Source organism: Rhinatrema bivittatum, chromosome 3 (assembly GCF_901001135.1).
Source record: "Rhinatrema bivittatum chromosome 3, aRhiBiv1.1, whole genome shotgun sequence".
In the NCBI taxonomy this organism is placed as follows: domain Eukaryota; kingdom Metazoa; phylum Chordata; class Amphibia; order Gymnophiona; family Rhinatrematidae; genus Rhinatrema; species Rhinatrema bivittatum.
In genome coordinates, this window is record NC_042617.1 from 560701101 (window position 1) to 560827028 (window position 125928).

General features: G+C 44.4%; 1 protein-coding gene and 1 long non-coding RNA gene across 6 annotated transcripts; one reads left to right on the forward strand and one right to left on the reverse strand.

The window, feature by feature from the left end:
* Positions 1–649: 649 nt before the first annotated feature.
* Positions 650–83973, reverse strand: TNFAIP3 (TNF alpha induced protein 3). 5 transcript variants are annotated; one of them, XM_029596485.1, is made up of 11 exons: positions 83834–83973; positions 69625–69671; positions 68351–68511; positions 27115–27416; positions 13997–14187; positions 12593–12740; positions 12174–12344; positions 8006–8186; positions 5557–6479; positions 4219–4451; positions 650–2061 (listed from the first exon to the last, which is right to left on the reverse strand). In XM_029596485.1, the coding sequence occupies exons 4-11, from the start codon at positions 27410–27412 to the stop codon at positions 1804–1806; spliced, it is 2403 nt and encodes an 800-aa protein (XP_029452345.1). In that variant the 5' UTR covers positions 27413–27416; positions 68351–68511; positions 69625–69671; positions 83834–83973; the 3' UTR covers positions 650–1803. The 5 variants fall into 5 exon arrangements, with proteins under 5 accessions (XP_029452345.1, XP_029452344.1, XP_029452343.1 ...); XM_029596484.1 differs by lacking the exon at positions 68351–68511; XM_029596483.1 differs by lacking the exons at positions 68351–68511; positions 69625–69671; positions 83834–83973 and adding an exon at positions 32944–33322.
* Positions 78719–80306, forward strand: LOC115088329. Its single transcript, XR_003855751.1, has 3 exons — positions 78719–78807; positions 79215–79287; positions 80166–80306. It is a non-coding gene; the product is annotated as an uncharacterized LOC115088329 (long non-coding RNA).
* Positions 83974–125928: the final 41955 nt, after the last annotated feature.

Here is a 125928-nt window from a genome sequence, read left to right on the forward strand (position 1 = left end):
GTCAATTCATTAAGGGCTTTGTTCTGTTATAAAAATCACTGATCAATCTGGCAATTATTTTTCTTCTTCTGCTACTGTAAATGAATGCAAAATATCACACTCATCTTCGTCAAATAATTTATTTTTCAATACAGATATTTTAAAATAGAAGTTACAGATTTTATTAGGCATGTAAATATATTTAAAAAACCTAGGATGTGCAAAATGTTAATTAAAATATGTTTAATATATAAATACTTCAATATTCACATTTGGTACAATGCAACAGATCTGAAATGAAGTCAAGGATAGCAAACACAAACTTTAAGGAGAAACAAACAAAACTATTTACAACTGTTACAGAACTTTTTAAGAAAATCAAGTCCAGAATCATAAATATTCCCCTGTCTCAGAAGAACAGAGGTAAAGCTGCTTAAAACCTGCGGCAGTGGCCAGCAGGAAATCACATTTTCTGGCATACTACAATACCCTCGCTACAGGGCAAACAAACAAGGCGGAGCACGACTGAAAAAAGCTGGAAAGCATGAACCAAAAAGACAAAAAAAACCCCCCTTCACTTGTCAGCCAATAACCAAACTCCCAATACTTTATATAGTAAAATTCAGCAGTTTGAGGTCCTATGGTCAAACCGTTGACTGTTCCTAGGTTATAATAAAGTACTTTGGTTTTAATTATTGGCCGACTGGAGCACAGTTTTTTTTTTTTTGTTTCCTTTCCAGCTTGTAAATGCATTTTCTAAAGAAGGAGTGAATCTACCCTGTCAGGAAAAATGATAACTCCGCAACGCAGAGTCCGTCTTTGAATAACTGGGACTGGTTCCTTTCGAAGCATCAATAAGAAACAGCAGCCTCTTCCCCTTCCCTTAACACACCAAAGGTCACATCCTTCCTGTGGCTGTTTTCCAGGCTCAACAAAGCAGCTGGAATATAGTCACAACCATCAGACGTGAAGAGCAGCTATTCAGCTACTGACATCCAACTCCCTGCAGTTCCATAAGCCACGCATTACTGTCACACCTAGGCAGAGGTGTGGGCTTCTTTTATTAAAGGAACCTCCAATGTCTTCTGAATAAAACACGGGGGTTCATTATAGGACCAGGATGCCTTGTCATTTACTTTGCACAGGGGTCAGCGACAAAGTGCCTGGTAAATGGCCTGAAAGACGAAGGAACAGCGTGGATGAGGTGTGCAGGCACAGGTGACTTCAACCTGGGGGCAATTCGAGAAAGCTTAGCAGCTCAAAAAGATTACAGTAAAACATTTGCAAAGCCTCCTGTTTGGGAACATAAACTGGACACCCGGGTAATTTCAGTTATGCTCATGTAGAGAAATAAATATGACTAAAGCAGCTTACACAAATGTCAGAGAATGTCAGACGAGACAAACGGTACGATTAGTTCAGGGGCCCTCCAGATGTGTATCTGGAAGGCCTTGCCTCTTAATCAATCGTGATAGAACATTTTCAATTTTATAAAATTTCTCTACTTTTTTTTTTTTGCACTAAAAATTTTTTTTTTTTAAATTTCTTCTGGAAAAGAAAAGGAGAGGGGCCTTAATTATTAAACTCTTGTATAAGAGCAGATGTCTGGTTGCCAAAAATATATATATGGACTTCTCAGGGGCTGAAAGCACTCAGCTTTGCCTCATGACATTCTATGATGTCCATACACACTGAATAATTGGGCACCCAGAGGAGTGCTAGTGATTACATATATTCAAAGCAATACAATTAAGTGTTCCGAACATAGCACCATCTTCCTAATAGTAGCAGTTTTTTTTTTTTTAAGGCATCTGCAGGATAATGCTATCCGTACAGCTGTTTGAACTGGTAGCACTCGTTACAAAAGCCGCTGCACCTATGATTCCCGTAATGATCACATCCGGGGGCCCGGCATCGCTGTTTTGGGGGCTCTTCCGTCGTGTGATCCCGGTTCTCTTCTTCCTCACATTCCACACAGAATTCAGCATTTCTGTACATCACAATATTAGAACAGGAACTCTTGCCACACTTTCTGGGAAAGCTTGACGTGACATGCTGTACATCTCTGTGCTGATTGGTCCTCTGAAAACGTCAGCAAAAAATGCGAGAGGTTACAAGTCTTTACTAAGCCGGTCCCTATTAACACTGAATACTGCATCACTATTTCTCGGATGCCTTATCATTTGCAATCACTGTTCACCGTGCAATAAACCTAAAGAACACGTCACTCGTCATGGCTTCCCTATGCATGTGGTCCATTATGGTGGGAAAGGCAGCAGAATCCTCTTAAATTTGGTGGTCCTTAATCAAAGCTGGCAGTCGCATCAGTTTTTCTTTTTTTTTTTTTCCCCCCTACGGGGATTTACATCATCTTGCTAGAAATTTCCAAATCAAACCAGAATCCTGTCTGTTCCAAAGGGTAGCTCCTACCTCTTTGAGGCTACGCTGTCACTTTCATGGTGGAAACTGGACCTTCATGTGCTATCGTTCAACAAGATAACAGGATGCCCCTTAAAAGCTGGTTGAGATTAATCAAGCTGTACCATTTAAAAAATGTCTAGTTTTTCACTTTTTTTTTTTTTTTTAATGCTACAAGCAACGTTCCTCTCCCAAGCATTTCTTGCCATCCATACATTTTCTGTCCAAGATGGGCGTCAATGTGATATGAAGGGGCTGAAAACGTAAGGCCTGCGTCATGACGCATTCAAACTCAACCCTCTGGCATAGTACCACCCCCCAACACTTCAACCCAAATACTGTTTGTGCTAAATTGGTTATTTCTAGAGAGAAAACTTTGGCAAACCATTTTGGCTTTTTACACAGGCCTATCCGGAATAGGTACTTCAAGGTTATCGCCCTTTAGGCATTCCTTCCCTTCCCACTTGTCATTAGAATCATTCATCTGTCCGTGCACCCCGCCTCCTTCCTTTATTTCATGTGTTTTTTACCTTTAGACATTCCCTTTGGACCGCATTACCCCATTTTAAGTTGTTCTATTACATTGTAGTTTACTGTTCGCATCTATTGTTTATCTATAGTTTTCTTTACCTATTCCTACTGTCCATTTATATTCCCTTTCTTCCTGCTCCCACCCTCCTCTCCCTGTTCTTTGTGCTTTTTTCATTCAGTTTTATGTAAACCGATATGATGTACCCACGAATACCGATATGATGTACCCAGGAATACCGGTATAAAAAAGTTGCTAAATAAACCAGAGTGTACACCCTGTGCCGGTAGCTAGTCATTCCACCAAGATTATTAGCCCCTTTTTTGTGAAAGGGTCATGGGGTGTTTAACCTTCACAGAGCAGACAGCCTTAGCCCAATTCAGCTGACCAGAAGGCTTTCTCAGCAGCAAATTTCATGATCGTATTTTGTCTGTCCTGCCTCACTTTCACTAGTTGCTCATCCAAGAAAGCTGTGATAATGCACAATCTCGTCAATAATGTAACTTCACCCTCAAGTTCTACATTCCATCAAGAACCCTCTGGTTCACTAGCCAGCACCTAGTAGATATTCTATCTCCCCAAATTACTCGAGAGGACATACTCTATAGCAGGCGCAGCCCTCTGGAATTCACTTCCTCTATATATACGTTACTTAAAAGATCCGAAAGGATTCAAAAGAGCATTAACAACTCATCTAATTAAAGCAGCGTTCCCAGCAGTTGCATAGCTCTTCTCAGGATAGTCTACCAGCAAATACATGGACTTACCTTTTCCAAACTAGTAAGGCAACCCACCAGCAGTCTGTCATCCTTTCCCCTGAATACTGAGTGTCATTTTAGGTTACACTCAAACTTTTTATGTTATTAGTTATCACCGTCATGAATGTGTGACTTATTATGCATGTAACTTTGTACCCCGCCCCCAGCCTTGGAGAGCGTGGGAAACAAATACTTTTAAAATAAATAAAAGTGGCCCTTGGCGCCACACTGGGGCAACTGCTTCAATACTGACTCCGAAGAAAAGTGGCTCCTTACTACGTTATTAGTGCCTTCTAATCCCGGAGGCTCTCCCATTCTGGTACTATCCAGGTCCAAACGTTGCGGGATACAAACCCATGGCGGTTAGGGTTACATAGCTTTATGTAGTCCACTAGTCAAGGGAAGGTAAGCTTGGACCAGTCTAAAGTCATCTCTAATCTGCCAGCAGATACCAACCAAGGTTTACAGAAAAACCTCTTCCTTTCACACCTCTCCCCCAAAAAATCCAAACCAGTCAAGACAACGTGTTCTTACTTCCGACTGTTTGACCAGGTGCTCTTCCGTCCTTCTTGCTTCCTGGTATCTTTTACCCTGTCCCTCAAGAAAACATTTTTGGCAGTATCCTTCAAACACAGCACTCCCTAAGGTGCTACACTCTGGCCCCAGGCAGGCAGAGGAGCTGTGGAACGTGGTAGCAGAAGATTCAGAATGACCAGATGTGGGCGAATTCCTCTTAGATATTTTCCAAAGGGTCTGTGAGGGATCGCCTGCAAAAGAGACGAACAACTTCTAAATAAAATGTCACAACTGGCTAGAAAATGGGATTGGTCTACCGAACAAGAACAGATGTTTTGCCCTTAATTTTAAAGTTGCAGGGGACAGAGCGCCACTGATTCATTCAAAAGTAGAGTTGATCTCAGCAATCGGATTCTTAAGGAGTGCGTCCTTAGCATACTGATAGTAAAACAAATGACAGCAGCAGAGCCTGCACAACTTCACTGGCCATAACGATGATTTTGCATGGTACAAACAGATGTAAAAAGAAGCAATTTAAATACATGATTCTTGTTTGGCTAAAAGACCTCATTGGGTCAACTACAAAGGAAGAAAAGGCGGCCTAAAATGATGGCCAGTACCCTTATAGGACAAAACTATCAATGAAATCATACAAAAGTGAAGGGCATAGAGGCTCTGAATAGGGAAATCAGAGTGCAAATCCCATGGCTGCTCCTTGTGACCTTGGGCAAGTCACTTTACCCTCCATTGCCTCAGGTACAAAACTTAGATTGTGAGCCCTCTGGGGATAGGGAAATACCTACAGTACCTGAATGTAAGTGCCAAAAAGCAGAATAAAAAATAGCTTACATCGTTTATTAGGACAACAGCGTTTAAAAAGGCTGCTTTAATAGACTGCTGCCTGAAACTTTCAGCCTTGATGCAGAAGACACTTCTGCATCAACTTCCTGTTATACTGAAAGTTTTGTCCCTTCTATGCACACTCTTTTCACTCCCACTCCGCAGCCTTTGCTTTTGTGGCCTATACCTGAGGTTTTCAGATGAAATCCTGCCCAGGATCCTAGCCAGGTCTTCAGTGAGACCTTTGTTCCTAGAACCGCCAGAGTGATCGATCCCATGTTACAGGGAAGACCAGAGGTGGGCTAAGGGACTGGCAAGAGGAGATGTCCTTCTGAAACTGAGCAAGCAAGGAGAATCACAGGGGTCTGTTGCCTGTGTGCACAATCTGCACGATGCCTCCTCGGAGCCAAGGCGGAACAATAACCACCACCCCCTCCCCTTTCTGTGCCCACAATGGGACCTCAGCGGCTGAGGATCTGCGGCGTGGCATTCGCTGACAGACACACGTTTGCTTACCGCTGTTCTCCTGAAACTCGAGAAAGCACAACGTGCAGAACCCTTCATTCTGCGAAGTTCCAAAGAACGGGCAGTTAGGTTTTCTGCACTTGCGGCTTCCTGCCTTGTCCCCTGCATTGTATGGAATCTGTGGTGGCTGCAGCGCAGCTGGATCCCCTGGCCCATTGTTGGGTGCGGCATGACCTGAGAGCTGGAGGAGGCTCCTTGACAGATTCGATGGGTCAGACATGGACCTCTGATGAACGGCGGGTGGGAAGCTGGAACTGGCGTTGGCAGAATATTCTGCAGTCCTCCTGAAACAAGCACTGCAAGTGCCACTAAAGGTCCTTGCGGTGTCCTGAAGGCACACTTTACACTTCATGAGGTCTGCGTGTCTTGCCCTGTTCAAGTTGCTGTAAGCACGAGGTTGCCTGGAATTGTGGCAGCGTTCACAAAATCCATTCAGCTCCACATTTAATGTAAACGGGCAGTCGGGACTTTTGCACTTCATGGCGTTGGTTTCGCTGAAAAGGAAGAGGCTGGGGGCGGTTGGAGGTGCGGTCCAGGGCCCCGTCATGGGCTCTTCAGCAGTCCATTCCGAGGGGTTGCAAATCTCACCTCTGGAAGCCACGGGGCCAATGCCCTGTGGGCTCTCCGGGCCCGGTTTGGGGCTTTGCTTGCCTGGCTTATTCTCCTGCTGGTTTTGTTCAAAGCACTCGTGGCAGAAGGGCTGAGTGTTCACAGACATGTAGAAAGGGCAGTTGAGGGTCTCGCATTTCATTTCCATCAGGGAAAGCTGGGAGAGAGACACTTCTAGCCTGTCCCTGGTGCTTGGCCTCCGAGGCTGTTCAGCATTTTCTTGCCACTTCTTGTATTCATGTTGTACCAACTGAAAATAGTCTTCCATCAAGTTGATGTCTTCCGGGAGGTTGCCTTCATCCAACCTATGAATGACAAACAAAATTCAAGCCACTGACTCACAACACAAAAATAAATGCAAAGTTAGGGCATAAGAGAGATATCTTCTGCAAAAGAGGGCTCGCTCTTCCATTTGTGTTCACTAGTCCACAGGTTTGTGATTCAGGCAATGTAATAATTCTCCTTCCTACTTTTCCTCATTGTCTCACTCTGGGTCTCCCCCTGTTTGATTCATTTCGTTTTGTTCTCTCTGCGTAAATCCTTTTCTCTTGTTACAATGATATCATTGACAATCTCAAGTGCTCCTCATTGCTTGAAAATGAATGCAATTTGTGCAAAATAAAAACTCAAACCGAATAAATAAAAGGCAAAGGTCAGGGAGAGATGACGGAGGCCAGGGAAATTATAATGATGTCTTTGCTTTTATCAAATTAAGAATGAGGGAAAACCAAAACGGCTAACCAGAAACGACTTTAAAATGACTGGTTCTGACGTTCCACTCCTCGTTCTCCTCTCTCAAATACATTACAGGTCTATTTTTAATTGCTATTTACCAACTGAGAAGAAATCTGAAAATCACCCCAAGCCTTGTGAGAGGATGGCAGGTCCTAACAATGTACTATTGCTTTTCACTAAACCAGATGGACCTGTAAAGCACCCAAAGCTTGTTTAAATGTGGAAGACTGAGAAATAAAGATGGACCGTGTGACTTGCTGTACGGTTATCATCTTGTTAATGCTATAGAAGGGTCAATTTTAGAAAGATTCTCAGTATCTAAATGTGGAGCCTGAATTTAGGAGAATTTTGAACCCCATTGAAAATTTGCCCCACAGATGCTTAAAACAGTTTAGGAGCTAAACTTTGAGAGTCAGGATTTTAAATGGACCCTTGTGAAAATGTACTAGGACTCAGTGCTTACATTTTGGATCCTAATGTCACTAGGCTCCTAAATTTAGGATTCTGAAAAGTGGGTAGCTACAGGGCTGGGGGATAAAAGCTTTAGTGTATGGCTCTGATTTTCAGCCCTAGACACCTAACTTTGGAGTCTAAACCTAGAACAGCAGGCCTAGGTTTAGGATTCTAAGTGCAGGGACCATAAATTTAGATTCATTTTCAGCTTAAAACTTAGGCACCTATGTTCAGCTGAAAAAAAATGCCTAACTTAGGTGCTCAGCTTTTTTTCTGACTATTGGCCTTCAAATTTTCAGCTGCAAATTCCTAAATTTAGGGTCCTAAGATTTAGGTATCTAAATTTAGGGCTGCAGTTCATTTGCCTGGATTTAGATGCCTGGTGTTGAAAATCAGTGCAAAGCCCCCCAAACTCCACCCCTGTAGCTGCCCACATTTTAGGCACCTAAATTTAAGCAATCAAGCAGAGTCAATTTTCAAATGGGCCAATCTAGATACCTAACTCCCAAAAGTAGGTACCTAAACCCTTTGAAAAGTTACCTCATAGAGAATCGTCATTCCTAACCACACACAGCACTTGGCACTATGAGGCTTCACAAGAAGGAAAACAAGTCAATCTGGCACAGACTGAGGGAACACTCACTTTGCAGCATTTATTAAATGAGTAGTGCTAGGGTCCCAGCCTTGAACGGGAATCTCAATCAATATCAAATACTCCTTTAGCATCTTCTCTTTTGTCTTCCCTTCATTATCAGTCATAAAGTGAACTTTTAAGTCTTCAAACCTTCCCTGCTCACTGCTTACCAACGGGACAGCCCGAATTTCTGTGAGAAAAAGAAGATTCTGGTTCAACCAAAATGTCAACAGTTCTTCACAAGAGCATCTGATGATGCAAGCATCCTGCCTACCTGGAAATGTAGAGGTAATATCTGTAAGAATGCCCATGATTGTGCAAGAAACACCAAACAGAAAACATTCGGGAGAGAAGCTGGTTAGTGATTGCTGTATTCTTAACCTGGGCCTTTATTCTACTATACTGTGGTTCTTGTTTGAGTTTCAGGTTGTAATCATTTCAGAAATTTTGATGGTCTTTAGTGATGTAGTGGTTTACATTCTCACGGGAATCGCACTATTATTTCTGATAAAGCCCGGGGAAAGTTCCGATGGGACCGACTGATAAGCCTCCATCTCTTAGACTTGGTACAGTTGTCCTTCTGAGCACAGCAGAGACAACATTGCTGGGGGAAGTTTCCTTGATTTAAGCCCAGCAAGATTACAAACACACCCAGGTACTTTAAAAGTTAGCACTGCAGGTGCTAAGTAAGGTGCCTTTTATAGTATGATCAAGGAGTCTTAGTAGGTTGTGATGCTTTTTTTGATCAATGTTTCTCAAGCTGGACCTGGAATACCCCACAGCCAGTCAGGTTGCCGGGATATCCACAATGAATATGCATTAGAGAGATCTATATAAAATAGAGGCAGTGCATGCAAAACTCTCTTATGCAAATTCATGGTGGAATCCTGAAAATCCAACTGGATAAGGAGTTCTCCAGGACTGTCCTGAGAAGCACCGTTGCAGAAGACCAACAAAAAAAGATGATGTAGTGCATGGCTTTTTGAGATCACACCAATCAAATACCTGAAAAAGGTCCGGAAAGGTCATGCACTACATCATCTTTTTTTCTGGGCTCACTGAAAGATCTCACAATCTACAAAGACTTCATTTTCCTCCAAAATCAATATGCCTACCAGTACTGCGCTACCGGATGATTTTCTAGGATCTCTTGGAGCACAAAGCTTCTCAGCCTTTTTGTTAAGATCAAGTGCAAGATCTGAGGATGAGCCCTTCTATGTCTTTTGACTCAGACTGAGAACCTGGACAATATGGGATCCGTGGCGTGGCGGGGGGGGGGGGGGGGGGTGTTAATATTCTCTTACCTTACTCTACTGGACATAGTAGCATTATAATCATGGTCAAAATAGGAGGATCAAATCTCTTGTTAACCTCCCCCCACCCCCAAATAAAACACCTCAGGCACTGCCTAAACAGCACATGTTGTTAACTTGTTTGCCAGAAGAAACCTCATTTAAAAGTAACTTAACTGGTCTCATATCTAGTTGCACATTATGCACTCTGTTCTGTAAAACATAAGACAAATTAAGTGAATCGGATCACCAAAATTCTAAGCCTTCTCAATATGTACACAATCTCTTCTTGTGTGTGGAAACGACAATGCACTACGACAGTAAATCTCAGAGGAATTGGTTTTCTCCAATCACATTTCATTTTTCTGAATGAAGAAGATTTTCAGTCTTTTTTTTTTTTTTCCAAGGTGAACTTAAGTGCAATCTTCAGATTAAGAGAACTAAAAACCTAAGGCGTCCTTTTTTTCCACAAAACAAATACAGCATGTGCATGGGCAAGGGTAATTTCCAACCTCCCATTCATAGCTAAAATCATGGAAAAATTGGTAAACACCCAACTATCCAACTACTTAGAGGATCACAGTATTCTGTCCCCAAACCAATATGGTTTTCGCAAAGCTGCAAGCACCGAAACCCTACTACTCTCTCTCACGGACTTCCTCATTTCTGGAATTGACAAAGGCCAAACATTTTTACTAATACTCCTTGACTTCTCGGCGGCCTTCGACACCGTCAATCACACCCTACTCCTAAAACAACTGGCAAACATAGGATTGACAGGTGCTACACTAAACTGGTTCAAAACATTCCTAGAAAACAGAGGATATAGAGTCAAAATCCACAATAAAGAATCCCAATACCACCCTTCTAACAGAGGAGTGCCGCAAGGTTCATCACTTTCACCCACGCTCTTTAATGTCTACCTGTTACCACTATGTCAACTTCTTACAAAATTAAACCTGAAACACTTCCTTTTCGCTGACGATGTACAGATCGTGATTCCCATAAAAGAAACAATCTCAAAAACAATGGAACACTGGGACAGTTGCTTATTAGAAATTAAACTTCTTCTCACCAGCCTAAACCTCGTACTTAACGCTTCAAAAACGGAATTCCTGCTCATATCACCGGAAAACAATAACACACTTCCAAAATCAACTGCACTCCTTCAATCTACCCATGTAAGAGATCTAGGAGCTATCTTAGACAATCGTCTCAACCTTAAAACATTCATTAACCAAACCACCAAAGATTGCTTCTACAAATTACACATTCTGAAAAGAATCAAACCACTTTTCCACGCTATGGACTTTAGAACAATCTTGCAAGCAATAATTTTTTCAAAACTAGATTATTGCAACTCTTTACTATTAGGCCTCCCAGCTTCGTATATCAAACCCCTACAAATGGTTCAGAACTCCGCAGCCAGAGTCCTTTCAAATTCCAGGAAAATGGACCACATCTCCCCTATCCTACAAAAACTCCATTGGCTACCAATCCACTATAGAATCATGTATAAATCCATCAACATCATATACAAGACCATCAACCAACTCACGCATCTCGATCTTCAAATACCATTTAAAAAATACACTTCCGCCAGACCTATCAGGGAATACTACAAAGAGTCACTCCAAATTCCAAATGCCAAAACCTATCAACATAAATCTTTGAGTCTCAGAGCCTTCTCTACAGCAGGTCCAGTTCTGTGGAACTCTATACCACCTGATCTAAGACAAGAGCCATGTGCTCTAACATTTAGGAAAAGACTAAAAACTTGGCTTTTCAAAAAAGCATTTCCAAGCCTTGAATAAAACGCACTCAGCAACACAAACTCCTATGTAACACCTGGACTCAAATAAGAATCCTCCCATCACAAACTTCTCACTATTACCTTTTGAGTTTTATCATATCATCACCATTCACTACAATGTCATATTTATTCTCTTATTTATATTATCGCTCATATTTATGTACCGTCACATTCTCTCAAATAGGCTTATTTACCTACTCTGATACACTATCACTTGAATTGTATTAAATGTAAATATTGCATTGTTTAACCTCTCTCCCCTCTTCCAGTTCCAAGTTTATTTTCCCTGTTTCATTGTAACTTTCTCACACCTTTCAATTGATTCTCTGTATTTAAAGTTCAAATTTTTATTGGAAATTTGTATTACGTTACGCTATATTTTGCACACATTGTTATTTGTAAACCGGGTTGATGTGATCCCTATCATGAAACTCGGTATAACAAAAATAATAAATAAATAAATAAATAAATAAATAAATATGCCTCACAATGTGCTACTCTGGAAGGACCTTTATGCAGGCTCTGGCTTCTCTCCTGAGATTGCCACCAAAGGCACGAATTAAGATGGCAAATTCTTTTAGCAAGACAGACAAATGTCCTCTGGGAACTGAAATGAAACCATCCACCTATTTCTCATAGGCCCCTAAACTGTTTTTGGATTCCCGCTAATATTATTACCCTTATTAAGTGTTCCATGTAAAGCCTGCTGCTGCATTACTTTCACTGTAAACTAGTAAGATGTTCCCAACGATTGTCGGTATATAAAAAGCTTAACTAAATAAATAAATAAATGAAGATAAGATACCAATGACCCTGGGGTCACTACCAGCCAGAACCAAATCTGACCTAGCAATCTAAAGGCAAAAGGTGCGATAATCCCCGAGTTTGCTCCCCAACATGATTACATGGCTACTAGGCAGCTAGAGATCCGAAATGTCCATAAAAGACAATTATCACACCATCTGATAAATCAAGTTTCTAGAGCAAATTCCAATTTTTCATTATAGAGAAGCTGCCAAAACATTACTCAGGCTTGGTTTTGTTAATTTTACAATCAGACACATACACATACCTGGACCGCTGTCCTTTAGAGTGACTAAAGGTGCAAAGTGCTGACTGTCGTAGCCAAGGACTATGGGGTATCTATAGCAATCCTGTGCTGGCCAGTGAAGAGGCAAGTAGATTCCACCAACACTCACCGGTGCAAAACTTGAACCAGATTCTAAGCTTCTAAGTATGGAATCTGTTTTCAGGGAGAGAGCAGAGTATTGCGTTTTATACAGATTACAACCTGCCGGTAAAGTTACATCACAACAAACAGAAGCTGACTTTAGCACAGGGCATGAGTTAGAGGGTCAGATCACCACCCCGCACTGATATGCCCACTGATCCTTTTCTGCAGGTGTAGTGTATTATTTTAAAATTGTTACATACACAGAAAAAGGCAAAAAAAAAACAAAATCAAAAGTTGTAAACCTTTCCAACATTCACCTGCAAGAACGATAATAGCTCTCCGTAGAATATTGGCCAGCACAAAGATATGTATTTGTTCCAGAGAGTTATACTGAAGCCCGGCCCGGCCCACGGATGTCTCTGCAGAAGCCATTTTGACAAGGTTTTCCCATTCATCTTCCCAGTTCTAAAGAAAAAAGTTCCAAAACATTTAAATGAAAAAGTTCAGCATCTCACTTCCAAAATACTGGCGGTATCAAAGTCAAATGAATGGAAAGCTTATGTTTCCATTTCCATTTAATTATTCACTCGATTCTCCAATTTCTGTGTGCATCTTTTCTTCCCTTTTCAATCTACCACTTCTTGTCTAATTTCCGGAAAGCAAATACGAGACAAGAAAAGTAAATCCCAAACTACCACAAGCTTAAAGCATCTATTTCCCAAGGCTGACTCCTGGATAAAACTCCAACTCCAGATGTGTTTCCTGCAGCTTGTGAGCGGATGAGATGTTACTCTCAGCTGTCATGTAACTGCTTGTGACCTGCCATACTCACTGCAAATATATTTTTCAGAGATTACACCGAAGAGTCAATGTTAATGAAGACTTTCATGAATCCTAGCAGCAAAGAGATTATATTCTGCTAGTACAAATACCTTTACACAAACAAAATCCTCAGCCTTGACCAATGTGAAACTGAAAGTTACTGTATCCCCAGAATTACTGGATTACAGAACTCTAGCTAGAATTATTATTTGCCACAAAAGAAAACTGGATGCTGCACATATGGTGCAAATACATCAAACTGCATATAGGAGCATTCATGCTGCATCAATTAAAAATGTAACACAAGTCATTATTTTTTTAAATTCTTTAGGCAGTTTCAACGCAAAGCCTCTGAAGCTGTAAGAGGAGCATGTCACTAACAGAAATCACAAATCACCTAAGACTCACTAGATCTGATGGCTTCACTTTGGGTAAAATGTCACAAACTGCATCACACACTGCTTGAAACAATTGGATGCCACCCGGGGATTAGGGGAAGTAGAGGCAAACAGCATCAAGAAGTGAAAAAAATATAACACCTTGCTAATAACATGTTTAATTGACAGAGGATAAGAATTTGTTTGCCGCTTGTACTTCTCAAATACTACACAGCAGACAGAGCACAGCTGTCCTAAAATGAAATAGTAGGCTTCAGACAACTACACACAAAAGTTTATCTACAATTATCTGAGGCCAGAAATCAACTATTTGATGTTTGGCCATACACCTCCACAGTTATTTCATACTTAGAAAATACTAAAATCTGATATTTAGGGGACCTTTAGCACAGAACACTCCATTAACTAACTTACTGTTTGAGCTGTAAACTGCCTTGAACATCATTTGAAAAGACAGGCTAAACATTTTTTAAAAATCCAAAATTTATAACAAGAACTCACTCTGGTGTCATATTGAAGTCCTGTTTCTACAAACTCCACTGACTTTACGGACTCCAGCTGCCATCGGAATTTGAAGTTGTGGACATCTGTTTCTTTCAGAGCGCTGTGCAATGTTTTCCGCAGAACCAGGTCAGTATCCTGGACACCCCACATGTACTGGGATGCAGCATGCATGAGGCAATTCCCATCTCCTAAGGGGGAGAGAGTCTATTTATTTATAAACATTTGTAACCTGCTCTATCTGCAATTCTAGGCAGGGTATAAAAACAGATATAATCAAAAAAATTAACAACAATAGACACAAAGTAATCTATCCTAGTGACAATAATAAAAATCAATAAAAATCATAATAAATTAGATTGCCATAGGTACATACCTAATGCCTAAAATAAACAGATATTACCCAGAATGTCACCATGCTTAAAAACTAGACATAAGAACAGAAAATAATAGCAGACAGATTTAACCCTGTTCAAACAGATAACTAAATCTAGCCAGAAAAGTTATCAGGGATATTCAGCAGGATAATCATTGCACGGATACCAGAGCTGCAATCTGCTGCCCTGCTTACCTGCCTATGATTACTGCTGTTTGTGCTGGCGTTTGGACTCTTGGGGGTAGATTTTCTAAAAGTGCGCCCACGCAAACAAAAGTACACCGGATTTTATAAGCAATCTGAAATTGGAGTGGCCTCAGAGGGAACTTTCCTTCCACCCCCCCCCCCGCATCTTCCCCCTCCCTTCCCCTACCTTCCCCTCCCTTCCCCTACCTAACCACCCCCCGGCCCTATCTCCCCCCCCCCCCACCTGTGTTTTAAAAGTTACGCCTGCCAGAAGCAGGCGTAACTCGCGTGCGCCAGTGGGCTGCTGGCGCACGATTCCTCGGCCCGGGACCTGTTTTGGAGGCCTTGGCCATGCCCCCGAAACACTCCCGGGCCGGCACCACGCCCCCCGGAATGCCCCAAATGTCACGTTGGCCCCAACACGCCCCCCCGACACGCGCGTCCCGGAGCTTGCACGCACCGCCGAGCCTATGTAAAATAGGCTCGGCACGCGCAGGGGGGGTTTTAAAGGGTTACGCATATAACTTATGTGCGTAACCCTTTTAAAATCTACTCCTTAATTATTCCTTTCTGCACAAGATGACTAGGAAGGATGGAGGTGTTGCCCTTATATATCATAACTCCTTGAATTTCAAGTAGCTATCTTTTTCTTCTCTGGCTACTACCACTATAGAATGTTTGTTTTTGCAACTTAATCAACTTCCTATGCTTAATTTTCTTTCAATTTATCAACCTCCACCTGTCACTTATTCTGCTGTGCTCAGTATCATAGGGACTATTAATAAGTGCTCAGTGAAAAGCCCTCACTAGCTTTTGCTGGGTGATTTTAATTTATATGCAGATGAACCATCTAAACCGACAGAATCAACATTTTTTTTTCATCTATGACTGACTTAAATCTTACTCAACACCCTACCCCTAAAGATGGCCATACCCTCAACCTTTTCCTTAGCTAATATTTCATTGTTGGAACAATCTATTAAAGTAATTTCTTTTTTTGCGGATCGACCATTCTATGGTGCTTATTCCCAATAATTAGCAGCACATTCACTCTAATTACCTTCGGTCAAGATCCCAGTAAGGTGAGCTAAGATTTGACTATGCTTGCTCAGTCTATCATATTACCAGACAATCTGAATGATCTACCCCTCACAGAACACATTTCTTCTTGGAATACAGAATTGAAAATTGCCTATGATACTGTCGCCCCGCTCTCCTTCCATACTCAGAAATCTCTAAGTTGTCCCTGGTTTCATGCTGGTCTTCAAACCCTCACAGCAGACCAGATAGAGAGGGTAAGGCACACAAGTCTACTGACAGTGATGTAATACTCAAGGATAGCATTAGTCATTATCTCTCAGATAAAAAAAAAAAGGCAAAAAAAGAATTTTTTTAACCAAATCTCTCCTTAAAGCTGAAAACCGTCCCAAATGCCTCTTTAATTTGATGTCACATTTCTCTGGTCTCATCATCTAATCCTTCTCATATTAAATTAACAGCAGAAGATTTTGCAACACCGCCTTTCCAGATAAATTCCACTTGAATTTTACTAATTTTCTCATGGTCAGCCCTTCACTTCCAACTGACTCCTTAGTATCATTCAATTCTATTACTCCTGCTGTTCTGGTAAGCAAATTGTCCACTTTTAATACAATTTCACCTAATAGTCTCTCTGTTATTGTCACAAATGAAAGCTTCTTCCTAGCCTCAGGATCCCTACCTTTTAAACTTCTTAAATGTCTGGAATGAAATATTTTTTCTTGTCTTGCATCCATTATTAATGCCAGCTTCATGCAAGGCATCTTGCCGCTTGAGCTGAAGGCAGCTAAAATTTGTCCAGTCCTGAAAATCAAATTTAGATCCCACTGTTCCAGGTCAATCTCAAATTTACCTTTGCTTACCAAAATTACTGAAAGGCAGTATTCACTACGGGGCAGATTTTAAAAGCCTTACGCGTGTAGGTGGGGTTACGTGTGCTAGGGCTATTTTACAAAGGCACGGAGATGCGCGTAAAGCCCTGGGATGCGGCTAGATCCCGGGGCTTCAGGAAAGGGGCAGGGAGGGAGGCAGTCCGGGGGATGGGGCGGGGCCAGAGGCCTCCGGCACAGCGGCCATTTGCCGCTCTGTCGGAGGATCGCATGCCGGCCAGGTGCCGGCGTGCGCAGCCTGAGCCTGGCGGAGGTAGGTGCAGAAGGTAGGACAAAGGTCTGGGGGGGGGGTGTGGGTTAGGGGAAGGGAGGTTAGGTTAGGGGTTGGGAATGGGAATGGGGGAAAGCCGCAGGTGTCGGAACGTGCAAGTTGCGCAATTGTGCACCCCCTTGCGCGCTCTGACCCCCCATTTTATAACATAGGAGCTGCAGCACTGAAACAGCTTTACTTGCTCTTCTTTCCAAAATTAATGTAGGACTTGACTGGGGAAGAGCCGTGTTTGTAATAAGTTTAGAAATATCAGCGGCCATTGACACTATTTAACAGCCTTGACTATTGCTGTGGAGGCTGTTAGATACTGGCATATGTGCTGCTACTTTTGATTGGTTTACATTGTTCCTCCCTGACAGAACCTTTCATATTGATGGGAACTCAGACTTATCTGAGCCTTGTTCATTGACATGTGGGGTTCCGCAAGGCTCAGTGCTATCTCCTATCCTCTAGAATCTTTACCCATTAGTTACTTTAATCCAGACTCTTGGATTCAATTCTTATTTTTATGCTGATGATATTTAGATAGTGGCACCTACTGACCTCATATATTTTCTCTCTCTTTTTCTTAATCAAGCTAATGATTGTTTAACCTAGATTGCAGATTTTCATTTCATTTCATTTAAAAGGATTTATTAAATCGCTTAACACAGTAATGGCTGAAGCAATGTACAATAAAACATTTGTAAAAAATAAGTGTAAAAGACATATAACAAAATAAAAACAATACATAAAAAACACATTAAATGAATAAAACATAATATTATATATAAAACAAAAACAACATCTGACCTGCAAATAAGGAGATAGCTAACCACTAGCAAATAACACAGTCAGGAAACCTGCTGCAAAAGAAAGGTTTTAAAATCTTTCCCAAAAGGTTTTACTGCTGGGATTTAGTCTTAAATCCAACGGCAAGGAATTCCATAGGGAGGGTGTTGCTGCGGAGAAGGCAGATTCTCTGGTGGATGTTAAGCAGGCTGCTCGAACAGAGGGCATGTCAGGAAGTCCACACTGAGATGAGTGCAATTGAGGAGTGGGATTGTATATTCTAAAAAGGGCATAAGCCCAAGGACATGAATAAGAGGTCAATAATGTCGCTACAAGTAAGCCAATTCTGAAAACAATTCTCTGAGTGATTGGTAACCATTTTAGATTCAATAATACTGGTGCGATATGCTGGTTTCGTTTTGTGCCTGAAATAAGGCGAACTGCCAAATTTAGTAATAATTGCGGTGATTGTAAAGTAGACACAGGTAGTCCAAGATACAAACTGATACAGTAATCAATCGTAGGAAAAATGATTGTCTGAACAACTAATTGAAAGTCTGAGGCAAAAAGCAAATGTCTCAGGCCTGCAATTACTCAATATTTATAGAAACCTGATCTAATCACAGATCGTATCTGGATTTAAAAGAAAGATGAGTATCGATTAAAACGCCCAAATTTTTAATTGAGTCTGAAATAGAAAACGAATGTTTCCCCACAAAAAATACTGGAATAGTTTTTGGAATAACCATAAATTCCATTTTTGTCATATTTAAAGCTAGCTTATTGTGCTATAACCAGGATTGAATTGAAGAGAGAAATATTTAAAAGGTCCATTGTCTCCCTCCATGTATTACGCAAACAAATAAAAACTGTATATCTGAGTAGATTTTGTATCCCTCAAACAGATGCAAGCAATTTTGCAATTGGGGCTAAATAAATATTAAATAAAACTGCCGACAGAGCAGAGCCCTGTGGGACTCCCGTATCCATAGAAATTTCTTGTGATGTTTCATTATTATATTTTACCTGAAAAGAACAGTTTTTAATAAAGGAGGTAAACCAATCTAAAACGTTTCCAGTAATTCCGCATTCCTTATGCGAAATAAAAGTATCTCATGATCAAGGGTGTCGAAAATAGAGAAACTCGCTCCCACTATCAAGCCTTCTACAAAGGGTGTCAGTCAGAGATAAGAGCAAAAGCTCTGTACTCATAGATTTTCTAAAATCAAATTGGTGCAGGTCTAAAATCTCACTTTCTTCCAAATGGGCTGTTAACTGCGTCACGGCAATGTTCTCAATTACTTTTGCAACAAAAGATAGGGAAGAGATAGGCCTATAGCTGTTTAGCTCAGCGGAGTCGGGTGTAAGCTTTTTTAAAATCGGTTTTGCTGTCGCCTTTTTGACGATATCAGGAAGATATCCTTCCTCAAAAGACTTATTTCTGATTGCATTCCAGATGGGACTCTAAATCTCTCTCAAGGCTTTAAACAATGCCACCAAGCAGTTGCTCAAAGGGTAGAAAACAGTATTCATTTTTGAAACAGCCTAACTTCTAATAGTGAGGTATACGAAAAAGAGGACCGAGGGTTCTTAATATGGGAACAGGGCGAGGAATACCAAACTGGCACACTTAGAAAACTCACAAATTTTCTCAAAATTCAGTTTAAAAAATCTTAAAAACAAAACGGCAGAGAATGAACTATTCATGGGCTGGCCACAAGTGGTGGTTGTAGTAAAGGTTTTTGCCAACTTAAATAGAGCTTTTGGATTAAAGCCGATTTTTCGAATGTTATTTGAAAAGAAGATTTTTTTTTGCTTCTAAGACTTTCAACTGAAAGAGAGAGAGAGAGCAGTAACCTAAAGGTTTTTGCAGATTCCGTAGAGGGAGCTTTCTGCCATGCTTGCTCGCATTTTCTTAATGCACGGCGAGAGGAGATTAAATTGGTTATTTTCATTCAAGCTTAAGGTTAATCCAGGAAAACTGGAGGCCATTTGGTTCTCTAGAGCTGGTGACCTGATAAACTTCCTTCTCCAATAACGGCTGGGACCTCCAGCCAGCTATAAGATTGTTTCCATACTGGGGGTTAGGTTAGATAATGAACTCATGGTTTACTTCTCAGGTTTCACACTTAGGACAATGATCCTTTTACTTTTTGAGACTTATCTGTAGACTTAAACTTTTCCGAAAATATCAGATTTTAAATTGCTCACATTCACTAATGTTAAGTCGGTTAGTCTATTGCAATTCCTTGTTTCATAGTCGAGCGTCTACTCTTAGACATAAAAGATACAGATTGTACAGAACACTGCAGCTACATTGATTTTTGTTAAAAAACAAGTTTGACCGTGTTACACAGCTCCAAGGACTTGCTTAGGGCAAATAATGCACATAGACTCCTCTGTTTGTAGGTCTTCTTCCTAGTAAGATTGGTTAGGTAGTGTAGCCCCTACTTCAGGGTTTTGTCTGAAATGTGCAGGGGTCATGCTTAATCTTAGGGTTAAGTCCCTGTACATAACCACAAGTCCAGTCAGTCCCAGGATGTGGTTTCTCCAAATGCAGGAGGACGTGGAACCCCCCAAGGTCCAAGGCTGCGGGGGTAATACCTCACTCTCTCTTGCTCTCAGTGTACTCACAGTCTCTGGAATGGTGCAGTGTCTATGTGACAGTAACCACACTGGAAACCTGGGCGGGGTGTTCCAGAAAACAAAACTTTACTGCAGAAAACTTCAATGGGCATCATCTGGCACCAGTAGAGTTCTCAAGGATACGTCCAATCTCTACTCCTAGTCCTGTTTCTCCGGGCTAGTGCCAGGGTGGCCGGCACTAAGATAATCTCTCCTCTCAGCATTTGGAAGTCACCATCTGAGCAGGGCAAAGGATCCCCTAGCCATGATGGATCTCCCTTCCCAAGATGAAGGAAAAAATATCCAAGGTCACAGATGCTTTCCAAGAATCCCATTCACTCTCTGCTCCTTCACCGAAACTCCAGTGGGAATCTCCAACTGACCTTTTCTGTCCTCCACTCTCCTCTGAGTTGTTGACAATGGATCTCTCGGTTCGAAAGTCTAAAATGCAGCAAATAGGGAAAATCCACAATCCTTTCTCCTGGGCAGAAAGGATGGCCACAACTTCCTTCCAAGCAGAAAGACACAAAAATCTCCTCAAACACCAGGAATATTTCTCCTGTGGCTTGTCACTGCTGTTCTTCCATGTTATTGAAAATGAAATAGCAGATGTTCTCTTCCAGGCAGGAGGAAATATTCTCCTGAAGCCAGGCATAGAGATTCCCCCCAGTCCAAAATCAACTCTTAAAAAAACCTCCCACTCACTCAGAACTGAGGCAGGCCCTACCAGACCAGTTGGGTACTGATATCCCCTCCTCCTAACGTGTCTGACAGTGGGGACTAGACTGGGAAACAGAGGAATTCCAGATATGAACACTCCTCCTTCCTAAAAATCTAACACAATATGCCACATTATTCTATATTCCCTCCTGCAGTTATGCAGGTGAGAGGCGACACTCAGCATCCTTGATGGAGGTGCTGAATAGCATTGATACACTCCTTCCTATTTAAGGCTATCTGGTAGGGACCTATCGGGGCTGCCTACAACAGGAAAGAGGGATTCTAATGAATCAAGTTGGTTTGCTTTAAAATACAAGTACAACAGAGCACCAGAAGCAGCAGCAGAGTACAGAGAAACAAAGGTCAGCAAATGCACCGCAATGCAAACTTTATACTATACTAACCTAACAGAAGCTTTCAACAGCCCAAGTGTTTTTTTTTGTTTTTTTTTTACAGTGAGCGAGTAGGAAGGCCTAGCAGTTTTTTCCTGCTACTTTGGGTTTCAGAGCAATTGGAACCAGAACTAGAATCTGGCATTGTGGGCCTTCATTCAAATATACCTGGGGAATGTTTTTTCCTATTTTATATCGCCTTCTAACTTACCCAGCCATGTACCAAGATTCTTTCTGGAGTCCTGCAGTCACGGGTCGTAAACACCAGATGTCATCATTTCACTCTGGCCGGGATTCTCTCTCCCACAGGGGCTATGAATGCTACCTCTGTAGCATCCCCAGTCCTGGATGGCTCAGTGAGTAAAGACCTGACCTGGGAATCAAATTCAGCTCCTAGGGTTTGGCAGTGTGCAGTACCTGCACTGAGCCACCGGGCCAGTCTGGCCAAGTGCTTTCTCATTAAAATATCCTGGCGAATTCCCAGATTTTAATTTTTAAGAATTTCAGTTCTATTACACAACTTATGTCGATTGTAATATAACAGTAAAGGTTAACTCCCTTCTAAAACTTAAGATTCAACTGCTCTCCACAGCCGATATGTTTGTGGTAAAATAGTCTCTTTCATACCAGTTCCTTATTGTCAGGGTCCCAAGTTCTCATGATTCCATGGCCAGGGCCCCAGAATCACAAGAAACTATAGGGATATGCTTAAGTTTTTAATGAAATAGGCAATGTGAACGATATTTGTTTCGTGAGGCTTGTAGTGAGTGTTGGGTTTTTTTAATTGTTATTAGTTTATCTGACTTTGGTTTTTATATTGTGTATGTTTAAACTGTGAACTGCCCAGAACAGATGTCTGGTAATTGGGCAGGTAAGAAATTATTGTAAATACATAAAGTCTTTTCATATTTCAGAATTTAAATGATAGTATTTTCCATGAAATTTCATGGGGTTTTTTTTTGTGTTAGTGCGCACTATTGCAACTCGAACAGTGTGCACTAACACGAAAAACAAAACAAAGATAACTTCTCACACATAAAAAAAAAAAAAAATACAAAAAACAAAACAAAAAAAAAAAAATCAAACCCAAAACGATAATTAAATTGATGCACACCTTTAAGAAACAATGGGCCTGTCTTCCAGCTTGCCTGGTGCCACTTCTTCTGCCACCCTACTGCTGCTCCCCTTTCCACTCTCCCATTTCAGCTGCTCCGGGCTCACTTTTTGCAAGCCATGCTATCAGTACGATTAGGAATGATATCAAGCAGTCAAGCTTCTGTGGCTGGCAGCCGGGGTATATCCTCAGCGTGTGGACCAGGTGAACTGGGCAGGTGAATGGGGAGAGACGATCTGGATGGAAAGGGTGGGGAGTGAAGGGAGTTACGGGGAGAAATGAGGCACTTTTGGAGATGGCGAGAGAGATGGTAGGGAGAGAGGGCAAGGGTCAAAGAGGAGACAGATGAGAGAAAACAAATGAAGACAGAGAAAAGGAGCAAGATATAGACAGTTATAAGGAAGAACCGAAAGGGAAAATACCTGCATACTAATAAAAGGCAAAAAGAATTACAATCAAGTATAGTCAGTAAGTACTGAAAAACTTATTGTGAATAAATTTCAAATGCCATTTACCAGGGTAAGGACAGATTTACCCAGCAAAAAGTAGACATGGGGGGATCCACAGGGTGCAGACTTTTAGCTGGAGGAAGAGAAGGCGTTCCCGGGAGTGGGCTTTGAGTGGGATTAGGAAATACGCAAGGGCACTGCGTCTTAGCCAAATCAGGCCCACAGAAAAGCAGGTGCAACGTTTGGAGGCCCAACTGGCCCTGTGGGCACTTCTCATGGGGAAAGTACGCATGAACTTTCCCTTCAAAAACCATTACACAGTCTGCAGCTGCAATGCACCCCGCAGACCTTGTGCCCGAGCGGACTGTTTTGAAATTTGCCCCGATTATTTTTTAAATTCAAATAATAATTGAAAAGCTTTCCCTAAAGAAAAAAACAAACAAAAAACCCCAAAAACCCAGCTTCTTGCACAGATTGAGTAATGTAAAGAGATGCAAATGTGTTGCAAAATTCTGAAAACCGCGGTGCAGAACCTCAGGGACACGTGGTTGCCTGAAGACATTTTAATTTGTTTTAAAAATATTTTGTTAAGAGCACTGAGAAGGTTTACTAACAGATATGACCACTTCTTACATTTCAGCTATTTATTCTAAAGGGATTTTTATCAAACCTATTCAGAACGTCTGCTAGTTTAGAGAACTACCAGCGTCTGTACAGCACTATTCCTCCTCAGAAGGGAAAAGTAAGGAGCCAGCCACGTGGCTCGGCTGTGGCGCAAGGTTGGCGTGAGGCGCACTGGGACCCAGTGCAGAAATAATTATGGCAATGGCCCAGCTAGTATAGGGTGCCCCAAACATGACATCACTCAGCTTTGCCAAGGAGGCTGTTTGTGGCGCTGGGGTCCTGGGCATAGGCTCTGCTTCTACCCTCCTTCCCCACGAAGTCGGCTGTTTGATCTATGGGGTTTGGGCACATGTTGAAGAGGCGATGAACCTGGGTGGAGGGAAGGTGACAGCCACCACAGTAATGACCCTTACTAAAAGGAAAAAAAAAGGCTCAGCGGATTTCTGTCTCGAAAGGAATTTTCCCTCTAGCCCCTGGCCAGAGAGGGAACCATTAGTCACCCAGGCCTGTTTTCTGTGGGGAAGAATTTCAAAGTGGGGAAGAAAATAGGGAGTTAAAAAAAAAAAAATCCTTCTACACTGAAAGCTATTTCCTCCAGGAGGCCATGCATGGCACGTGCCAAACAGCCATTGTTCCCTATGCTGCACTGGTGCCATTTGTGCTCCGTCAGCTCTCCGACTAGCTTTGCATTGGCTCCAGAGGGATGCCAAGTGTGCAGCACCTCAAAGCAAGCCCTAGCTTGCTGACAATGCAGCTCTTCATTTTAAAGTGATTTTCTCCCTGTGCAGATGCAGATTGCAGGATTTTTGTATTCTGCCCACCTGGGCCTACATTCGTTAATAACCTCCGCGATAAGAAAAAGGGGAGTATTTATGGAGAGAGAGAGAGAGAGAGAGACTGACTATCTACAAGGCCTTCATAGTAGTTAAGTATTTATATCTCTATAGGAGGGCCCCCTGATATGTTGAGGAGAGTTGTACGTGGTGGTTTAGGGTTCAGTTTCACATGTACTGTTCATACGCCTAACTCTACAGTATACCTTGGTGAAGATTTGACGTCATTTGGAGTGAGGAAAGTCACACAAAGAAGAAATTTCTACTATGGTCTCTCACCCTATTGTGTGACTTTCCTCACTCCAAATGACGTCAAATCTTCACCAAGGTATACTGTACTATTCATACGTCTAACTCTACATGTGAAACTGGCCCCTAAACCACCACTTGCACGTCACCTCGACCTATCATGTGGCCCTCCTACAGAGATATAAATAGGTGCACACAGTGAGGCTACTGTACTCTCCTCCACTTTCCTCCCCCACCCCCCCCCAAGCCCAGAAATGGCCAAAATGCAATTCCAAAAATGTATTGCGAATTGCGTTATGGCCATTTCAGACATATAACACAGCTTAACACCAGGGAAAAAGGTGTCCCTATTTCCGGCGTTAAAACCGTGCGATAGCATGCGTTGTGCTATCACATGGCGCGATATGGCCCCTAATTTAACTAATTCCCACCCAAATCTCCTCCCCGATCCTGCCCCCCCCCTACAAAATTTGCATTTGCGCCGTGCGCTACAGTGTTTTTCGCATGCGATAACGCCATAACACATTTTAATGGATGACCCCCCCCCACCCTTGGGTAGCATTGCAATGTGGTCAGCTTTATTGCTAAGTTAAAGTAAAAAAAAAAGGAAAAAGGGATTTTTTCACTCATCGAATGTGTTAAAAAAAAAAAAAAAGCAGAGATGCAATAATCTTCAAACTCTGATGTCTTGGGAACCTTTTGGGCCTAGCAATGATTGTCACACACACCACTAGAAATCTGCAATCGTTATCTTTCCTCTGGCGTGGTTTGAAGGATATAAAGTTACAAACATGTGCTTTAGTTTGAATACATCTCTGTCTTTTTAAAGAGTTATACTGGCGAACTCAGCACCTGCACCGGTTAAATGTGTTGCAAGCACTGGCACTTTGGTTTCTCTACGACTAAGGAAGCCAAGAGAGCACTTCCCCTGGGCTTTTTTTTTTTTTTTTCCATAATAGCCTGCTTCCCTAAGCCTTCCCCCCCACAAAGAAATAAAAAAAAAAAGAAGTCATTCACTTTAGTAAGACAAAAGCCCATCCTACAGAAAGGACGATTGTAACCCTGGCATGCCTGCACAAGACATGGGACGGAAACCAGTCAAAAGGAACTGCTAGCCCTTAAGACAATGCAAGGGCTGCGCCCTGCTGAAATTCCCCCTTCTGTAAAATCTAGAACAAAGATAAGAATTCTGTTTTACCCTCCACTTTCAGTTAGATATTGAAAAATCACCGGTACAAAATTCCCAGCCTATCACTCGGAATTCCCCAGCCTGAGTGAGCTAACCAGCAATTGGGCAACAGCTATTGTGCTCTCTCTCTCTCTGACAAGCAGACATCTGAACCGCCAAGCGCGCACGCTGGACTTTCCAGGTGGGCGTGGCCAGGGCAAGCTGGAATTCATTGCACAAGTGAAATTGCTGCAGCCAATAGAAGCTGGAAATTTCTTTTTTTTTTTTTCTTCTTCTTTACATGAGGTTTCAATAGTTAAACCACCTACTACGCTCTTCCCCATTTGATAAACTCTCATATCCTCAAATGCGTATGTGGTGAATCACACCCCCCCCAAAAAAACCCCCAACATTTCTACAGGCTCACATTCATTGCATACACGTGCTGGGTACGTTTGTGCTAACACAATCCTAGAAGTCATATGCCTGGGGTGGTTTTAGTGCAAAGCTCGGAGGAATTTACACTGGCAGCAGGAGAAAAGAAAGGTGTTTTTTTTTTCAGGTAATAAAGGGAGTTCTACTGATGTCAGTGGGACACTGTTTATTATAAATGATGTTTATTTTAAAAGGTACATAGAGGTGTAGCCACAAGGGGCTTCTAGCTAGGGTAGCTCTAGTAAAAGTCTCACCTGTGTGTATGTATACATGCACTGTACATATCATTTAGAAAGAAAAAATACACAGTACTTACATTCAATTGAGGACTGAATTTGCCAGTTATAACAGTAAAATTATTAGGTCTGCTTTCATTTCAAACACAGACGTTCTTGGTACATGCATCCTTTATTACAAGATTGTTCTACATCCTTTCAATTTCCATGCTAACATGTCCTTGAGCTCTGAAATCACAGACCTTAGACTCAAATGGCCATGGATAAGCATCCCTCCTTTGGAAAAACAGGTTCCCCTGGGATCTGACAAGGAGAAAATAAGTCTGAACCTTCTAGAAAAAAAAACAACAACCCATGAATTCACTTCTGGAGGTACAGACCAGGCAAGTAAATGGATCTGATGTTTTTAAACTTCTGAGTTCTAACTACCCATCTTAAATCATATGTTGGATTTTTTGATAGAGAGATGAAATGATCTTCCATGGTCTTTTATTCCATTCTGATCACCGGTGCTGGTCCATAGCTTTCCATATAAGTAAGGAGATCGCACAGATTAACACCAGGCAAAATTTGGAAAAAAAGAGATCCCCAGCATACATTTGAGTAGCACTACAAGACTAGACAGATCCTTGTATTTAAATTATTTAGTTTTAAAGCCCATTAACTGATAAGACATAATACATCTAAAATTACAATATGCTACTTTCATTATTATCTAATCAGAGACGCACGGAAACTTACCATTGGTCTTTAGTGGCACAAGTTTCCTGACTTCTCTGCACCAGTTCAGCTTCCTCTGGCTCTCCAGGGCAGTCTGGATGCTTCGGTCTAGCAGGGCTTTCTGAAGTATCTCCCGAAATGCCGGGCAGAACTGGCAAGTCCTGAACATTTCCAGCGTGTATCTGTGCATGGTTTTAAAGTGGTGGATTATCCCGTTGCTGGGCCGGGCAATGTCTTCCGGCATCCTCTCCCTTATCTTCACAGCCTTTAGCATATTGCTCATGTACAGGGCCTGAGGAAGGACTTGCTGGGTGGCCATCTTACTGGAAGGCAGCAGAGAAAGAACCATCATTGCCTTTAGCTTTGTGCTTGTGCACGGCGCTGCACGTCTTATATAAAAGCCCTAGCCAGAAATCCCCCTGCCGTTAGTCCTGTTCAGAATCAGGACAGCTAATCTGAGTTTCCTATGCATCACTATGTGCTCCCATCAATAAGCTAAATTGAGTCATAGCAGGGCAATGCAGTTACATCACTTCTAAAGCTCAGTCAATGCAAACCCCAGGAGAAAGAGAAGAAACAGCATTTTGATCACAGGCTCGGTAAGCCAGTTCTTTCTTATCTGAAGCAGAGCCCCATACTTTTTTTTTATTGAGTGCCTTTGCCTTGTCCTCCTGCCAAAGGAAGGTGTTTATGACCCCCTCTTGTTAGAGAAACTAATGGGAGTACTTCCCACAAGACGTCTCCCACTTAAGAAACTACTCAAAGTTTTTAGCTGGATTGATAAATGTAGCCAAGACCAGTGCCATATTAATGTGTCAGAATTCCTCTGATGTTTAAAGATTGTGCAAAGACAGAGTTATGGGCCAGTGCAGCTCTGAGACCCGTGCTATGGGTCACTATAGGGAAAAAGGGGACCAGACGTACTGAGCCTTGAGCCATGCCGCATGTAGAAGAACCAAGGACCCCGGACCCCAAGAAGAGCCAAGCCGAGGGCCTGACCCAGTGCTGAGAACCAAAGGGAATGAGCGTGGGGGGGTGAGGACTTAACTAAGACTCAGAGTACATTAAGGAGGGGGGGGCTGAACCAGAGATTCCTGGCTCATCGCAGGAAGAAGCTGCTGAGAAGCACAGAGAGCAGGGAAAAACAGCGGGAAAAGGGGACGGCGGAGCTGAAAGTAGATTGGTAGGCAGGGGGAATTCTTTGTACTGGAACTCGGCTGGGCCTTGCCTGGGCTATAGGCGCAGAAGCTGTGGTCGCCCAGGGCAGCCCATCCCGCTGGCTTCTGAACCCAAATCCTGGGGCTGATGCAAACCCACTCCCTTCCTTAACAGGGGCAGAGGGCAATGCAATTGGGAAGAGGCAGAGAGAAAACATACGGGGAGAGCTGGAGGGGAAAGAAGGTTTAGGAGAAGCTGGTGGAGGAGAAGAGGAGAAAGAAGGTGAGAGACACACACTGAAGGAATTAAAGGAATCAGGGGAAGATAAGAAAACATGGAAGCAGAGGACAGGCTGCAAACAGCGCAAAGAAGAAAACCCTGGACAGCAAAGAAAAACCTTATACATTTAGCTGCTGCCGTCCTAGGCTCCAAACAGATTCCTACCCTGGTCACTTACAAGACAGGTGAAAGGGCACTAAATCCCTGTATGCTCCTCAAGATATCGACTCTGTTAATACAAGGTCGGGGGTGAATGGATGGCTGGGTTATTACCTAACAATACGTTAGCACGGAGCTGCCCGGTTATTTATTTCCCCTTCAACCAGAAAGCAGCGGCTCTTTTTCCGCTGTGGAGCAAGTGCTGTTGTTTGTGATTTACTAACGCGTCAGCGAGTGGGTGCCAGCACGCGCCCACACTGAACAAAAACAAGTCTGCCCCTCGCTGACTCCAGGTTATTCACTGCCAGAACTTAATGCCAGGGGCGCTAGCAGAATTATTAAGTGCTTCTGGAATATCTGCCCATCAAGTACTCCTTCACCAGGCAATTTCTGAACTGGCAGCATTAACAGCCACTACCTAAATATAAAACAACTCAAACAGAGCTTTAAAAATCACTGTACAGTCGGGTTTACTTTTTTGGGGTGTTTTTTGTTATTTATCTTTAGCTCAGCTTAGCGTACACAGCTACACGGCTAACGGCACCTATAGTAATCGCACTAAAATAATGGAAAAATAAATCGTGTTGCTGTCCTGTTTAGTGGCGAGGGTCTGAATATCGGGCTGACTACCTTCGGAATCCACTGTTTTAATTAGTGCTATAGCTTGGAGATAACGCAAAATAAGTATTCTCTCCCTACAAATCCATTAAAAAGGATTTAGTCCACCTACCTCCACGTGCTCGGAAATCAGATATATGGACCCCACACATTACAGGCTGCAAACATTGCCACAAAAAAGGTTTTGCGTTCTTAAGTGCATTTTAGAGCTTTTGAAATACAGCAGAAAAAAATACAGGAAGTCCAGCCCACAGCACCGGCATGATACGGAATATCTCACATTGCCCAACTATACAAGGGGAGAAAGTAACTCGGGGCCTCTTTAATAAGCAGCATTAAGAGAGGCAATCACGCGTGTTAAACCTCCACATGAACGTGTCTGTGCTGAAGTGAACGTGCAGTCCCGCATTAAAAATTCAAATGAGCTGATAAAATTACACAAAGGAGCTCAGTTACATGCAATGCATTCGCGAAAGGCTTTACCACCTTTAGTGAATAGAGAAGGCACTACAATAACATGCAGTTCATGCATTTTAGTAAAAAGGCACCTTTGTATCCATGCTCAGGCAGTTTTGGGCCTCTTTGCTGAAATGGTGGGGAACTCTGCAAATGATCGTCAACCGTGGCATGAAACTGCCCTGGTGTAACAGGACCAAGATTTCAGTAAGAACTCACTCTAGAATGCTTCCCCAGACACAGAAAATACTCTGCGGGCAAAAACCAGGAACGACTCTGGAGTAAATGGCACCCTGGGAGAAAACTGTTAATGGCATTCTCCTCCCTCCCACCCAAATCCTCTCTATCTTCTATATCCCCCCACTGCATACTACCCCATGCTATGTATAGACTTCCCCCGCACAACTCACACCCTCTCCCTGCTCCCCAGCTTCTCCCCACCCCATCCCATGTAGGCCTCCCTTTAACTGTTCCCCCACCATTCCATGTCCAATGTCTCTGCTCGGTACCCTATGTCATATCCCTGTCACTCCACCCTCCCATATCATGTAAGTCTCCGAATCAATTAAGCCTGATACTTCACTTGGAACACATATCCAGCACAGCTCACTGCTTCAACGGCAGGGGGGGGATGAAGAAAAGAGGATTTATATTCAGACAACAACCAACAAGGTCTGAATTACACAGGCTGGGTAAACAAATAAGCGTGGGAGTAGCTTGCTTATTGTGGCGGTTACTACCCCTAACCAATTAAGCCTGATACTTCACTTAGATGCAGCTCCAGCACTACTCTCTACAGTAATGGCGGGGATGGAAGTGAAATAGAACCAAAAAGTTACTAAGGGCCAAGAGTAACAGATAAGTATGAGAAAAAAAATAAGTGTGAAAGCTTGCTGGGCAGACTGGATGGGCCGTTTGGTCTTCTTCTGCCATCATTTCTATGTTTCTATGTCTTCCCGCCATCTCTCTATGTAGGTCTCCCTATCTCCCCCATCACTCCATGTACAGTCTCCCTTTCCCTACCCTCAATATGTCAAATGTAAAAAAAAGGGGAAACAAAAGTCAAAATAAAACATCGGTCTCCCCTGCTTCCTGGTATTTTCAGTCTTCTCTCCCCTCTCAGCGGCCACACCACCAGCCCTTCTTTGGGCCTACCATTGGTCAGCACAAGGAGCGGCACTGAATAGCAAGTCAGTTTCCTCTGCTGCGCGGGGGCCAGTCTTGCGATCTGGGCCATGAGATTAGATGCTTGCGGCTCTTACTGCAAGACTGTCCCTGCGCGGTAGAGGACACTGACTTGCCATTAAGCACAGCGCACTCCTCTGCCCGCCGGGCACACGGCAGGGGGGTGAGGTGGAGGCAAATCAGCCCAGCCCAACAAGCAGTAGTGCTGCAGCACCCTTTCTCTCAAGGCGCCCTAAGGCCAGGCCTAGCTGCTACACTGTTACAGTTCATGGGGATAAGCCCCAAAATACTGCCATCAGGCTTGGAACAAGACCAAAAGTCTATAACATTACCTTTCACACAAGCTGCTAAGAGTCATCAAATGACAAATTTCTATCATCAGCAACTGAGGCCAATTCCTACCAATGACATAGAAACCTTGTGATATAAAACACTATAATCTGTTGTTTTCTAAAAGCCAGTCTACAAATAAAGCTAAAATAAAAACCAAACAGGCACATAAAATGACATACAGGTTTTTTTTTTTTTTAAAGAGGTTCTTCTATTCTGGTCTGCGACCAAACCATTGAAAAGTGGGACTGTATGAGGACATATCATTTGATATGATATTGTGTCATATCGAATGTTAAGAGGTAATTAGAATATTTTCCTGTAGATACAAAATGAGAGAAAACCCTTTGATCAAAAGGATAATAAATTGAATGTGAAAAGCCAACTTGAACATTTAGTGTGTTTGGCAAGTCATAGACAATACGCTTTCGATTAAGGGCCACGTGCCCACAGGGTTTTTTCCCTTTGTGCATTGAAGGAGGAAATAGCTCTATATCCCAGGAATAAGTTATATCCATTACAGAAATGTACCAGTCAAATTCATTAAACTGCTAGCCAGCTATTAGTTTGTATTAGCACCCACCTAGGAAATATTGTCACTGACAAAGGATGAACCTGCATGACTGGAGGCTTTCAGTTTCACCTTGCACTATCTATAGTTCAGTGTTTAGTGCCCTGACAACTGCTGTACGTACATCTGTACATGACAAAGTGCAGCGTTCTTTTAACAACAGATGTGTTGTACCGGGATTTAAGACTGAAAATGAGATTATCTACCAATCTCAGGCCTTCCCCCCCCATCAACCTTAGAGAAGTGTATTCCAGCAACCACTATCAGTCTGGTCAGTTATGCAGCACTATATTTTTGACCTGATTATTGCTTCTCAACTCTTGCCCTCTCATACTATTAAACAGTTTCCTATGGAAGTCTTGTTAATTTTATGTGACTGCTTATTAAAGCAGCTTTCTTTAAATCTCATTATACAGCTCCATAGGGAGCAATATTGGCCTCAAAACAGAAGCTATAAAAATGACGCATATTAAACTTTTTGTTCACTATTAACTGTATATTAGCCCACTACTATTAATTCTACAATAGTAAATGATCTTGGTGCCGTATGAGGTTATATGATCACAATAAACAGCTTTCATGCTAATGTAATTATCTCACCTTCACTTCAGAAAGGTGTAGTAAATCTATTTAAAACAGGACGGCTTCACTATACTAAAAGAAGTCTGCCTAAAGTGTTCATTTGATGCTGTGGGCATTTGGGCACATTGTGGCTATGTCTTTGAGACAGCTAAGGTGTCAACTGAAGGGAAGTCCCCTTGCATATAGGTGAAAGGCTAAGAACAGTAAACATACAAATAAATATGGCACTATCCAAAAGAATGCAAAGGTACACGTCACCAGTTATGTGACTGCTACAATATAAATAATACCTAAACCTTTAGACTACTGAATGAAACCATTTCCCATAACCATTTTTTTAAAAATGTGTGCACTTAATATTTCTAATAAACCATAAACACACATATTCGTTATCTCTAATTTGATGCACATCTCAGTACTCTCTCCACAAACAGTTCTGCAGTCCCACAAAGCCCTTCACCCCGGCCTGCTGCAGGAAGCAAACACCTACAGCACCGGCTCTGGATTTTTACCTGTCAGCGAAGAACAAGCAGCAAAACCGACTTTGGGAATGGGCCGATGGAGCCTGCGTGCAATGCCGATTCCCCCCCTCCCGTTTTTGTTTTACTGCTGTAAAGTCTCTGCGCCCGCTGCAGTTCGCCATGCAAAGAGCTCCAGCCCCATGAGTCCGAGAGGCAGCGGGCGGCTCTTCACTTCCCTCGCAGGCCCAGCTTGCCAGCGGCTCCAGGTACTCGCTGCCTAAGCCCAGGCGAGTCTCAGCTAAGCTCCGGCTCTCTGCCGTCCACCCTCCGGGCAGCGCCTCACTTCCCCTCCCCTCGGTCGCTGGACCGGGGATTTCCACAGCTCGGGGACTTTCCAGCCAGCGACGCCTGGCAGGGGAGGGTGGGGGTGGGGCCAGAGCGAGGCTGAAGGAGGCGGAGGGCAGCCCTGCTCGTGCACGCGGCGAGCGCAGACAGTGCAGGACTCCTCCGCTAGGGGAACCCCAGCCCTGCCTCGCGCGAAAGCTTCAAAGAGGCACAGAGAAAGGCTGGGGGCGCACAGCGCCAGGAAGTTGGCTGCTTCTTAGCTGCTTCAGATAACTTGATTGGCATGGCAGTTTTTGACAGATAAAGTGGTTAAAATAAATGTTGTTACAGAGAGGACAAGGACCATTCTTGGATTCTGGTGTTGGTCTATATTGCACCTGGCCAGATTAGGTTTCTGATATAAGATACATGTTTTGCTGCTACAACTGATATATCTTGTTTTCCCCAGAACTCTATCGAGTTTTTTCCTGCTCATTCTTTTATGGGAAGTCTTTGGTTTTCTCTGTCAGCTTTGGGAAATGTGCACCTTTCCTATTTTTGTATTTGCAGAGTACAGGAGGAAATGCATTTGTTTCTGTTTGACTAGTGTTCACTTTCACTCTTGCCTTCTTATGTTTGTACTCATTTTAGTCAGAAATGTGTTCCTTGCTCTATAGTCTCATCTTCTGGTGCAAGAAATGGATGGGGATGTCTGCTGTTTTGGGAGGCTATCCTGTGCCTTGAGCTGCCTGGCTGTACTTTCAGGGTTCTTCTGATAGGGAGAGGTCAGGAGAGACCCTTCCTTAGTTAGTATAGCTGTGTTTAAAAAAGGATTGGATAAGTTCTTGGAGGAGAAGTCCATTACCTGCTATTAAGTTCACTTAGAGAATAGCCACTGCCATTAGCAATGGTTACATGGAATAGACTTAGTTTTTGGGTACTTGCCAGGTTCTTATGACCTGGATTGGCCACTGTTGGAAACAGGATGCTGGGCTTGATGGACCCTTGGTCTGACACAGTATGGCATTTTCTTATGTTCTTAAAGGGCCCTGATCTCTTAGGGCTGAACCATCATAAAATATTACAGTATGCCACATAGGGATGTGTATTCACTTGAAACAAATGAGTAAAATGTGACAAAGATGTGTTTCATTCATGGCCCCTGAAATGAATGGAATGTGCCTATCAAAATAAATAAAAGTTTTCATTTCCATTTGTTTATGTTCACCATTCTGAAACGCCCCTTCTAAGAGACAGATGTTTGAGCATACTATCATTTAAGTGAACTACAGCAAAAAAAAAAAAAAAAAAAAGAGAACAATGCAGCTATGTAACTTCCGGGCTGCTAGCCCAGGAAAATCAAACTACCCCTTACTGTGAAGGTGCTTAACTGACCATTGAATGTATTTGCATATGACAGCCCCCTGGACTTCTAGTGGGTTGTTTTTGTAGGAAATATCACTAAAAAAAGAATTCAACCTCCTAAATTACAGAACCATGACTGGGAAAGGGATTTGTGAGAGAAATGTACTGGAAAACAATCCTAGGAAGCAAATAGATTTTCACCCTGACTCACAAGGGTATTCAGACATGTGGGTACCAAGTTCCCAGACAACAGCAGATAACCAGGCAGGATGGAGGAGTGTGCATATAGTTTCTCTCCATGGTCCTGACTGGATCTTGGCCTTTTGGTTGAGAGGGAATAGCTCATACAGGGTCACACAATAGATAAAGCAAAAGCCAGCATGAGAGAAGGTGACTTATCCAAGCTGGGTAACAGCACATGACTGGCTATGACCTTAGTGGTACTAAAGTCACTGAAAGCTGAGACTGTGGTGGGCCAGAGTCACTGAATACTAAAACAGCCATGAGTCTACTAGAGTTGTAAACCCAAGCAAAGGATGAGAACTGAAGGACAGCAGCAGGTTGAGAGATAGAGTGTCGTCCCCCCCCATCCCGAGATCAAGCGGTTCCCCACCTGCAGATCTAGAGGTGGAATGTGCCCCCCTTGAACAAAGGGACCCCAGCAGCATTCGTGAAGGTGGAGTCGGCACCCCTGGAGGGCATGGACTGCAGCGCTGGCAGGGAATTTTTAGCAGAATGGAAGAAGATGGTTTAAATACAGTGGACCCCCCCCCCAGGCCAACACTGCCCACCAGCCCAGCTGCATCTTTTCACATGGGTGACAGTTGGGATGGGGGGGGGGGGAGGATAATAATACTTAAGCAGGAATGCAAGAGGTCCCTTCTATTCTATTTGGTGGTATATCGTGGGGGGCCAACAACACCAAATTGCCAAATACTAAATGAACCTCTTGTAGAAATGTATATAGTTGTGTAGACCGAGACTATTGACCACAAGTAGATAAGTGTGCTGCTTGACATCCTATTAACCATGTACATAGTCATGTAGAAATATATATGCTTGTATAGTCTAATACAGCGATTCTCAACCAGTGTGTTGCGACACTGCCAACCAGTGGCTTAAAGCCCCCCATTTTGATTCTCTTCAAGTTGCTGAAAGGAGTAAGCTCTCTCTCTCTCTCTCTCTCTCTCTCTCACACACACACACACACACACAGAGACATTCCACACCCAGACTGATACAGAGTGAAACAGATATCTAAACAGACAGAGACAGACATAGTTATATCCCATACCTAGACAGTCAGAGAGGCAGACACTCTCACAAAGAGACAGAAACCCAACACCCAAATACAGTGATGCAAACATACCATACCTAGACAGAAAAACACAGACACATAACTTCCCGTCAGAAGACACATAGAGTGTGAGGCAGAGACACAGAGAGAAACACAGGCAGATAGACCACATCACATACGGACTAGAAACACAGAGGTACATACTACAAGCCACATGCCACAATATTCCTTTATTACATTTATTTATTTTGACGTTTTATATTCCGTCATTCCATATATAGATCACAATGGTTTACAAAGTGACATTAAGAACATAAGAAATTGCCATACTGGGTCAGACCAAGGGTCCATCAAGCCCAGCATCCTGTTTCCAACAGAGGCCAATCCAGGCCACAGGAACCTGGCAATTACCCAAACACTAAGAAGATCCCCTTGCTACTGATGCAATTAATAGCAGTGGCTATTCCCTAAGTAAACTTGATTAATAGCCGATAATGGACTTCTCCTCCAAGAACTTATCCAAACCTTTTTTGAACCCAGCTACACTAACTGCACTAACCACATCCTCTGGCAACAAATTCCAGATCTTTATTGTGCGTTGAGTGAAAAAGAATTTTCTCCGATTAGTCTTAAATGTGCTACTTGCTAACTTCATGGAATGCCCCCTAGTCCTTCTATTATTCGAAAGTGTAAATAACCGAGTCACATCTACTCGTTCAAGACCTCTCATTCATAGTTATAACTCAACAAACAATCAATGATTTGTTGCAGAGAGAGGTGGTATTCATAGACAGGCATTAATATTTATCTAGTGAAATGTCTAGTACATATTAATAATAGATCTGGTACTTAAGGCAAAGAGTATTGAAAAAGAAATCAAAATGATAGTTTTCACATCTTAGTCAGTGGGTTCTTTTAAGAATCGTCCATTCTCTCGTTTGATTTATTCTTCATGATTCGATTATTATCTTATGTCCTTCTTGACTTTGCTGTCCTGTATATTCTGAAGTTTTAAAGTTAATTTATATGTGTTTTTGAATAGCCATGCTTTTAGCTCACATTTAAATCTCTTTTTATCTGGTAAAATACATAAAGGGTTTAGGGCAGGTGGTTTAACTATTAATGAGTTTCTACTCAGCCAAATCATTTCAGTCTTTTTTTGGGTTTAATGTTCCTTTAAGTTGCAAAAGTTCTTGTATTACTTTTCATATAGGTAGAGAGTAATGAGGCTGTATTTTCAAATGATCTGGAGAGCGGGATGTAAAATTGTAGGTCATCAGCATACAAGAAGAAAATTATTCCTAGATTCGCCAGTAATTTACACAGTGGAAGCATGTAAATATTGAATAGTGTGGCTGAGATGGCTCAGCCTTGAGGGACTCCTGTATCACACTGGAAAGTATCAGATGTATGGTTGCCCAGTTTGACTTGGAATGTTCTGTTCGATAGAAATGAAGAGAACCTTCTGAGAACCCTGCCATCCATCCCAATGTTTTTCATCTGATGGCATAACAGGTTATGGTCCACAGGGTCTTATTTTCTACACGTATCGCGTGCGATACCGAAATGGGGGCGGAGTCGGCCCCGGAAGAGGAGGAGTCGGGGCGTCACCGGGGCTGACTCCGCGAAGCCGCCGCAGACGACGGAAAGGTAAGGACCTTTTCGCGCCCTATTTCACTCCCAATAGCTCCACCTTCTATGGTGGTGCTATTGGGTGCGAAACCGGCAGCGATCACACCGCGACGGTGCGAACCATGCCGGCTAGCACAGGCCCGCCCCCCGTTTCGTCCGCCCGCCCCTCATTTCTTAAGTATCACAGGCCTGCAATACTTTAGAAAATGAGGCCCACAGTGTCAAAAGCGGCCATTAAGTCAATTAGATTCATAAGATTCATCTGTGTAAAGCCCTCGTAAAACCAAGTCCATTAAGGAGAGGAGTAATGTCTCAGTTGAGTGATGATTTCGGAGAGAATAATTTGATCTTCCAGGTGACTTACAAGCTGGGATAACACTGCGAATCCTCACCAGACCGGGTAAGTGGGGGCTGGTGGGGATCCTGGCCCTGGCATTTTTCCAGAAGGGTGAGAGGAAAGGATCATTTTTTTGGCCGTTTTTTTTTTTTTTTTTTTTAAATTGCTTGATTCGTTTATTTCACACGAATGAAATGAATCACACAATCCACGAACTGAAATTTATGGGAAAACACCTCCTGAAAATGAACCAAAAAATGAAAACACATTTTTTTCCCTCACATCCCTACAGAGAAACACAAAAGCCATCCTTGATATATTGGAAGCCTATTTCAAGCCTGCAAAAATGTATGATATGAAAGATACATATTTGGCTGCTGCAAAGAAGGGGGAGGGGGGATTAACAACTTTATCACATGTTTGAGAGAGAAAGTAATGACATATAAGTAAGGTCACTGAATGACAAACTGATTCAGGATAAATTAGCCCTTGGCATAACTAATAAGTGCACGCATCACTAACTTCTGATAGAGCGAGAATTAAATTTGAATACAGCTACTGAAATATGTCACACTGCGGAGCCCACTGACATGAAAGTGAGAGCTACAGAGCAGGACCAGCAAGTTGACAGTGTTAATGCAACAGATAAGCATCAGTGAAGCACAGATGGCGTCTGCAATAAGCAAAAAAGCAGGCTCACCCATCTGCAATTCAATCTGCAGCATGCACGTATTATGGCAACGTACATAAGCAAGAGAAAGAACACGGTCCAGCATATGGGAAAACATGTAAGACATGTGGTAGCCTGAATCATCATGTGAGAGTGCGTCCATCGAGTCAAAGGGTGAAACAGAGGAAGTAAGCTGCATAAGTTGGAGAAGGTATGAGAGTCAGATGATGAAGATTTGCTCAGTATTGATCTATTCTTCTCAAAGGAATGCTGAACAAAAGGATGGAAATAGTTTGTGAATCTCAGATTAAATAATATTCTACAATCCTGTCAGTTGGACTCTGGGGCCACATTTAAATAAATGTGTCTGAAAGACAAAATAAAGTCGGTACTGAGGGCAAACTACAACTGAATGATACCAAAATATAGCTATTTTCAGGAGACCTCAAGACATCCTTGGAAAATGTTTAATACACAGTGCAGCATACGTGGACAAGATCATGAGACTGATTTTGAGATAGTAAAAGCCATTCAGAAATCACTGATGCCTGGTTTGACATGTGAGCAGCTTGGGTTGATCCAGGTCACCATTCATGCTGAGCTAAACCGCATAGAACAGCAATATACCAGACTGATGTTGAGACTACAGTTAAGAACATAAGAACATGCCATACTGGGTCAGACCAAGGGTCCATCAAGCCCAGCATCCTGTTTGCAACAGTGGCCAATCCAGGCCATAAGAACCTGGCAAGTACCCAAAATCTAAGTCTATTCCATGTTACCGTTGCTAGTAATAGCAGTGACTATTTTCTAAGTCAATTTAATTAATAGCAGGTAATGGACTTCTCCTCCAAGAATTTATCCAATCCTTTTTTAAACACAGCTATACTAACTGCACTAACCACATCCTCTGGCAACAAATTCCAGAGTTTAATTGTGCGTTGAGTGAAAAAGAACTTTCTCCAATTAGTTTTAAATATGCCACATGCTAACTTCAAGGAGTGCCCCCTAGTCTTTCTATTATCCGAAAGAGTAAATAACCGATTCACATCCTCCAGTTCTAGACCTCTCATGATTTTAAACACCTCTATCATATCCCCCCTCAGCCATCTCTTCTCCAAGCTGAACAGACCTAACCACTTTAGTCTTTCCTCATAGGGGAGCTGTTCCATTCCCTTTATTATTTTGGTTGCCCTTCTCTGTATCTCCTCCATCGCAACTATATCTTTTTTGAGATGCAGCAACTAGAATTGTGCACAGTATTCAAGGTGCAGTATCAAAATGGAGTGATACAGAGGCATTATGACATTTTCGCTTTATTAACCATTCTCTTCCTAATAATTCCTAACATTCTGTTTGCTGTTTTGACTGCTGCAGCACACTGAGCCAACGATTTCAATGTATTATCTACCATGATGCCTAGATCTCTTTCATGGGTGGTAACTTCTAATATGGAATCTAACATCATGAAACTATAGCATGAGTTTTTTTTCCCTATATGCATCACCTTGCACTTATCCACATTAAATTTCACCTGCCATTTGGATGCCCAATTTCCCAGTCTCACAAAGTCCTCCTGAAATTTATCACAATCCGCTTGTGATTTAATTACTCTGAATAATTTTGTATCATCTGCAAATTTGATTACCTCACTTGTATTTCTTTCCAGATCATTTATAAATATATTGAAAAGCACGGGTCCCAGTACAGATCCCTGAGGCACTCCACTGCCCACCCCCCTCCACTGAGAAAATTGTCCATTTAATCCTATTGTCTGTTTCCTGTCTTTTAACCAGTTTGTAATCCACAAAAGGACATCGCCTCCTATCCCATGACTTTTTAGTTTTCTTAGAAGCCTCTCATGAGGAACTTTGTCAAATGTCTTCTGAAAATCCAAATACACTACATCTACTGGTTCATCTAAAAAAAGATATAATTGCGATGGAGAAGATACAGAGAAGGGCAACCAAAATAATAAAGGGAATGGAACAGCTCCCCTATGAGGAAAGACTAAAGTGGTTAGGTCTGTTCAGCTTGGAGAAGAGACGGCTGAGGGGGGATATGATAGAGGTGTTTAAAATCACGAGAGGTCTAGAACGGGTAGATGTGAATCGGTTATTTACTCTTTCGAATAATAGAAAGACTAGGGGGCACTCCATGAAGTTAGCATGAGTACATTTAAAACTAATCGGAGAAAGTTCTTTTTCACTCAACGCACAATTAAACTCTGGAATTTGTTGCCAGAGGATGTGGTTAGTGCAGTTAGTATAGCTGTGTTTAAAAAAGGATTGGATAAGTTCTTGGAGGAGAAGTCCATTACCTGCTATTAATTAAGTTGACTTAAAAAATAGCCACTGCTTTTATTAGCAATGGTAACATGGAATAGACTTAGTTTTTGGGTACTTGCCAGGTTCTTATGGCCTGGATTGGCCACTGTTGGAAACAGGATGCTGGGCTTGATGGACCTTTGGTCTGACCCAGTATGGTATGTTCTTATGTACCTTTATCTACATGTTTATTAACTCCTTCAAAAAAGTGAAGCAGATTTGTGAGGCAAGACTTGCCTTGGGTAAAGCCATGTTGACTTTGTTCCATTAAACCATGTCTTTCTATACATTCTGTGATTTTGATCATATAGAAAGGAATGGTTTAATGGAACAAAGTTGATCAATGCATATAATGATATGTTTTATGGACCAGTGGAATCTATTCCAGAAGAAGTCCATTTTGAACTCAATCCCAGTATTTCACCAATCCAATATGCTCCATGCAATGTACCAGTAGGCATACAGCCAACGGTAAAATCACAGTTGGACAGGCATGATGTAGTGGTAGCCATTTGCTGGATTATTTGTGATAACTCTGAATATAAGCCTTCATATACAAGGTTTCTTGTCGGTGGTTTTCATATCTTGCAAGTGTAATAAGATTGCCCTTTGGTATGTTTGTTTATAGTAGGCCAGATTGACAAAATAAAGAGTAGCAAATCACCTGAACTGGATGGTATGCACCCCAGGGTTCTGAAGGAACTCAAAAACGAAATTTCAGATCTATTAGTAAAGATTTGTAACCTATCAATAAAATTGTCCATTATACCTGAAGAATGAATGGTGGCCAATTTAACCCCAATATTTATAAAGGGCTCCAGAGGTGATCCAGGAAGCTAAAGACCAGTAAGCCTGACTTCAGTGTTGGAAAAAATATTGGAAACTATTCTAAAGATCAAAATCACAGAGCATATAGAAAGACATAGTTTAATGAAACACAGCCAGTATGGATTTTCCCAAAGGAAGTCTTGCCTCACAAATTTGCTACATTTTTTTTGAAGAAGTTAATATACATGTGGCTAAAGATGAACCAGTAGATATAGTGTATTTGGATTTTCAGAAGGTGTTTGACAAAGTCCCTCATGAGAGGCTTAAAGAAAACTAAAAAGTCATGGGATAGGAGGTGATGTCCTTTTGTGGATTGCAAACTGGTTAAAAGACAGGAAACAGAGTAGGATTAAATGGTCTGTTTTCTCAGTGGAAAAAGGTAAACAGTGGAGAGCCTCAGGGATTTGTACTTGGACTGGTGCTTTTCAATATATTTATAAATGATCTGGAAAGGGAAACAATGAGTGAGGTGATCAAATTTGCAGATGACACAAAATTATTCAGAGTAGTTAAATCACAAGCAGATTGTGATAAATTGCAGGAGGACTTTGCAAGACTGGAAGATTGTGTATTCAAATGGTGGATGAAATTTAATGTGGACAAGTGCAAGATGATGCATATAGGGAAAAATAACCCATGCTATTGTTACATAATATTAGGGCCCATATTAGAAGCTACCACCCAGGAAAAAGATCAGGCGTCATAGTGGATAATACATTGAAATTGTCAGCTTAGTGTGCTGCGGCAGTCAAAAAAACAAACAGAATGTTAGGAATTATTAGCAAGGGAATGGTGAATAAAACAGAAAATGTCATAATATCTCTCTATCACACCATGGTGAGACCGCACCTTGAATACTGTGTGCAATTCTGGTCGCCGCATCTCAGAAAAGATATAATTGCACTGGAGAAAATACAGAGAAAGGTAACCAAAATGAAAAGGTAATGGAATGGCTCCCCTATGAGGAAAGGATTAAGAGTACTCCTGGGGGAATTCTGTGCAAAAAAATTTAAAATTCTGTGCACGAAAACTTAAAATTCTGCAAAATTCTGCAAACTTTATATTGGTCAAAATAACACAATTTACATGACAGTCTTTAAGTAATTATATTTTAAATTAATATAGAAAATAGTTATTACTTAAAGATGCAGAACTTTAAATATTTTGAGCAGAATTTCCCTAGAAATTCACCTTAAGAGTGTCCCTTCCACTCGCTCTCCCTACTCCCTGGACACTTTGCCCTTTCAAGCCCCAACTCCTCCACCTGCCAGTATCTCCCCTCTCCACCTCTAGGCTCAACCCCTTCCACTCTATCACCAGTCCCAGAGTTTGACCCTTTTCTCAGTACTGCCCCTCACACAGGCTCACTCTGTCCCTCCACATACACACACCCTCATACAGGCTCCCTCACTCTCTCGCACACACACATATCCCCTCATACAGGGCCCTCTCTTTTGCATACACACCCACATGAACTCCCTTTCTCTCTCACACTTACATCCTGACTCAGGCTACCTATGTCTCTCTATCACGAACCCCTTCACACAGGATGTCTCACACATACACAATCTCTTCACATAGACTAGCGCCCTCACATACACACGATCCCTTTTTCATACACACGAGCTCCCAATCTCTCACACACATACACACTCCTTCACAATCTCCTCATATAGGCTCCCTCTCTCTGAAACCCACTCTCAAGTATTCCACCCCCGCTCTCTTACCTCCCATGCTCTCTCTCACCCTCCCCTCTCTCACACCTCACCTTCCTGCTCTCATCATCCCCTCCCCCATACCCCCTCCTCTCTCTCACACCCCCTTTCCTCTCTCACAACCCTCCCCTCTCCTTCTTCACTCACACACACACACCCACATACCCACACACACACACACACATACCCACACACACACACACACACACATTCTCTCTCACCAGGGCCTTTATCTTCGCTGCGAACAGAGCACACTCCGTTCGCAGCACACAAGGGCCTTCCATTTCCGCGCGAGCGGAGCACATTCTGTTCACAGCATATGGAGACCTTCCATTTTCGCCATGAACAGCGCGCCTGGGCATCATCTTTGCCATGAGTGGAGTGCGTCCCGCAGCACACACGGGCCTTCGTCTTCGCGCACTTCCTTCACAGCATGCCGAGGTTTCCTCTGCTATTTTCTGTGCAGAATTTGGCAATTCTGTGCAGAAAATGGCAATTCTGCTCAGGGGGGAATTCTGCGCTCCACAGTAGCGCAGAATTCCCCCAGGACTGAAAGAGGTTAGGGCTGTTCAGCTTGGAGAAGAGATAGCTGAGGGGGAATATTATAGAGGTCTTTAAAATCATGAGAGTTCTAGAACAGGAATATGAATCGGTTATTTACGCTTTCAGATAATAGAAGGACTAGGAGGCACTCCATGAAGCTAGTGAGTAGCACATTTAAAACAAATCACTCAATGCACAAATAAGCTCTGGAATTAGTTACAAGAGTATATGGTTATGACAGTTAGTGTAGCTAGATTTAGAAAAGGTTTGGATAACTTCCTGGAGGAGAAGTCCATTAACTACTATTAATCAAGTTGATTTAGAGAATAGCCACTGCTATTACTGATATCAGTAGCATGGGATCTACCTAATGTTTGGGTACTTGCCAGCTACTTGTAACCTGGATTAGCCACTGTTGGAAACAGGATGCTGGGCTTGATGGACCCTCGGTCTCACCTAGTATGACAACTTCTCATGTTCTTATGATCATTGTGCAATTGTGACTGAACCGACAGAATGGATAAGTAAACATGGTTAAGATAGAGAAAATGAGAATTTGTATTGATTCTTTGTTTCTAAACCTAGCACTGAGGAGATCTAAGTATATCATGCCAATGCTTGAATATTTCTTATACAAGCAGCCTAAGGCAATGTTTCCAACCCTCTCCTGGAGGCACACCTATCCAGCCAGGTTTTCTGGATATCTATAATGAATATGTATGAGATAGATTTGCATACATTGGAGACCCAGGGTATGCAAATCTATCCTAATAAGTGTGCCTCCAGCAGAGGATGCATTCCTACAATGTAAGTTAGATGACAAAAGCAGTCTCATGACAATGTTCTGGACCATTAAGGCCAGGAAAAGATGGATCAAACGATCATTTAGTGTCTCGATAGCACTAGAGGTGTATCAATGGAAGCAGCATGAACTATTAGCAGGACTCAGTGGTATCGAGTCAGTAACGGATGACACGGATGACATCCTCATAATGGGCTGTGGAGACTGACGAGGAAGCAGAGCACAACCATGATGACAGTGTGAAAACATTGTAATTCATGTTGAAGCAAGTCCACCTTCACTGGCACATCCTTTCCTCACAGGGATTGAAGGCAAACCTGGATAAAGTTAGAGCTGTACAGGATATGCCACAGCCTATGGCTGAAACATCTATGCAGCGCATTCTTTATTTATTTACTTATTTATACAACTTTTCTATACCGTTATACAGAAGACCGTGTTTCTATCTCTACGGTTTACATATTAATAATATAAAAACAATAAAACATTAAAAGATAAAAGATAGATTAGAATAAAAATTACATAAAAGCAATCAATACAAATAATTTGAGTTTATAAATTTGAGTTTATAACATATTTAGCAAAATTCATGCCATGTCTGTCAGAGGTATATGAGCTTTTGTGAAAACTTCTGGATGAGGTTGCTGTTTGGCATTGGCTTCCAAATCATGACCAGGCAGTGCAGGAAATAAAATACTTGGTCATCAATGCACTTGTGTTGAAGTACTCCAATGCCACCAAGCTGGTTGTGATACAGAATGATGTTGTAAAAGTGGTTTTGGCTGTTTTATGTAAAAGGATCAGCCAGTGGCCTTTACTTCTAGGGCAGTTACCCCAGTTGAGTAGAATTATGCACAAATCAAAAACAAATGTATGAGCGTCTGCCTGCCAATATTTTCATCATTCCCTCTATGACCACGATATCATTACAGCAGAAACTGATCCTAACCTGCCCCTATTGTAGCACCAAAACGTCTTCAGAGCATGCTGCTTATATTGCAGCAAGGGCCGTATTTAAATGTTGGGCACCCATAGGCAGTGTTGGAGAGAGGGAAGTGAGAAACCATGGAGATCAGAAAGTGGTAAACATCAATTCCCCCCACCACCATCTCCCAAAGTCACAAAGTGTAGTGGATTGAGGCAGGCTACTCCTAGGTATAGTTGCACTCCCCTTTGGCCTGAGTATTTGGCACCTTCAAAATTTTATGCCCTATTGCATATGTTGCCCATAACTAAATCTGGGCCAGATTGCAGCATTACAATCTTGATGTTAACATAAAAACAAATTACTGACAGCAAATATAGAACAAATACCCAGCAAGTTGCTCATGGTAGTTGTCTATAAGTAAGGCCCTGAGAAATGACTCTTTTCTACAGATGTTTAAATAATTAGAAGATTGGAATGCTTTTTCATATCATTTCCAAGCTTGAATGCCTAATACTTCACTGTTCTTCACCAATGATGAAATAGTCAAATGGCTTTTTCATATCATTTCCGTCAATTCCATAAATGAATACCCCATCAATTCCATAAATGAATGATATCATGACCATTGATAAGTATTAGTCTTATATCATAGACACTATAGAGTATATTCATTCATTACTTGAGTCATTTGACATCGTGTGAAGAAATAGGGTCACTTTATGTTATACTCTTAATAACAAATAAGATATATACTCATTTATAAGGATTACAGGTATAATAATGAATTCATATGTCATGTTTGGAAAGCACCATTGTTCTTGGTTTCAAATAAGCGTTCAGGGAAAGTGTCCATATGATAATAAATGTGAACGAATAGGGTGAATGTTCCATCATTGCTGTATAGATAGTATTATTGTAAATGACATATTAATTGCTGTTATAATTTAAATGTCAAATTTTGTACAAGCTTGTATCTTTTGGATGTTATTTTTGATGCTATGATGTATAAGACCAATGTTTTATTTCTTGTGGTGATGGGATGTTTTTAATGTTTGAGTGGGAATGAATGTGATGTGTGTAGGGTAATTTTTTGGTCTATTATTTATGTGATATTTTGGAAAATAAAAACAGACTCTCATTTATTTCATTTGTTATTTATTTTTTGAACACCAGACTATGTAACAGTGTATTAATTCTGCTGGAAGATATCAGTGAAGGATAATTCAGACCAGCATTTTCTGAGTATATCTTAAAGGAGCTTGTTTTCTCTGAACCAAAGAAAATGGAAGAAGAACAGCAAAGCATTCTGGATATTTTTCTATATGTGCTGAAACTTTGAGGTGAGGCCTTGCAGAAAGAATGCTTAGGTTGTAAAACATATCCTGGCGTGGGTGCCAGTCTGCCTACTGTTAGCCCTGCTGAAACAAAGAGCTTTGATGCTGATTGGAGGATGCTTATCTCTAATGGCATTTTGAGACTTTGCAGTTCTCTATGCTAACATGAATTCTTCACTTCTTAAGAAAAGATTGAAACTTCCAGTCAAAGAGCTGTGCTTGGCTCTCATCCATATGCATTGTCTATGCATGCATTATGTGAATTGTCTGCTATAAAAGTGAATGAAACAAAGGAACTTGAATTCCTGCCAAGGTTCCCACATCTGAATGAGCTCTCACCAATATCAATGGACCAGAAAAAGCCAACGGCTTGGTAGCAGACCTGCCTGATCATCAGTGTTTGAGAGCAGAGGCTGATCAAAGATGCCTGCACTCAGCTAAGCTTTCTCGACCTGAAGACTGTTGAACACAGAATCAGATGTCTTCACACAAAGAGAAACTACCCATCTCCTGAAGCTGTGGCTTGCCAGCTTGGTGGGAGAAACTTTAATTTTTAATTAAAAGGTCTGAAGTTACCTTTACTTTGGGGTAGATAGTTGTGATTGCTCTGAATTAAATCTGTGCAAACTTGCGGTCAATAAGCTGTAGAGCTACTTTAGAAACTGTGAAGCTGCCTCTAACTTTCTAAATTACCTAAGCGATTATTATATCAATCAGTTATAGTTTAACTGATAAAACTCTCAATAAAACCCCTAACATTAGACAAACTGAATCAGTTCTTGTTCTGAGTAATATGAACTCTGATCGATGCTAGCCTGAGTAATTAATACATTCATAAATACAATATAAATAAAAATACAAATATAAATAAATAAATATAATATTAATTCTGTATTTGTGGTGTTACCATTCCCTACATCAGGAGACCTTGAAACTGCCTAAGGGATTTGAAAGGAAAGAACCCAAAAAATAGACTTTTTTTTTAGCTATATGTGTGAATCTTTATGCAGTTATGCAACTTTGCCATGTACTAATTGTTGCTGAATTTTCAAAAATCTACCACAGAATTTGCTAACTCTTGCCACAGAATCTTGAAAAAACAGCCGTAGGAAACTGAGGGCTCTGATTATAACAAAGAGAGGTCAGTAGCGGCCAGCAGCTTTATAGTGGTAATGCAAGTGCTGGTATTCTGCCAACCACTGACTTCCACTGCTGCTGTTCTCCCCTCCCTATGAAGCTATTCTATCTCCTCCTCTCCCTGGAGGACCTTTTCTTGATGCTGGGGCCAGTCTGACGCCCGATCATGTAAGTGATGGCAGCAGCGATCCTTTGTGAAAGTGTGCAGTGCAAGGACTGAGCCAACATGCTCTCTCTGCTCCTAAGACCCCACAGTGGCCCCTCCTGCCCTGCTTACACACAGGAAGCAAGGCCTGAGAGCAGAGGAGAATGTGCGTGGCTCATTGCCTGGCCTGTGAACCTCCACAATGTAGCACTGATGTTGAGGTTGCTGTGGTGTAAGCATGGACCAACTCCTGCTTCAAGAATAGGTCCGAATGGGTGGGTAGTTTGTGATGTGGGGAAGGCCTAGAGATGGTGAGGGGTGTGGTTGCTTGTGGAGGAGAGGTGGAAGAGCTGGCTGGGTTTTTTTGTTTTTCAAAGGTGGCAACCTTATTAGGTGTACAGTTATTACTACTTTTAAATGCACTGTAATTATTATTGAAGAGCTGGCTACCAAGATCAGCAAGATGATTATATTATGGAGAGGCTTATCTTGATATATAATGCTGATAAGAACATAAGAAAATGCCATACTGGGTCAGACCAAGGGTCCATCAAGCCCAGCATCCTGTTTCCAACAGTGGCCAATCCAGGCCATAAGAACCTGGCAAGTACCCAAAAACTAAGTCTATTCCATGTAACCATTGCTAATGGCAGTGGCTATTCTCTAAGTGAACTTAATAGCAGGTAATGGACTTCTCCTCCAAGAACTTATCCAATCCTTTTTTAAACACAGCTATACTAACTGCACGAACCACATTCTCTGGCAACAAATTCCAGAGTTTAATTGTGCGTTGAGTAAAAAAGAACTTTCTCCGATTAGTTTTAAATGTGCCCCATGCTAACTTCATAGAGTGCCCCCTAGTCTTTCTACTATCCGAAAGAGTAAATAACCGATTCACATCTACCCGTTCTAGACCTCTCATGATTTTAAACATCTCTATCATATCCCCCCTCAGTCGTCTCTTCTCCAAGCTGAAAAGTCCTAACCTCTTTAGTCTTTCCTCATAGGGGAGTTGTTCCATTCCCCTTATCATTTTGGTAGCCCTTCTCTGTACCTTCTCCATCGCAATTATATCTTTTTTGAGATGCGGCAACCAGAATTGTACACAGTATTCAAGGTGCGGTCTCACCATGGAGCGATACAGAGGCATTATGACATTTTCCGTTTTATTCATCATTCCTTTTCTAATAATTCCCAACATTCTGTTTGCTTTTTTGACTGCCGCAGCACACTGCACCGACGATTTCAATGTGTTATCCACTATGAAACCTAGATCTCTTTCTTGGGTTGTAGCACCTAATATGGAACCCAACATTGTGTAATTATAGCATGGATTATTTTTCCCTATATGCATCACCTTGCACTTATCCACATTAAATTTCATCTGCCATTTGGATGCCCAATTTTCCAGTCTCACAAGGTCTTCCTGCAATTTATCACAATCTGCTTGTGATTTAACTACTCTGAACAATTTTGTGTCATCTGCAAATTTGATTATCTCACTCGTCGTATTTCTTTCCAGATCATTTATAAATATATTGAACAGTAAGGGTCCCAATACAGATCCCTGAGGCACTCCACTGTCCACTCCCTTCCACTGAGAAAATTGCCCATTTAATCCTACTCTCTGTTTCCTGTCTTTTAGCCAGTTTGCAATCCACGAAAGGACATCGCCACCTATCCCATGACTTTTTACTTTTCCTAGAAGCCTCTCATGAGGAACTTTGTCAAACGCCTTCTGAAAATCCAAGTATACTACATCTACCGGTTCACCTTTATCCACATGTTTATTAACTCCTTCAAAAAAATGAAGCAGATTTGTGAGACTTGCCCTGAAAATCAACTGTTTTCTTTATTTTTCCATTGAGAATTGTATTAAAGGAATCAACTACCACTGCAATAACATGAAACTTAAATTTGAAAAAGGGTGCAGGAAAGGGAATTTGGGGGATGGATGAATGGAGGGGCCAGGCGGGGGTGGGATGCTCCTCAGTTGCCCTTTTCTTCTTTGGATTTGCAGCTGAATCAGAACTGGCCTCTTCTTGGGCTTTCAGCCTTCATTCGCAGCTGTCCAGGGGTTTTTCCTGTTTATTTAAACCCCCCTTCCAACCTGGCCCAGCTATTGGGGGAGGGACAGTCTTCAGCCCAAGTGCCACAGAGCCGGGTGCATGTGTACCTTGAATATCACAGCTGTGTGACAACTGAGACCCTCTACTCCCAGGGGTTTTGAGTGCTACCTCCACAGTATCCTCAACCCCAGCCAGCCTGAGGAGCAGAATCAACTCCAGGTCTCCTACATTGCAGTGCACAGAGAGAACCATGAGCCATTGAGCTGGTGGACGAACATTTGTGTTTAAGATTAAAAGGACTGTTTTTTTTTTAAGGGAAGCACAGATAGACAGTTTCTCTATTTTTCCAGCATTTTATAACCATGTTAAATTCTTTGGTCACAAACTACCTGATGATGAGATATCCTGGGTTACTGAGTAAAAGTGCTTGAGGATATCATGTGCATTGAATCTTAATAGAAATGATTAGAAGGCGAAAACTGGAACTTTGAATCATAATTATTATTACTCCTTATTGTATTTATTTGATTTGTTATGCTTATGTTCCATATTTCCAAGCAGATACATTGAAAAATATGGGGGTTATTCATGTCAAGGTTTCACATAAATGCAAAAAGATGAATGGGTATGCCCATAAAAACATGTGAGCAAATTTTCCAGGAACAAAATAAAAAGAATAGTGATGCACAGCATCAGCCATGACAATGCGTTACTGAATGGTGGAAAAACCAGCACCCGGAAAAAAAATAATAGAAAGAGTGACATTCTAGATCAGGACTTCCCAAGCCTATCCTAGGGACCCCAAGGTCAATCAGATTTTCAGGATATCCACAATAAATATGCAAGAGAAAATTCTGCATGCATTGGAAATTCACTATATGCTAATTCATCTTATGAATACTCATTGTAGATATCTTGAAACACAACTGACTGCTGGGTCCGTTTTGCACCCAAGTGGAGATCGAGCGAATTTGGAATATGCGCTGAAAGCATGTGACCACTAGACCATTCCATTTAAGAACATTATTGATTTTCAATTATTGCTCTTCAACACACACAGCCCCTGAGGCAGCCCCGGTGTGGGGCGAAATCTTGGCCTGAGTCGGGCACATATAGAAATCATTGGTCTCCATTTCAATAAAGTTGCACTTGGACATTTCTTTGCTGGGTCCCTAGGATAGGTTTGGGAAGGATAAGTTTGATAACTCTCCGTACCTATTAAACTGAGGCTAAAAAGGCTGACTGAGGATGACAGAACTGCACTGGAACAGTAACACGGACCCGTTGTATCCCTGAGTGTGCAGGCACCGCATTCAGTATCAGGATTCCTTTTGTAGCATGCAGCTTAGGTTCTGGAATGAATCAAATTTTTTTTTTTTTTAGGTCATCCTCCTAGTTCTGTAACTTCTTCCCGGTGATTTCCTTGCTACGATGAGTATCTGCTATTTGTGTGTGTGATTGTTTGTCATTTCTCACCAGCGGTGAGGAGTTTAGTGACATCATCATGAACCAGCGTGGAAATAACCCTCTCCTGACAGTGCTGGCTTCGGGGTCTTGTTCATCCCATGCCATGTGATTGCAGTGTGACTCACACAACATGCAGCACTCACTGTAGCTTTCCCTTGGGCCACCGATTTGTCAAGCCTCTCTAGCCCTGCGGGATGCTGACTGCTATCCAGAAGACAGGACAAATGGAGCAAGTTCAAATTCAACCCCAAACCTAGCTGTCTCTACACTGACTTCCACCTTCTGTGTTTTATTAGGAAGCAGCCTTCGGTGGTAATGGATGAAACCCGGTAAGGGGGCTGAGGTGAAGAGGCACTGCATGGTGTCACTCCAGCGCAAACGGACGGGCAAAAGCAGTGTTGTCTGCATGGTCAGTTTGTGAAAATGAAAGGAATACAAGAAAAACCAAGAACAATGATCCCTATTACAGCACTAATGCAATTAATTTTTTTTTTTTGAAAACTCGTGTAGTTGCAAAGTGCATGGGTAGCTTTCCAGCATGTACTTACAGGTAATTTTCAAAGACAAACTGTCCAGGTAGTGTAAAACGCATGTGCTGAAAGCATCCGGGTACTTCTGCACCTGAATGTGTGCGGGCAGCAGAGAGAGGGGGTAAATGAGTGCATGTGCTTTTGGAAATCCCATGCATATGCCCTGTTTTACTCTCCCTCCAGGCAAGCCTCTGTATGCTGTGGGAACCTGCAGGTACTTTCAGCTAGACTGAGGGAGGGGCATTTTCAGCAGGTGAGTTTACCTGGGTAACTAGCTTTGACATTTTTCCTATAACCTCAGGTGCTTGTGTCCAGTATACCTTGGAGATACTGAATTAGTTAGGTAAAGTGTTCCATCCCAGCTTTGTTTTCATGCTGTCTGGTGTATGGACAAAGCCTGTAAAAGGTATTGTGGCATTAAGTTAAGGAGGGGTGAATGAGTTCATATTAAAATTAAAACCATAATCTGATTATCAGAGTTGAACTGTGAGAAACCATAAATGCAGTGTTAGGGAGCACTCTAAGTATTCATTTCATTTATTTATTTAGAGGTCTGGTATACTGTCGTTCCAAGTGAAAATCACTAGTTCACCACGGTTCATGACGTTAGCATTCATAAGTATTAGAGAACACTGAGCACATCAATAACATACACTATTATTAGTTACCGGGCAATGGGTAGATTATTCGGGTGATAGCTTGGGAGGGTATTAGGGGGAAAGAAAGGGGTATAAGGGTGAGAATAGGATGAGAGTTAGGGTGAGAAAGTAATCATTCAATCAGTTCCATTTTGGAACACCATGTTTTCAGGTCGTTTGAATTTCTTCTTGTCAGTCATGGTTCTTAGTTCTTACAGCATAGTGTTCCAAAGTTCAGGACCTGCTATAGAAATTGCCCTTTCTCTTGTTTGCGACAGGTGGGAGGTTTGTAATGTAGGGATCGAGAGGATTCCTTTATTTAGTGATCTCAATGTTCGTTGGGGTTTGAGTTGTTTAAGTGGTATTCCAAGCAGATCATTATTATTTAGGTTAATGACATTGAATATGATCGTTAATGTTGTATATTGGATTCTAGATTGACTTGGTAGCCAGTGTAGTGCTTCCAATGTAGGAGTAATGTGATCGTATTAATGTCCTTCCAGTTAGGGCTAGCAAGGATTTCCTTGGCTAGTCAAACAAGCTATCTGGGAGAGGGTAGGGGGAAAGGTTTCAGTAATGAAAGAAAAATCCTCCTGTCTCAGAAGCCTAAGCATATCTCAGGAAAACCAGATAAAACCCCTTGGGGGAGGGGGCTCACAATCGTGTAATGCATTATCTGCTTCATTAAAATATGCATAATCCTCAGTATTCCTCAAAACTCGCCTCCTGTCATTATAAACAGCTTTGAATTAAGCAGACAAAGCTCACTAAACTTGCTTATTCTATGATGTCACTCAAAATGTTATATAGTTAATTTCTTAACAAATTTGTTAAATTTGCTATCGCCTTCTCTGCAGTTATTCACTTGGTCCTCTTGACCTTTCCTCAATCTTATCCCGTTCCTTACAACTTCCTGTTCATTGTAACTTTAATTTTCCTTTCATCTTTCTAGTTTTTTGCTCCCTGGTTGTATGTGAACCGATGTGATATTCGATTGAATGTCGGTATATAAAAGTTATAAATAAATAAATTAAATAAAATACGAGCAAGATTCTAAAAGTGTTTGTATACACTTCATTGTGTTGCGCTCGGGGGTGGACCCTTGTCCTGGAGCAGTGGAGAACGGCTCCCTGGTAGGGACCAGGAAGCACCTGCCACCAGGGGGTGGAGCACTGGAGGAGACAGAGGCTTTGGAAAGCTTCACCACAGGAAGCCCGTGGCCTTACCCGGGTGGAGCCCAATGGGACTTGGGCTGCTTGGACTTAGGTGGGCCTCGCAGGGTCTCATGGAGAGGTGGTAGACAGGCGTGCCCAGGGACAACAAGGGAGCTCGGTCGGACTTGAAGCTGTAGGTCAGATGGAGCACTGAGGACCAGAACAGCGTCGGCGATGACAAGGCAAGGAACAGAGCCAGAATCAGGAGATGTAGTCAATCAGGCAGAGGTCAGAATCCAAGGGTCAATCCAAGGAGTAGGCAACAAGGCAGAGGTCATGTTCCAGAGGTCAGACGAGGTCACAAGGCAGGCAGAGGTCAGAAGACAGGCAGCAGACAGAGTGGTCAAGGAACAGGCTGAGGTCAGTACCAGAGAGACAGTCCGAGGGTACTACCTGGGGAGACAGACAGACGGACACTGGAACAGAAGGACACTGAACAGTAGGATGCAGGAACAATGCTGGAACGGTAGGATCCTGGAACAAGGCTGGAACGAGACCGGAACGAGACTGGAACAAGGCTAAGTACGCAGTGACAATCTATCACACAATAATGCCGATCCGATTGCAAGGTAAGGAAGTGCAGGCAGGGACTTCCTTAAGTAGTTCCTTCAATCAGAGCACGCCACGGAGCTAGGACCCACCCCTGGCCCTACAAGAGGCCGGGGGTCCACGCACGCATGCGTAGGGGCATGGCCAATGCCACGGAAGATGCCGAACTCCGACATGAGGCCGGGTACACAGTGGAAAGCCCGGCAACCGCCACCGCAGGACACCGAGGCCTGGAAGAGCTTGCGGCTGCTGCTGGTGAGGCCAACCCGGGACCTACAGAGGATCCAGAGAGGTGAGCAGGCCCATGCGCGGTCTGGACGCGGACGGGGCATGCAACAATACCCCCCCCTTCTAGGCCTCCCTTTATGCGGCCATGGCTTGTCAGGGTAAGTCCTATGAAAGGTCTTCAGGAATTCCTTATCAAGGATGTTGTGGGAAGGTTCCCACGAGTTCTCCTCGGCTCCATAACCTTCCCAGGCTAGGAGGTACTCCCATTTCCATTGACGCCGACAGACGTCGAGGGCCTCTCTTACCTGAAGAGATGTGTCTGGTTCGGTAGATACCTGTGGAGGAGAGGGAACTCTACGTGAGGGCCAGGAGAGGACCAAAGGCTTCAGCAGCGAAACATGGAACGTGTTATGGATACCCATGGCATGAGGTAGCTGGAGCTGATACGATACTGCTCCCACTCTTCAAATCACTGGAAACGGGCCAATGTATTTAGGAGCCAAGTGGTGAGAGGGAAGTCTCAGTCTTATGTATCGGGCACTCAGCCACACCTTCTGGCCAGGACGGAAGAGTGGAGCGGCACGTCTATGGGCATCAAAAGTATGCTTGGAACATTCAGCATCCTGGGAAAGGCTCTCTTTAACTTGATTCCACACTTGACGAATGGTATGGGCCATGGATTGCGCCGCTGGAGAAGAAACAGTCAGAGGAACTGGAAGAGGCAGCTGAGATTGTCGTCCGAATACCATGGAGAATGGAGATACATCGGTGGCAGCAGCAACGTGGATATTGTGCGACAGCTCAGCCCAGGGTAGCAGATCAGACCAGTTGTCCTGTTGATCATTCACGTAGGAGCGGAGGAATGTTTTTAAGGTTCAATTGGTCCTTTCAGCTTGACCATTGGCCTGTGGGTGATAGACCGATGTGAAACTCAGGGCAATATTAAACTTTTTACATAGGGAACACCAGTACCTGGCGGCAAACTGTGGTCCTCGGTCGGATATAATGTCCTTTGGGAGTCCATGGAGACGGAAAATGTGTTTCAAAAACAACTTGGCTAATTCTGGGGCTGATGGGAGGCCCGGCAAGGGAATAAAGTGACCCATCTTCGAAAAACGGTCGATGATGACCCAGATTATGGTATTGTTCTGGGACGGAGGCCGGTCTGTGATAAAGTCTGTTGAGATGCTGGACATGGCTCGGTAGGTGCTGGAAGTGGTTGGAGTAGGCCCTAAGGCCGTCCGGTAGGCAGCTTCTGTTGGGCGCAGATGGGACATGAATCTACATAGTTTCGAGAGTCTTGCACCATGTTGGGCCACCAATAATATCTCCGTAACATCTCTAGGGTCCTGGCACAACCCGGGTGTCCTGCCAACTTGGAATCATGAGCCCATTTCAGAACTCGTTCATGTAATCTACGTGGAAAGATGGTCTTATGTTCTTATGTTCTTATGTTTTCCCAGCAGGAACTATAGTGGTCACGGCAAGGGATACGCAGGCAGGATATATGATGTAGCTAGGGACATCAGGAACATCTTCAGGTTCAAATGATCTTGACAATGCATCAGCACATAGGTTCTTGGAACCTGGGCAAAAACATAGAACGAAGTTGAACCATTCAAAGAAGAGCACCCATCGGGCTTGTCGAGGATTCAGGAGTTGAGCTTCTTTAAGGTGCTCAAGGTTCTTATGATCAGTGAAGATGGTAAACTTGTGTTGCGCCCCTTCCAATCAGGGGCACCACTTTTGGAGTTCCAACTTGACGGCGAGAAGTTCTCAGTCACCAAAGGTATAGTGTTATTCTGTAGGAGAGAACTTGTGTGAGTAGAATGAACAAGGTATCAATTTACCCTTGGGAGAAAACTGGCTTAAGACAGCTCCTGCACCAATTGCAGAGGCGTTGACTTCGATGACAAATGGACGTCTTGGGTCCGGATGCTGAAGACAAGGACCAGAACAGAAAGCTTCCTTAAGTGTCTGAAAGGCAGCTTATGCTTTGGGAGTCCATACACGAGTGTTAGCCCCTTTCTTGGTCATGGTGGTAAGCAGAGCAGCTAGGGTAGAATAATTGGCAATGAAGCTCCGGTAATAATTAGTAAAGCCAAGGAAACATTGTAAGGCCCGTAGGCCTACTGGCTGGAACCAGTCATGGATCCCCTGGACTTTCTCTGGATCCATGGAGAAACCTCGATCAGATATGATGTACCCTATGAAGGGTAAGCAATTATGCTTGAAGAGGCATTTTTCTAACTTGGTATAAAGATGGTTCCAGCCAGTTGAAGGACAATCCGAACATGATCTCGATGAGATTCAAGGTCTTTGGAAAAGATTAGGATGTCGTCAAGATATATGACTACAAAGGAGTACAAGATGTCTCAGAGAATTTTATTCATAAGGTGTTGAAAGTCCGCTGGGGCACTGCATAGCCCAAAGGGCATCACGGTATATTCAAAGTGACCATCCCTCGTGTTGAAGGCAGTTTTGCAGATATCTTCAGGTCGGATGCGTACCAGATTGTACGTACCCCTCAGATCCAACTTGGTGAAGATCTGTGCCCCTTCAAGGCAGTCAAACAGCTCACTGATAAGGGGCAGAGGGTATCGGCTTTTGCGGGTTATGGCGTTGAGCCCTCTGTAGTCAATACAAGGGCGTAAGCCACCGTCCTTTTTCTTAATGAAAAAAAAACCTGCTCCAGCAGGAGAATCAGAATAATCCTTTTTCTAGGTTCTCTTTGATATACTCAGACATGGCTTGGGTCTCTGGTTGAGACAGTGGATAAGTTCTGCTTTTGGGAGGCATTGTGCCCGGCAGATGTTCTATGGGACAATTGAACTTGTGTAACGGAGGCAAGGTATCCACTTTCTGCTTCGAGAAGACATCTTCAAAGTCAGCGTACTGAGGAGGCAAACTAGGTAGAGTGATAGACTTCAAAACAGGGACAAACTGCAGGTAATGCCAATTGAACTGGGGTTCGTGGGTCTGGAGCCAAGGCAGCCCCAGGATAACTGGATATGTAGAACGTTTTAATACTTAGAAGGACATCTCCTCCTCATGGAGAGTGCCCATGGTAAGACGGACAGCCACTGTTCGGTGGGTTATGAGTCCTAGAAGAGGTTCTCCTTGAATGGAGGTGATATGGAGACTCACATCTAATGGCTAAAGAGGGATGTTCAGAAGCTTGACAATGTCATCCATAATGAAGCTTCCACTTGCTCCAGTTTCGACAAGAGCAGTGGTGGCGAAGGAGTGGGCCTCGATGCTCAGAGAGACGGGAAGCAGGATTTGGGGGCCAGTGACAATAGCACCTAAGCTCGGGAACTCCGCTGGGCTCAGGCATTGTAGTTTTCCAGATGAACCGGGCAGGACTGCCGACGATGTCCAGAAGTGCCACAGCAAAGCAAAGACCCTCCTTCCTCCAACAGAGATGCTCGGTCGGAGACAGTCGCCCATGGTTCACCTCCATAGGTTCCACCACAGAAGAGGGCGGTGGTGCTGGAATCTTGGCTGGAGGACTCGGGACATGTGTGGGATGCGGCATAGGAGAGTGGGGAGCCTTTACTTCTAGGCGCCTTTGCTGGAGACAATGGTCGATCTTCCCGGTGAGAGAAATCAGGTCCTCTAGAGACGTGGGAGTCTCATGGACAGACTTTGAGAGCGCAGGAGAGTCCATGTAGGAAGAATGCTTGCAGACAATCTTCTTGCCACCCGAGCTCAGTGGCAGGGTCCTGAACTCCACCGTATACTTAGAGAAGGTGCGTGAACCTTGGCAAAGATGGAGTAGGTTATGGCTGGCTACAGCCTGGCAGCCTGGATCTCCGAAAGTCTGCTTGAAGAGTGCAACAAACTTGGTTAACTTGGAAAGTAAGGGATCAGAGCGTTCACATAATGGAGAGGCCCATGTGAGAGCCTTCCCTTCCAGGCGAGATAGGATGAAGGTCACTTTAGTGATTTCCTTCAGGAACAAGGAGGGTTGCAGTGCAAATTGCATGAAGCACTGATTAAGGAAGCCACGACAGGAGTGTGGGTCCCCATTGTATCGAGGAGGTGCAGGATGTGCCAATGATACTTTAGGAAGCATAGAGGCCGATAGGCCCATGGGATTGGCCAAAGCTGTATCTCGTAGCTGGGAACGAAGCTCTTCCACCGAAGAGGCCAGCAATTCCAAAGCTTGGCGATGATCTTTGACTGTGGCGGCCAAACCCGGTAGGGCCCTGGAGGCCGGAGACTCCGCCGAGTCCATAGCCTTGGCAACCTGTTGCGCTCGGGGGTGTATCCTTGTCCTGGAGCAGTGGAGAACGGCTCCCTGGTAGGGACCAGGAAGCACCTGCCACCAGGGGGTGGAGCACTGGAGGAGACAGAGGCTTTGGAAAGCTTCACCACTGGAAGCCCACGGTCCCCCCAGGTGGAGCCCGTAGGGACCTGGGCCGCTTGGACTTAGGTGGGCCTCTCAGGGTCTCCTGGAGAGGTGGTAGACAGGTGTGCCCACGGACAACAAGGGAGCACGGTCGGACTTGAAGCTGTAGGTCGGATGGAGCACAGAGGACCAGAACAGCATCAGCGATGACAAGGCAAGGAACAGAGCCAGAATCAGGACATGTGGTCAATCAGGCAGAGGTCAGAATCCGAGGGTCAGTCCGAGACGTAATCAACAAGGCAGAGGTCAGGTTCCGGAGGTCAGACAAGGTCACAAGGCAAGCAGAGGTCAGAAGACAGGCAGCAGTCAGAGTGGTCAAGAAACAGGCCGAGGTCAGTACCAGAGAGACAGTCCGAGGATACTACCTGGGGAGATGGACAGACAGATGCTGGATCAGAAGGACGCTGGAACAGTAGGATGCAGGAACAAGGCTGGAACGAGACTGGAACAAGGCTTAGAACGCAGTGACAATCTATCACACAATAATGCCGACCCGATTGCCAAGGCAAGGAAGTGCAGGCAGGGACTTCCTTAAGTAGTTCCTTCAACCAGGGCACGCCGTGGAGCTAGGACCCGCCCCTGGCCCTACAAGAGACCGGGCAGTCTGCGCGCACACACGTAGGAGTGTAGCCAATGCCACGGAAGACGCCGAACTCCGACATGAGGGCTGGTGTGCAGTGTAAGGCCCTCTGACCGCCGTCGCGGGACACCGAGGCTTGGAAAAGCTCGCGGCTGCCGTTAGGGAAGCCGACCCGGGACCTGCAGAGGAGCCAGAGAAGTGAGCAGACCCATGCGCGGGCCGGACGGGGACTGGGCACGCAACACATTGCTTTGCTTAAATATGCTCCAAACCACTTGTGTGGCTCAGCCTTATAGAAAGAAATGGGAACGTACAATATTTTGAGCTTAGAGAGAGCCAAAGCAACTGGGAGAGGAACATCTTTACTTGATAGCTAGAAAATGTACTCATTCTACCCACGTGTGTTTAGGGGGGCTTATATATGTGTGTGTTGGGGGGAGGGGGCTCACAATCTAAGTTGGCCCTCGAGGAAATGGAGGGTGAAGGGACTTGCCCAAGGAGAAGAAGTGAGGGTGATTTCAACCCCAGCTTCCCTGGTCCTGAGCCCACTGCTTTAACCACTAGCTTACTCCTCCACTCCAACTTTAATTGGACTAATCTGTGTATGCAACTGAAAATTTGGAAGAATGGTATCTTTTGTGTTAATCTGCTGCCTTTCTAAAAAGATATGCCTGTCCCGAGGGCTGTTCCAGTTAACGGAACTTTCAAAAACAAAAACATGATTGTGCTCTGCATAATTTAGACAGGCCCTGCTGCTCACTGTCTCTTTTCCTGTTATCGGTCTTTAGCAGAAAAATACTGCTGATCTCGGCTTTACAAATGAGGCCTCGGAAACTGACTTGGTAACCAGAGCAACGTACATAGGTCATGACAAAAACACGAACAGCACAGAGGGGATAATTCTGTTACGCTGTGCATAAATTAGTCAGCAAATAGGTACATAAGTTACACCAATTTTCAAAGCAGACTTGTGTGTATAAGTCAGCTTTGAAAATGTTCCCGGTACGTTTGCCTGCGCACAGCTGCACCTGCTATTTGGTGTGCATTGATTTGCTGACAGAATTTCCATGTTTTTGTTTTTAAATCAAAAGGCATGCGCCTGAGTCTCAATCCCTCCCCCTGGAATGCCTATCCCCTGTATGCATAAAAGTGCACGCGTGCAGTGGTTATGTTCCTAATTTTATACACATGTTGGTCGTGCAGTTTTCTAAAAGGCATTTCAACCATTACTTTGCCCACAGAAGTCTCTTTGAAAACCACCCTCTGCACCTCCAATACACTGCCAATGATGGGGAAAAGAGTTCCCTGGGAACTCCCTTTGCTCTATGACTTCCTTTTGATTGCAAGAATAAGTTGAAGAGGAATCTGATGTGCAGCTCACTGGATTTTGCAGTGTCGGAGTTTTCAAGCATTTTGGGGAAAACAAAGAAAGAATGGCTGTTAATTGACGCTGACGTCTGGCAGCTCCCCAAAAGCTTCCTAAATATAACTAACAACAACAATGACCAGGTGCAATGCCTCTGCCGTCTTTTGTGAATGAGGTCCTTCTCTGCCATTCATGGCCCCTTTTCTGTGAGGCTTAGGAGCCCCTGCCGAGGTGAGGTGACTCACTGGCAGCTGTGCAGGAAATGCTGCCCTGGCTGCTGGGGGAAGTACAGCACGCGCAGCCTGTGTCCTTTTCGGGGCCCGGAGCTCGGGGGGGCCCCCCCGGAATGGAATCGTGCAAACCCCACGTTTGCCGGCACAGAAGTGCGTCGAGGCTGCATGTGGCGAGTGGGAAAGTGCACGGCAGGCGGCGGAAATGCTCACCCATGTCCGAGGGATGGAGTTTGCATGTGGCACTGCCAGTGTATGCCTTTTTTACGGCTGCTGGCTTTTCTTTTCATGCAGCATTAAAAATGTGTTCTTAAAAAATGACTTTTCGTTTTGTCTGATACGAAAGCGTTCCCCGTTCTCTTACGGAAAGTACAGCTCTGTGTCTCGCGTGCTGCAACCAAAGTAGTTATTTCTCGGGATCATGTAGTTACATGTTTCTGGTATTCATCAGATATGTTTTGCATCATGCAACAGTGTTTTGTTATATACCAACGAGGTGACTACATTTGCATATTTATTAAACTCTCTCAATTCTCCTCCCGCCTCCCCCATCCCTGGGTGGCCTTTAAACGCCAGAGCTGGCCATCCCTTCTAGAGAATAATAGACTTCAGCGCTGGGATCTGAAATATCTGGCCAAGATCCAACTGAGTGCAGAAAGCAGAACAAAAGAATAATGCACTCACCTTTCTTTCTGGGAAGATGGGGGGGATTTTAAATGTACAGCTGGAGCAAAGAGAAGAAAAGTCCCTTTTTAAGTCAGAAAGAATTATCTTCAAAGTGACAGCAATTACTGGTGGGAATTTTTCTGAATAGATACTGTAATCCTTTCTTGTTGGCTTACAGTACAGGAGTACCCGGGCCTTTCCGAGGATTGTCGCCTTGTGGTGGTGAAAAGACGTCCCATAACCTAATCACTCTTAGAGCCATGCTATTTTATTTATTTATTAATTTGTTGAAAACAAACACAATACTTAAAATATAAACAAGCAACTACAATAATAATACTTATGTCAGATGGCAAAGACATACTTCTTAACTACATATCTTCGTTGCCAGATGGGCAATATTACAGCGGTATGCTACATAACAAACATTTGTCAGAGTACTTAAAGAGGCGAATTATCAGGGAAAGCCAGCTAGAAAAGATACGTCTTTAGTAATTGTTTGAACAACTTGGAGTCTCTAATTAATCTTCTTATCTTATTCAGCAGGGAATTCCATAATGCAGGGCCCTGAACTGAATATGACTGCTCCCTTGTCACCTGCGACTTTTGGAGAAGGACTATGTAAAAGATATTAATCCGTGGAACGCAAGACACGGGCAGGGGTATGAATTCTTAATGTAGGCTGTATCCGAGGTGAAGTGACAACATGGAGAAGATTGTGAATAATTACAGTAAATTTTATATTGCAACCGATAATGAACAGGAAGCCAATGCAATGATTTGAGAACTGGTGTTATATGATCATGGACATGCGTCCCAGTGAGCAATCGGGCAGCAGAATTCTGTAGGACTTGAAGTGGTCATGGTGTGGATTGTGGTAAGCCTGCTATTTGGAACTCATGTTCCTGGTAGGGTCTTCCATAATGGTAAGGATGAAAGAAAGGTTCCAGACAAAGAACAATCCATAAAGTCCTCATCAACCACGAAGGCGGAAGAAGACTATATCAGGAAATAGCCCCAGTTGTCATGGCTTGCCAAGCCACCGAACCTGGCCAGCAGACACCAGGATCATGTGGATCCATCTGCATGTTAAACATGACATACACAGGCTTCTGTCAGGTCCAAAGGTTCTGTGGTGGCAGGCAGAAATCTATCCATTTATGCCTGGAGAGTAACCAAATATTAAATCATCCAACCTGGGCACAAACTAAATGACTGCGTCTGAGCAAACAACAGCCTGATGCAAACATATCATGGAAGGGATAGTCCCATGATGTCATGATCATCTATTCAGTTCTAAATGCAGGATTAATTTCATTATGTCCAGGCTTTCTTGAAAAAAGATTTCAGACATGCCTTATGTAAATTGGAGCTTCAAACGTAATCATAAATGATATTTTTAGTGCACTTTTCATGAGTACTATATTCCAAAGAGTTATGTTCTATCAGGTTTCTGCTACCAATATTCATTATATCTTGACTGTGTAACGTATGCCGCCCGCGGCAGCCCCGCGGTGCAGCCCTCTCATCTCTTCAGATGGACTCCAGCTGCTGGCTCCTCCTTGCTGGCGGTGGTGGGCCGCCAGCTCCGACCTCGGGTTCCACCGATGCCTCCGGCCCTGCCACACTGCCCAGTGTTACCAGCCAAGATGTTCCCGTTCGTCAGGCCTCTCTGCGTGGCACACAGAGAGATGCTGCCACCAGCGCCGCGCCCCTTCCTAGGCACGCGCGCGCACCTCAGTGATTATTTTAAAGGGCCCGCGGCGGTACCCTGGCCGCGGACCCGGATGCTGACATCAGACTCTTCAGCGTATAAAAGCTCAGGCCTCACTCCATAGCATTGCCTTTGCAACAGGTCTCCTCATGCTCCGAGTACTCGTTGCTGTTCCTTGAATCGTCCCATAGTGCGTTCCTGTCTTCCTGTGGTTCCCAGTTCCTGTTCTCCTAGTTCCTGTTCACTATGTTTGGATTGACTCTCTGGACTTGACCTTCACTATGCCTGACTATTCTTCAGCTACTCTCCAGCCCCGGACCTCTGCTACGCCTGACTACTCCTCAGCTACTCTCCAGCCCCGGACCTCCGCTACGCCTGACCACCTCTGCCTTCTCCGCTCCCTGACCATTGCTTTGCCTGACCATGCCTGTCTTCTCCGTATCCTGACCACTGCTATGCCTGACCACGCCTGCCTTCTCTGCGCCCTGACCACCGCTTTGCCTGACTACGCCTGCCTGCTCCATACCATGACTATTGCCTGGATTGACTATACCTGCATTCTCCATAACCTGACCCTTGCTTTGCATGACTATGCTACAGACTCTCCTTCATCCAGAGTTCCTTGTTGCTTGCCACATCCATTTACCATCGGCTCAGAATCCAGCCTGTCAGTGACGCCTCTCCTCGCCTATCCTCCGGATGTGGACTTTCAAGGCTTAGGCCTTCCTTTGCTCAGGTGCCTCCAGTTCCCTATTGTTCCTTTGGCACCTGAGCCCTCGTACCGAATCCAGTCCAAGATAGAACTACGCCATCTACTGTCTCTGGGCTGAACAGCTACTCACCTCTAGCTAACCTCGAGGCCCACCTAAGTCCTGCTGGCCCCGGCACCCAAAGGCTCAACCCGAAGGGAATGGTATAGGTGAAGCTCCAGCGGCCTCTTGCTTCAACCCACTCCACCTGTTGACAGTGGGGACCCGTAGGTCCTTGCCTATGGGTTGCGTTAACCCCACCTCAGCCCAAGGGTCCACCTCCGACGCAACAGACTGTATTTCCTCTGTGCCCCCAATGGGGAGTTTATTTCTGAAGTGAGGGCTGCATAAGGCCCATCCTACATAACCAGTCCCTAGCATGCTGAGAATACTTTCCTGCTAATCAATGTTCCCTCTAATGTTTTGTGGGCTGTGTGTATAAAAAAGTTCTCATACGCACTGACATGTATACATTTTTGCACAGGGTTCTTTGAAACACCACTCTATTTTCCTTTTCTTGTGTGTGCCATGTTTTTGTTGCTTCCGTCGCTGCTCGACGCCCTCACTCCGCCCTCTTTACCTCTGTGGCGACTCCCTCCGGCTCTGATGGACGGCTGGCTACCGCGGCGTCTCCATGCTGTCTCCCTCTGGCGTCCCCGGACCGGCTCGACGCTGCAACTCCACCGTCTTGTCCTGATGCCTAGGGTGTGTGCGCGCGTGCGTCCCGACTCTTGTACCAGCAAGGACGCGAACCTCAGGGGTGTCCCCCTGAGATGACGTCATCTTCTTCCAATATTTAAAGGTCTTTGAAAACACTAACAAATCGAGTTAGCAAGGATTCGTCCAAGCTACTCTGCCTCCTCGGACTTACCAGAGGTACCCGCTCCTCGGGGGCCTCGCTCTTTTCTTTATTTTCAGATTACAGATAGGAACCGGTACTCACTCCTCGAGGGCCCATGTTCCTGGACACTCTGAAGATTCTCTACTGCCTGGAAGCTATCGCTGCTACAAACAACTGTGAGTTACCATCACTCTCTCAGAGCTTTCCCTGGAACCAGGTACTCGCTCCTCGAGGGCCTAATCCTTTCCAGTTCCTGAGCTTACGAGACCTTAAGTGAGTTTTGTCATCTAGTTCTATTCATGAACTCTGCCTACTCTTCCTACTCACTTTCTACAGTTTCTCAACAGCTCAGCCATCCTGGGATCATTGTTCCAGTACCTGAGGGACTACAGCCTTGCCGGGCATATCAGCTCACTACTGCCACCTCTGGTGGTTTCTAATAACCTGTTTAATAAAAGAACTAATGTGTGTCTGTCTCCATACTCCAGCCTAGCCGATGGTCCCTCTCGGGGTATCCTCCCGAGAGTGTGATCGTCTGCCATTGGCCCAGGGATCCACCCACAACTATATCAGATTCATTACAAATTGCTACTCCTTAGCAAGACGATATCTGAGACACTACAAGATTGCTGACTCCTCCCTCTCCAGGAGCCCTCTACACAGAGCTTTCTCCTATCTGACTGCTCCTCCCATCAAGCATCTTCTCCATAACAGATTGCTAACTCGAGCAGCAGATATACAACAGATTGCTAACTCCCTAGCAAATCGCTAACAGATCGCTAACAGTTTTCCTGTTTGCATGCTCCATGATCTGTGCACGTACGCACATGCATACAGCTTACAGGAACATTGATGCTAATAACCTCATTGCTATCCATTATGTAATGAAACCAGGTATAATAACTACTTATGAAAAAGTCCAATAATTTTTATATGAAATATCAATATCTACCAAAATACTGCAACTGTAACAATAACTGTAAGCAAACTGCTCCCAACTCAACAGTGATTAACATTTTAGATTTTGGTCTACTGCTACTGCAGTAGCAGTTTCTGTAAAAAATATTCTTGCAGGCTTTTAACATTGATTATATTATAAAAATAAGCAGTGCTTGCAGTGAGGTAATGGCATAACAGTTCTTGGTTCAGATTATTTGTACTGTATTGGAGAACAAAAAATGAGTTTGAGGGTTTTAGCTTGGTCTTTAACGGACATCTGACTACATCATTTGTAAATCAGCGGCCAGAAGGGTAGCATTAGGATTTAGAGAAGACGGTGTTACTATCCCTGTTGAAATGTACTTTCCAACCTTGCAGTTATTATGTGAACCGGTATGATGTCCCCACAAATACCGGTATATAAAAGTTTCTAAATAAATAAAATAAATAAGACGTATGAAATGTGACAAAGGCTCACATTTTAAATTTGGGGTGCTAGCTCAGGTTAATATTGTATGCTCACATGCAGGCCGATTCAGTAAAGTCCGCGGGAGAGCGGGCAAATGCCCGCTCTCCCGGCGTGCGCACAGGCCACTCGCCTGTGCGTGCGATGCAGTATTTAAATGAGGCCCGGCGGTAGAAACGGGCAAAAGGAGGCGCTAGGGACACTAGCGCGTCCCTAGTGCCTCCTTTTGGCCCGGAGCGGCGGCTGTCAGCGGGTTTGACAGCCGATGCTCAATTTTGCCGGCATCGGTTCTCGAGCCCGCTGACAGCTACGGGCTCGGAAACCGGACGTCGGCAAAATTGAGCATCCGGTTTTCGACCCGACAGCCGCCGGCCGACTTCAGATTTTTTTTAAACTTTTTTTACCCTTCGGGACCTCCGACTTAATATCGCCATGATATTAAGTCGGAGGGTGCACAGAAAAGTTTAGCCCTGTCAAACAGATGTACCAAAAACATCAGAAGGAAAAGAGGATAAAGTACAACCTGGGGGATGGCATGGCCAGAACTGCTCATGTGACACCTAGGATATATTCACCTCATTCATTCTGGGAAAGTAACCCAAGCTGGCAGTTCTGCAGACAACTATTTATTGCATTAGATTTAAATGAAAAAAAATCTAAATAATAAAATGCAAGTAGGATACGAGGAAGACGTTTCCCTTTCCTCCAACAAAAAGAAAAAAAAGTGGAGGAGAAAAATCAAATGATAAATTTAGGAGCAGATTGAAAGACTGGGCAAAAATATTGCAATCCCCCACCCCAAAACACATAAAAGCAATTCTTTTGTTAATTTAGCATTTGTACCAAATTAAAGGTTTAAACACAACTCAGTTTTGCACATTGTTCAAAATAATGTGCAAAACTGATGCAACGTATTTTCCTGCATGGTTTTGGAAAGGGGGTGAATTTTTCTTAATCCACAATCAGCACTGGGGGAAATTGCTCCAATCCTTAATTCTGGCCCATAAGTTTTAGAAAATAGGTAGTACTACCTTCCGCTCAGGTAAGAGCGTGTTAAAACTTTACTAGCCTAGTATCACTATCTACTAAAGATGTTCTCCAGTTTTTCTTAATAAATAGAGCCCTTTAATTTGCAAGTCATCTGGCTGGAAAATTGTGAGCCTCAGCCTGTTTAAATGGGAGGCAAATCAAAATTTTAAATAAATAAATAAATAAATAAATGTCTAGGCTGCTAAGCACCTACATTTTGTGTCTAACATCAGCAATAGCCATCCTAGCTCACTTGGCCCCTTTGTTAGACTGAGGAACAAGCCAATGCCATTGGCTGCTTCTGCTGTGAGGTGCACGACGAATTTGCTCAGTAAAGGATCACATTTTTAAATCAACACTGTCATTATGTTAATGGATGCCTTACATTTCGGTGATGTCAATAGCGTAAAGGTTCTTCCTAGCCTTGCTTCACTTGACATATGCTGGGAAGCCGCACGTGGAGTCTGGAACATGAATCAATATACGAACCCAAAATAGCTGTTGTATAGAAAGGTACTCTTTTAATCAGCAACATTTTCTTGTTTCCTAAGGATACCAGGATGGAGAGGTAGCATTTCAGATTGGAACATGACTCTATAGCCAGTGCTGTTCAAATTCCAACAACCCTGTGCAGATCAAGCTTGGTATATATGGTGTCATCTCAATGAAGTTCAGAGTGGAGTTGGCCAGCCGAGAGTTGCAATGACAATCTCCATTACTGATATTACTGTTTGTGACTGTTGCAGTGACTACAGCCTATATACCATTTAAGATATCAACTGCTTGAAGATGAGTTTTCCGCCAGCGATCTTACTGAGTGCAATGACTTGAACCACTGTATTCGCAAAGAGGTGGCAAAGATTCATTTAAGGACACAAGAAGTAGAAGTCATCACTTGCTGAAATAATGGTTTTTAATTCTGGCTATCTTGGAAGGCACTTGCTCTCACTTTCAGGACAATGGGAGGTATTTTAAAAATAAAGAGAAATTGGAAATCATAGATTAAAGCAGCATTTCAACATAACCAACTGAAAGTCAGCTAGATTAAAATGTATTTCTTGTCAGGCAGTGCAGTTTTCTAATACTCCATAGTGGGCACTTGCATTTGTTCTGTTACCTAGGTTTTGCACTCCAAGACCCGTTATTCCACAATGTATTGTATTGAACCATGCCCTCCATTACATTACACATCATTATAACATATGACAGCATATTTTCATCAGTCTACTTTTTTCAGTCTTCTAAACATACTTATTCTGCTAAGTGCATACTTTGCACATTCAGTGTGTCCTAATTGCTTAAACCTGCTTTATGTATTAATGTCGTCTACGGTGGCCATCTCCAATACCCTTTCCAATAGGTTTCATTTCTTAAATAAGTGCATACTCCACTTATCTACTTCAACAGTCAACCTGTTAATTACTATACATTCATTATTTCTTTTTCACTAATGCATGCCATTTCCAACATTTAGAAGTGCTGTATTATACTCTTATGAAAGTTTGAGACACACATATTGGCTGAAACTCATGATAAGGAACATTGGAAATCAAATGCGGTGCCAAGAAAGGTCCCTGTACTATTGAGTCTATAGTGGGATATATTAAGTTAACACATTATGCAATACATCTTTCTTTGTGAGGACAAAAGATGACTAACCTTCAGTATCTTCCTTGTGTACTCGAGAGTTCCATAGTTGCACAATTCTGGTGGAAATGAGATGTAAAGTATTAATCATGTATCTTTCTACATAATCAAGTGTTCAGTTTACTGTTTGTGTGGTGGAATGGAAGTGGCAGAGGAGGCTGAAGTAAAACTGAATGTCTGCAGATTATCAAGCCAAATGGAGAAAATCATTCCACTCACCCCAGTACTTTAGGACCCACTAATACTATTACCATTATTATTATTATCATGTGTACAGTGCATACCATGTGTATGTGTACATAGACCTGTAATAGATAGAGCTTACAAGCTAGTCAAAATGGACAGAACAAGACACATGTAACCCTGACCTGGATGGATGGCTCCCTCTGAGCCGGGGCACTCACACTCGATCCTGGGGCTGAGTTACAGCTACAACAAAGATTTTTATCTTTTGTCTCCCCAGCAGGCAGAGACATGAAGTTAGCATGTGGCACATTTAAAACTAATCGGAGAAAGTTCTTTTTTACGCAACGCACAATTAAACTCTGGAATTTGTTGCCAGAGATTGTGGTTAGTGCAGTTAGTATAGCTGCGTTTAAAAAAGGATTGGATAAGTTCTTGGAGGAAAAGTCCAGTACCTGCTATTAATTAAGTTGACTTAGAAAATAGCCACTGCTATTACTAGCAACTGTAACATGGAATAGACTTAGTTTTTGGGTACTTGCCAGGTTCTTATGGCCTGGATTGGCCACTGTTGGAAACAGGATGCTGGGCTTGATGGCCAGCGCCATCTTTAAAAATGGCGCTGGCCATCCAGTGCTCCTATCATGTGACAGGGGCCGGCCAATGGCACGGATACCCTGTCACATGGTAAGGGCAAAGGCCATCGGCGCCATTTTGATTAGTGGCAGCTGACGGCCCGGGAACGGGAGATCGCTCCCGGGACTCCCACTGGACCACCAGGTACCTGTAAAAGGTTTTTGGGGGGGTTAGGAGGGTGGGGGAAGCTAAGGGATTAGTTTAAAAGGGTCGGGGTGGGTTTAGGGGTTATTTTTGTGTGCCGTTTTTCCTGCCCTCCCCCAAAACGATAAGAGAACCCCCACGAACAATATCGTGTGGTTTTCCTATCGTTTCGGGGGAGCCCCCTATTTCTGACGATTTTGAAAATATCGTCCAATATTTTCAATCGTCCGAAGCCCGATTCACATCTATCTGCTGCAAATGAAACACCTTGTGGGTACCACTTCTCCTCTCGTCTGTTTATCCATCAATGCTATGGCCTGGAGGAGTATCCTCTCCACTGCCCCTTTTTTAGTTGTGAGGGCAGCACTGCTCCTCAAGGCCGGTGCTATCTTAATATTATGTACACTGCCCTATATAAAAATTTACTGTGCTGTCCCCCCCCCCCCCTCCAATTCATTCAGTGCCTGTCCCAGGCCTATGAAATAAAGCCCAGCTCCGTCCTGCAGTCTATATTTTTTAAACCTGACAAGCCCCCCAATGCCCAGAACCCATGGATAAGGAAGTGTATTAGGTAGGTACCCTAGGCAAACCGTACAGCCTTGCACACACATCACCCCTACCCTCCCACACCCTCTACAGACACACACAATTAAATTACGCATTAATAACAAATTTGACATGAACAAGCCCGATCTTCCTGCACAGGAGTGATGTAAATATATTTTTGCCTCAGAAGACTGGACTCTTGGAGCCTGAAGAGAGCAGGAGGCCTGCGCTCCCTCCTTCTTCAGCCACCGGCTGGTTAGGCTCTGCTGCCGGCCCGCCCGCTCCCCGGGTGTGCCGCTCTGTGCAAATGCACGGTATGCACACTCAGTCACGCCGGGGCCTGCTGCTCCTATTTTAGCTGAGAGAACCAGGTGGCAAACAAAAAATGATCCCAAACAAAAGGGAGAAAGGATGGAAATGATTTAAAGTTGAATTTTGGATGCTCCATCCGAGTCTCCTGTATTGTTTGTTGGCACTCACATCCACTTAAGGTAAAAAGAAAGCAGACCTCACCCGGATATATGAAACAGTGTCACCCCTGCCACCCAGGGCCTTGGAGGAGAAATTCCTCCCCCCCCCCCCCCGTCCCCCCGTCCAGTAAAGAACCCACCCTGGGGTTAGAGACCTTTGGAAGAGAGATTGGAATAGAATTTCCCCGAAGAATCTTCTATAACCCCAAGGGGTAAATAAATTAGAGTTTCTCTAATTTCAGAAAATCCCTGTCTTAACAAGTTGGGTCTAGGACTTCTCCAGGAGAAAGGAAACGGAAAGGAAACACTCCTCTCCCTTAAGTCTTTCAGCACCCAAATCCACAACTCTTCCAGAGGTTTCTGTATAACGAATGTAACCCCATTTCTGGGAAATGTCTTATCACCAATGGGAGCCACAAAAGACTTTGCATCCTTCCGGCCAATTCTATTCTAAACTCTCTTACAAAAGTCTCTGGCCCCAAGGCCAAGTTCTTTACTGGATGGCAGACACTGGGTGAGGTCTGCTTTCTCTTTCCTTTAACTGAATGTGAGGGCCAACAAGCAATGCAGGAGACTCGGATGGAGTGTCCAAAATTAAACATCACTGTTGGTGTCGTTGTTAAGTCAATGGCACAATTCACATCGGCTCTTTTTGTCCCAAGGTGGTCTTTACACTTCTCATCCTCTCTCTGTGCAAGAGTAGCTTTCTACCAGGGCAAGGGAAAACACACGACCTCCAGGGCTTGAAAAGATGAGATTCCTAGGTGGACAGGGGTAATCTTCTTTGGCAGAATATCCCCTCCGAGCTGGTCAGAAAAAAGATAACACAGTACATTCACTGAGTCCCAATTTCCTGTTTCCCCAGGGGCGAAGACTCCAATCTTGCCTTACAGTTTTCCAGATGTCTAGTCTTGCTCAGAATCCCTCGCTGGAAAGGATCCACACAGAAATACACAGCTGCCAGATGTTCCTCTTCAGGACAGGAAGGGGGCAGCAAAACTTTTCTCCTCGCTCTTTCAACGGAAAAAGTCTCTTCACAAAACTGAGACCGAAAATCACCAGAAGTTCCTTGCATTGTGTCATCATCATACCTCAGGTCTTCCCCATCCTTCCCCTCAGGGAAAGGTTTCCCCGTGACTTCTCTCCAGGTAACACCCAGGTGTCTCGCAGGCTTCGTACAAAAAAAACAAAACAAACAACTTGAAAAAAAAATCCCAAACCTACCCAGCAGCCAAGGTGTGGGCTGCAGAGGCAGCTCCCTTGACCTTTTCTGAGGACTGCTTGTTGCCCAAGTCTAGAGGAAGGCCCAAAAACAACTGAGGCAGAAACTCCTAACAACAAGCCAAAAGCTGCACTGCCCCACTCTGTTATTACTTCACAAGGAGATGGCCATCCCAGTTCCCCTAATTACCAGTCTGTACTGTTCCTAGCTACAGAAGTTAAAATAGAGCCTTAAATGGTATTCAACCCTAAGGGTCATTACACACAGTCCCAGGAAACAAGCACTGCAGGAGCCTCACATGTGGGTGCTGAGACCTCTCTCGCCTTCTCTAAGAGCATAGCCCCTCCACAAGGCCACATCTTGGTAGGGATCCCAGTAGGGTCGTACCATCGTTCACAATAAAAATCAAATATGAGGCTTTGAGTTAAAGTAGTAAAACCAGGACCAAACCAGCTGGATTAACTGAGGAAAAGGTAACCTTAATTGAGAAAATCTGCATGGAATGTGATCTCTTAAAAGTCTATATAAGAATAGCAATTTATAGCGTGGGGATTGAAGAATTATAGGTGAATCAGCTCTGCATGTAAAAAGCAGTTTTCTGCCTCCACCTTCCTCTCCCTCCTTTCATAATAGTAAATTAAGCATTTTCCCAGCAAATGGTTAAACCAAAAAGCAGAACAAATACCTTCCCTTATCATCCAAAGTGAGGCTTCTCCACCCTGTGGCAATGCCTGGCTCTCTTACAAGTAAGGAAGTCTGCACTTGTACCTTGCGGAACAAGGAAATGTCAAGATTGGCATGAGGGCTGAAGAATACACTAAGAGGTAGATCTTCAAAACATACGCGCTTGCGTACTTTTGTTCGCGCCACTGGCGCGAACAAAAGTACACCAGATTTTATAAGATACGCGCGTAGCCGCGCGTATCTTATAAAATCCAGGGTCGGCGCGCGCAAGGCTGCGCAAAATCAGCAGCCTGTGCGCTCCGAGCCGCGCAGCCTGCCTCCGTTCTGCGTCCCCCCACCTTCCCCTCCCTTCCCCTATCTACCCCACCCCCCAGCCCTACCTAAATCCCCCCCCTACCTTTGTTGGGCAAGTTACGCCTGCTTGAAGCAGGCGTAACTTGCGCGCACCGCCCCAGCATCCCCCGGCACAGGCCGCAGTGCAGGGGGACTCGGGACCACCCTCCCGGCCCGCCCCCGAACCGTCACCACGCCCTCGGACCCACCCCGGACTGCCCCCTGCCCCCGGACACGCCCCCTCCCGCCCCTTTTACTAAGCCCCGGGACTTACGCAAAATAGGTGCGCCGGCGCGCGAGTGCCCTGCGCGCGTAAATCCAGGAGGATTTACGAGTGCAGGGGTTTTAAAATCTACCCCTAAGCGTCTGATTTTCAAATGTATTTACCATGCTTTAAAATGGGTTTTGCATGTAGAAAAGTGGGCTTTTGAAAATTGCTACCAACATAAATGCACTTTACATGGATAAATAGCTTTTGAAAATTGCTACAATAGTAGTTACATTTACACATGTAAATCCTTTTGAAAATTCACCCCTAAGAATCCTGAAGCAAGTTAGGGAGCGAGATCTTTCATTTACTGATTGGCAACTAAATCTACTTCCTTGAAATGAGATGAAGTCTGTTTGGATGAAGAATTGTCAGGTTTTGATTTAAATTGAATGTTTGGAATCCATAGGCCATGGATTTACACCTTTTAGCTTAATACTAGACTGGGGCTTTTATTGTATCACTTGGCATGACACAGAGACTGTGAACCTCATAACTCTGAAATTGATTTATTCACGGACCTGGGAATAGTTATTGTTCCTTAAAATTCTTCTTCTAAGGATTGGAAGAAGAAATTCCCTTTATCATATTGAGGGCAATTATCTTTTTTCTTTTCGGCCCCGGAGTTTCCTTCTGCTCCTTTGTATCTCCGGCTCGGCTGGAACATTCTTATGTTTAGTCCAGTCATTACAGACCTGGGCCAGGGGTCATGCACCAGGGCACTCCTTCCATCATGGGCCCTGCATTTGGCCCCTAGGAGTCATCCTTAAGCAAAGACCTTCACGTCTTTCCTGTGGTGGCTGTGAACCCTGCTTCTGCAGCAGCCCCAGACAATTCAACAAGCAGAAGACCCGAGCCAGGGACTGAACCGTGGCCAGCATATACCAGCCGAGCACTACTTTCTAAGGCTTTTTTTTTTTTTTACCAGGCCAAACAGCAATTTACTTTGGAAAACTGTCTTGTCTGCAAATGGCCCACCTCTGTCCAGGATACAAAGATGGCATTCCCCAGGGTGCGCTTAGGCTGAAGGAGTAAGGGGGCGGCGGCATCCATGGAATTTTCCAAAGCGCACGCACTATCTGACTGCGCGCGATGAACAGCAGGTACAAAGCACCAGGCTAGGCTGCTTTTAGTGTGGGCCCTGTGGCTAATTTTCAAAGCAAAACCACTCGGGGAGCTTCTTTATGAAGGCTGACTGGTGGCAAACTCCCGCCTTAAAAGAACCCGCAGCCTTTGCCGCTCCACGGGCTATTTGAAAATTATCGCCTTAAGACGCAGTTCTGAATAGGAAGCACCCGGCACTCGGCACGGAAGTATGAACATGAGCTCTGACAGAATATTATTCATTCATTTCAGGAAAAAAAAAAATCACTTCGCTTAAACCTTTAATCACGTGACTGATATTGCAGCACTGCCTGTATTATATTTTTATGACTTAAACATTTTTTTTTAATGAATTTACTAGCTTGAAAATTCATGAAGTCAGAAATATTTGCAAAGGGAAAACCAAAAGAAAAGGGACACGATGCAAATTTGAAGAAATTATGAGGAAAAAGGCGGTCTTTTGATCTTTCTCCTACAGGCTGAAAGCCAACTAGAAAGCAGAGGAGGAAATGAAATATACTCAGTACCCAGAAAGCAGGTGTGCGGGCCACATCGCAAGGAGATAAAGTCTTCTGTGACAAGAGATCAACAAGAAAAACAAACACAAAAAAGAAAAAGTCCGAAAGTCACTCCCCGAAAAACTAGAAGAAAAAGCAAAGGGCAATGGGAAGATCCTGCAGATTTCTAGGACTAGCTTTGAAAAAAAGTCACTAATTGATCTGGATCACAGAAGCGATTCTGATTTCCCCCAAACTTCGGGGACGTTTGAATTAATTTCCCCCTGCTCTTTTGGGTTCCCGCTGGGCCATGGTGCCAGGAGCCTTCATTCACGACTCCCCCCCCCCCCCTAACCCAGCCCTAGCAGTGGCAGCCCTTGAGCAGAGGGGTCACAGAGCACCCCCACCCCCCCCCCCCCTCTGGAACCTGCTAATGTGGACAGTGAGTCTGGCCACTTAGGGGGTCAGTTTGTAACAGCCTGCATCAATTGCACCAATTTTCAAAATGAACTTAGCATGGATGTTGGCTTTGAAAATTAGCCCTGCAAATCTCCCTCCAGGTTGCACCTGCTAATTCAAGCCTGCAGGGGGAGATGAGTGCATTGCATCTCTGCACTTTGTGCCTGCTTTGAAGCAGATGCAAAGGGCACGTGTCAAAGAAGGCACAGGGATTTCATTTTGAAATCCTCCTACGTACTTTCACTCCTCCAGCCTAACTCCGCGCCCTTGTCCTCATGTTTGGGGGAGGGGGGTAATTTTCAAACAAGATTTTTTTTACACAGGTAAATTGTATATTTGTTTAATTGTTCAATCTGTTTGATGTAATTTTCTGTTCCTTGTTCTGTGTAAACCGAAGTGGTATGCACAAGTGCATGAACTCCGGTATATAAAAGCCTTTAAATAAATAAATAAATAAATAAATCGTTTGGAAAATTTTCCCGTTTTCGATACTAAGTTAATGGAGAAATGTTTAAAACTGCGCCTTCTGATGCAAAGTCTGTGAGTTCTGCATCGATGTTCAAAGGGGAAAAATAAAAGCATACTCTCATTTTGAAAACTGCTCCAGGAAAAACGTTACCTGCCAGGATTTGCACCTGCTTTTTCCATGGGGAAATAACTTGTATAATTGTTGTGTAACCCCCATCTCTCGGTGCTGGCTTAACACTGATAGGGCCATAAAAGAATTTGCCCTTCAGGGACTGGGTCACACGAAGGCAAGCTCTTTGCACAAGCCTCTTTTCTCCTTCAGGGCCTGGAGTGACACGGGCGGCTTTAGCACTCTTTTCCCTGGTTCGCCAAGAAAAACACCGGAGACCCAGATTTGAGTGTCCAGAACAAAACTTCCTGAAGGTAAATCGGGTGAATGTACAGCACAGTTAACAGGGTCCTCAGCACCACAGAACGATCTTTAATGTTCACAGTCTTTGCCTCTATCTGTGCACGGGTCTCTTATCACCAGGACATGGGAAACCCAGGGCTGGGAAAAAAATGAGGTTCCCAAGAGTGTAGGCAGGAAAACCCTCCAAAACTGGTAAAAATGGGTAACACCGTCTATGCAGAGAGTCCAAATTTTTCTCTCTCTCCCCAGGGGTGAAGACTCCAAAATGGTGTCCTCAATAGGTGTTGAGTTGGTACTACACAAGGTCAACCAATGTCTCTTTTTCTCTCACGAAGGAAGGGATCCTCTCAGAAACACACAGGTCTCGATGTTCCTCCTCAGGCAGGAAGGAGGCAGTGCAACTCTTCCTCCTGGCTCTTCTAACCAAAAATCCCTTTTCCCAAAACTGAGTCCAAAAATCACCAGAAAGTCCTTGTGTCAGGTCACCCCATCCCCCTGTCCTCCAGGAGGTTCAGAGAGGTAGGTCTTCCTTATCCTGCCCCCCCCCCCCCCCCGCCCAGGGAAAGGATTCCCTGTACCCAGGTAACACAAGGCTTCCAAATGTCCAAAACTAGAAAACAATCCAGAGGCAACCCCAGCCAGCCATTTAGTGGACTGTTAGGACAGCGTCCTGACCTTGCTCAGGATCACCAGGCAGGTCTTGCCTGGTTCTTCCAAGTAGTTCCCAAAATCCCACAAAGAAAAGTGCTCCTGTACTGCCACCTAACTGCAAACTCAAAGGTACTGCCTCCCGTCTCTCAGGGGACGGTCATCCCAGCTCCCTCAAAAGGAGGCGCTATACCGAGTGGTACCTCCCCACAATCTCCACCTCTCCGTCCCTAGCTAAAGGAGTTAAACTAAGGGCACTAGTGGTAATGAACCCCAGAGGGCCATTACATTTGAAAATGCAGCACTACAGCACGCACATTGTTGTTATCTCCCCTGACCTAAGACCACCTCCCTTTAGCAATTCCTCTGCAGAATGTGGGTAAAACCTAGTGTTAGCTGCAGCCCTTTTATCTGGGCAAATGGCTTCTGGACATGGCCCGGAGGGAGGGTAACCCCCGCTGGGCAATTTCAAAGCCGTTTCCCTGGATAAAATGGCGCTTTATCAGCAAAAAATAGACTTCCGACAATTTCCCTCCTTGTGTGCACCTAAGCCCTCCATCGATGCACTTTTACCTGCGGTAGGAGGAGGCCTTCCCAGAGACAGGGTCGGGGAGTGATTTCCAAAAGCACGGAAGCAATTTGCCTGAGAGAAACTACCCACGCAACCTAGCAGGTGGTGCACGAGCGCGGGTAGCTTTCCTGGGGTAGCTTTCAAAGAGAAAGTACACGAGTGCTTTCCCTTTGAAAAATGGAGGAGTCGGTGGGTAACTGACTGCGAATCAGCGCTGGCAGTTTTACAAAAGTTACCCATTTAGAGGGCAGCACGGGAACCGCTGGGCAGAAGTGTAAAGATACCTTTCCCCCACAAACATTACGTCAGCTGTCAAGGGGGAAAAGAAATGTCCTTTGACGAGTGAGTCCGGAGAAGTCGTGTCCGCGCGGGTGCTTTCCCCAGCAGGGCATCCTGCGGGTACGCCCCCCTGTACGTGGGTACGTGCGGAAGTGTTACTCCCGCCCCAGGAAGGCCTCTGCTCAGAAAGCTACGCCTGGGCCGGCCCCACGCATGTCCTTTTCCATGTCAAAGACCCCCCCATCTTCTTTTCCATGTCACGCCCTTGCAGGTTTGGCTTTTTATTTTCCCTTTTACACAGTAAATTGCACATCAGCTGCTTTTTCTTACTTGACTCTCCCATTTTTTCAGGACAAAATGCGAGTTTGACAGCATCATTTTGGACGTAATATTTCCTTTTGGTTATTTTCCTGTATTTATACTTGAACTTTATCATCATCTCTAATTTTCTTTATTCTTTCTTTATTTTGAAAATGATAAATTGAAAGTTTTTAAAACGGGACTCATTTCTGCGTGCCAGAGTGTTATGTGCTCGGAAATGGCTTTGAGAATTGCACTCTACTATACAGAAGATTTGTAACTCAATTCTTTATCTCGTTAGAAATTCACCTTTGAAGCTTTACATTTTATCCCTGGTTCTTCCCAAGCACTTATTTGTCTTGTCTTTATCTTGGCTAGACTGTAAACTCCACATGTGGCTGTACAGCACTGCGTCCATCTCGTAGCGCCATATAAATGAACGGTAGGAGTAGTAAGTATTCAATTATTTTTCAACATAATGAATTATGTCACTTCTAGATCTTTCTTTTTTTTCAGTATGCACTGTATAGGCATTGATCAATAAGCCTGGAAGGAACAACAGGACATGCAAATCTATCTCATGCATATTCATGACCTTAAGAAACACTGTTCCAGTCCAGTGGTTTTTCAAACTCAGAGTCATGACCCAGTACTATTGGGTCATAGCTCTAGCCCTGCACCTGCACTCTTTCCAGCTATTCTGGAGAGGCAGGAAGCTGTGGCCCACCCACTTTGCACTCAGGTCTACCCAATTAGGGCATTTTACTGGTTGCTCGGGGCCAGTGGGCAGAGGAGGAGGAGGCATAGCCAGCATTGCTGTGGAAAAGTCAGGGGTGGGTTCAGTGTTGGTGCTGTGCTAGTGATAATGAAGGCTCAGTGTAGGCGTAAGCAGCAGCAGCAGCCACAGGCTGAACATTCTCCAATTTTTGCATCAGCATTAGCAGTGACCACAAGGGATGAGAAATGAAGAACAGGAGGCTAGTAGCTGGCCGTCAGGGCTGCTGCTGAAGAGGAGGACTCGGAGGCACTAAGGCAGCCCTGCTGAGTTAAGAGCTGGAAGGGAGTGGGTGACAGAGAGAGAGAGAGAGAGAGAGAGAGAGAGAGAGTAAAAGTTAGCATTGGGGATGGGGAAGGGAGGAGGTGACAGTAAGCAAGGGGCTGAACCAGGAGGATACATCAAAAGTGGAGGTTAGGGAAAGGAGAGAGTGACAGTGAACAAGGAGATTGAGGAGGAAGGGAGAGTGAGCAGTGGGAGCTGGGGATGGAAGGGGACAGTGAGCGGCAGGGGCTGAGAAGGAAGGGATTATTAAAAAAATTATTTCTATCCAGCAGGTTACATAGAAAACATACCCAGATGAGAGACAAAGAAACATTGATAAGATAAAAAAAATGAATATAAATCAGTAACCATTGCTTCAGTCTGGAGCTTGACTGGGAGAGGCACTGCCTGAGGAAGAAACGTCTACTTGCAAAGCCTGAGTAAATAAAGTTTTTAGAGCTTTCTTGAATTCTTTGGGGTTTGTTAATGAGCGTGTTGCTAATGGGATTGTGTTCCAGGTAGTTGGTCCTGTGACGAAAAGGCTCTCTCTCTTGTGACTGCGAGTCTGGCGTGCTTTACGGCTGGAATGTCAAGGAGAAATGGAGCAACTGATCCAAGGTTTATTATGGGCACAGAGAAGGGTAAAATTAAACTCATCCGTGGGCTAGTGACATTTGCAGCAGATGATGGACTATTACCAGAATTTTATACGCCCTTTGACTGGTAACCAATGAAGAGTTTCAATGATTGGTATGATGTGCTCACGAAAGTGTGTATTGGTGAATAGTCTAGCAGCAGACGTTTTACTAATTGTAGAGATCTTAGACAATTTTGCAGAAGGTTAACATATAAAGAGTTGCAGTAGTCAACGCCCATCAGAATAGGGCTTGTAGGACAGTTCGAAAATCACTGTGGACTGGGAGAGGTTTGATGTGTCGTACTAGTCTAAGCCACCCCCAATCAGTTGGCTTTTCAGTATATCCACAATGAATATGCATGAGATAAATTTGCATGCACTACCTCCATTGCATGCATCCTGAAAACCTGACTTGCTGGTGGGTCCCCCAGGACGGGTTTGGGAACCTCTGGCCTAAGCTATGCATAGGCTGTCTGAATTATTGATTTGGTTTGAGGCTTTAGGGAAGGTAGAATGATTAGTGGGGGTGGGGATATGAGCAGGTGGGGGCTAGGAAAGGGAGGGAATGACTATAAGGGGGTTGGAGAAGGGGTGACAGTGACAGGGGGCTGGGGGCTGGGAAAAAGGGTCAGAATGAGCAGTGGGAGCTGGGGAAAGGAGGGAGTGGGGTGCAGTGGGGTGTAAGGATATGGAATAGGGAAAGAGGTACGACTGATTTCCTTCCACTGGGTCCTGAGAAAAAAAGTTTGAAAATCACTATCTAATCCATTCATCTACCTCCAGATAAGATCCACTGTAGTTAAATCATGCCAGACCAATATTTCTCCAGTAGTCTTTTACAAACCTCTAGTGGGTCTGAATGATTGCATTTAATGAATAATCTAAACAACATTGGTTTTGATATTACTGCTGTAAACGATTGAGCCAATAATCTGTATCAGGGTAGTTGTTCTGGAAACAAAAACCCAAGCCTCCATGAAAAGTGAGCTCCTTCCTGTGTGAACTCGCAGTGCTTCACATTCATATCCAGCAGGCATTGGGCTTTGCTATCGGCTACCCACTGAGGGTAATTTTAAAACTGCCCCCTCTGGTGCAAATTCTGCAGGCTATTTTCACTCCCAGATTTTACATTCATTTTCAAAGTGAAAATATGCACATGCTTGCCCTTTGAAAATGATCCCAGAAAAACTGGCCACTCAAATTTACATCTGCTAAATTGTCTGGGTGGTTTTCCTGAGAAAAATGATGCGCATACTGTACTCTTGAATATTCAAACGTGTGCGTGTAAGTGCAATGCCCTTCCCAATCCTGCCCCTGGGCACGCCTCTGCTCACTGCTGGTATAAAAGTAGGCACATAGAGGCCCAATTTATCCACATATAGGGCGAGCAACTTCTAAAAGCCCATTTCTAAAAGCTTTGAGAATGAGCCTGCTCCCGGGCAGGGCCTGATCTGGGATGGAGTGCACCAGCACTTCTCTGTCATACTTTGGCCCATTAGAGGAGGAGAGGAACCTTATCTGCAGCCAGGAAAGTCCCTCTAGCCAGCTGCTGAAGAAGGACCCATGATGGACTTTTATGACCCTTGACCCCACAGAAAGGATTAGAAATATTTCTGTTATTTGCTATTATTCTGTTATTTGCACACTTGGTGACATTTATCATTTCTGCACCCTGAGGTTGGTAAATGAGTGGGGAAATGGTCCCTCTCTCATCCTCTATTCCCACCACTTATTTTCCCACTACCCTTCCACTCACCTCCTCTCTTTGTGCCCTTTCATTTATTCTCCCAACCTCTGTGCTCCCCACTCACATTCTCCCACTCCCTGTGCCTCTCTTCCTTCCTCCATCTTGCTGGCCTTCTTTCACTCCTCTTATCCCTATGCCCTCTCTGATTCTCCCACTCCTTCTGTTTCACTCATTCTCCCATACCCTGTGTCCTCTCTCATGCTTTCTTCCATCATATGTGCCCTCCCTTACTTTTTCTCCTACCCTATCTCCTCTCTCCCGGGACTTCCCGACCCACCTGCTGAGGACCACGGTGGATATCTTGCACTCTGATGGAATTTTCAAAGGAAAACTCTGAGCATGGACTTGCGGCCATGACTGCAGGGCCCTGGGTGGCAATTTTAAAAACTATGTGAGTGGTTGTAAAGTCCGTGGTTACCTCTGCCAGTGGATTTTGCACAAGTTCTCGAAGAGAAAGTCCCCGCGTGCTTTCCCTTGGAAATTTTCCGCGGGGGGGGAAAAGTTTCTGCAGAGGCGTGAACCTGCTTTTTCTGTAGGATGGTTTGTGGTTTTTTTTCACTCCCACAAATGTACACCCCTTCCCCCCGATCTAACCCCCACCTACCTTTTACCTGCCTACAGGGTGGGCAGTTTTCAGAAAGGCAGTTTTTGCTCAGGGATATCGCCCTCCTTCTGCTTAAAACATAATCTGCCATCTGTAGCAGTCATAGCAAAGGTCAGCAGATCAGAGGAACTTTGGCACCTTTATCTTGATTAAAGCTGGCACAATGGGGGGGGGGGGGGGGGGTTATTTTTGTTTGCGGAACGTCTGTTTTTATATCGCTTTCATCAGGTTCAGACAGTAGAACACCCTGTCCATACACAGTGACACTCGCTCTCTTTGAATCCTTTGCAATCTCTACTGCGACCCTTCCTTTTTTTTTTTTTTTTTTTTACACGGGTTATCTAAGCTGCCACTGCAGGAGCTGCACCGATCTTACAGAAACAGGCCCACGGGACGCGGGTTTCTCCACGGACAGGTTTAGAAAAGATAAAAGCCTCAGATGTGGATGCCTCCTCAGCCTGCAGTACGTTTTCTGAGCCCTGCCGCAGGGCTGCCAAGTTACCCAGGGTCCGGGGGGGGGGGGACTCTTTTTTTTTTTTTTTTGGACCGGCGCTGGTTCTGAACTTACATGCCAAAGCAGGGTGGCGTTTTATAGTCCTGATGTATCAGGACCAGGGCCGCCAGAAACCCGGGACCGGATTTGAAATCTCCCTCCTGGGACTGGGTAGCTTGGCAGCGCTGCTGTAGCAGAATTATTATTTTTTTTTAAATTTTGGGGTAGGTCTTGCCGGTCCCACCCCATCCCCTCCCCCCCACTCCCAACCCCCCCCCTCCCCTTTTCAGTAGAAACACGGGGGCGAGGGAAGTGGTGGGGGTGTGGGGAGAGAGAGAGCTTGCAGGCAAGTCTCTTATTTAGCGACTCCATCTGATTCTCTCAAATCTCTTAAAATGTCGGAGGCCGGTCTGGTAAACGAACGGCGGAGAGGAGCCGCGCCGCGCTTTACAGGACAAAACGTGGGAGCTGACTTACCGTGGAGGAGAGGCGGCGCCGGGCTGCGACAGTTGGTTACAAACACTCTTCGGAACTGTTTGCTTTCAAGTCGGTTCACTGGCGTTAAAGGCAAAGGCGCCCACTGCCACGGTGGGGGGAGGGGAAGAAGGACGGAGCCCCGCAGCACCGTGACCGAGCGGCCGACCCAAGAAGGCAAGAGCCGAAGCCCTGCCGGCCCCCCCCCCGGCTTGCGGTTTTGACCCGTGACCTTTACATTTTGTCACCGCCCTCGTCTCGTGGGAGCGGACCCCCCCACCCCCCCTTCAGAACCCATCTGGCACGGCCGGCGGAGTGCGCGACATCGTCTCGCGAAGCGTGACCTCTGAATCTTCGGGGCGCGCCTGGGCGGTGGGGGGTGGGGCGCAGTTTGGCTCTCTCTCTCTCTCTCTCTCCTCGCTGCTGCGCCGCTCCCGGAGGTGCACGGAATTCTGGGAGGGGGAGCCGCTGGGAGAGCCGCGGGGCCCGCCGGTTTGCGAGAAGCGAGGAGGACGTTCGAGGCCGTGACACGTAGGGAGACGGCGATTTACCTGTCTGAAAACTGCCATTCCTCAGCAGGGCTAGGGGTAAACGCGCCGTTCCACCAGACATGCACCTGTAGAGGAGGCGTTCCTGGAGTGGGAGGCGGGGGTCTGGGCAGGATCAGGAAATAACATGTGCGGCTGGTATTTTCAGGTCTATGTGCTTTTTTGTTTTCCCTTGTAAAATCTACCTGCAAATACAAGCGGCGGGTTTCCAAGGGAAAGTACGCGTGGCATTTCTGTTTGGAGCTAGGGGCAAAGTCTATGGGGAAAAGCAGGCAGTCTGAAAATTGCCCCCCTAACTGTTTTTGCTAAGCGTGCGAGTATTGCCGCTCTGGCATGCATTTCTCGTAAATACTGCACTGCTTTCTTTTAGGTTTTGTCATCCGACCTGAAGGCCGACGGTTGGGTGCTTGTCACCTCTTAGTAAGACCTTTCTCTGGAACCCCCAAATGCCAGGCATGGTGCTTCCCTCTCACCATCAAGGAATGCCTGGCAGTGACAGATTTAGGATTTTGCTGTCCCTGGGCACTGCTGGTGCTGTCATATTCCCCCCACCCTTCCTGACAAGGGACAATAGAGCAGAAGATCTTCTTCAAATACTTCAGAACACAGCAGCTAGAATACTAACCGGAAAAAGGAGGAGGGACCACATAACCGAAACCGTAGCGGAACTACATTGGTTACCGATTGAACACAGAATTAAATACAAAACCCTATGTACCATCCATAAACTAATTCATGATGAGAAATCAGACTGGCTAAACACAGCATTACGGGTACACGTCCCACACAGAAATCTTCGATCAGCAAATAAAGCACTCCTAACCATCCCTTCAGTTAAAACAGCAAGACTAACCCAAGTGAGGCAAAGGGCCTTATCATTAGCAGGACCCACAATTTGGAACACAATGCCTCCAGAGATCAGATTACAAAGTGATCTCAAGGCATTTAAGAAAAGTTTAAAAACATGGCTTTTTAAACAGGCATTTTACAAGGAGACGGGAGAATAGAAATTATTCAGGAATAAGCAGATAAGCACAGACACACAGTACTTAGGGCGATACAGTAGAGTAGTCTATGAACCCCACATCACAACTAGCATATTGATAACACTATGTATGATAAATTTACCCGTAAAAGTACCTTCAGTACACTCGGTCATGACCCACTTCTCTAAAAATTATTTTGTCTAATGATATATTGTAACCGAACCTTTGACGGCACCTGTTAGAATGTACTATAGTACACTTTTACCTACATTAAATTTGTGCCTACATGTAAACCGTTGCGATGGTGTATAACTTAGCGACGGTATAGAAAAGATTTTAAATTAATTAATTAATTAATTAATTAAGGCGCACACCTTTCTTGGCTCCGCTCTGTCTGCTCCAGGCTCACTGACTCCTCTCATATTCCTGAATGACAAGAGCAGAGGGGCTGGATTAGGGAGCAGGGGGACTTTTTTCTTTGCTCCTTGCTGTGTGTCCTGGCATCCTCTCTCTGCCTGTTCCCTGAGGAGGACAGGAGGCAAGGGGCAGAAATGGAGAACAGAGCACTTTTTTTTCTTTGCTCTGCCCTTTCCAGCCTCCCCTCTCCCTTCAAGTTCTTTGCACTAAGAGGGGAGGGGATGGAGCAGGAAAGAAAAAAGCTGTTCTTTGCCTAGTCAGATTCAGCACAGTTGGGAGGCTGCAAATCTTTAGCTGACCAGCTGCCCCCCTGGGATTTTTGCCGCCCTAGGCACAGGCCTAATGTGTCTATTGGCAAATCCAGGGGACAAGGATCACCTGAAAACAGCAAATTATGCATCACTACTAACATCCTGAATTTTACTCCCCAGTGTAATCGCTGGAGGGTAGGAGTTATATGATCCCAATGGGACAACCCAGGCAAGGTATGTGCAGCAGCATTTTGTATCAATTGCAATATTTTGATTAACTTATCAGAGAGGCCTAGCAATTGTGTGGCACAATAATCAATAGCTCCCAGGACCAGATATTGCAATATGGTCTTGAACAAAGGTGCTGGTAATACTGGGTGTAATCTTTAATTTGTAAAAACATACTTTGGACAAGTGCCGTATTCGAGGCCTCATAGTTAATGAGCAGTCTCACAGGACCCCTAAACTTCGAACCTCAGACAGTATAGCTATTGCCTCATGTTCATAAGAAATGGAATTGGTATCCCCTTTAACTGAGTCTTTGCCAATCCAAAGTATGTTAGTCTTTTGGATATTGAGAGAAAGCTCATTTTGAAGCAGCTAGAACCTAATCTGTGTCATACATTCTTGAAAATGATTAATAAGTGCTCCCCCGGAATATATAGCTGATATTCATCTGCAGTCAGCTCTTGCCAGTAATGGATGCTATTTTGAACAACACTTACAGCGATGGTGTGTGTGCTTATTTTTACTAGACTGTTGTAAAGGACCTCCAGTGAAAACCTAAGGGCCCTCTGCCGTAAGATCTGAGCAGCATGGGAGCTGAAATGGCCCATGACCCCCTCATGTGATTGTCTACCACTGAGAAGAAGTTGGGGCAGGGGCTACAGAAGGTTTGGAGGAACATTTTTCCAAATAAGTCAATTAGGGATTTATATTAACAAGTGATACCATAATTAACCCTGATGTTAGGAATTGATTCACAGTATTATCCTATTGCAGATCATTGACAAACAGTTTAAAATAAAGTCCCTTAAATGTATAAGAGCACTTTCAGTTTGATTGGGTCCCCACTCATGCAACTTTTAATAACTTTAACAACTCAAGCCATATGAATATGCGTCAGTAGTCCAGCAGCGGGATGGGACCTATCCAGTCTTTTGCACCGAATGCCCATATACATGATTATCTACCTGTTAGTGAGAGGTTGTGCACCAGGTGCAAAGAGCTCCTGGATCTTGAAGAATGAGTCCAATCTCTGTAGGGTACAGTGGCAGGCCTGGAAGAACTGAGGCACGCGGAGAGGCATACAAAGGAGAATAGAAAAGTGGCCCAGCCTCCAGACGGGTAGCACCTGTGCTGATTTGGAGAAGCAGAATCACTTGAAAGGAGAACATTATCTTGGTGTGGTAGGAAGTGCTCCTGTAGCTAGAACCTGTTCTCCAGGTGATGCCTTATCCTCTCATACCGAGGCTGTATCTCCAGGGGCAAGTACCCAGGAGGAAAAGGTTAGGACTACCAATGTTGTTGGTGATCCAGTCATTAGGAAGGTAGATAGCTGGATAACTGTGGATGTAGGATCACTTGATAACTTGCCTGCCTGGTGCAAAATCAGCTGAACTCACACATCACCTAGCTAGAATTTTAGAGAGTGCTGGTGAGAAGCTGGCTGTCATGGTACATGTGGGTACTAATTACATAGAAGGAAGCAGGAGGGAGGTTCTGGAAACCAAATGTAGGATTTTAGCTAGGAAATGGAAATCCATTTTTTTCACTCAACGCACAATCAAACTGTGGAACTTGTTGCCAGAGGATGTGGTCAAGAAATCTAGCAAAGCTGGGTTTAAAAGGGGTTCGGACAATTTCCTGGAGGAAAAGTTCATAAATCACTATTAGCCAGGTGGATTTGGGAAAGCCATCTCTTATCTCGGAAATGAGCCACAATTAATGAATCTGGCATCTGCTGGGGAACCTTTCTCCCAGATTGGGTCACTGTCAGATACAGGATTCTGTGCTTGATGGACCTCTGATCTGACTCAGCATGGCACACATGTTATGGTCCTAAGGCTGGGAAGGGGTGAGGGAAAGGGGAAGCCAGAAACTTTGCATCAGCCCTGTTCCTCTTTTCATCTTACTGCCATTGGCAGCATGGGGAACAGAATGTGAGCACTAGCTCCTGATCCCTATCATTCCTCCTCTCTGCAGGTTTCTGGCTTAGAAAAAAAAAAAAGAAAGCGTGGGCAGGTAGAAAAGAGCAGCAGGTTCAAAGAAAAGATGGACACGCTCTTTCAGCTGCCCACTGTGCCCAGGAGAAGAGGATGAGAACCCACATAAGCCATGGAGCTGCTTTTCCGTTACAGCTGAATGAGAGTTAACCCCTTATATATACACTCCTCTTCCTCTCACTGGGGTCACAGTGGGACAGAGAAGGGCTGATGAAGAGTACCAAGTCTTAGTCCACCTAACTTCTAATCTTTAGCGCTGGCGCTGACACCAACTCACTTCACACACACACACACCCCTGCCACCTCCTCCCTCAGCTTCCCTCGGCCCTTCCAGGGGTTGGGCCTCCCAACCAGAGACCACTGGGCTAATCTAATACATCTGTGAGTATCTGCTGAGAGTCGTATTCTCTTCAGCATTCAATCTTCTACTAGTCCCAAATGCAGGGGCAGACTGGCAGTGATCTGAACCCTGGGCACTAACCACCCATACGAGGCTAGGGGAGAGTGCTCTGGGCCCTCGGGCATTGTCCTATTGCACGAAGGGTCAGTCTGCGCCTGTCCAAATGTTATGCTAATCCAAAGGCATGCAGCTCTGATGCTCCAAGGCCACAAGCCAGTACAGTTTTCAGGATCATCCATGAGGTGCAAATTAATCTATTTATTACAACAAATGTAGAAAAATATGTCATGGATACCTTGGAAGATCAGATCTGTTTTTTCAATCTTGAGAACTGTATTTGTACATCTCTGGGTGCAATAAAAAGGGATCAGCTGTGGCTTCTCTGCTGTCCTTTATTTCTATGCAGTTTCAGCTATAAAACCAGAGCTCATTTTGCATTTTAGAAGCATGAAGCACTAGCCCTTTTGGAAATCCATTCCCAGGCAGAAAAGTTTTACCTTGTGCTTAGGTTTCTTTATTATATTTGCATTGAACAACCTACCAAAAGGTTTTGCAGCAAGTCTTGTGCAAACAGAAGCCAGCGCAAGCTTACAAAATCCTGGAAATATCCGGGAGAAAGGTCTGTAAGAAAAACAGCCACCAATCAATCTACCAAAAAAAAAAAAAAAGTAACCATGCAACATTATGAAAAGCCTCTGGCTGTGTCTTAATGGATTAGATACTGGGCTGTCACATGAGTTCTAGGGGAAAAGGAAATTCTGGTGATCACCCTACATCATGTACATTAACTGAAGTTTCATTCTCACATTTGCAGAGCCAGTCAAATTAGAAACACTGCCAGTCTGGTTAGGCTGGTTGTGGTTTTACTCAGTTAGTATACCCCCCGTAAGGGTTTACATTCATCCAGTACAAGATTGTAATAGGTACCTTCTAATTCCAGTGCATTTAAGAGAAGAAGTTGACTTGAATGTTCTCCAGCAGCAACAGAAAACGCTATTTTTAAGAGAAGCATATGGATGAGAGCTGAATCTATTCTAGTTGTTTTAATATTTTTGTAGCATTTTTGTTTGTTTTAGTTTGTTTTATATTATTTTATATAATTGTGTTAACTTTATGTATTTTATGAATGTTTACATGTGTTAGGTTTGGTAGCTCACAGAATGGCCCCACAAGCCACCGCACTCACCCCTGACACCGCCAGCAATCTTCTGTGGCAGGAACACTGCCAACGCTCAATGCGGCCAAGCATGGCAGACGCCGCCACCATGCTGCTGCTCTTTGGCCTCTTCCTAGGTGCATGTGAACTCAACACTTTCTGTCTTAAAGATCCTGCAGTGGGAAACTTACCCCAGGTCCTCCTGATGACATCACCAGCACTCCACTACTTTAGGCTCCTTCAGAGGAGAATCAGATGCCTCGGCAGCAGGTCTCCTGGTGTACCTTGTGCCTCAGTGTGTGTTGCCTTCATTTCTGTATTCCAGTGTTCCTGTTCGTGGTCCTGTCTCCCTATGTTCCAGTGTTCCTGCCTCTTCTTGCCTTCCTGTCTTGTTCTGAGTTCCTACCCGCCTTGCCTTGCCCCGTCCTTGCCCAGCCGTGCCCTAACTGTGATCTTTTGCCCTTGTCTTTTTCTTGTCTCTTCTTATCTTCCTTTGGCTTGACTTCCCAGATTTTAACCTATGCTTGGACTCTGGGCATTCCTTGACTGCCACCTGGACCTGATCTTTCGCCTTGGATCTGACTTTGCCTTGTCTGCTGCCTGCCCTGACCTCTGGCTTGTCTCTGATAATGTTAGGATTTGTAGGTATGTGGGCCTGGGCCGAGGTGAGAGATGGTACCGCTCACAGGGAGGAGCCCTGTGAGCTCACCGTCGGGAGGCGAGGTCTCAGTGATGTCAGACACAGCTATAGATTAGAGTCTTTATTAAGAGAGAGACACTGCCCATGGAGCGGGGAGTGCAGGAGAAAGACTCAGAATCTGTGCGGTGGGGTATACCCAAAGGGAATACCTCTGTAGTGAAGATACAGCAATGGTCCGCAAAACGGGGTACACCGATGAAGTTCCTCAGTAAAGATGATCCAGTAGTGGTCTGTGGAGCAGGGTACGCCGGTGAGGGTTCCACAGTAGAGGTGATAGGGTAGTGGCCCGCAGCGCAGAGTACACTGATGAGGATTCCTCACTTAGCGATGACACGGTAGTGGTCCGCAGCACGGGATGCACCGATGAGGGTTCCTCACTAGAGATGGTACGGAAGTGGTCCGCAGCGTGGGGTACACTGATGAGGGTTTCTCACTAGAGATGGTACAGAAGGGTCTGAAGAGTTGAGGTACTCACAGTAGCGAAGGTTCCAAGAGAAACCCTGGGGAACCGGGGCAGGTAGCAGTCCAAGGCATTAGGCCCTCCGAGAAGCGGATAGCCAGAGACGAGGAAAGGGCCCCCGAGGAGAGGGTACCCAGAGCGTCTCACACCAAAGAGGCAGCAACAGGAACGGGTAGTCCGTAGTGAGCGAAGCAGATTCAGCAATGAGGGAACTCATTGCCAAGTCGTCGGTAGGCAGGGCCAGCCAGCTTAGGTGTCCTGGAGGAATGACATCATCCGGAGGGGACGCCTCCGAGGTTCTCGCCATGATGTGCTTATGACTGGCCCATACACGCACGCTCCTAAGGGATTCTGAGGGCAAGATGACAGTCGTCGGCGTCCGTGCCATCCAGGGAGGCCTGGGAGTGGTAGGCAGGCCGGCGATAGCTGGTGGAGGCTGCAAATCTACCCACCGGAGTCAATGCTGTAAAGAAAGAGGTGAGCAAGAGCGGTCGCAGCCATCTGCGACCAACGGGCGTAACAGATACCTCTTGTCTGCTGCCTGTCTCAAACTCTGGTTTGTCTTCAGTATCTCCTGCCTGCCACCAGCCCTGACCTTGATCTGTCCTTGGACTCTCATCTGCCTGACTGCCCCAGGGACCTGCCCAGTTCTTGCCAGCCACCAGAATCCAAGGGCTCCACCCTGCGGGGGGAGGCGTCTGGTATAGGCAAAGCTCCAATTTGTCCCACCGCAGATATTTTCCGACAGCTGTTGGCATAGGCCTAAGGGGCTCACTCATTAGGCAGTGCCAATCCTGCCATAGCACCAAAGGCCCACCAATACCGAGCTCATTACAACATGTGATTACACTGAACAGAAATATTTTTAGAAAGTTGTGGAATATAAGATTTTAAAATAAATAAATAAATAGTGGGAACACTTTTGTTGAGAGCACATTCAAAATAGAAAAATAAGGAGCCAAGAAATCACAGCCTCAATTAATAGCCAATCTAGCAGTAGGTATTATTGGTAAGGAAAACCCTCCTTGGGCATAGTAAATGCATATCTGGATTCAGCTGTCTGGAATTCAGTAGATTAGAATATGGATGTTCCTTAGTGGACAAAGATCCTCTGCTGATGCTTTATTCAGACAGCAACACTAGGATGTTTCCCCCAAACTTGGCACGCCTCCATCTGATATCAGCTCTGGAACTCCACCCCCTTTACACTCTTGAAATAATCTCACTAGATAGATGAGGTGTAGGGAATTCTCTCTCTCTTTTTTGAGACTACCTCTGGTTCTTCAAGAAAATCTCCCAAGACACTAGTCTCCTTAGGCCTGAAGGCATGGGCACCCTCTCTTTAGGACCCAGCCACCTTCCCAGGGCAGAAAATTCAGGCAGTCCTCTCCCTTGGAGAGACCAACTTAAAAGAGAACTTCTCTCTTAGAGACATCTGAAGAACCCTGAACCACAAGAGCTGAGGAGCTTTGTTAAACTCAAGAAACCTCTCACTGGGAGGTGTCAAACATCTTCATCTCTTCTACTACCTCACTTCCTGTGGCTGTTGAGATTCTGAGGCCTACTCATAAGGGATAGTTTGAGACCCTCTTACACTTAAAATTTGAGGAAGAGTCTATATATAAATCTGGGGTGGGTGGGAGTGCCAGGAAAATTTGAGGAAGAGTCTATATATAAATCTGGGGTGGGTGGGAGTGCCAGGAAAAATAGTGGAAAGTGTTCTAAACATCAAAATCACAGAACATATAGAAAGACATGGTTTAATGGAACAAAGTCAGCATGGCTTTACCCAGGGCAAGTCTTGCCTCACAAATCTGCTTCACTTTTTTGAAGGAGTTAATAAACATGTGGATAAAGGTGAACCGGTAGATATAGTATACTTGGATTTTCAGAAGGCGTTTGACAAGTTCCTCATGAGAGGCTTCTAGGAAAAGTAAAAAGTCATGGGATAGGTGGTGATGTCCTTTCGTGGATTGCAAACTGGCTAAAAGACAGGAAACAGAGAGTAGGATTAAATGGGCAATTTTCTCAGTGGAAGGGAGTGGACAGTGGAGTGCCTCAGGGATCTGTATTGGGACCCTTACTGTTCAATATATTTATAAATGATCTGGAAAGAAATACGACGAGTGAGATAATCAAATTTGCAGATGACACAAAATTGTGCAGAGTAGTTAAATCACAAGCAGATTGTGATAAATTGCAGGAAGACCTTGTGAGACTGGAAAATTGGGCATCCAAATGGCAGATGAAATTAATGTGGATAAGTGCAAGGTGATGCATATAGGGAAAAATAACCCATGCTATAATTACACGATGTTGGGTTCCATATTAGGTGCTACAACCCAAGAAAGAGATCTAGGTGTCATAGTGGATAACACATTGAAATCGTCGGTTCAGTGTGCTGCAGCAGTCAAAAAAGCAAACAGAATGTTGGGAATTATTAGAAAAGGAATGATGAATAAAACGGAAAATGTCATAATGCCTCTGTATCGCTCCATGGTGAGACCGCACCTTGAATACTGTGTACAATTCTGGTCGCCGCATCTCAAAAAAGATATAATTGCGATGGAGAAGGTACAGAGAAGGGCTACCAAAATGATAAGGGGAATGGAACAACTCCCCTATGAGGAAAGACTAAAGAGGTTAGGACTTTTCAGCTTGGAGAAGAGACGACTGAGGGGGGATATGATAGAGGTGTTTAAAATCATGAGAGGTCTAGAACGGGTAGATGTGAATCGGTTATTTACTCTTTCGGATAGTAGAAGGACTAGGGGACACTCCATGAAGTTAGCATGGGGCACATTTAAAACTAATCGGAGAAAGTTCTTTTTTACTCAACGCACAATTAATCTCTGGAATTTGTTGCCAGAGAATTTGGTTTGTGCAGTTAGTATAGCTGTGTTTAAAAAAGGATTGGATAAGTTCTTGGAGGAGAAGTCCATTACCTGCTATTAAGTTCACTTAGAGAATAGCCACTGCCATTAACAATGGTTACATGGAATAGACTTAGTTTTTGGGTACTTGCCAGGTTCTTATGGCCTGGATTGGCCACCGTTGGAAACAGGATGCTGGGCTTGATGGACCCTTGGTCTGACCCAGTATGGCATTTTCTTATGTTCTTATGTTTTCTTATGTTCTTAAGATGGGCAGGAAAATCAAACAGCACTGCTTTGTTCTCCAGAAAACAACTCTCAAGACATCTTATAACAAAATAATTAATTTTTGCAAACTCTTAACACACACAGAATATCTTTAACCGTATCTATTTATTTATTTATTTGAAACATGTATGTGCCGTACCATCAAAACATATCTGAGTGGGTTACAAAATCACATACACAATTCATAAAAACTCATACAATAAATACTTACTAAACAACTTATAAAACAAAATTAACATCACATAAAATCATAAGCCATATGACTTGCATATGACACAGCTCCAGAGACAACTATTTAAAACTGCAATAAATTAAAAATATAAATAGCCAATCCTGCATCAAAAGGATAAAACATAATCAGCACCACCCCTCGAAGTGTTATGTTTTTGTATGGATGTGAACCCTGGGCCGAGGTGAGAGGTGTCTCCGCCCAGCAGGCACGGTCTCAGTAGCGCAGGACACAGCTGTTAGGCAGAGCGGGAAATGTAAACAACACAGTTCTGAGCAATGAGGTATATCCAGGGTGATGTCACTGAAGTGAAGGTCTGGTAGTGGCCCTCATAAGAACATAAGAAAATGCCATACTGGGTCAAACCAAGGGTCCATCAAGCCCAGCATCCTGTTTCCAACAGTGGCCAATCCAGGCCATAAGAACCTGGCAAGTACCCAAAAGCTAAGTCTATTCCATGTAACCATTGCTAATGGTAGTGGCTATTCTCTAAGTGAACTTAATAGCAGGTAATGGACTTCTCCTCCAAGAACTTATCCAATCCTTTTTTAAACACAGCTATACTAACTGCACTAACCACATTCTCTGGCAACAAATTCCAGAGTTTAATTGTGCGTTGAGTAAAAAAGAACTTTCTCCGATTAGTTTTAAATGTGCCCCATGCTAACTTCATGGAGTGCCCCCTAGTATTTCTACTATCCGAAAGAGTAAATAACCGATTCACATCTACCCGTTCTAGACCTCTCATGATTTTAAACACCTCTATCATATCCCCCCTCAGTCGTCTCTTCTCCAAGCTGAAAAGTCCTAACCTCTTTAGTCTTTCCTCATAGGGGAGTTGTTCCATTCCCCTTATCATTTTGGTAGCCCTTCTCTGTACCTTCTCCATCGCAATTATATCTTTTTTGAGATGCGGCGACCAGAATTGTACACAGTATTCAAGGTGCAGTCTCACCATGGAGCGATACAGAGGCATTATGACATTTTCTGTTTTATTCATCATTCCTTTTCTAATAATTCCCAACATTCTGTTTGCTTTTTTGACTGCCGCAGCACACTGCACCGACGATTTCAATGTGTTATCCACTATGACACCTAGATCTCTCTCTTGGGTTGTAGCACCCAATATGGAACCCAACATTGTGTAATTATAGCATGGGTTATTTTTCCCTATATGCATCACCTTGCACTTATCCACATTAAATTTCATCTGCCATTTGGATGCCCAATTTTCCAGTCTCACAAGGTCTTCCTGCAATTTATCACAATCTGCTTGTGATTTAACTACTCTGAACAATTTTGTGTCATCTGCAAATTTGATTATCTCACTCGTCGTATTTCTTTCCAGATCATTTATAAATATATTGAACAGTAAGGGTCCCAATACAGATCCCTGAGGCACTCCACTGTCCACTCCCTTCCACTGAGAAAATTGCCCATTTAATCCTACTCTCTGTTTCCTGTCTTTTAGCCAGTTTGCAATCCACGAAAGGACATCGCCACCTATCCCATGACTTTTTACTTTTCCTAGAAGCCTCTCATGAGGAACTTTGTCAAACGCCTTCTGAAAATCCAAGTATACTATATCTACCGGTTCACCTTTATCCACATGTTTATTAACTCCTTCAAAAAAGTGAAGCAGATTTGTGAGGCAAGACTTGCCCTGGGTAAAGCCATGCTGACTTTGTTCCATTAAACCATGTCTTTCTATATGTTCTGTGATTTTGATGTTTAGAACACTTTCCACTATTTTTCCTGGCACTGAAGTCAGGCTAACCTGTCTGTAGTTTCCCGGATTGCCCCTGGAGCCCTTTTTAAATATTGGGGTTACATTTGCTATCCTCCAGTCTTCAGGTACAATGGATGATTTTAATGATAAGTTACAAATTTTTACTAATAGGTCTGAAATTTCATTTTTTAGTTCCTTCAGAACTCTGGGGTGTATACCATCCGGTCCAGGTGATTTACTACTCTTCAGTTTGTCAATCAGGCCTACCACATCTTCTAGGTTCACCGTGATTTGATTCAGTCCATCTGAATCATTACCCATGAAAACCTTCTCCATTATGGGTACCTCCCCAACATCCTCTTCAGTAAACACCGAAGCAAAGAAATCATTTAATCTTTCCGCGATGGCCTTATCTTCTCTAAGTGCCCCTTTAACCCCTCGATCATATAACGGTCCAACTGACTCCCTCACAGGCTTTTTGCTTCGGATATATTTAAAAAAGTTTTTACTGTGAGTTTTTGCCTCTACAGCCAACTTCTTTTCAAATTCTCTCTTAGCCTGTCTTATCAATGTCTTACATTTAACTTGCCAGTGTTTATGCTTTATCCTATTTTCTTCTGTTGCATCCTTCTTCCAATTTTTGAATGAAGATCTTTTGGCTAAAATAGCTTCTTTCACCTCCCCTTTTAACCATGCCGGTAATCATTTTGCCTGCTTTCCACCTTTCTTAATGTGTGGAATACATCTGGACTGTGCTTCTAGAATGGTATTTTTTAACAATGACCATGCCTCTTGGACATTTTTTACTTTTGTAGCTGCTCCTTTCAGTTTTTTTCTAACAATTTTTCTCATTTTATCAAAGTTTCCCTTTTGAAAGTTTAGCACGAGAGCCTTGGATTTGCACACTGTTCCTTTTCCAGTCATTAAATCAAATTTGATCATATTATGATCACTATTGCCAAGCGGCCCCACCACCGTTACCTCTCTCACCAAGTCCTGTGCTCCACTGAGAATTAGATCTAAAATTGCTCCCTCTCTCGTCGGTTCCTGAACCAATTGCTCCATAAAGCTATCATTTATTCCATCCAGGAACGTTATCTCTCTAGTGTGACCCGATGATACATTTACCCAATCTATATTGGGGTAATTGAAGTCTCCCATTATTACTGCACTACCATTTTGGTTAGCTTCCCTAATTTCTCTTAGCATTTCACTGTCCATCTCACCATCTTGACCAGGTGGACGGTAGTATACCCCTATCACTGTAGTCTTCCCTGACACACAAGGGATTTCTACCCATAAAGATTCAATTTTGTATTTAATCTCATGCAGGATGTTTATCCTGTTGGACTCTATGCCATCCCGGACATAAAGCGCCACACCTCCTCCCGAGTGCTCCTCTCTGTCATTGCGATATAATTTGTACCCCGGTATAGCACTGTCCCATTGGTTATCCTCTTTCCACCTTGTCTCTGAGATGCCAATTAAGTCTATGTCATCATTTACTGCTATACATTCTAATTCTCCCATCTTACTTCTTAGACTTCTGGCATTAGCATACAAACATTTCAAAGTTTGTTTTTTGTTTGTATTTTTATTCTGCTTTTTAATTAATAGGGATAAGTTAGAATTTTTTAGCTCAGGTGAGTTTTTAGTTACAGGCACTTGGACTACTTTTCTAATTATTGGAACCTCACTGTCGGGATGCCCTAATTCCAATGCATCATAAGTATCCTTTAAAGATACCTCTCTCCGAACCATGCGCTGCTGAGCGACTGTCGGCTTTCCCCTTTGTTCTAGTTTAAAAGCTGCTCTCCTTTTTAAAGGTTAGCGCCAGCAGTCTGGTTCCACCCTGGTTAAGGTGGAGCCCATCCCTTCGGAAGAGACTCCCCCTTCCCCAAAAGGTTCCCCAGTTCCTAACAAAACTGAATCCCTCTTCCTTGCACCATCGTCTCATCCACGCATCCACGCGGGGTATGCCAGGAAGTCCCTTCGTGCGAGTAGAGGTTACCTCAGAAGTGCAGATCCGGTAGCGGCCCGCAGAGCGGGGTACACCAGGAAATCCTTGTAGATGGTTAGAGATACCTCAGAATGCAGATCAGGTAGTGGCCTGCGAAGCGGGGTACGCCGAGGATGTCTGTACTGTAGATGGTACTAGTGAGGTAGTCTGAGATGCAGGAACCTGGAAGTGGAATATGTAGCAGGCACAGCACTACCCTGCAACACAGGGTATACAGGAACCACTACAACTGAGGAAGGGACGGTAGTGGCCCGGGACCGGGGTACACTTTAGAGAAGCTTTAGTAGGCTGGTATCGTTGAAGTCTGTAGAAAGTACTCACAAAAGGTAGTTCCAGGAAGGTGTCCCGAGAAGCGGGACAGGTAGCAGTCCAAGGCGGGAAGGCCCTCCAAGGAGCGGATAGCCAGGAACACAGAAGGGACCCTGAGGAGCGGGTACCCAGAGCGTCCACCCACCAAGAGAGAATCTGGAACTGAAGTTTGAGAATGGAGCAGATTCAGCAACGAGGGAACTCCTTGCTAACTCGTAGTAGCAGAGGGCCGGTCAGCTTAAGCACAATAGAGAGTTGACGTCATTGGGAGGGGACGCCCTCAGGTTCCCGCCATGACGTATACAAAGGAGGCCCATGTGCGCGCGCGCACTCCTTAGGTGATTCCGGATTCAAGATGGAAGTCGGGAGCACCCACACCATCCAGGGGACGCCGAGGAGGACGGCATTGGCTATCAGAGGCTGCCATTCTTCCTAGGATTGACGGTGCAGGGAAAAAAAGAGGTGAGCATGAGAGATCGCAGCCATCTGCGACTGACAGGCGTAACAGTACCCCCCTTCTTAGGGCCCCTCCCCGGGGGTTTTGGTTTCCTAGGATTTGATATATGAAACTGTCTGATCAAATCCTTGTCAAGGATGTTGCTTGCAGGCTCCCAACTATTCTGCTCGGGTCCAAATCCTTTCCAGGATATGAGGTACTCCCATCATCTTCTATGTTTCCTTACATCAAGGATGTCTTCTACCTGATAGGTAATATCCTCTTCTGCAGAGAGAGGTTGAGGTGTCTTCCTTGAGAACTCCGACAAGATGAGCGGTTTTAGAAGGGAGATGTGGAAGGCATTGTGTATTTGAAGAGAGGATGGTAACTGCAGGCTGTATGTGACTGGACCCAGGTGACGGAGTATCAAAAAAAGGCCCTATGTACCTGGGTGCAAATCGAGCAGAAGGCAGTTTTAGGTGGATGAAGTGGGTACTGAGCCATACCTTGTCTCCGGGTTGTAACTGCAGAGCTGCTCTGTGCAGCTCTGTGTTCCTGGCGGATAGCCAGGAACACAGAAGGGACCCCGAGGAGCGGGTACCCAGAGCGTCCACCCACCAAGAGAGAATATGGAACTGAAATTCAAGAATGGAGTGGATTCAGCAACGAGGGACCTCCTTGCTAACTCGTAGTAGCAGAAGGCCGGTCAGCTTAAGTACAATAGCGAGTTGACGTCATCGGGAGGGGACGCCCCCAGGTTCCCGCCATGACGTGTACAAAGGAGGACCTTGCGTGTGCGGTGATGGGCGCAAGGTGATGTGATGGGCATCATAGAATTTCTTAGCTTGTTGCCCAGCTTTCTGGAGAAGTTCTTTAGTGTGTTCCCAAATCTGATGAAGTTCTTGCGCTGAAGCATGGGCTGCAGAAGATGATACTGACAAAGGCATCAGTAGTGGAGGTAGAGGTTGACGCCCGTAGATGAGTTGAAAAGGCGACGATCCTGTTGAAGCTGATTGATGGGAATTCAACGCAAATTCGGCCCAGGGGAGCAGTTTGGACCAGTCGCTTTATCTGGAATTGACATAAGCCCGGAGAATTTGTTTTAGCATATGGTTTGTCCTCCCTGTCTGTCCGTTGGCTTGCGGATGGTAAGTTGATGTAAGATCCAAGGATATGTCAAACGTTTTGCAGAGAGATCTCCAGAATTTTGTTGTAAATTGAACTCCTCAGTCTGAGAGGATGTGCTTAGGCATGCCATGAATACGGAAGATGTGGCGGATGAATAACTTTGCTAATTCTGGAGCTGATGGTAAACCAGGGAATGCCACAAAATGAGCCATTTTAGAAAAGAGGTCTATAGTGACCTAGATGGTGTTGTTGCCATCGGACATGGGTAAATCAACAATAAAGTCCGTGGCTATATGTGTCCATGGTTCGCTGTGTTGCGTCTGTCGCTGCTCGATGCCCTCACTCCACCCTTTCTACCTATGTGGCGACTCCCTCCGGGTCTGATGGACGGTTGCTGCCGCGGCGTCTCCATGCTGTCTCCCTCCGGCGTCCCCGGACCGGCATGACACTACAGATCCGCCATGTTCCTGATCACGTAGGGCGCGTGCGCTCGCTCCGAAGGATGTACCAGCAAGGGCGCGAACCTCGGGGGCATCCCCCAAGATGACGTCATCCGCTTCCAATATAAAAGGTCTCAGTATTTGCTAACAAATCGAGTTAGCAAGGGGATTGATAGCGGGGGTTCATTGTACTCGCTAATCTCTCTACGCTACTCTGCCTCCTCGGACTTACCAGGGGTACCCGCTCCTCAGGGGCCTCGCTCTCTTTTCTTTATTTCAGATTACAGATAGGAACCGGTACTCGCTCCTCGAGGGCCCATGTTCCTGGACACTGAAGATTCTTTACTGCCTGAAAGCGATTGCAGATACAGACATTTGTGAGTTATTATTTCAGATTGCAGATAGGAACCGGTACTCGCTCCTCGAGGGCCCATGTTCCTGAACACACTGAAGATTCTCTACTGCCTAGAACAGAGCTTTCCAAACTGTGTGTCGGGACACGTTAGTGTGTCGCCTGCAGTGTGCAGGTGTGTTGCGCAAGCCCGGTCAACTCTGATGCGAGTTTGGGCTTTTTTTTCCCTAGAGATTCACTTTTTTTTTTTCAGTTTATGGGTTGCTTATTATTGGGTGATTTTTGCTGTCAATCGCGTTTTTTTGGGGGGCTTGGTGGGTGGAACGAGCCCAGCCATCCTTGCATTGGCTGCTGCTGCCGATGAGGCCTGGCCATGAGGAGTACTGACTGCAAGCAGCAGTGTCTGGTGATCATGGGAGTGAAGCACTTAAGTGGCAACAATCAAAAAGACGAGGTACATGAGTGTGGGGGCCAGACATGTGCTGGGGAGAGAGAGATGAGTGAGTGGGGGGCAAACGTGCTGGGGGGACAGACATGTGCTTGAGGGGGAGAGATATGAGTGTGTGGGGGCCAGACATGTGCTGGGGGGAGAGAGATGAGTGAGTGGGGGGCAAACGTGCTGGGGGGACAGACATGTGCTTGAGGGGGAGAGATATGAGTGTGTGGGGGCCAGACATGTGCTGGGGGGAGGAGAGAGATGAGTGTGTGGGGGACAGACAATTTGTTTTATTATTGTTTCTCAAATTATAACAATAACATGAATCTTGGAATATATATTTCTAATATAAATTTAAGGTTTTCATGAGATAGGTTGTGTTGTGAAACATTTTATTTATGTATATATTTAAGGAAACATACATAAATTGTCGAAATATGTTTCGTTCGTTTAACCTTTAACCTCTGGTTTACTAGTAGACTGAATTACCGTGTCGTGAAATTATGTTTGTCTAAAATGTGTGTCACCAACATGAAAAGTTTGGAAAGCTCTGGCCTAGAAGCTATCACAGATACAGACAATTGTGAGTTACTATCGCTCTCTCAGAGCTTTCCGTGGAACCAGGTACTCGCTCCTCGAGGGCCTAACCCTTTCCAGCTACTGAGCTTCTTTAAGACCTTATGTGAGATTTGTCATCTAGTTCTGGCTATGAACACAGCATATCCTGTCTACTCTATCTATAGTTTCTCTACAGCTCAGCAACCCTGGAATCGCTGTTCCAGTTCCAGAGGGACTTCAGCCCTGCTGGGCATATCAGCTCACTACTGCCACCTCTGGTGGTTCTACTAACCTGTCTAATAAAAGAACTATCTGTGTCTGTCTCCATACCCAAGCCTAGCCTGTGGTCCCTCTCAGGATATCCTCCTGGGGGCGCAGTCATCTGCCATCAGCCCAAGGACCCACCTATCTACTTTCCTTTACAGCCAAGTGCACTCTCCAAGTGCTCCGCTGGTAACAGATTGTTAACTCCTCACAGAGTCTGTAACAGATTGCTTCTCCTCCCTCCTCAGGAGCAATTCATAACAAGATTGCTAACTCCACCTACAGAGCATAACCGATTGCTAACTCCTCCTACTACGGGAGCAGAACCATAACAGATTGCTAACTCCTCCCCTCTGGAGGAGCGATTCATTACGGATTGCTAACTCCTCCCTCATCAGGAGTCTTCAGCATCAGATTCATAACAGATTGCTAACTCCTCCCCTCTGGAGGAGTGATTCATAACACGCTGGGAGTGGGCAGAGGCTGAAGAAGTCCCTAGGGATGACCGGCCTGTGGTTTCTGTCTCACGCAGGAAGGACATGGCTCCACGTAGGCCCGTACATCCTCCTTCATAGAAGACCACCAATAATATATTTGCAGGGTTTCACCGTTCTGGATTGCCCAGGATGACCTGCTAGCAGAGAGTCATGGGCCCATCTGAGGATCTTTATCTTGAGTTTCCAGGGGACCACTGTCTTCCCGGTTGGAACCGTGTGAGTAGCTGAAAGAAGTACCCTAGTAGGGTCATTGATATGGCACGGAGTATCAGGGACATCCTCTGGTGAAAAGGAATGGGAAAGTGCGTCCGCGCGGGTGTTCATGTCCTCTGGGCAATACTTCAAGAGGGTTTCAAATCGGTTGAAAAATAAGGACCAGCGGGCTTGCCTGTGGTTCAAGCGTTGCGCATGACATAGGTATTCGAGTTTTTTGTGGTCAGTGTAAACCGTTATCTGATGTTGTGCACCTTCGAGCCATGGACGCCACTCCTCAAACACCAATTCAATTGCAAGTAACTCCTCGTCTCCTATCCCGTAATTTCACTCGGCAGGAGAGAAGCGCCGAGAGAAAAAGGAACAGGGGTGAAGAGCAGGGCCAGTGCAAAGGGATTAGGCACCCTAGGAGAGCCTTCTCCCTTGCCCCCCCCCCCCCCAGGTCTCGGCCCTGACTCCTACATCGTTCTCGATCGTGCCCGCCGACTCTGAGGTTTTCTGGATCGCGAGCAGGTTGGGCACTGCTCGCGGCCCACCAAATCTCCACTCCTCTTTGCCGCCGCTTGTGGCCCCATATGGTTGGCACCCAGTGGCGTTCCAAGGGTCTCCGGTGCCCAGAGGCTAATGCATTTGTGTGCCTCTCCAGCATCCCCCCCCCCCCCCCCCCCCCCCCGTAATCCTTCTTGTACTAATGCTTAAGGTCACAGAAAATCAGTGGCGTCTCCAGACAGAAGAATTTTTTTTGGGGGGGGGAGCCAAAATGACATTTCTTCATCACACCCACCTCTATAGCATGGATCCTGCTTTAAAATTGGATTAAAAAAAAAAGTGTTAATAAAAAAGTCCAAAGTGTCTTCTGCATAATTTTAAAAAGCTGGCCAGTTTCACACTTCTAGTAAAACTACTATAAAATTATTTGATAGCCTCATTCAACTAATTCTATATGGCTATGAGAGTGAAGTCTGGAATATATAGGAAGGGACAGAATGTCAATATAAATCCTGCACCTCCAGTTCTGTAACTCTGTGCATCCATTGAAATTCCCCCAAACAATGGAGCTTGAATGTTTCCCTTACAGCTCATCATACTAAAAGATATTTTCAAATTCTGGTGTCACCTCACAGTAACAGCAGCACAAACACCTTCCACTGCCAGGCACATTGTGAACTGACACAAAACCCCACAAAAAAGACACTCAAAATCTATACTGCAATCCCATCGTAACATAACAGTAATAACACCAAGGACTCAAACAACAATATAATGTAATAACACCAAGGACTCAAACAACAATAACCCTACCTGTGAAAAAGCAAGGGTAAATATTACACTAGGTCCTAGAATACCAATACACCACCTACTGAGGAAACAAAACAAACCTGATTGCTATAGATCCCTATACAGACACTACATGCTAGCAGAATCTCTCATCATGGTCACACACACAGAGCAGAGACAGACTCTCACCAAATACAGAATACAAAATAAAGGAGCACAAATTAGACAAAAACTGAAATGGAAATCCCAAGAAGCCAGATTCAGTGTAATAACAATGGAAAAACAGAACCGCCATTCCTCATAAAACAAATAAAAATCAAGAAACATAAAGCATCAGTTATAATAGTAAAACCATACTAATAAAAGAATATTTTAAAACTACTGATAAATAGAATTTCTATTAATTAAAATCATATACATTTTTTACAATTTCCCAAACATCAATAAAATATTTCAAAACAGCACATATATCAAATAACACCCAATAATTAAAACTAATAAGGATTTTAAAAAGCCCCTGCTGACCATATGTGGGAGCTCTTGATTTCCAGTCACCCTGATATTGTCGAGGATTAGGAGGTTATCCTCTCTCTCTCACACATACTCACATGTCCATTCTCTCTCACACATACACTGTCACATACATACACATTCATGCTCTTATACCCACCATAACCTCTCGCTCTCACAGACACTGACACACTCTCAGGCTCTAAGACACTCTCTCCCCCTCCATACACAAACTCTTACTCCCTTGGATTTTCTCAAACACACTCATGCTTTCACACTCACTGGCTCCCTCACATACACACAAACACACACACACCCAGGCAAGTTCCCAATCATTCTCACACACACACACTGACCCCCAGGCAGGCTCCCATTCATTTTCACACCCCTCCCTCCCCACCCCCAGGCATGCACACATTCATTCTCACATACACAGACCCCCAGGCAGGCACCAATTCATTCTCACACACACATACACCACACATAGGCAGGCATCCATGCATTCACACACATACACCCCCAAGCAGAGTCCCATTCATACACATGCACACTAAAGGCAGACCCCCTCTCTTTCTTTTGCCAGCAACCTTGGAACCTCTCTCATTCCTCTGCTGCCACTGTCACTGCTGCCGCATGGCTATTGGGGAGGTACTGATTGCTGCTACTGGCACTGAAGCCCATTCTGCTGCCTCCTCTGTGCAGGCCCCGTGGGCTTCCACTTTCTCCATGCTGATCTCGTACATTGTGAGATCCGCAAAGAGAAAGTGCTACTCTTTCACATTCCCAGAGATTACATGTGCCAATCACTAAAAAGTAACTTTTTTTTTTTTTTCCTTTGCTGTGCTCTTAGTTTTCTAATTGGTTGGTCACAGGCTTTTTTTTTTTTCCACCTTCCCTTTCTTATTTTTTTGCCAATTCCTTTAATATTGTCTTTTTTTCTACTTCTTTTCTCTCCATCTTCTTCCCTCAAACACACAGTCAGGTTCTCATTCTCACAGGCTTTCTCTCTCTCTCACACACATACAGGCTCTCACTCTCACATGCTCTCTCTCATACAATCATTCATACACACAGTCTCTCACTGGCACATGCTGTCTGACTCTCACACACCTAGGCTGTCTCTCACTTCCACATTCTGTCTTTCTCAAGCACAGACTCTCACTGTCACATGCTCTCTCTCATACAATCATTCATACACACACAGTCTCTCCCTGGCACATGCTGTCTGACTCTCACACACCCAGGCTCTCTCTCACTCCCAATTGCTGTCTTGCTCAAGCACAGGCTCTCACTGTCACATGCTGTCTCTTTTACACACACAGAGGCTCTCACATGCTGTCTCTGCAAACATTCAGGTCCTCACTCCCACACAGTCTCTCAACTCACTCTCACACACAATCTCTCAACTCATCTCATACACGCACACATACACACTCAACAGGCCCTCGGCCTCTCTCTCACCTCTGGGCCTCTTCTTCACGGGTCACCGCAGGATGGGCTCTGCAGTGACCCTGATCTTCTCGGGCCTTCTGCAATGTGGGATCCGCAGCGGCGGCCCTGCTGCCGGGCCTCTTCCTCTTCTCGGGCCGCTGCAGCTTGGGATTCGCAGCGGCCCTTAAGCGCTGCTCCTCTGCACGCGGCTGATGCTCCTCCCTCCTTTCTGCCTGTACGGCTCCATCAACGTTTTCTTCCGGGGCCACATAGGCAGGAAGGAGAAGGAGCACTTGCAGGCTTGAATGCGACCTTTTTCTTCGCGGCCCTGCCAATCTTCCTGCACACAGTGGGATGAGGTCCACCGGCGGCTGCATGAGCCTCCCTGCGCCCGGGGGCTTTGGCTCCCCTCGGGATACCTCGGTGCGACAGCGCCCCCAATTGCTCGGCACCCTAGGCCCAGGCCTAGTTCGCCTAGTGCTTCCACCAGCCCTGGTGAAGAGTATGTGTGTCACTATGTTGACTAAGGACAGCACCCACTCCGACGTCTGAAGCATCCACCTCTACGATGGAAGGTCATCGGGGATCTGGGTGGCGCAGACATGGCTCTTGAAGAAACGCCTTCTTGAGTTCCTGGAAGGTGATCATGGCTTCTGGAGGCCACTGAGAGGGATTGGCTCCCTTTCGCATCATGGCTGTAAGAGGCGCAGTTAAGGTGGAATAGTGATGAATGAACGATCTGTAGTAGTTGGTGAATCTGAGGAATCTTCTCAGAGCTTTAAGACCAATAGGTTGGGTCCAGTCTCGAATGCTTTTGGTTTTTTGCGGATCCATCTGGAATCCCTGGCTGGATACCACGTAGCCTAAAAAAGGAACAGACTCTTGATGAAATGAGCATTTCTCTAATTTTCCTAGTTCACTAAGTTATCTGTTACATGTAAGGGCCCCGCCCAAAAGTTTTTGTTTATTGTAAACCGATGCGATGTGCGAACGGATATCGGTATAAAAGAGATGTTAAATAAATAAATAAATAAAAAAAATAAATAAATTTGGCATACAGGTGGTTATCTCTTAGTCTCTGAAGAACATTAGCAACGTGTACTTGATGGCTCTGAGGTTTTGAGAAAAAACCAGTATGTCGTCTAGATACACTACTATACAGCTGTACAGCATGTCCCTGAAGATCTCATTCATCATGTTTTGAAATAAAGCCAGGGCGTTGCAAAGGCCAAAGGGCATAACTAAATATTCAAAATGGTCGTTGCGGGTACTGAATGCTGCTTTCCATTCATCACCCTGGAGTATTCGGACCAAATTATAGGACCCTCTGAGGACCAGCTTCGTGAATATTTTGGCTCCTTGAAGCCTATCAAATAGTTCAGAGATCAATGGCAATGGATAGCGGTCCTTCATGGTGATCTCATTTAAGCCCACATTAGTCTGTACATGGGCGAAGGGATTCGTCCTTCTTACCCACAAAAAAGAATCCAGCTCCAGCAGGTGACTTAGAAGGCCGAATGAAGCCCTTTGCCAAGTTCTCTTGAATATAGGCTGACATAGCCTTAGTCTCAGACAGAGAAAGTGGGTACACCCTTCCTCTTGGAGGCTCGGAATTAGGCACTAGGTTTATGGCGCAGTCAAAGGATCGGTGAGGTGGCAGGGTGTCTGCCGCCTTTTTAGAGAATACATCTTGATATGAAGAGTACTGCTGAGGTAGGCCCGGAAGGGAGGCGGGTGGTGGTCAGGCAAGGCATAGGAGTAAAGTTACCGTCTCCAAGCATTTTCCATGGCAAGCTTTCCCCCATTGGGACAATTCTAGGGTGTTCCAGTCAAACTGGGGTGAGTGCATCTGTAGCCATGGTAGTCCACGGCTACAGATGCACATCAGTGTGCCTTACCTTACAGATAAGGCACACGGATGCATTGCCTTATCCAGGGCTAGGAAAGAAATGGTCTCTGAGTATAGCGACCCCGTGTGGAGACGAATAGGTTGAGAAGAACAAGAAACCTCACCAGGTAGTGCCTCGCCATGTATGGATGACAATAATAGTGGAGTAGGTGTCCGAATAATGGGAATTTGCAGGTGCTCCACGAGTTGTCTGAGTATGAAGTTCCCACCTGCACCAGAGTCCACCAGAGCTAGTGTGTGGAATTCAAGAGTATCCAAGATAATGGAGACGGGGAATGTTAATGGAGGAGATGGAGAAGTTAGACCTAGGAGGAGTCCTTCGGCAGATCCTAGGTCTGCGAGATTCCCGGACAGATGGGACAGGAGGGAACAGCGTGGCCAGGTTGTCTGCAGTACATGCAGAGGCCAAATCTTTTTCGATGACGCCTCTCCTTAGCTGACAGGTGGCTGCGGCCTAGTTGCCTGGGTTCTTCCTCCTCGATACTGGGTGCAGGAGTAGTCTGAGTAACAGGCGCTGGACGAGAGCGTGGAACCCCTGATGGCATCTTCTTAGGGACCTTAACCTCTTGTGTCCGTTCACGCAGCCGACGGTCAATTCAGCCTGTAAGGTCAATGAGAGAATCCAGGGTACCAGGAAGTTCATGTGCTGCTAATTCGTCTTTGATGCGAGAGTTAAGACCATCCAAGAAAAAAGCCAGAAGGCAACCCAGGTCCCAGTTTAGCTCCGAGGAGAGAGTTTTAAACTCAATAACATAGTCCGTCAAAGGTTTGTTACCTTGTTGGAAATGCAGGAGTGCAGATCGGGCGACAGTCTTGCGAGTGGGGTCATCAAATACAGAACGAAAGAGAGCAAGAAAGCCTGTCAAATCACTGAAGATTGGATTTCTATGCAGCCCAGCATTCTTCTGGCTTTAGCTATCGCCTTGTCACATTGTTTCGCCGACTTCAGATCGTTAGACACTATCATCCCCAAGGTCTCTCTCTCGCTCCGTGCACATCAGCCCTTAAAACTGTTAATCCTTTCTTTAACCTTTGCTTGCTTGGCAGCTTATGGGTGCTAGTTAGATACCAGCTGCATGGACTATTGTTTATAGTAGAAGCCTAGGTTATATCACATATAAATATTTAATATCTATCTTGGATTTATTATATTAAATTTATGCATTATGTTTGATGGCAGTACTTTGTTAGGATGATGCTAACAATTAATATTGGTTTTATATTTTTCTATTTGCTGATTATTATATTGGCTGTTTTACATTTTATGTATTGTTTATTATATATGTTGTACCTCGCCCGGGGTGCCCTGGTGGTTGAAAAAGAAAACAAATCTTTTAAATAAATAGGTAAATAAATAAATTCAATTCAAACTAGTATTTAAGGTTGCCCACTATCTATTACAGATCCTGTAAAGGTGAAATGGACAAGTTCTGATAAATGAGTCCTAGCTGCATTTTTATCACAGTATTAATCTACATACTGGATTAACATTTGTATATGACTTGTTCCAGTAATACTAACTTGCTAAATGCATTGAACTTTAATTTTCTCTTAAGTGACATTTTTTTTTCAAGCAAAATGATAAGACTTTTGTTTAAAACCAAGTATACTGTTCACAATATCACATGATTTACCATTCCCAAAGCTATAAAGCTTCATATCTGCTTACCCTGGAAGTCCACTGACTATCTGCGTTCCAATGGAATACCCTGGAAAGTCCAAGGTTCTCAGCTGCTCAGACTAACGATAAGCACAGCTACAAGGATGGTAACCTAAGACAGCGCGGAAGCGTCGGAAGCTTCTGTCCAGAGCTGGATTGGTTGTCTGAGAAACTGACACAAAATCTGACTCTAGCAAAAGAAAGGCGCTGAGGTTCAGAGCTGCCAAACGGCCTAGCGTTACATCTATCAGACTTTATATCTGAGGCGTTGGTAGGATGATAGCAGAGCATTTGCAATGATGAGTGACTGCAGATCTATTGGAATGGTACTGAAAGACACCTTCTGCTCTGGAATGATATTACACTGTTTCTGACTGCCATTCCTAGGATATGCTGCTGGAAATAAGCTTGCTGAGACTTACCAAAGATGAAAGTGTTTGCTTGCTCCAGTGGCAGCTGGTCTTACAGTGCAATCGTACCACCAAAAATAACTTAGAAGGCAAAGAATAGTAATGCGCTGTTAGTAATACAGCTGAAGAGGTCTCTCTCTCTCTCTCTCTCTGTTATTGTGGTGTCTTCCGTGCTGTGTTCAAAAGCGCTTGTTCAGCTGCCCTGAAGTTGAACTAGTGTGCATATGAGGGGGTTTATATCAGGTGCAGGTCAGTGGTCTGTGGACCAGAAGTTGCAGCTGAAGACCCACAGGAGTGACTGACTCAGCTGATGCAAGATGCCCTCCAGAAACAGAGCCTGGAGGCAGTAGAAGGAAGCAACCAGTGCACAGTCAGGGCCGGTGCAAGGGTATTAGGCACCCTAGGTGAACCTTTTGCCTTGCACCCGCCCCCTTCCGCCCGGTCCAGGCCCCTGGATCTGACCACACTCACTCACACAGGCCCCCTCTCTTACACACACTTAGGTTACTTGTCTCATTCACACATGCACCCTCCCTTTCTATCACTAACAACATTGTTCTCTCCTACACACACAATCCCTCTCATTCACACACACACACAGAGGCGCTGCTTGCGGCCTGCCAAGTCTCTGCCACTTGCGGCCTGCCGAACCTCTATTCAGCTGTGAGTGGGATGGGCTCCGCTCGTGGCCCCATATGGCTGCTCTTTGCCGCCCCCTAATGGCTGGCACCCTAGGTGACCGCCTAGTTCGCCTATTGGGATGCGCTGGCCCTGGACAGAATATGTCCCATCCCAGGAGTCTAGGGGTTCTCATTATCGCCATTGGTACAGCAGGACAAGAGTTCCCAGGGGGCCCACTAATAGGAAGAAAACTCTTGCCCCATACAGTCTTGTCTGCTGAATCACTGACTCAAGAAATTATTGTGTCCCCCACTGGGCTGCTGATGTTGGAGGCAATGGTACAACTGTGATGCTGAAGGAGGTAGGAAGATGGGAGGAGTGATAGTCAAGGAAGAATGTTGACAATTAGAAAACAGTCAGTAGGGGTAAGGGAGGAAAAGAGTGAATGTTCAGAAGGTAGGACCATAACCTTGATATGCAACTGGAGAGCATCTGAGCTGCTATTACCAGTCCAGGGTCCATTCCATGACACTTACAATCTAGTCAAGACACACAGGCAGGAATAAATATCATTCTTTGGGACATTTATTATTGTTAAAATAAAGAAAGCTATGATCATGAAGAACCAGCGTTTAAGATTTAGAAGCAAACTTAAGAAGATGGGTTTTCAGGAAGGATGTGAATATGGACAGGGAGGGGACATGACACACCAACTTAGTTAGGCCGTTCCATGCAGACCATGCAGCAAAGTGGAAAGAGTGGAATCAGAAGTTGTTGATGGGGGCGAAGGGCACAGAAAAGAGCAGCTTTCCCTGAGTTTTTCCGTAAATATGTGTCTTCACGCCACAGGCAGGTGGTAGAAGGCAGAGGAGAGAGGAAATATCTTTCTTAGGTTGGCTTGATTTGCCACATAGATCCAATCCAAACCACTGGAGAACAGTTCCACGAAGGAGCATGCTCAGTAGCATTGCTCGGCTTCTTCTGAAGGGACGAGGCACTTTCATGAGAAAGAAAATGGATGTAGTGGTGAAAGGCCAGAGCAGAGTAAAAAGCATGTAGTCTGAGGCACACAGCACCCCTATGATAATAATATTTTTTTACCTTGGAATGTAAATATTTTTATGTGTGGCTTCTCCAAATATCTTCCAAATACATTTTTACTGGAGACAAATTCCATGGACTTAAGGCCTTCGTTAGTAATCAAACTTTAGAAAATGGCACTTTGATGGACCACAACATGTGATAAGCTGCCAACTTCTAGGGCTTCTCTTTGCTAGCCTCAGTAGCAAGGAGTTAGAAATGTTCTTGAAATATCTTAGAAAGGGGTTCAGTAGCAACCCTGTCGTTTCAATAAGTCTATCTTAAAATATAATACTCTGTAGTTCCTGCACGGCCAGTAAAATTCCAGTTCAGGATGAAAAAAGTTGACATTGCAGTTGATTAGGGACTACATTTTTGACCATTAGCATGTAATGATAATTCCTTTGTTTCCCTTATAAAACTATATTTTATTTGTTTTATAGTCATTTTATATGTACAATAGCCCACTTCCATACACACATTAAAGGATTTCAATCCATGTCTTCAAAACCCAGGGCAAGCATAAATGTCCCTTCAAGCCATTTGCTGTCACCTGCACAGTACATTTGTGGCTCTCCTTGACTTAAGGAGCAACGCAGAGGTCTCTACAGCAGTCGCTGCCAGCCAGTATTTTCGTTACGTCACGGAGCGGCACACATTCTAAGTTACGCGTTTTTATTACATGATCCTATTTTCCAGCAGTCTTTGTATCCTAGTATATCTGCGTAACTTCATTGAAGTTGTTTTATTTTCTGTTGCTTTACTTGCTATATTACTGTAGAAGTACATTAGTTTCCCGTTAACATTTACAGGGCTGAATTTTCAAAAGGAAGTGGTGCACATAAAATCCAGTTTCATTGTGTAAATGGGCTTTTAAAAATTGCCCAGAGGTGGAGTATAAAAGTATTGGACAAAAGTGGGCTTGGGTGTACTTTTATGAGCACTAGAAAGTGGCATTCCTGGGGGGACGGAGTTTGAGAAGGGAAACCAATTGCTCGCACACTTTCGATTTTCTAAAGAATGCACATAAATCCGCATGCACGCATTTTCGCCCGCTAAGAAGTGGGTACAATCGTGTGTGGAGAGTCCCCCCCCCACACACACACACTCGCCAATTTTCAAAGCAGACTTATGCGCATGAATCCGTTTTGAAAATTTGGGTTAAAATCTGTGGGTACTTTAACCAGATGTGGGCTGTTATAAAATTATCCTCAAAAAGTGAACTGCAAGAAACTGGGCTTTACCTAGGACAGCATTCGGTTTCATTTGAGAGCATGTCCTAAATACTTTTGAAAAAGCTGCTTTCATTCAGTTTCATTCAAATCTTGATTGGCATCTGCCAAGTGTAAAACAGAACAGGAAGGTCTCAGAGGGTAGGACTGGGTTATATCTTGATTTCTACCATATCTCGCTGTCAAATATGAAATGCTAGGAAAGTAAAGAAATCCTTTTTTTTTTTTTTTACTGAAATTTAAGGGTATTTCCATATCATTGGAAATCCCTCAACTGCCCTATCCTTCCTATCTCAGAGGATGCTGAGTATATAAAACTGCTGTCAAGGGATACAGTAACACAGTCGTTACTGTATCCCTTGCATAATTATGCATAGAGACAGACTGAGAACATTAATGAAAGCAATGACCATTGCCATATGCCGGTGACGAGACATTAAATAACTAACCACATCCCCATGTGCCTCATCCCCCCGGGGCTGGCATTAGACATACTGGGGCCCAGTTCAGAAACTAAGGAATGGGCTCAGCATGGCTTTCCCAAAGGGGACCTTTGCAGTGCTGGAGTGCCGGTCAATTGCCCCACTTCCCCCCCCCTTAAAACCAGCCCTGCATCCACCAAATCTACTCCCACCTTGTCCACAATGTCCACCCCATGCACGAGTGCCCGAATCAAAGGGACATGGACCAGAATCTGAGGGTATTAAGGGAACTTAGACAAGTTATGGCAACTATGCTGGCTGTCCTTTTCAATGCTTCTTTTGAGTCTGGAGTAGTTCCGGAGGACTGGAGACAGGTGGATGTGGTTCCTCTTCACAAAAGTAGACACAAAGAGGAGGCTGGGAACTACAGATTGGTTAGTCTGACCTCTGTGGGGAGCAAATTAATGGAATTACTGCTAAAACTCAGGATAGAGCAGTTTCTGGAATCCAGTAGCTTACCAGATTCGAGGCAGCGTGTTTTTTTGTTTGTTTTTTTTACCAGAGGTCAGTTTTGTCAGGCGAATGTGATCAATTTCTTTTATTGGGTGACCATGGAGTTAGATCAGGGGAGAGGTATAGATGTAGTATACCTGGATGGCAGTAAGTCCTTTGACACAGTTCCACATAGGCAGCATATCAATAAATTGAATGTCCTTGGGACTGGTCCTAAAGTGAATGTTTAGGTTAGAAACTAGTTGAGTAGGAGGCGACAAAAAGTAATGGCAAATGGAGTTCATTTTGAGAAGAGTGGCTTTACTAGTGGTGTGCCACAGGGTTCAGTCCTTGGACCGGTTCTTTTCAACAGTTTTGTAAGCAGCATTGCAAAAGGATTGTCAAGAAAGATTTATCGTTTTGTGGATGATACCAAAATCTGCAATAAGGTAGACAGCCAGAAAAGTGTAGAAAACGCTCAGAAGAATGGTCTAGGGTCTCTCAGCTAAAATTTAATGCTAGAAAATGCAAAGACATGCATTAGTTTAGTTTAGCTTATTTGGGCTGCAAGCAAGGGACTGGTGCAGTATAAGGGGTGAAGTTTTTCTAAGCATGAAAGAGGAGTGGGATCTGTGGGTGATTGTATCTGATGATCTTAAGGAAACCAAACAGGTGGATAAGGCAATGGCAAAAGCCAAAAGATGTGTGGGTGCATAGGAAGAGGAATGATTAACAGAAAAAAAAGAAGTGATATTGCTCCTCTATAAGTCCCTGGTGAGATCTCATTTGAAATACTGTGTAAAATTGTGGAGACCACACCTTCAAAAGGATATAAAATGGTTGGAGTCAGTCCAGAGGCTACTACAATGGTCAGTGGTCTTCGTACTAAAGTATATGGGGACAGATTAAAGATCAAAACATGTATACCCTAGAGGAAACATGGGATAGGGGAGATATGCTAGAGATAAATACCTCCAAGATTTTCATGTGCAGGAGCGGACCTCTTCAATGGAAAGGAGGCTCTAGAATAAAGAGGCACCAAGCACCCGGTCAGGGGTTTCCCCTGAAGCTGCTGTGGCGGGTTGCTGCCGCGGACAAGGTAGGGGACAGCGGTCGTGGCCTCCCACGGCCGCGGGACACAACAGTACCCCCTCTTTAGGACGCCTCTCTGGAGGTCTGGGTTTAGCCGGGTGGTCTCTGTGGAACTGGTCCAACAGGTTCCGGTCCAGGATGTTAGCCATTGGCTCCCAGGAGTTTTCTTCGGGGCCGAAGCACTCCCATGCCAACAGATATTCCCACTTCTTGCGATGTTTTCTCACATCCAGGACCTCCCGAACCTGGTAGGTGAGGTCATCTTCGGTTGGGGAGTGGGAGGCGTGCTGGCGGGCCACGACAATACCAGAGGCTTCAGGAGAGAGACGTGGAATGTATTGTGTATCTTAAGAGACAGAGGGAGGCGAAGCTGATGAGACTGCACCCACCTGCTGGATGATGGGGAACGGCCCGATGAATCGCGGAGCCAGTCGCGATGATGGCAGCTTCAAGCGGATAAATTGTGTACTTAACGAAACCTTTTGGCCCGGTCGAAGAGGCGGGTATGGTCTTCTGCGCTGATCCGCGTACCTCTTAGCTGCCTGGCCGGCCTTGACTAGGGCGCGCTGCGTGGATATCCATAGATGGTGCAACTCTTCAGCAGAGAGCTGGGCTACTGGAGACGCCACTGTGGTGGGGACAGGCAGTGGCGGTCATGGCTGTTTCCCATAAACTATCTAAAACGGGGAGGATCCCGTAGCCACGGAGAGATGGGAATTTAGTGCGAATTCGGCCCAGGGTAGCAGGCTAGCCCAGTCATCTTGGTTTTCGTTAACGTACAGGCGGATGAACTGTTTCAACGTCTCGTTAGTTGGTTGGTCTGAGGATGGTAACCGGACGTATAGTCTAAAGTGACGTCAAACTTCAGGCAAAGGGCCCTCCAGAACTTGGCAGTGAATTGTGGCCCTCGATCCAAGAGGATACTTTTAGGGAGGCCATGTAGCCTGAAGACGTGTTGGACAAACAGCTGAGTCAACTGTGGAGCAGACGGCAACCCTGACAACTGCACGAAGTGCACCATTTTACTAAAACGGTCGATGACCACCCTTTAAAACATACATACATGTGCCCATATACACATGTATATCGACATGCAAAATTCTGCTCCTGTATTTTATAACCTGTGTGTATTTGGTATACATACTGGTAAATTTTAAATGAAATGCGCGCAAACATACACCTCATTTTATAAAGTACGCATGCCAATAGCCTTCACGTGGAGAGAAAGAGAGAGAGAGTTGAAGAAATAGAGAGAGAGAGAGAGAGTGAGAGTCTAACAAGAGGAGAAGATTTGTACACTGCAATCTCTGCAAGCTGAATGGTACAAATAAACTCCTTTTCATCACTTATAAGGGCTAAAATTCTTTAGTGATGCCAATTTTATAATGAATACCTCTGAATGTGTTTATTGTAACATCCACCCTAACCCCAACCCACCTCCTGAAAACCCACCCCGATTCCAAGTCTCTCTCTCTCTCTCTGTGTTCAGGACTCCTACGCCTCATGAGGGCCTAAAGCAAAGTTACATAGGCAACATACATGCATTGCCTTTGCAAAATTCATGATTGCATGCGTCAGTCTTAGCCTAGAAAGCCCCTTATTCTGTATGCATGGGCTTTTTTATATTTGTGGTCTACATATGTGGCTGTTTTTGCTCGAGCAACGCTTTTAAAATCTACCTCATAGGTTATAAAATATGCATAAGTGAATCCCGTAACACGTGCAAGCAGGTAAAAATAACACATGAATACGTATTGCACTTACCTGTATAAATTCTGATCTATCTGGCTAAGTAGTGGTACTAATCCGGATAATTTCCGATTTATCAGGCTAAGTGGTGGCAAAGTTGCTACTTAGTGGATAACTCTTAAAACTGCCAAATTTCCATGCATAAACTGCTTATAAAATAGCAGCTTACTTGCATAAATGTTGACCCCGCCCCAGAATACTCCTGGCCCGCCCCTTTTTACCCATGCAACTTTACACCCTTACCTCCATGTGTATTTTCAGGTTTTTAAAATATCATATCCGCAAGTATATGCTATTTACATACATATGTGCTAATTTTTATATGCACAACTCTTTGAAAACTCCTCTTTAAGCCTTTGGTGCATAGCATACGTTATTTTCTGAACACACCAATGGCATTAGTGTGCACGCTAAACTTCAGTGCACAGATCCCTACGTGCAGCTACACTGCACACTTTCATGCTCACATACCACTGGGCCTATCGAAAAGACACAAGGAACCAAAGTTAGACAATATATGCATTCTTTACAGAAATGAAATGTTAAAAAATTCTGCGTTTTGTTTTTTTGAAGCAAATGGAGTCGGGTGAATATTCTATGGAGCAGAAATGTTGGGTCTTTGCTGTTACTTCTTTAAAGGGTGAGGGCCTCCTCCTTCTTCTCCTGGATATTGTCTCTCCTCTAAGCTGCTCTGGGCACTAGAGGAGGAATTCAAAGTGAAATCAGGCAACTCGAGAACAGATGCAGCAGAGGCTACCCAGAATCCAGCAAGGTAAAAGCAAGACAGGAAGCTCAGATTCAGCTTCACCTCCAAAACAGCCATCTCTCTTCCATGCACCCTGGTGGATCTAGCAGGTACCTTCTTAGTTAGCTGGATAGATCCATCTGAAAATTGTCCTTTTGAGTATCCCGTGGAGCTGCAAAGTATACAAGTACTTTTATTGCACATACTTTGTAGCCAATATTCAAAACTGAATATTAACCAGTGCTAAAACGTCCTGTGTGCTTTGCACCTGCTATTCATGCATATGGTTAAGGGTGGGTAAAATAGCTTGCAAACTTTTGAAAATGCTAAGTGGTATGTGTGCTTTTTCCCCTCCTGAGCTAAACATACCCAGGGGAACACCTTTTTAAAAATCCTGTTAAAGTATGAGCCTTGGTAGAAACCCAGGCATATTTTTAGCCAAGCAAAGGAGGGCAAATTTCAGCCAAGTCATTTTACCTGGCACGCCAGTGACTATCACATTCTGAGTTATGTTGCTTAACCAAGTCTTTCTCCGTTAGCAACTTTCTGTCCTACTCCCCCACTGGTGGACAGTTTACTCACTAATCTTCTCTTTAAGGCCTTACTGAAATGCAGATAGGAAACATCCACGTCGCCTCCCTGATGTACTACCTTGGTCATCTGATCAAAGAAATCCAGTTTGTTCGACAAGATCGCCCCCTAGTGAAACCATGTGGTCTAAACTCCTGCTATCTACTCATTTCAAGGCACTGCACTTTCCTTTTCGTTAATAGTGTTTCCATTTTGATGCAGCCCCCTTTTCCTCTATCCTCTCCAGAGAATGGGGGATTTAGGGGCCTTTCCCTTTAGGGGGAAGATTATCTACGTCACAGCCCTACCGATGCATGCATGTGGAGAAGAGGTAACCAGTCTCTCATTACCACAATGCACACAAGGCCAGTGCTGGAAGGAAAAAGAGTTTACTTAACCTTCTTCAAGAGAAATGCATTTCACAAACTCTACATCTAGCACAGGTGGCAGCCATCCACTCCCTTTTAAACCATACACAATTATATCTTGATCAGTTTTACACCTTGCCCAGGAGCAGCTTGGCAATTTTTCTGCGACAGGTGCTGCTGCTGACCAGAAACACACACTACCATGTCCTGGGGAAAAATATTGGTAGAGATCTCTGCACCTCCCTCTGTCCCTAATCTGCTGTTTCCCAAGAGGGGAAACCCCAGTAAGATTTCTTCTGTCATATGCCTTCTAAAGGCTCCAATACCTGGAGATACTTAGCTAAATTATTCTCACAATGCCAACTGCAGGTAAGACTCCTCTTTTTTATTTTTTTTTTAACTCATTGTACTGGCTGGGTAGTTGAGCTTGCTGATTACCTAGTCGTCTATTTCAGCCCTTAACACCACAGCAGGCTACTGCATAGATACTCCAGAATGCCTCTGGAGTCGTAAAGAAAAATACTTCTTCCAGATTGGAGAGGGTTTTCCATTCTTACTATCTCCTGGGATCAAAGTACTTCCCTCACCTGGATGGGAGAAATCCTACTCCTGTGTTCCTTCTCAGCCTTTAGGGGACGCCTTCCCTCTCGGCTAGATCACCCCATTCAGTGCATACCCAAGGGGATGACCTCAGACATGGAATGCATCATTGCACTTCCTGTACTAAGGGCAGCGGCACTATTGGGGAGCCCAGGGGATTATCCTGAAACGCCAGCTGCCTGGGGGTCATCAGGGCTGGCTCTATCAGGCTATGGCAACCAAGAGCCTTCATTTGTAACCACCCAGGATATTTCTCATATTTTACAGTGCCTTCTACCTAGCCCAGATGTTGCAGTGAGGGTCCCTGGGACGGGGAGCACAGAGCACTGTTCTCTCTGGACCCCGGAAGGCATGCACTTTAAATTATGCCAGGAGTCATCATCATTGAGGGAAGGCTGACATGCTCTTCCCCCAGGGGCTGTGAGCTCTGCCTCTGCAGCATCCCTAGCTTCAGCCAGCCTGAGAAGCAGAAGCCAGGTCTGGGAATCTAACCCAGGTCTTTCCACATGGCAGTACACGCAGCGCTGCCCATGAACTACCAGGCTTGCTTTAATATAGCTGCATTACATCGTGTAAAAAAAAAAAAAGAAAGAGACACTCTGCAGAAATAAGACAAATTGGGACAAACTGTTTCACCTACTTTGGTGCAGATGTGCTAAAGAGTTTTCTCCATTTCGTCTGCCACCTTGTGGACAGTTTAAAGTAGCTTAAATTCAATGTCGAAATACTGCAGCTCTCGTTCTGTGAACACGTGGGAGCTGAAATTGTGAATGTTTTGCCACAGGGAAGGCACACAATGAAAGAAAAGATCTTTAAAGTAATAGTTCAAGGGCCGGCCCCCACGATCCCGCTCTTGCGCTGCGTGTTACCGCGCGGAAGACCTGAGTGCGGTTCCCTGACGCAGCAGACTCGGCTGAGTGGAGCCGGGGAATGCCGCAGAACAGCAGTCCACAGTCCGTGGGGTGGAGGGAGTCCTGGACACCACTCAACAGTGACACCTTCCAAGCAACCAACTCCGGAGCACACTTTTACCCAGTTTCAGAAGGAACCAAGCCCTATGCTTCTCAGCCGGAGGCTTGTCTCTGAAATGACGGGGTAGGCATAGGTTACCGTAACTTCCTATTACTCGGCCTTCTCGCGTGTCTCCTAAAACCATTACAGTTACTACAAAATGCCTCAGCAAGGCTTTTATTAGGAACAAGGAAATCTGATCGCATCACGGCCTCGCTGATATCACTGCTCTAGCTGCCAGTACAACCCCGAATCTGTTATACAGTATGAACGTTAATATTCAAAATCATTCAGTCCAGTAACACCGGTCTGACAGGCGTGACACTGCAACCATACATACCTCAGCGAACACTGAGATCTGAATATAAAGGACTATTGTCCTTTATATTCAGGGTTATATATGGGTTATATATGGGTTTTCCATAGCGGAACCAAAGCTTTGCAATTCTCCACCTGAGACGTCACGTTTGAGACCAGCAAGAAAGAGATTTAAACGTGATCTGAAAACATGGCTTTTCAAAAAACATCAGAATGCAGAGAACTACAATAACAAGAAGGACAAGAGATAATAATTGAAGAATGAGTAATAAATTAACGAGAGAACCTAAGTACTTTAAGACAACGTACTGATTATTATGTGAAAATTGTTAAATTATTATTCCCGTATTACTAGCCTGATGTCATAAGAACATAAGAAATTGCCATGCTGGGTCAGACCAAGGGCCCATCAAGCCCAGCATCCTGTTTCCAACAGAGGCCAAACCAGGCCACAAGAACCTGGCAAGTACCCAAACACTAAGAAGATCCCATGCTACTGATGCAATTAATAGCAGTGGCTATTCCCTAAGTCAGCTTGATTAATAGCAGTTAATGGACTTCTCCTCCAAGAACTTATCCAAACCTTTTTTGAACCCAGCTACACTAACTGCACTAACCACCTCCTCTGGCAACAAATTCCAGAGCTTTATTGTGCGTTGAGTGAAAAAGAATTTTCTCCGATTAGTCTTAAATGTGCTACTTGCTAACTTCATGGAATGCCCCCTAGACCTTCAGTTAATATGTATTAGAACATCTCATTAGATTTATAATAATCTCTGTTTATGCATATACTATCTCCGTAAACTGTCATTAATTGTTGATTTATAGTATGGATGTTACTTTTGTAAACCGTTGTGATCTTTATATGGAACGACGGTATATAAAATGTCTAAATAAATAGAATAAATGAATGAAACAAATAGACAGGAAGAGGAAGAGGGAATAAAATCCAAGGAAGAAAGTGCATGGAGGTGAATGAAGGCTCATTGGGCCACAGACCGGTTAGTGTAGGTTCCCGTTCCCTTGAAGGCCCAAAGGAGCAGAAGGAAAGTTCAGGGCAAAATGTAACTAAAGGTAAAGAGAGGCAGCGCTGGAGAAGCCGGGAGCAGGGTAGAGGGTTCCTTGCTCCCCGCAATAAAAGAGAAGGTATCGGGGGGGGGGGGTGGGGAGGGTCAGAAGAAGGGGGAGGGGGCCCACGCTGTTAAGCATCTTTTCAGATTTGCGGGAGGGAAGGGAGGGGTCAGGCTGATATTTCAGTTTATAAAACACCGGGACGGGGGTCTCTGCGCCACTTTAATGGGTTTTGAGGGGTGAGGAGAGCAGGCCTGACGGAGTCTTCATAAGATATTTTGGAGGAGAGGGCGAGTATTGGCCTGCTGGCCCCTTTATTTACTTGTTTGCTGTTGATTCTTTCTGACAGCGCTACTGAGCCAGGTATCTTTTAACAATATGAGGTTAAGCAGCACATTTTCCGGCCACACAAGGCCAGGAAACTTTCTCGGAAGCAGGTCTAATGTTATCTGGCTAACCTAAGCCTCACGTACCTGATATTCGGCTATGTTAGCTGGAAACCCCAACCCCTCCCAGGAATGCCCCTGAAGTGCCCCCTTTTTTATAACTACTTATCCAGCTATAATTAAGTGGATAAGTGATCGAATATGCCCCACGTGCCATTTAGGGTGACGTGTGAGTTATCCGTCTAAACAGCTTTTGAATATCTACCTCAGTGTTTTGTATTTTTCTTGGTTTGCTTATCTTTATCTTCTCATGTTTTGGTTTGCTTATTTATTTTTTGACAGTTTTTGCCTTTATTCTCCCCCACCTCCTCCTCCCTTCTTTCCCCTCTAGTTCCTCATTCTCTCTGGCCTCCTTGCCCACCCCCTTCCTCCAACAGCTGTGATCTCTGTCCCTGGAGAAGGACCCGGCAGCGGCAGAAACTCTTCCCGGGTTGTGAACTCTGCAGTGGCTGTTCCCATGTTTAGTTTTCCACCTCAGCCCCCCACTTGGGGGTCCATATTCAAAAGCATTTAGCCGACTAACTCAGAAGTTAGCCAACTAAATGAATATTTGGGCACTTATCCGGCTGAATTCTAGTAGCCTATTAAGATGACCAGCTAGAATTTAGCCAGCTTAGGGGGTCATTTATCAAACTGCTGTATGGCATTTTCGCATGCGTTAAGGCGTTTTCGCATGCAAAAAACACCTTTAACGCATGCGAAAATGCCATGATGTATAGTGCGATGCAAATTAGAAAAAGGGGATGAGTTTGGGGCCGGCTTCATAATTTGCGAAACCATATCGCACGGCTTTAATGCATATTTTAACTACTCCTTTTTCATTTTAGTAGTTTTAAGCTGCTGGAGATCCAGCCTAGCTATCAGGGCCCTTCTCTCTCTCTGTCATGTAGAAGGGCCCTGATAGCTAGGCTGGATCTCCAGCTGTCCTAAAGTTAGCTGGCTATATTCAGTAGTGCAGTTTCACTATTGAATATATCTCCAAAGTAAGCCAAATAAGTTTATTCGGCTAACTTTGCTAGCCATAAATAAATATTAAATAAAATGGGTGTTAAAACCAACTCCTGAGGGATCCCACAGCTACCCATCAAGAGTTGTCAAGGCCTACCTTCGGTGGTCTTCCTGTTAAAAATGAGGTAAACCATTTAAGTGATTGACCCCTGTTCCCTAATTGTTTGCGACGTGTTAATAAAACGGCACGACTGACTATGTGAAACACTGAAGTAAAATCCAATAAAATTATTAGTAAAATTGACACCCTTATCTGGATTCAAGCAAAGTTCACAAATGAGTGCTAAGACAGCCGTTTCCAGAAGGGATCTGCATTCATTTGAAACTACTAAGGAATCTGATCCAAAAACTGGCTATGTTTGGTTCAGTTCATTTCAGATGAACCAAAAAAACAGAAAATGTTCAGATTTTTCATTTTGGCAAATAGTCTTCGAAGAGACAGCTGTGATTGGTTAATAAATATTATTAGCACTCCAACCCTTGCTTGTTACTGGCTACAAGGATGAATAGGTAATGAATTATTTAAGTTCTGAGGCAAAAGTCTGCCATTCACCAGTTTGAATTTCAACAGTGTCTAATAGGATGCCAGATATGAGTTAATTATAATGTCCTATCCCTTGGGGGAAGTAAAGTCCTCAGGGTGTCACTGATATTTAGACAATGGCACGGCACTGGCTTGTAGTCAATAGGATCGATTCTTCACAGCGCTATTTGAAACCATATGGCACCAACAATTTCTCTTTCCTCTCTATAAAATTTCCAAGGAAAGAGGAGAAGCCTGGATTGCCCATCATTACCATGGCTACCCAGTCATGAACAAGGTCTGATGATTGCCTGCTTTATATGTTTTTCAAAAGGACATTTGGTCTCTGCTACCATGAAGCGTTTCCTCTGCAAACTTAAGTAAAAGAGTTGTAAGGACATAAGAACATTTGACTTGCCATACTGGGTCAGACCAAAGGTCCATCAAGCCTGGCGTCCTGTTTCCAACAGCGGCCAATCCAGGCCACAAGCACCTGGCAGGATCCCAAGGGGTAGATAGATTCCAAGCTGCTTATCCCGAGGATAAGCAGTGGATTTCTGCAACTCCACCTTAATAGTGGTTAATGGACTTTTCCTCCAGGAGCTTATCCAAATCTTTTTTAAATATAGCTAAACTAATAGCTTTCACTACGTCCTCTGCCAACAAATTCCCAAGCTTAATTATGCATTGAGTAAAAAAATGTTTTCTTTTTTCAGTTTTAAATGTATTACCTAATAAGTTCATTGTGTGTCCCCTGGACTTTGTACTTTTCGAAAGAGTAAACAACTGATTAACGTTTACTCGTTCCATTCCCTTCATGTCCCAACTAAGATTAAAAATTGATTTCTGCAGGAAATCAAGGAAAAAGGAAAAACACTTTAAATGAATAAATGTCCCTAAGTTAACTGACTTAACTAGTCAAGAGGTTATTTACATTGGTGCAGAATATGTGGTGAAGTTTCCTGGTAAATGTCTGTTGAAACTTCAGGAAGAGTAAATACAAGGACATGCACCGGATGTGGTTTACTTGGCTTTCAGTTAAACTTTAATATTGTCCCCCACAGGAGGCTCATGAATAAACTGAGCCTCCTGGGGGCGAGTCCAAAGGTGGTGGACAGGATTAGAAACTGGCTGAGCGATGGAATTTACTCCGAGGAGAGATAAGTGGTTAGTTGAGTGCCTCTGGGATTGGTCCTGGGGCTTTTTTCTGTTCGATACCTTTGTGAGTGATATCGCAGAGGAGCTAGAGGAGAAAGCCTTGCCCTTTCATGGATGACACAAAGATCTGCATCAGAGTAGGCAACCCCTGAAGGATATAAGGAAGCTGGAGGAGTGGTTGAATACTTGGTAGTTAAGTCGATGCCAAAAAGTGCAGCATCATGCACGTGGGCTGCAGAAATCAATAGGAGAGGTATGCGATAGGTGGGGAAGAACTGATATGCATTGATCAGGAGAGATACTTTGGGGTGCTCAGGGACGGATTGAGGGAAAATAGTGTCCCGGGGGATTTTTCTCCATACTGGCCCATGGGTACCCAATTACATATACAATATAATTTACATATAATTTACATATATATGTACACACCCCTATATTTCGGCATGGTCTTCCCATATCAACATAGTACTGTTTGCCAAAACTCAAAGAATAACAACCCCACCTATGAAAAAGAATACCATAAATATTGCACCAGAATCTAAAATATCAATACACCTCCTATCAGGAAAACAGAACAGGCCAAGCTACTACAGATCCCTACATGCTAAAAGAATGCTTCATCTCAGTCTTTGCATGCAGAACACAAACTCTCACCAAATACAGAATAAAGCCACATAAAGTATAAATAGAAATGTGCAGACAAAAACTAAACTGTGAAACGTATCACGCCAGACTCTATACAGTGCAACAATGGAAAAACAAAAATGTCACCATTCTTCATGAAACAATCAATAAAATCAAGATATATAAATCATGAATCATAATTATAAAATCATACTAATAAAATAATTTTAAAACAGCTGATGAATAGAATATCCAATAATTAAAGACTCAAGCAAATTTTGAAACCTTTACCAAACACCAATAAAATATTTCAAACAGCAGACACATCACATACTACCCAATAATTAAAATGGTAGTCAGTCAAGAAAAATGAACTTAAAAAGCCGCCTTTACTTACCCTCTCCAGCAGTTCTCCTACTTCTTTCCCTTGCAGGCCACACCAGAAGCAGCAGTAGCTGCTGAAGCTGTCCTCATGGTCCTCTTCCTTAGGGACCACAACCAGTCTCTTTTCTCTCTCTCTCTCACACACACACACCGGTCACACCCTCAAGACCAGTTTCTGTCTCTCACACACCAATCATCTCCCCAACCAGTAACTCTCTCTCACACACACACAAGCACACTCATACCACCAGTCATCTCCCTGATCAGTCTCACATATACACACGTCATCTCTCTGACCAGTCTCTTTCAATCACACAATGCTCTCGCTCCCCTTACTTACACACAGGATTTCAATCACACACATGCTCTCTCTATTTCACTTACAAACAAGCTCTCAATCACACACATGCCCTCTCTCTCACAGCCACAAGCCAGCCAAAAACATGCTCCATCTCTCTCTCGCACACATGC

Excerpts from the sequence above, each read along its gene's own strand:
- TNFAIP3 (XM_029596483.1), bottom strand. The coding sequence starts at position 33,074 with ATGGCGAACTGCAGCGGGCGCAGAGACTTTACAGCAGTAAAACAAAAA. Across the intron at positions 12,741-13,996 it reads GACTTCAATATGACACCAGA|AACTGGGAAGATGAATGGGA; the intron begins GTGAGTTCTTGT and ends TTTTTTCTTTAG. Across the intron at positions 6,480-8,005 it reads CATTTAATAAATGCTGCAAA|GTTGGATGAAGGCAACCTCC; the intron begins GTGAGTGTTCCC and ends TGTCATTCATAG.